This window comes from Phocoena phocoena, chromosome 5 (genome assembly GCF_963924675.1).
Source record: "Phocoena phocoena chromosome 5, mPhoPho1.1, whole genome shotgun sequence".
Lineage (NCBI taxonomy): Eukaryota > Metazoa > Chordata > Mammalia > Artiodactyla > Phocoenidae > Phocoena > Phocoena phocoena.
This window is the reverse complement of record NC_089223.1, coordinates 109,351,846-109,495,756: the sequence shown is the minus strand read 5'-3', so window position 1 is coordinate 109,495,756 and position 143,911 is coordinate 109,351,846. Positions and strand designations below refer to the sequence as shown.

Here is a 143,911-nt window from a genome sequence, read left to right as displayed (position 1 = left end):
TCTTGCTTCTTTCCTTTCTCTTATTGCCATATCTTTGAAGGGTACCACACTTTTCTGACTCCTTCTCCCTTAGAAGCAATGCTTTTCCAAAGCTTCCAATTCTGGTCCCACTCACTTTCAAGGCCCTTCCCTGTAGCTATGAACTACCAAGTCCCAAACCTCAGGTCAGTATATTGGCACTAGTTTGTCTTTTATTTTCTGGGTGTGATTCTTGTCTCGGCTTCACATGTATTCTCAGCTCTCCTCTTTCTTTCTTAAGCCTTCCTTCTCTTACTCTCCATACCCCCAGGCTTGCAGCAATGGCAAGACATCCGTTGGAATTTGATGTTTATTTCTCTTACAAGCAATGTGAGGTTCATGGTATTCTCTATCTCCTATGAATGCTAAAAATGTGGTCATGTGTGGTTTTTAAAATTTTTTTGTTAAACTAATAGGTTCTTTGGGAAGGGACGAATGCATGAAGATAATAGGATACAGGTGGCCACCATTATCCTCCAGACTTGCTATCTTGCTTTTTTGAGATGTTTTCTCTCAAAATTCTTCTGTACTCTTACCCTTATTTCTTTGCTCCTAGGAACCACAGAGAATATGATAAGGAATTCAGCATCAATGGAAACCTATGTAACTACAATACTTCAAGAATTTAACTCCTTACTACTGTCACGATGTTAAACACTGGGGAAATTCCTTAAAAACAACTAGCACACTTAATAAATGGTATTTTAAAATAATGGCAATGATAGGAAAATTGCTACTTTTCTGTAAGGACTTAACTGTGTATATAAATTATATCAAAATAATACATAAAAAACATTGGGGTTTTTTTTCCCCTGAATAGTTAAGGAATGAGTCATCAGTGTTATACCCTATAGCAAGGAGAAGAAAAATTATAATGACTCCCTCATTCAACCACTTAGTTGAAATTAATTGTATAAAAAGAGGACAACACAAACTTATCCAATAGTTTATAGCCTAATTTTTCCACTATTTAAACAAATCAAGACTCATATGTTTACATACAAAACCAATTTTATTATAATTAAACAAAAAGAGGCTACTTAATACAAATGTTAGCATTCTCTTTCCACTGAAACCAAAAGATACAATTTTATTAATTTTCATTTCTTTCTGCTATAGTCCAAATGATTGAACTTTTAGTCCACAATGTCCTTCACTGTGTCTTTGCATCATTCCTGACTTCTGGAATATCCATGAACATCCTGAGTAATATTATAATAACATGTCTTACTCCACTGTTTTCTAACTCTGGTTGTTGGCAAAAAAAGAAGTTGTTTGTTTTTAATGTGGAGCCATTCTGCTTCTTTGTAATTGCAGTATTGCTTCTGTATCCATTGCATAGAACAGTGTTTCTCAAAGTCATTACATCACCTGCATCATTCCCCTGGGTTGAGTGTCAAACTGCGGTTTCCAAGGCCCCAGGCTGCTGAATTTGAATTTCTACCTGTAGAACCCAGTAGCCTCCATTTTAACAACCTAAGCAGCCACTCCTAAGCATAGTGCTCCAGGGAAAGAGTCAGTGCCTTGTGCTGCACTAAGCTAGTCTGGTCTCCCCACAGCCTGCTCCAGTCCTTAACGCTTTCTCGCATGATAAAATTTCCAGATGCTTGGTGATCTTAGGTACCTTCCTATGGATATCCATATCCATAGTTGTTATCAAGGTCCATAATTATTTAAATTTGGCATCCGAAATTAAACCTGATCCTGTAGAAATGGTCTGTTAACGTAGAATACAGCAGAACTCTTACCTTCCTTGATCTATTACTTATATTGAAGTAACTTAACACTGACATTTTTAGCAATTACTGTACATAACTCTATTGGTTCATAGAATGATTGTAATCAACTAAAGTCACAGATTTTTTTTTTACTTGAACGCCCATATTTATTCTAATCCAAACACAAAATCTTCATTTATCCCTGTTAGCTTTAATATGCCATCTTATTAAGATAATTTTCAAGATTTGGTTCCTTCACCTATCATATAAATATGTTCACTGATGGCTTCATACTGCATGAAATAGTCTCTAATAGAAAGCCACAAGTCTCTGTCCTTTACCCTATTTTTTAAAATATAATTCAGTTCTTATATGCAAATTCAAATATCCTCAAATATGTCCTTTACCCTATTCTATCTGGTTTTTATAACTGACTTGGGTGAAGATAAGGAGAGTATCTCTGGGGTACTCTGTACCAAGATGTTCAAAGGCACAGAAATGTCAATTTTCCCTAAAGAGATGAGAGAGGGAGAGTTATTTTATATTTTAAAAAATTATGCCATAGAATGCAAACTCACATGGTTTTTAATTAAGACAGAATAATTCACAGAAATATCTCTCTTCTGCCAGACACTTAGGACAATTGCCCTGGTCTCTCCAGCCATACAGTTTTACTTTCCCCTTCAATTAGGAATAGTCCAAGGAAAAGTTTGAGAAGCACCAAAATAAGATACCCTGTTTATTTTCATGTCCTCTGCAGAGTCGAGAAGCCTATGTTCATCCAGTCACTTATAAAAATACTGAATTGAATAGGGTAAGGGCATTCTACTAGAGAATTTTTCATAATATATAAAGCCATTTCTAGACATTATTGAGAGGAGGCAACCTATATTACTCCAACAAGTCAAAACAAACACCAGTAACTAGCTGCTATTTGATTTTCAAGCAGTCCTTTATCTATCAGCTTAGTAACCTAAAAATAAACCATTTTAGTTTATCAAACCTTTTCCTAGGTTGACATTTATTGGCTCCCAATGACCATAACATTCATTTCTGCATGCTCAAAAACAAGCCTTTTAACAACCTATTGTCAAATCTGTAAACATGAATCAAGTTGTCTATAATTTCCAGAATCCACCCTAGTCCCCTCTTTAAAAATAAAGATGAAACTTACCCATCTGTGGTCTTGCAGTATTTCTCCTATTCGTCATGACTTTTCAAATACTTTTCAAAAACAGTAGCTCTGAGATTATGGCTGAAAATTCTGTTACCACCCTGGTACCTAATATATCTGGTCTCATTTTAAATACCTTGGAGTTAGTTTACTAATCCCTTATCTATCTTGGGCTGAAATTCCCACTTCTCATAATTTGTTCTCCATATTCAGCTTAAAAACCCATCTAGAAAAGGGAAGGAAAGAGGGAAAGAAAGGGATGGGAAAGAGAGAAGGAAAAACAGGAGTTAAATGATTCTGCTACTTCTCTGATATACCTTCTGTTATCATCTCTAAGCAGTAGACTTATTATTTCCTTGTTATTTTTGACTAAAAAAAAACAAGGCTTATAGTTCCTTCTGGTCAAATTTACCATTTTTTTGGCCTTGATTTATTTGGGGACTTAATTGATGACACTTTTATAATAAATTTGCTAATTTCTATGCTCATCCTTGGCCACTCTTCCTTCTTTATACCTTTTATATATATCATTTGAAATTTGAGATTACTAAATAGCCATTCAGCTTTCCTAAGCTTTCTTCCATTTTATTAGAATTATTTCATAATTATTCAGCAGTTTGTGTGTGTGTGTGTGTGTGTGTGTGTGTGTGTGTTTAAATCTCTCTTTGTTAGCCATAATCCCTTTCTGAGACTCAAGTCCCTGGGTCAAAATTTTTTTTCTTTGAACTTTTTGCAAAAGTTTCCCAAGGCACCTGTCTGACTCTATTTAGGGTTTGCTTTTCTGGCCATTATAAACTATTTGCTTGGAGTTCTCAACATCTTTTATGTCATAGCACATCACTGATGATAGCCTCACATGTGACACACCCTCACCATGTATCCTGAGTTTTACAACCTCAAATATATTTTGTCTGAAAGTAAAATTTTGTAATCATATTTAATTGCCACATATATTGCTATCTGTCATTTATGAGTGCTCTTCACAATGCCTGATAAACAGGCTGTTGCTTATGTGGAATTCCATGCCACTTGCTAAAACGTCAACCTTTTTCTCCCACTCAAGGAAGCATACTGTAAGAACATAAGAGCAATGATATCATCAGGATAACCTTGACTACGTTCAAACGTATGTATTTTTAGAAAGTAAGTGATCTATAATTTAATTTATCTTACTATGAGTAACAAATTACTTGCAACTCACCTCGTGTGCCAAGTCCAAGTTGAGGACGACAAAGGTGCTTTCTCCTGCTGTTCCTATCCCCTTCACACCACCAATTACCTTTTCCTCACTCGGCAAAATTAAGTCCAGGCTTCACTTGACTTTAATTATGAGAGCAGTCAGTAATTTATCTCATTAGGATGGTCCAAGTCTCCTTTCTTGACAAATAACCTGCCTTTGTACAATCTGGATGTCTTTTGGCTCAGTAGTCCGTAACATTCTCCCACACTATTTCTAATGTGGTAGTATTTTGGCAGTCTGTTTATATGAGCCTTTTAAATGTGGCAATGAAATTCCATGATGTCTTTAGAGTAAAGAAATGCACATTTTTGTAATCATTAAATTTAAAATAAATTATCTAACATAAGTTGAAGTTAAACACAAAACTGTCTTTAAAAGGTATTTTTCGGGCTTCCCTGGTGGCGCAGTGGTTGAGCGTCTGCCTGCCGATGCAGGGGACACGGGTCCGTGCCCCCGTCCGGGAGGGTCCCACGTGCCGCGGAGCGGCTAGGCCCGTGAGCCATGGCCGCTGAGCCTGCGCGTCTGGAGCCTGTGCTCCACAACGGGAGAGGCCACAACAGTGAGAGGCCCGCGTACCACAAAAAAATTTTTTTTTAATTTTTAGAAAAAGGTATTTTTCAAACAAAAAATCCTAACAATGAATACTGAATTAAAAACTGTTAGATCATTAGACAATGCACATAGTGATAAAAGCACCAAGGACAAAGAGGCTGGAAAGGAAAGGAAAGGAGACAAGAAGGGGAAGTTTGGGAGTTCTGAGCAGGCCATCCCTCCATGCTTGTCTTCTTCTAATACACAGATTATGGCTAAACTAGAATTCTCTTTTTCTTTTAATTAAATGCCATTTGGAATGAGCAGTTTTTCATTCTCCAGCTGCTTGTGTTATAATTTCCACAATGTGGTACAAACAAATTAAAGCCAATTTGTTTCTTATATAAAATATAGAACTTGCTTCTCAGCATATTTCAGGACTCCTGACACACCTGTATAAATCTGTTCTACACTCCAAAATCTTCAGTGTAAAGGGAATATAATCTTTAGTAAATATGGTGAAAAAAAACTTCTTTTAAAAAACTAAATTTTATTTATGAAGCCCCTTTCCTATCTAATCACGTGACCCACTTCAATTCAATTTCCCTGATGTTTTTAACGTAGAGTTTGACTAAATAAATCCACTGAATTTGCTCTTTCAAAATCCTAAAACATCCTTTTGGGATCTAAAAGACTTTCAAAGTTCTTCCCTCTATCCAGGTAATCAAAATATAACATGGCAAAAGACAAACACTTTAGCTGTGGTCCTTTGGCTACCTGAATATCTTCTGACAAAGCAGAAGGAAAAAAAAGAAGTGAAGGAAGTAAGGGGAGGGAGGGAGAGAAGAAAAGAGGGAAGGGGAAAAGAGGGAAGGGGAAAATGTTTGTTTTGTACATAACAAAATATTGAAGACATTGTTTTAAAATGAGCACATTTTTTAAAAAGACCCCATACAGTCTGTTAGCAGATGTATTAGAATGCAACAGTTACTATCTTCAAAATGGCCTTACTATTCCATGATCCTCTTTTTAAACTTATTTTTGCTAGTACCTATATTTCTAAGGAAAAATGTTTTCTTCCTTGCAATATAAATACCACTATACCGTGTTGCAATGCATAATGGTACCAAGAGCTAGAGCTCTCCCTGTCCTTGGGGTTGCATTTAACATTAGTGAATGCAAAATTCTGTACTCTTCCACTCTCACCTACAAGGCAATGGCAGCAAATGTGCACAGCAAATGCCATAAAGCACTATGAACAAGAGTGAACATCAAGGCTTAGCTCATTATACTAAACTTTCTTTACTGCCCAAAAAACTATCTTTTTAAAATTCAGAGTTTACTTTTTATGACTATTTTCACATGAATTTATTTTTAAGAACTAAAACATTATCCTAAAATATATTATTAACTTACTTAGCACTACCTTGACACAACAAAAATCAAACTTATTTGTCTTTTTAGTTCAGAAGTCTCATGATTTTCTTAAAGCACACTTAAAACACTCCATTTGTGATTTTCATGAAGGATATGAAAGTGTCCAAAAGTCTTCCAAACAGAGGGTCAACTATATACCCTTAGATCCTTAATTTTGTGAAAGAAATTTTGTGGAGCTCACATTTGCCTGAGCTGTAAAACCTTAGCAATAATACTCTGCTCTAGAACCCTCACTTTTAAAAGTCATGAGATTCCACACTTGACTTAGAGCAAAGCAGCAATTTTTCTGAATCGTCTCTGGGCCTTCGCGTCCAAAGTTCCCCTACACTTTGAGACCTGGGGGACAGCGTTTCAAATTGGATATAAGTCTCTTTCGCCAAATCATCTTCCCAGAGGGAGTCTGACTTACACTGAAGTTTGCAAACTTTGTACAACAGGAAAAAAATCAATGGCAAGACAACAACACAGGCAGCACCACTCACCACCATAAGGAAAGACCCTTGAGAATCACCTTCTTCTTCAACTCTGTCAGTAGAAAAGGTGATACATTGGTCTTTCTGGGGAGGCATTCCTTTTGGACAGACACATGCTATATATTGCCAACCAGGCAACAAGCCACTTATGGTGACTTGGTTCTTGCTGGAGTCTGCATTAAGCAGTAGCAGGTCCTTCTCACCATACTTGGAATACAACACAGTCACTTCCAAATTCTGCGTGGTGTTAATGGTGTTCCACATCAAGATCACGCTTTCTTCGGTTTCGCTGACTACCTGGAGATTTTCTATTGTGGCATTCGTTTCCATCGGCAGGGCTTGATCCAACAATGGCAACTCTTCTCTTTTACTTGCACTAGCTGGGGGAAGCTTACCGCTACCCATCTCCACCTTGACATTTCTTTTCCCATCTGGGTGGAGTGACTGACGGCTGGCCATGGTAGTGCTTGTAGATATTCTAGTGCTTGGAGTTGTGGCTGAAGAAACAATGGAGGAGAAGAAAGGAGATGAGGAGAAGGAAGCAGTGGAGGGAGGCGATGAAGTAGAAGTAGGAAGAAAAGTGGAAGAAGCTGGGAAGGAAGAAGAGGAGGAATAAGGCCAGGGAGACGATGATGAACCAGGTAGAGTTGCAGATGTTCTAGATCCCAGCTGGACCTCTTGCTCAGGGTGATCCCCAGTTCTTCTTTCAGAAGTTTCTGATGATACGGTGGTCATAACAACACCAACCACTGTCACAGTAACCACAGCTTCTGACATCCCAGCCAAATTTTTGGCCTTACATTTGTAATCCCCAGCATCCATGTAAGAAATGCCTGTCAAGCTTATTATGGACCATCTGACTCCCTCCTCTGGAGATTCCTGAATTACTGGAAGAAAGAAAAATGCATAATCTGTGAGATAAAAGAAAGAAAAGATTCACGCAACATGCCGACTCAAAAGGCAATAATTTCTGGTTCTACACGCGTACCTCTCACATAAACCAAGAGGGAAATGGCATGCTGCAAGTCTCTGATTGCAGATAATGGTTCTGTAAATGGTTTATATGGAAGTGTAGGACATTCTGGGTGTCATGAAATTTCTATGGGAAATAGTATTTTTTTTGCGGGGGGGGGAAATAGTATTTTAAAAAGACATGGGGCTGAGAATTAAGAATCTTTGGCCTTAGTAAACTTTTTGTTTACTAAGTAGTATGTGATTCTAGACAAGCCAATTAGTGTCTTTAGGCCTCTGTTTACACATTTTTAAAATAAGGGGATAAGACAAAGTGATAAGACAAAGTGATTTCAAATATCCCTTCCAATTTTAACCCACTGTGATTCTGTAAGATGTTTATCACAAGACCTTACTTAAATATTTCTCAAAATACTTTTTCATTGTAATAAAGGGTTAACTATCCACATAGTCAGAAGGCATAGTGGATCATTTTCTGGCATGGAGGAGTCATAATTTCTATTCTTATCTTTCACAGTATATTTAATTTAGATAAACAAGTAAACAATGAGGTTTTTATTTATGGAATAATACATAGTGTTTGCAAAATTGGAATTTTAATTTCCTAAACACTAAAATATGAACATATTTCCTTTCTGTCTTGATTTCTGAAGCTTTCTGAAGAATAATAATATGCACAGAGTGGTATTTCAGTAGCTCCAAATTTAACTCACTGCCTTAAACTGTGGGCTTAGGCCTTGACTGTTGTTTTTAATTCTATCAGGTTTCATTATTTCAGCCTCAATTTAAATTTAATTTGGAAGAATTTTTAAAATATATCCCTTTACTCATCAGAATATCACTATTGAAACTAAGGCCAAAGCATTGATTTGGTCATAGTAGGATCTAAAAACCTGTGTAATCGATATTTTTTAAAATTACACTTTTTGCCTCATAATAAAGTTCCTATGTAATTTATTATTTGAATAATCATTCAAAAATAAGAAACTTGTTTGAAATTCCCTTAAGGAAATTGTAATTGTTATACATTTTAAAGTGAGCAGTATCCAAGATGATGGAGGAAAGATAAAGACAAAGGCTTTATCTGCAACCATCCATCCACTGCGTCATGTTGTTTTCCATCTAAGAAAGAAATCAGATTGTCTAATTTCATCTACATAGTTAATCAGACAAACTGAGGAAAATATTAATCAATAAAGTACACTTTTCAAATTTCTTCCATTCAACAATCTTAGCATATTTTATTAGAAATAACCAGCCAATCTCAAATCATACAAAAACATAAGATTAAGTTCAGTCATTTGTAAACTCCTTGTTTCAAAGGCCTGAATTAAGAAGATACCTGTATAATTAACTGGCGAGCTATCTGGTCTGGTCCAGGTGAGCTGTGGGGTAGGGTAGCCAGTGGTATCACACCGCAGCAGAACATTACTGCCCAGAGCAGAGGTGATCTGGGTGGCCGAGGTCATCACTGATGGCTTCAGACACTGCTGCAGCTCAGCCCGCTGAAACGAAATCCCTGTGAGGCGTTCCGGTTCACTACAAACCATCAGTGGATCAAGAAGCACTACCACAGGGTCAGCAACTTTTGACAATGCCATTATTTTGGAAATGTGACAGTCACAGAACCACGGGTTGTCCTGCAGGCCTAGACCAGAAGGGAGGAAAAGGTTGATAAAGGTTTTCCTGATGACTTCTGTTTACATCACAGCCTCGTGGGATGGCATTTCTACACTGTGGCCCTAAAAACATAAGTGCTTTGAAAGATCAGAGTCACCTCTCTGTCAGTTTTGCTCTGCACTCCAGCCACCTAAATCAATATATCTTGTCAGTTCAGATCATTAATGATTATAGCTAACAGTTATGGAACATTTACTCTGTACTAGGCTCTGTTCTAAGCACTTAACCTGTATTAACTGATTTAATCCCAACAATTCTATGAAAAGAATATTATGTCCCCATTGTAAAGATGAAGAAGCCGAGACACAGAGAAACCAAATAACTTGACCGAAGTCATTTAGCTAAGCAATGTCAGAGTCGAGATTTGAATCCAAGTACCAAAGAATGACATAAATACAGTGATAGATTTCTAGGGTGCCATGAAAGTGTGTATATATATATATATATAATATATATATATATATATATATATTTTTTTTTTTTTTTTTTTTGGCGGTACTCGGGCCTCTCACTGTTGTGGCCTCTCCTGTTGCGGAGCACAGGTTCCAGACACACAGGCTCAGCGGCCATGGCTCACGGGCCCAGCCGCTCCGCGGCATGTGGCATCCTCCCGGACCAGGGCACGAACCCACGTCCCCTGCATCAGCAGGCGGACTCTCAACCATTGCACCACCAGGGAAGCCCGAAAGTATTTATATTATTATAAGTATTATTATAGGGTGCTGTGAGGCACCTAACTCAGCCTGCAATATGTCATGATTTTGTGTGATTTTAAGGCATACTGAGTAGTACAAGTTGTTGTAGCAAAAGTATAGAGTGAGATTGGAAAAACTGGTAGAACATGGCTTGGCATGAGTGTTACATGTGGTGGTCACGGAGGTGCACTGCTCAAATCCCCTTTCAAGAGAGGATCAGCAGCAGGGAATACAGTTAGCTGACAGCCTCCAGTTGCAAATGCCTTCAGGATCTGCCTCAGCTTTCAGAACTGTTAGCCGAAGTGTTGTGTCCTTCAAAGAGGCTATCAGTGAAAGCTTAAAGAAAAGTGAGAAAAGTGTTATTGGAAACTAGAGGAAAAGGCACCATTGTTACGGAGTAGCAGAAGGTTCAGCAACACTATCACCTGTGGTTAACGTGGGAAGTAGAAAACGTACTCAATGAAATGAATGTTCTGACTAAGGATATTTCTACACAGTGTTGAAACTGCTGCTTGGTGTCTTCTTGCTGCTCATAGTAAAATGTAAAGGAGAGACAACAGCTAAAGGAAGAACTGTTAAATGTAAAGGAACTAAAACTTGCTAAGTTCAATTATAAAACTGTTTCTTACACCCAGCCTCTCCAAAATTCTCAGATTAAGAAAGGGCTTCAGAATAAAAGTCAAATGCATGTGGGTGGTTCTATACAATTAGTTGCTAAGATCTCGGAAGAATCTAACATGGTGCTGCTTCAGAGCATTCAGTCAGACAAAAATCTCCCTAAGCATCTTCAGGGTGATGCCCCATACCAGCCTTACATAAAAAGCCCAAGGTTGGAAAAGACGCATCTCAAAAAGATTTGTCGTTGTGCAGTGAATTATACATTGATTTGTAAGGAGAAAAGACAGAACAGCAAGTTTAAAAAAATCTAACCCTGGTGGAAGATTTAACTGTCCATTCATAAATTCTAGATTTCTGTTTATGCCTATTTTTATTATAACAGCACTTTGTGAGTGGTTCATATTTCTCTGCCAGTATTGGTAAAGTTTGCTGTTTTTATTATCTTCCATATTAGAAACTTTTTTTCTTTCATGGGTGAATTACCTTGACCTTCCTCCTCTTACACTTCGTTCTGTGAATCTATGAGCAGTTCTCTAATACTGACTTAAATTCTACTCAACCTGCCAACAAACATCAAATTCACTCTGTCATATAATAATTAATATGTGTAGGGACTTTCCTGGTGGTGCAGTGGTTAAGACTCTGCCTGCCAATGCAGGGGATATGGATTTGAGCCCTGGTCTGGGAAGATCCCACATGCCGCAGAGCAACTAAGCCCGTGTGCCACAACTACTGAGCCCATGTGCCACAACTACTGAAGCCCGCGTACTCTAGGGCCCATGCTCTGCAAAAAGAGAAGCCACCGCAATAAGAAGCCCACGCACCACAACAAAGAGTAGCCCCCGCTCACCCCAACTAGAGAAAGCCCACACGCAACAATGAAGACCCAACATAGCCAAAAAATAAATTAATTTAAAAAAAATTTTTAATTGCTTAAAACAAAAATAAATAACATGTGTAGAACGCTTCATACTTTCAAAACACTTTGAGTTGGTATGTCAGATTTTTTTCTTTATAAAATAATAACAAAAACAGACTTACAGATATAGAGAACAGACTTGTGGTTGCCAAGGGGTAGGGGAGGTGCGGGGGCACGACTGGGAGTTTGGGATTAGCAGATGTAAACAATTACATATAGGATGGATAAATAAGAAGGTCCTATTGTATAGCACAGGGAACTATATTTAATATCCTGTGATAAACCATATGAAAAAGAATATATATACGTATAACTGAATCACTTTGCTGTACAGCAGAAATTAGACACAACATTGTAAATCAACTATACTTCAATAAAATTTAAAAAAATAAAATAAAATAATAACAACACAAGATGACAGTTATTGGTTGCTTCCTATGTGGCAAATACTGCACTTATCAAGAATTGTAAAGGGTCGACACTTTACCCTACTTTAGGGTGACCAACTCATCTCAGTTTGCCACTGTTTTATGGATATTGGTAGAAGACACAAGACTCCTAGTCAAGGATGAAGAATAATTTATTAATCACAGATCTGGAAGGAGACATTATCTTTATTATATTGGGTAGTAAGCATATCTACCCTTTGCTCTGGAGGGAGACATATCTCTGCTTTCCAAAGTGGTATCTCTTGAAAAGACAGTTCAGAACAAAAGGCAGTCGCAGTGTCTACCTCTGTTCACAAGAGAAACGTGAGAGACCATGGAAAAGAGAGTGACCATGCTAAAGCGTTTGTCTATCTCAATCCTCACAATAGCATGAGGTGGATAATATTAGTATGATCCTCATTTTAAAGATGAGAAAATGCTCAGGGAAGTAAAGGAATCTGCCCAAGGTCACACAACTGGATGCAGTCAGGATATGAACCTTGATATCCTGATCTTAAAGCTCTCATTCTCAACAACTGTGTATATGTTTTATACTGACCTTGGGAAGCTAGTATGATTCTTCCAATTTCATACCAGACATTAAGGCACAAAGAAAGTACTGCCTTGACTTTGTAAGTAGCTGAGAGTCCTAAGTCCCATGTGTTTGAGCCTCCTAGTCTAATACTTCTTCCACCATAACTCATCTCTTTGTCACCTAAAAACATCTAGAGCATGGGTGGCAGCTGTAAGTGCTGTCATCTACAAATAACAAGTGTTAAAGTAGTGATGTCTGGAGCATAAATGTCTATAAAGGGAAAGATCAAGAGCTATAAAGTTAACATTTTCATTTATGCTTTGAAACTATTATAAAAATGTGTTAATGGTGAAACAAAATTCTTTAAAAAACAAATCCAATTGGTTATATCTAAAAGTTATGTAAACCAGGAGTAAACATTTTTAAATCCCTCAAAAATAAAATATTTATTCAAGCTATGAAATATCTAAGGTCAAGGGTACAACTTTTAAAGCCTGAATGATAATAGTAATATGAGGGTTGAACACATTCAAGTGTTTTTTCTTCTGGGGACAAAGTACAAGAACTCTCTGAAGTTAAACTATTACTTGTACTGCATTCCTTCAAGGCAAAGCACCAACCACAATCAGCAATTTGCATTAAGTAATTTATTTTATATAACTATTCTTGGATGGAGCAAAAGAACTTTGCCTTGTCCCTTTTCTAAAAGGGTAATGTTTTTCATGCATCACAGTAGTTGGATGTGCTATTCTTTATGAAAAGTCAGCGATAAATTCTAGTACAAAAGTTATTCTGCAGACTATAAGCTCCTGAAGGCAAAATCCATGCCTCAGTCAGTTTTGTGGAGGCAGTTATACTTAACAATTCAAAAGGGAAAGTAAAGTCTTTTCAACAAATGGTGCTAGAACTACTGGACATCTGCTTGGGAACAAATAAACCTCAACTTCTACCTCACACTATACTTGAAAACTATTTTGAGCTTAGAGTCATAAGTATAAAAGCTAAGAATATAAAGCTAAAAACTGAATATAAAAGTTAAAACTATAAAGAAAGAATATCTCTGTGACCTGTAGGTAAGTAAATATTTCTTAGATGGGACACAGAAATCACTAACTATAAAAGGAAAAACTGATAAATCGGATGTCATCAAAATTTTAAACTTTCTGAAGGGCAGAGTCAAGATGGCGGTGTGGGAAGACACTGAGTTAGTATCTCCCCACAACTAGGGCACCTGCCAGCCGCTGGTGGGGGACCCTGATGTCCAAGGAGATGGGAGGAACCCTTAAGTGCACCGCTGGGGGTTGGGCCAAATCTCCTGTGGTGGGAGGAGTCTGAACCACTGGACCAACAGAGAACCTCAGATCTGAGGGAATATTCACTGAAGTGAGGTCTTCATCTCAGCACCAAGACCCAGCTCTACCCAACAGCCTACAAACTCCAGTGTTGGAAGCCTCAGGCCAAACAACTAGTAAGACAGGAACACAAACGCACTCATAAAACAAAAAAATGAGATGGCAAAAAAATATGACACAGGTGAAGGAGCAAGGTAAAAACCTACAACACCAAATAAATGAAGAGGAAATAGACAATCTACCTGAAAAAGAATTCAGAGTAATGATAGTAAAGATGATCCAGAATCTCAGAAACAGAATGGAGGCATGGATTGAGAAAATACAAGAAATGTTTAACAAAGTTCTAGAAGAACTAAAGAATAAACAAACAGAGATGAACAACACAATAACTGAAATGAAAAATACACTAGGTGGAATCAATAACAGAATAGCTGAGGCAGAAGAATGAATAAGTGAGCTGGAAGACAAAATGGTGGAAATAACTGCCCAGGAGCAGAATAAAGAAAAAAGAATGAAAAGAATTAAAAACAATCTCAGAGACCTCTGGGACAACACTATATGTACCAACATTCGAATTATAGGGGTCCCAGAAGAAGAGAAAAAGAAAGGGTCTGAGAAAATATTTGAAGAGATTATAGTGGAAAACTTCCCTAACATGGGAAAGGAAATAGTCACCCAAGTCCAGGAAGCACAGAGAGTCCCATACAGAATAAACCCTAGGAAAAACACACCAAGACACATATTGATCAAACTAACAAAAATTAAATTCAAAGAAAAAATATTAAAAGCAGCAAGAGAAAAACAAAAAATAACACACAAAGGAATCTGCATAAGGTTATCAGCTGATTTTTCAGCAGAAACTCTGCAGGACAGAAGGGAGTGGCAGAATATACTTAAAGTGATGAAAAAGAAAAACCTACAACCAAGATTACTCTATCCAACAAGGATCTCATTCAGATTCGATGGAGAAATCAAAAGCTTTTCAGACAAGCAAAAGCTAAGAGAATTCAGCACCACCAAACCAGCTTTACAACAAATGCTAAAGAAACTTCTCTAGGCGGGAAACACAACAGAAGAGAAAGGACCCACAAAAACAAACCCAAAACAATTAAGAAAATGGTAATAGGAACATATATATCAATAAAAACCTTGAATGTAAATGGATTAAATGCCCCACCCAAAAGACACAGACAGGCTGAATGGATACAAAAACAAGACCCATACATATGCTGTCTCCAAGAGACCCACTTCAGACCTAGGGACACATACAGACTGAAAGTGAGGGGATGGAAAAAGATATTCCATGCAAATGGAAATCAAAAGAAAGCTGGAGTAGCAATACTCGTATCAGATAAAATAGACTTCAAAATAAAGACTGTTACAAGAGATAAGGAGGGATACTACATAATGATCAAAGGATCAATCCAAGAAGAAGATATAACAATTATAAATGTTTATGCACCCAACACAGGAGCACCTCAATACATAAGGCAAATGTTTACAACCATGAAAGGAGAATCAACAGTAACACAATAATAGTAGGGGACTTTAACACCCCACTTACACCAATGGGCAGATAATCCAAACAGAAAATAAATAAGGAAACACAAGCTTTAAATGACACAATAGACCAGATAGACTTACTTGATATTTATAGAACATTCCACCCAAAAGTGGCACAATACACTTTCTTCTCAAGTGCACACGGAACATTCTCCAGAATAGATCACATCTCGGGTCACAAATCAAGCCTTGGAAAATTTAAGAAAATTGAAATCAAACCAAGCACCTTTTCTGACCACATGGCTACGAGATTGGAAATCAATTACAGGAAAAAAAACTGTAAAAAACACAAATACATGGAGGATAACAGTGTACTACTAAATAGCCAAGAGATCACTGAAGAAATAAAAGAGGAAATTTAAAAATCCATAGAAACAAATGACAACGAAAACACGACAACCCAAAACGCAGCAAAAGCATTTGTAAGAGGGAAGTTTATAACAATTCAATCTCATCTCAGGAAACAAGAAAAGGGCTTCCCTGGTGGTGCAGTGGTTAAGAATCTGCCTGCCAATGCAGGGGACACAGGTTTGACCCCTGGTCCAGGAAGATCCCACATGCCGCAAAGCAACTAAGCATGTGTGCCACAACTACTGAGCCTGCTCTCTAGAGTCCATGAACCACAACTACTGAACCCCGTGTGCCACAACTACTGAAGCCCGTGCACCTAGAGCCCATGCTCCACAACAAGAGAAGCTACTGCAATGAGAAGCCCATGCACCACAAGAACGAGTAGCCGCCGCTCGCCACAACTAGAGAAAGCCCGTGCACAGCAACGAAGACCCAATGCAGCCACATATAAATAAATTAAATAAATTAGTTGAAAAAAAAAAAGAAACAAGAAAAATCTCAAGTAAACAATCTAACCCTACACTTAAAACAACTAGAGAAAGAAGAACAAAGAAAACCCAAAGTTAGAAGGACAGAAATCATAAAGATCAGAGCAGAAATAAATGAAACAGAAACAAAGAAAACAATAGCAAAGATCAATAAAACTAAAAGCTGGTTCTTTGAGAAGATAGACAAAATTGATAAACCCTAAGCCAAACTCAACAAGAAAAGAAGGGAGAGGACACAAGTCAATACAATTAGAAACGAAAAAGGAGAAATCACAACTGACACTGCAGAAATACAAAGAATTGTAAGAGACTACTACAAACAACTCTATGCCAATAAAATGGACAACCACAAAGAAATGGACAAATTCTTGGAAAGGTACAATTTTCCAAGACTGAGCCAGGAAAAATTAGAAAATATAAACAGACTTATCACAAGTAATGAAATTGAAACCGTAATTAAAAATCTTCCAACAAAAAGGAGTCCAGGACCAGATGGCTTCACAAGTGAATTCTATCAAACATTTAGAGAAGAGCTAACACTGATCCTTCTCAAACTTCCAAAAAATTGCAGAGGGAGAAACACTCCCAAATTCATTCTATGAAGCCACCATCACCCTGATACCAAAACGAGAAAAAGATATCACAAAAAAAGAAAATTATAGACCAATATCACCGATGAACATAGGTGCAAAAATCCTGAACAAAATACCAGCAAACGAAATCCAACAGCACATTACAAGGATCATACAGCATGATCAAGAGGGATTTATCCCAGGGTTGCAAAAATTCTTCAATATATGCAAATCAATCAATGTGATACAGCACATTAACAAATTAAGGAATAAAAACCATATGATCATCTCAATAGATGCAGAAAAGGCTTTTGCCAAATTTAACACCAATTTATGATAAAAACTCTCCAGAAAATGGGCATAGAGGGAACCTACCGCAACAGAATAAAGACCATATATGACAAACCCACAGCAAACATCATTCTCAATGGTGAAAAACTGAAAGCATTTCCACTAAGATCAGGAATAAGACAAGGATGTCCACTTTTGCCACTCTTATTCAACCTAGTTTTTGAAGTCCTAGTCAAGGCAATCAGAGAAGAAAAAGAAATAAAAGGAATACAAATTGGAAAAGAAGTAAAACTATCACTGTTTGCAGATGACATGATGCTATACATAGAAAATCCTAAAGATGCCACCAGAAAACTACTAGAACTAATCAGTGAATTTGGTAAGGTTGCAGGATACAAAATTAATGCACAGAAATCTCTGGCATTCCTATACATCAACAATGAAAAATCAGAAAGAGAAATTAAGGAAACACTCACATTTACCATTGCAACGAAAAGAATAAGATACCTAGGAATAAACCTGCCTAAGGAGGTGAAAGACTTGTACTCAGAAAACTATAAAAAACTGATGAAAGAAATCAAAGATGACAGAAACAGATGGAGAGATATACCATGTTCTTGGATTGGAAGAATCAATAATGTGAAAATGACTATACTACCCAAAGCAATCTACAGATTCAATGCAATTCCTATCAAACAACCAATGGCATTCTTCACAGAATTAGAGCAAAAAATTTTTACAATTCATATGGAAACACAAAAGACCCCGAATAGCCAAAGCAATCTTGAGAAAGAAAAACGGAGTTGGAGGAATAAGGCTCCCTGACTTCAAACAATGCCACAAAGCTACAGTAATCAAGACAGTATGATACTGGCACAAAAACAGAAACAAGGATCAATGGTACAGGATAGAAAGCCCAGAGATAAACCCACACACAAATGGGCACCTAATTTATGACAAAGGAGGCAAGAACATACAATGGAGTAAAGACAGTCTCTTTAATAACTGATGCTGAGAAAACTGGACAGCCATATGTAAAAGAATGAAATTAGAACACTCCCTAACACCATACACAAAAATAAACTCCAAATAGATTAAAGACTTAAATGTAAGACAAGACACTATCAAACTCTTAGAGAAAAACATAGGAAAAACACTCTTTGACGTAAACCACAGCAAGATCTTTTTTGACCCACCTCCTAGAGTAACGGAAATAAAAATAAACAAATGGGACTTAACAGCAAAGGAAACCATAAACAAGACAAAAAAGACAAACCTCAGAATGGGAGAAAATATTTGCAAATGAAACAAGAGACAAAGGATTAATCTCCAAAATATACAAACAACTCATGGAGCTCAATATCAAAAAAACAAACAATCCAGTTAAAAAATGGGCAGAAAATCTACAAACAATAAATGCTGGAGAGGGTATGGAGAAAAGGGAACCCTCTTGAACTGTTGGTGGGAATGTAAATTGATACAGCCACTATGGAGAACAGTATGGAGGGTCCTTAAAAAACTAAAAATAGAACTACCATTCAATCCAGCAATCCCACTACTGGGCATATACCCTGAGAAGACCATAATTCAAAAAGAAACAAAATTGAGTTATTTGTAGTGAGGTGGATGGACCTAGAGTCTGTCATACAGAGTGAAGTAAGTCAGAAAGAGGAAAAAAAAATACTGTATACTAACACATATATATGGAATCTAAAAAAAAAATGGCACGGATGAACCTACTTGCAGGGCAGGAATAAAGATGTAGACATAGAGAATGGACTTGAGGACACAGGGTGGGAGGGGGAAGCTGGGGCGAAGTGAGAGTAGCATCGACATATATACACTACCAAATGTAAAATAGATAGCTAGTGGGAAGCAGCAGCATAGCACAGGGAGATCAGCTCGGTGTTTTGCGATGACCTAGAAGGGTGGGATAGGGAGGATGGGAGGCAGGCTCAGGAGGGAGGGGATACAAGGACGTGTGTATGCATATGGCTGATTCACTATGGTGTACAACAGAAACAAATACAGTATTGTGAAGCAATTATACTCCAAAAAAGATCTATTAAAAAAAAAAAGAAATTTAAACTTTCTTACCAAAGACACCATGAAGAAAATGAATAGACAAGTCCCAGACTTGAGAAAATATTCATAATGCATACAACTGATAAAAGACTCACATTCAATAATAAAAAGACAAACATTAAAAAATTATAAAGAAATATACCAATGGACAATAAGCAAATATAAACTGTCAATACCATTACTTATCAGGGAAATGCAAATTAAAATGATAATGTGATTCCACTCCCTGACGTATCTACTCCCAAGAATGACTGAATGAGAAAGACTGACATCAAGCGTTGGTAAGGATATGGGGCAAGCAGACTGTGTTAGTGGGAGTGTAAAACAGTATAACCTCTTTGGAATACTGGTAGTTTCTTTTTTTTTTTTTTATAAATGTCTGTTGTTTCTTTTATTTATTTATTTATTTTTGGCTTCGTTGGGTCTTCGTTGCTGAGCGTGGGCTTTCTCTAGTTGCGGCGAGCTGGGGCTACTCTTCGTTTTGGTGCGCGGGCTTCTCATTGCAGTGGCTTCTCTTGTTGCGGAGCATGGGCTCTAGGCGCACAGGCTTCAGTAGCTGTGGCACGCAGGCTCAGTACTTGTGGCTCACGGGCCCTAGAGCACAGGCTCAGTAGTTGTGGCACACAGGCATAGCTGCTCCGCAGCATGTGAGATCTTCCCAGACCAGGAATGAAACCCATGTCCCCTGCATTGGCAGGCAGATTCTTAACGACCGCGCCACCAGGGAAGTCCCTGGCAGTTTCTTAAAACGTTACATATACAGCCATCCTATGACCTAACAACTTCAATCCTAGGAATTTATCCAAGAGAAATGAGAACATATGCTACAAAAAGCTATGCACAAAAATGTTAATAGCAGCTTAATTCGTAATAGCTAAAAACTGGAAACAGCTCATGTGCTCAACAACAGGAGAAAAGATGAACAATTGGTACAATCATACAATTGAATATGACTCAGCAATAAGTAACTACTGATACATGCAACAACATGGATGAATCTCAAAAACATAATGCTGAGTGAAAGAAGCCAGGCACAAGAGTGCCTCTTAAAGGATTCCATTTACATGAAATTCTAGGGCAGGCAAAATTAACCTATGGTAATAGAAGTAAAAATAGTAGTTTCCTGGGGTGGGGGGAAATTGACTGAGAAGGGGCACAGAGGAACTTTCCGGGGTGATGAAAATATTCTGTATATCAAGAGTCCCCGGGCTTCCCTGGTGGCGCAGTGGTTGAGAATCTGCCTGCTAATGCAGGAGACACGGGCTCGAGCCCTGGTCTGGGAGGATCCCACATGCCACAGAGCAACTAGGCCCGTGAGCCACAACTACTGAGCCTGCGCGTCTGGAGCCTGTGCTCCGCAGCAAGAGAGGCTGCGAGAGTGAGAGGCCCGGGCACCGTGATGACGAGTGGTCCCCGCTTGCCACAACTAGAGAAAGCCGTCGCACAGAAACGAAGACCCAATACAGCAAAAATAAATAAATTAATTAATGAACTCCTACCCCCAACATCTTCTTTAAAAAAAAAAAAAAGAGTCCCCAACCTCCAGTCCGCGGACTGATACAAACTGGGCGGCACAGCAGGAGGCGAGCAGTGGGCAAGCGAGCAAAGCTTCATCTGCCGCTCCCCATCGCTCTCCATCGCTCTCATTACCTCCTGAACCATCCCCCACCCCCACCCTACATTCATGGGAAAATTGTCTTCCATGAAACTGGTCCCTGCTGCCGAAAAGATTGGGGACCGCTGCTGTATCTTGATGAGGGTGTGCATTTTGTGCAGGTATATGTTTATCATCATTTACCAAATTGTACACTTAAAATCCACTGTATGCAAATGATACTTCAATTCCTCAATTTAAAAGAAATTTAAGGAATTCCCTGGTGGCCTACTGGTTAGGATTCCAGGCTTTCACTGCTGTGGCCCGGGTTCAACCCCTGGTCAGGGAACTGAGATCCCATAAGCTGCGTGGCATGGCAAAAAAATAAAATTAAATTAAATGTTTAAAAATATTTTTTTAAATAAAAGAGTGATGTCTCTGGAGATGGACTGTGAAGTTGAAGCTGACTCTGCCTCTTTACCAGCTGGAAAAAGAAGGTTATGACAATTACAGACCCATTTCATGGGGTTGTCCTAAAGGCTGAGATAATGCCAGGCAGTCCTCAGAAGAGTGTCTGGCAAGAAGTAAGCCTTAACTGTGTGAATTTGTTTCCCCCATGCCTAGGAAACAGCAGGCACACCAACAGAGACTGAGAAGTATTCGTCGAACTAAAACAATGCCATTTTACAGAATTCTGTGGGAATACTCAGAGCCACCACTGCCGTTTTGGCAAACCCCTTTCTGAACAGAAGAGCTCTTTTACAATGGAGCAAATTTGTACCAATAAAAAGGACCAAAAAAACATTTTATACTCTCTGCTACTGCAGGTTTTTTCCTCCAAGATAAACAGTGATAGGCCTTGCAGTTTGCCTGCGTAAATATGTCCTTATATCTTGAAAAAGAGGCCATGGAAATTTACCTGTATTGCAAATCAATACTCTAGTTTCATAGTTAATTTAAATGTTCATTTACAGGACACTAGTTTACATTTTTACAGATACATTAAAGGACAATTTTATTAGGTTGATATTTTTATTCACACAGAAGAGAGAGGAAGTAATTGAAAAGCCTCTCCCTAAATTATTTTTTAATAAATAATGATTTAAAAAGATCAGTAAAATAAGATATATGAGGAACATAACTCTAGTATTATTACATACCTTGCATTACAAAGGAGTGGGGAAGAGCATGGGTTCTAGAACCACATGGCTTGTATTCAAACCCCAGCTCCATCACTATGTGATAAGTGACTTTGGGCAAGTGTTTTAACTTGTGCCTCATTTCTTCATCTATAAAATGGGGATGAAATGGTATTTACCATGGAGTGAGACTAGAAGAAGTTATATCCATAAACTTTTTGGCCATGAGTAAGCATTCCATCAATATTAGCTATTACTATTTATTATTACAAATAGAATATGTTAACAGCAATAAACATAGGGCAATAAAAATGAAATGGAAACAGAATGTATCCCATTATAATAGTACAAAGGTAAATTCTACAGGGTACCTGGAAATATATAATTGCTACAGTTAAACACTGAGTTCTAGAAAATCTAGAGCTGGTTCTTATTACCATATTTTAATGATGAAATTGGAAGACTCAAATATAGTTAAAAATAACAAAAAAGCCAAACTAGAAAAATCTTTCTTTATAAGACACTCACGTCACAGCTGCTATGGATTGTTGTTGATCTAAAATCATAGCCTCAGAGACTGTCCACTTTATATTCTAAAGCACTATCACATAAACTCAACATTTTATTACATTCCTATTAGCAAGACGGAATAAATCCTGTCATCTCCATTTTCCAGATGTGAAAACTGAGTTTTCTGTGTGTGATTCACACACATGAACTAGTCTTCTTTTGAGAGGATAGCACTTCTTTTCCCCTTTTGTTACCTAGTAGTCATGACTTTGCTAAGGTCAGCTGCCACACATGGCTGGACATGTTTCAAAATATCTTTTGTTATTTATTATCATGATTAAAAAAGTAATGCATGATCATTGCACAACACTTTGAAAATACAGAAAAGCAAAAAGATATCAAAGAGAATAGTTAACCAATTACTGTAACTTTTCAGACTTTTTCTTTGCAAATTTTAAAATAGTGATCATGCTTTATATACAATTACATCAATTTAATGTTACACTAAAAGTATTTTCCCATTAGTTTTTAGAGAAACTGAACCCTTCCTCAACAAAATATTAGCAAACCAAATCCAACAATACATTAAAAGGATCGTACACCATAATCAAGTGGGATTTATTCCAGGGATGCAAGGATGGTTCAACATCAAATTAATCAATGATTACATAACACTGTATCCAACAAAATGAAGGATAAAAGTCACATGATCCTCTCAAAAGATGCAGAAAAAACTTTTGACAAAATTCAACATCCATTTATGATAAAAACTCTCAACAAAATGGGTATAGAGGGAAGGTACCTCAACATAATAAAATCCATATATGACAAACTGGCAGTCAACATCATACTCAAGGATGGAAAGCTGAAATCTTTTCCTCTAAGATTAGGAACAATTCAAGGATGCTCACTCTCACTTTTGTTCAACACCATATTGGAAGTCCTAGCCACAGCAATTAGGGGGAAAAAAGGAAATAAATAAAAGGCATTCAAATCTAAAAAGAAGCAAAACTATCACTATTTGCAGATGACATGATACTATATATAGAAAACTCTAAAGAACCACCAAAAAAAGAACAAATAATTCAGTAAAGTCACATGACACTAAGTAAATATACAGAAATCTGTGCATTTCTATACACTAATAACAAAGTATCAGAAAGAAAAATTAAGAAAACAATCCATTTACAATTGCATCAAAAAGAATAAAATACCTAGAAATAAACTTAACTGAGAAGGTGAAAGACCTGTACACTGAAAACTGTAAGAGACTAAAGAAATAAATTGAGGATGATACAAATAAACAGAAAGATATCCTGTGCTCATGCATTGGAAGAATTAGTATTATTAAAATGTCTATACTACCCAAAGCAATCTATAGATTCAATGCCGTCTAATCAAAATTCCAATGGCATAGCTCACAGAACTACAACAAATAATTCTAAAATTTGTATGGAAACACAGAAGATCCCAAATAGCCAGAACAATTTGAGAAAGAACAAAGCTGGAGGTATTATGATCCCTGATTTCAAACAATACTACAAAGCTATAGTAATCAAAAGAGTATAGTACTAGCACAAAAACAGGCATGAAGATCAATGGAACAGAATTGAGAGCCCAGAAATAAACCCACATACATGTGGACAATTAATTTACAACAAAGGAGTAAAGAACATACAAAGGAGAAAGGACAGTCTTCAATAAATGGAGTTGGGAAGACTGGACAGCCGCATGCAAAAGAATGAAACTAGACTACTATCTTACACTGTACACAAAAATTAACTCAAAATGGATTAAAGACTTGAACGTAAGACTTGAAACCATAAAATTCCTAGAAGAAAACATAGGTTGTAACCTAACTGACATTGGTCTAAGTGATGTTTTTGTAGATCTGACTCCAAAGGCAAAGGAAACAAAAGGAAAAATAAACCAACGGAACTAAACTAAAAAGCTTCTGCACAGCAAAAGAAACCATCATCAAAACAAAAAGGCAACCTACTGAATGGGAGAAGATATTTGTAAATCATATATCCGATAAGGGGTTAATCTCCAAAATACATAAAGAAGTCATAAAACTCAACAACAAAAACAAATAAACAACCTGATTAAAAAATGAGCAGAGGATCTGAATAGACATTTTTTCCAAAGAAGACACAGAGATAGCTAACAGGCACATGAAAAGATGTTCAGTATCACTAATTATTAGGGAAATGCAAACCAAAACCACAATGAGATACCACCTCACACCTATAAGAATGGCTATTATTGAAAAGACAAGAAGTAACAAATGTTGGAGAGGATGTGGAGAAAAGGGAACCCTCATACCCTGTTGGTGGGACTGTAAATTGGTACAGCCAACATGGAAAACAGTATGAAGGTTCCTCAAAAAATTAAGAACAGAACTAGCATATGACCCAGCTATTCCACTTCCGGGTATTTATCCAAAGAATGCAAAAACACTAATTCAAAAAGATATATGCACTCTATGTTCATTGCAGCATTATTTACAATGGCCAAGATATGGAAACAACCCAATGTCCAACAATGGATGAATGGATAAAGAAGATGTGGTATATATACATACAATGGAACACTATTTAGCCATAACAAAGAATGAAATCCTGCCATTTTTGACAACATGGATGGACTTTGATGGTATTATGCTAAGTGAAATAAGCCAGACAGAGAGAAATACCGTATCATTTCATATGTGGAATTAAAAAACAAACAAATAAAAGAAAAGAAAAATAAACTCATAGATACTGAGATCATATTAGTGGTTACCAACAGGTGAGGGGAATGGGGGGGTGGGTTGGCAAAATGGATGAAGGGGGTCAATTGTACAGTAATGGATGGTAACTAGACTTGTGGTGGTAATCACTTCATAGAGTATACAGATGTTGAATTATAATGCTGTATACCTGAAACATATAATTTTTAAAAAAGAATCTAAACCCTAAAACATAAAGCTGTTTATCTCCATGGACAATGAAATTTCATAACCCTTTCCCATTTGATCCCTAAGTTCTCATTCAGATTTAACTCACAAGTGAAAAATATTAATGTTCTATAAATTATTTATTTATATTAATATTAGGAACTAATCATTAGAGAGCTATTAATAGCAATTTAGTAATTTGATTTTATTTTCTATATGCCTCCATTGGGTAATTTTATTAGAACCAAGAATTGCATCCAAAGAAACTTTTAAAAATATGTAGAGAAATAAAATCTCAATGTTTAAGTTAAGAAAATTTCTAGCCATTAGTCTTACTCATAAGGATTAAATTAGTGACTAGAATAAAGTAAATATATACCTTAGTATGGGTTTGCATAGTTCCTATTAGAGTATATATTTTAAGGACTCCACAACTATTGTTAAATTAAATTAATTTTTTTCTCTAACCCATCCTACAATACCTCTTTTATTTTCTAATCAAAAATGTTTGAAGGACTAGAGAGATAGTGGGAAAATGATGAAATAGCTGTGTAAGAAAATTTTCTTTGACCTTTTCTCTATCTGGTTCTTATTATTCATATTTTTAGTTTCATAAGTACTAAAATGCATATACATTTCAACAAAAGTAATGCTAAAGCAATTTAAGTGTTGTCACAGTACTTTCTCTTTTTTTCAGTTAGAAAATTTTTTATGGAAGGTACAGTATTATATAAGTTACAGGTGTACAATATAGTGATTCAAAATTTTTAAAGGTTATACTCCACTTATGGTTATTATAAAATACGTAGTACTTTTCTTTTTATCAAAAACATCTCAAATTTATCTTGTATTTTATTTATTCTTTATTTCAGCAAATATTTGGCAAGTGATATTGGTAGGAATTTCTGGGACAATTTCTTAAAATCTAGTTGCTTCTCATTCCAAAGTCTTATAAGTCATGTCACTGGCCAAACACTCAGAACTTCTTTCATCCTTCTGAGAACTATAACCTCTTCTGCAGCCATGATGGACATAACTTGTGAAATAACAACACAGCCTTATTGGGTGAACAAAACTTGAGCAAATCAAACTGCTTGGTCAAAGCCTCAGGCTTGTGTCTCATACAAAAGTGGAAAAGGCCTCACTGCCCACAGATACCGCTGAGAAGGGTCTCAGTTCATTGATTTCAATCGGGCAACCACATTTACTGGGCATTCACCATGTGCAGAGCACCGTACAAAGTACTGTGGGAAGACACACAAAAAAGAGAGAAGGATTTGCTAGAAGGACCTTACATGTTAAAATTCAAGGCAAATACCCATAGAACCTAAAAGAAGTTAGGATCAAAATACACAAAACTAATCACAGCTAAACTAAGAGACCAGACCCATTAGGATACCCATTTAGGGCAGTAAAATAACTGGTGTCTAGACTAGTTCTTTTTAAATTAAGAATATTTGGAAGATACACTTCCTAACTAATTAAACTAATTAAACCACTGCTACCTCATAAAGATGCAGATGCCCTTCTCCCACTCCTGAAGAGCCTGATGAAGGGTTGAAAAGAGACCAGAGCAAAAGGTTGGTTGTGGCCGAGTATGGAGCACTGGTGTGCTCATGAGAATCGTGCAGGTTGGTAGATTTTGTCACTCTTCTCCAGGTTCTCTAAGAGCAGCATTAGTCCCTCAGTTTATGAGGCCAATTCCCCTCCCTCCCCTAACACACACAAACATACACTGCTGCCCTCACTCCACACACATGGATGCATACACGCACACACAAATACATGCGCGCTCGTGCACAGACACAAACAGCCATTACACCTTACACAGGGCAGATGGGTAAACTGACCTAGATCAAATGATAAAGTACTATTCCATCAAAAGTGCAAGTATAGAGTAAAACAACAAATTCAATAGACATGAAAATCCTGCACGACTGAAGGTATACAGAGCAAATTATCTGGATCTGAGAAGCCCAGAGGCTGTGAGCTTACCAAGAATAATTCTTCTTGCTGAAAGGTCCAGGCTTCTGGATGATGTTGTAACTAAGTGGGACCAGCTCTCCAGGAAATCTGGCGGCAGTGTGGTTAATCTGTTGCTTGATAAATCCAAGTAGGCAAGGTTCTTCAGATACGTCACCGCCTCGTTTGGCACACTGGTTATTCTGTTATTGTGCAAATCCAGGGTCCTCAGACGAGGCATGTCCCTCAGAGATGTCCAAGGGAAAGCAGCCAGAGAATTTCCATCCAAGCGCAACTCGTGCAGCTGCTTTAGGTTGTAAAAGCTGCTGGTGTCAAGGCTGGCCACAGAATTATAGGTCAACCAGAGGTACTGGAGCTCCACCAGGTAGTAGAAGGCCTCGGCGGGGATCCTATGGACAACGGTCTTCTCTATGCGAAGCTTCACAGTGTCCACGGGGAAGTTTGTAGGTACCTCGTTCATATCCAGGTCACTACATAGCACAGACCTAGTGTCACAGAGCAATGGAAGAAAACGTGTGTTCTGAGACTCATTTGAAAAAAATAACACTTACTTGAAACAAGCATTGAATTTTTCATTCCCTACTGGTTTGCACAAAGTATCTATTCAGCCTGGGTAAACTGTTCATTAATAATTTGTCAATATCATCACCTTCTTCTAGGTTGAACTATATGAAATGGTCATTTTTGTAGGTTAAAAACAATCAAATATCAGCAATTTCATGCCTGAGCTCTTTAGGTGTCAGGCCTGTACCATACACATCACATCTATCCCTGTATTTAATCATCACAACAGCCCAACGAGTTGAATATTGGGTAATAGGTAAAGGCACCAGCTCTAGAGTCAGGCTCTATCACCTCCTTTGTGGCCATGGAAAGCCACTTCACCAATCTCTCATTCTCATTCTCTCACTTCACCAATCTCTCATTTTCCCACATGGCGCTGTTATGATGATTAATTGAAATGGATGGAAAATTTTACACCTTCCTGGCACATAATAAGCACTTGATGGGTATTTGCTATTATTATCTTCAATCTCATTTTTACAGATACAATAAATGAGGCCCATCAACATTAGGTAACTTCCCAGGATCACAGAGCTAGTGGTTACACAACAACCTTTCAGACCCACAACTGTCCAGCTCCACAGTGCACACTCTTAACCTCTTCAGGAAATGGCCCATTTTAAAAGAATCCCCTACTGAAGTTATAAATTGACCCCTTTAAAGAGGAGCACGAGAGAAAGGAAGAAAAAATGGAAGGAAGGTAGGAAGCGAAAGGAAACAGCAAGTGTTCATACTAGATGATTAAAATGGAGCCCTATTTTAACAATGTGACCCGTGCATTGCTTTCAGCCTAAGGAATAAACCAGGAACTGCAAGTTTATTTTTTTTACCACTCACTAATTTAAGTGACCTTGAGCAAGTCACATTGTGGTCTTGTTTAGTGGCACGTGTAAAACAGGCAGAGAAAAACCAGCCTGTCCCATGTGTGGGTATAAAGTATGAAAAATCAGAAAATTTAGATTCATTTAAACCTGAAAAAAAAGACCTATTTATCTCCCATTACATATTCAGTCCCACTGGATTGCTGAAAATGAACAATAAAAAGTTTTGCAAAGCATCATCTAAATTATAATACATTACACATATAGTAAATAATAATAAAAGACGGCCATTCAGTAAAACACATCACATTAAATCAGTGAATTTTTAAAGCCAGGCTATAATGTAAAGAGAGGGAAGAGGCATAAGCAACGTACTGGTCACATCATCTCTCTTTAACTTTAGGAGAAGAGCCTATAGCATCATTGGAATTCTCTAGGTACACTTCTCACTCTTCATCTCTATTTTGAATCACAAATTTCAGTGCTACTTTATACCAGAATGATCCAGCTTCTCCTCATTAAGTCAGCGTTCCAGTGTGTTGTAATGGAGGAAAGCCTGGACTGGAAGCTAAAAGACCTAGCGTCTTTGTCAGGCAGTCACTGCAGCAACTCAACGCTGTGACCTCAGACAAGCCATTTAGTCTCTATATGATTTAGTTTATTCATTTAAAAATGACAGTGGTCAAACTAGATTATTTCTGGAGTTCTTGTCAGGCATAACATGATATGATTTTTATAAAATCCATCAATAATGGGGCCACCATGAAGAAGGAAACATTTCTGTGATTGTTTTCTCAAAGGTAGCCTGATCTGAGTCATTAACTGCAGCATACTTTTGCCAAGTAGGTCTTTAAATTGTTACATTCTTCTCACTGTCTTTAACCACCTAGTGACTATCTCAAAGAGATACCAAGAGTTAGTAAATTTTATACAATAACAAGACAAACTACACAAAAATACGCGTTATTATTTATTTGTATAAAGTTGTAAGATATAAATTGAGCGATTCTTTTAACAAATTACTTTAAGAGACTTACTGTTCACTTCAACCGAGTCACACAAAAAAATCTGATTTTGTTATCAATATCCTCTCCAAAAAAAATCAAGGTTTACTATGTTTAGCCAACAAGAATTCTGTTTTGCATTTAACTTCTATCTAAAAGGATTCATGCATATTGTAAATAAATACTTATTCTCACTCCACAAGTAAATATTAAAGCAACACAGAGGTTAAGTAACTTCTGTAAGGTCCCACAGTGTCTGCAACACAAAGTGTTGACCCATTTCTTTCAAACTCCAATACCTTAAAAGGAGAAATTCTGATTATGAACCTCTCTAATTTCACTCATGTGATCGTCCTTCCTACTTCCTAAGGTCTATCCAGTTGCCATGAATAATCCTCAAAATGAAATGGAAAACACTGGAAGCAAATGATCTGGGCATGTCACACACCTTCTGATCGGCCCTGCCCTCTTGTGCTTTCTATAATCAGGCTGAACTGGCCATACGCATTTCAGTGGTTTGACCTCCTGCAAGGTTCATTTTGTGAATATAAGTGCAAAGAATATTTTATTAACAGGGAATGTGTCTGAGAGTCTCAAATAATTTGGGGCTTTGAAGGAGTTAAACTGCTCAAAATGAAAACATAAAGGAGCAGGCAACCAGGATTAACACAATTACGTTAAAGCTTATCTAGATTAAATCTTCTCTTCTCTGATTTCTGATCAACAATTTGCTTTCAAAAACAAGGCCATCTGGTTTGAGTCCTTTTCCTCAGAATCATTAGAACACTTAGTAGCAAGGAGAGAAGCATACCTTGATCTCATGCCGTCATTTCTGCCATGGTAATCACAGGTGCACTGTGAAGGACACGAACAGCTCACTCTTTCCAAAAAGCCAAGCGCAATGCACAGACTTGCAAAGAGACGCATGGTTCCTTTTAGACGTTATTTGGACAAAAGGTAAAAACCAAATCCTAAGCATTCAGAAACTGGTGTGCCAAGAATACAAACAGCCATTTAGTAACAGCAGATTACACGGGATTAGATGAGATCTGTAGTTACTTAACCTTCAAGTGTATCTTGCAGGGGATCAATCAACCTAGGCTTTGAATCTGGTTTCAGCAAAGTAACACATTCTAAGGGAAATGAACATCAAACACGTCAGAAAATTTTCAATAGTTGTCCATATCTAGATTTACAAGAAAATGCCTGTTAAATCCCTTTCCTATAGAAGTAATTGTTACTACACCTTGAAGATACACATAATGCTCAAAATAACTCAATATCTTAGCAGATGTTAGAAAACACTGTAGATTACTTGAATGTTATAACATTACAAATTTGACTTTTTGCTTTTTAACAGTATGAATAATATTTAGTTTTATAAAATTTAGCTTTAGAGATAGAAGCACATGACATAAAATTGATTTAGAGTAATCAATATTGCCACATACTGGCTAGCCCCCAAAACAAACTAAACAAATTCCAGTACCTAGAGTTTTTTAGGCAAAATGCTTCAATCCGTCACTGTCGTGGCAGCACTAAGACTGTGGTGACAGTGCATCGTGCAGTTCTCCCAGGTCATTTCTGTGTCATGCAGGCTCATCCCAACACATTTAGTTTTTTAGTGAAGCCATTATCTTTTTTCAAGAATATATTTTATTCCAAGTTAGTTTCCCATGTTATGGGCAATCAAACCTTATCTGAAGCTTAACTGTCCTGCTTTTAGCATAGATTAGGCTCTATCAGAAAATAAAAATTAAATATTTTAAAAACTACTTCCATACACATAACATAGAGAATCCACAGGGTCAATCAAGGATTTAGGCAATAAATATATAGGGCATTTATCCTTCTTTTGGGGTGGTTCTTTTCATCCCCTTTAAACCAAAATACTTTTTCAAAAGGAAATTAATTCTATAAATATAAGAAGATTATGGAAAATACTATTTAAAACTAATAGGATACATATAGAAACAATAGTGTCAAAAGAATTTTCTCAAAATAAAATACTGTGGATTTTCAGGATATGCACAATTCATTTATTCATCTGGTATTTACTGAGCATTTACTCTGTACCAAGCACTGAACTAAGTCCTAGGGGTCCAAAGATGAATAAGACATGATCACTACGTAAAAGGAACTCACATGATAAAGAGAGGCACAGAGTACACTTGTGAGGAAGCACAAGAGAACACCAGACCAACAGTATTGGTGGGGAAAGCCTTCCTAGAGAGGGTGTACCTGAGCTGCCCCTATAGGATGCATACTAATGTATTAAGTGGAAAATCAGGAAAGAGGCATTGCAAGCAGAATAACAAAAGGAACAAAGGGATGGAAGCAATAAACAGCATGTGGTCCTTAGAGAAATACAAGCATTTCAGGTTGTTCCAGCATATGATTTGAGGCAGGAGGTTTAAAAAGCGGGGAGGAGATAAAGCTGGTGAGGTGGGCAAAGATGAAGTCATGAAAGAAGGTCTCAGATGCCCTGTCAAGGAGCCTGCACTCAGCCGGTAGGCAACAGGCAGCGGTAAAAGTTAAGCCAGGGAGTGGCACAGCACACTACCATTTTATATAGATTTCTCTGGTGTCTGTGTGGAGGAAAGGCTTAAATAGAGCAAAGCAAGGAGGGAGGGAGGCTGTGGTTATAGTCTAGGTGAGCAGCCACAAGCTGGCAACCTGGACTGCCCTGCTGGTCACAGCTAAGATAATGCAACCTCCGGAAATGCCTAGGAGGGGAAAATGCCTGACTAGATAAAGGGATGAAGGAGAAGAAGGGATTTAAAAGCAACCCCAAGGTTTCCCAGCATGGAGACACAGTTGATTGGTAGTGTCCCTAAGTGCATTTGCAAGCAGGGGAGGAAAAAGGAATGGCAGAGAGGTGGATAGAGCTCTGATCACCAAATGACCAAAATGGTTTCTGAATTATTAATTTCATGAATGTTATGATCTACATAGAAGCAAAATATGTTAAACAGAATATAGAAAAACTGCTTAAAGATAAAACATCAGAAATTAATAACTAAGAGGTTAGAGGGCGATACGTAACCAAAGCTGGGTCTTCCCAGTCTTTTCATATAAGCAAATTAATTGACTAAGGTGGTAATAAAATATAATTACAATGTTGAAGTGTTTTATGCTTGAAGCAAAGTTGTCCCTTGATCATTGCTGGAAATGAGTCCAAGCCTTCGCAAATTGGAACTCTGAAACAATTTATAAACAATATTACATATATTGCCCCTGCCATATACTGGTTCTGTGGCTTTGGGCTCAGACCCTCATTGTGCTTTCTCTGTAAATGGCTCAGCTACAGAGGACAGGACGAGCAAAGAGCTAGTGGCACAAAGACACTCAGAGCTCTCTGGGAACACCAAACATTTAATTTGGCCAAGGGGAAAGATAAAAGCCTGAAAAGTCCCTGTGGGACCATGTTGAAGAGGGTCATGAAGGTCCAACTGACAGATTTATACTTACTTGGCAGGTGATTGAAGATTTTTTGAGCTGAAGATTTGGGAGATTGGAACTTTATTTTTAAAAAGTTATTCTAGTTATAAACTTGATGCATTGATTGCAGTGGAGAAAGGCAGAGGATGGGGAAATAAATTAAGAGATTATTAGGGCAGTTTACGATTCCAAATATATAGAGACAGTTGTATATATATAGGACTAATGCCCTTAATTTCCTTTATATGCAGCCAAACGTGCTAAAGAGACAAATTTAAAAAATAAAGATAAGAAAATACACTATGCAAAGATACACAGCCTCACTAGCCGTTAAGGAAATATGAAATAAAATGAATTTGTTATAATATATAGCTTATAGTTTAAAAAAATTGATACAGCACTATTAGCAGGAATATGATGGGGAAAGTGAACTCATTCACTGACAGTGGCAGTGCAAATTAGTTCAGTCCTTCCAGAGAGCAAGCTAGCGACAATAATACTGTTTCTATATTTTTATCTAGTAATTCTAGCCTGAGGAAACACTCAAACAGAATAATCCCACCCTCCAAAAAAATAGTATTTGTACTAAAATATTCCCAGTGGTTCATCCATAAACCTAAGAATTGGAAGCAATTTAAATGTGCACTATTGGTCCACGATTAGTACAGAACAGACTGGGTCAGGTGACCTGGGGATACACTGGGTGGCACCTAGTAGAAGTTCTTAGCTTAAATACTTACTTATGACCTTATTAATGTTACTAGCTATATTACTTATATTCAGCCTATTTTTCTAACATCTTTATTGGAGTATAATTGCTTTACATTGTTGTGTTAGTTTCTGCTGTATAACAAAGTGAATCAGCTATATGTATACTTATATCCCCATATCCCCTCCCTCTTGCATCTCCCTCCCACCCTCCCTATCCCACCCCTCTACGTGGTCACAAAGCACCGAGCTGATCTCCCTGTGCTATGAGGCTGCTTCCCACTAGCTTTTACATTTGGTAGTATATATAAGTCCATGCCACTCTCTCACTTCGCCCCAGCTTACACTTCCCCCTCCCCATATCCTCAAGTCCATTCTCTACATCTGTGTCTTTATTCCTGTCCTGCCCCTACGTTCTTCAGAACCTTATTTTTCTTTTTTAGATTCCATATATATGTGTTAGCATACAGTATTTGTTTTTCTCTTTCTGACTTACTTTACTCTGTATGACAGACCCTAGGTCCATCCACCTCACTACAAATAACTCAATTTCGTTTCTTATGGCTGAGTAATATTCCATCGTATATATGTGCCACATCTTCTTTATCCATTCATCTGTCAATGGACACTTAGGTTGCTTCCATGTCCTAGCTATCGTAAATAGTGCTGCAATGAACATTGTGGTACATGACTCTTTTTGAACTATGGTTTTCTCAGTGTATATGCCCAGTAGTGGGATGACAGGGTTGTACTGTAGTTCTATTTTTAGTTTTTGTTTTTGTTTTGAATTTTATTTTATTTTTTATACAGCAGGTTCTTATTAGTTATCCATTTTATACATATTAGTGTATATATGTCAATCCCAATCTCCCAATTCATCACACTATTTTTAGTTTTTTAAGGAACCTCCATACTGTTCTCCACAGTGGCTGTATCAATTAACATTCCCACCAACAGTGCATGAGGGTTCCCTTTTCTCCACACCCTCTCCAGCACTTATTGTTTGTAGATATTTTGATGATGGCCATTCTGACTGGTGCGAGGTGATACCTCATTGTAGTTTTGATTTGCATTTCTCTAATGATTAAGCACCCTTTCATTATTCAGCTTATTTTATAAGATTATTGTTTCTTGCATTACTAAATGTGTGACTGAACCTCTGATAAAAATAATTATGACTAGACAACTTAAAACAATTGACCAAATATATAGTTCTACAATAAGATCAATGGCTGTAACAGTGTAACTCTAGATATGGGAAGAGGCAACAAGAAGGAATCAGTTCCTGAACCATAGCAGACTAGTAAGACAGGCGGTCCAGAGGCTTTGGCTACTGCTAACAGGGCCTAGTCCAGTAATAGCACACTGAGTGGCCTATCAACAAAATCCTCGCTTGAACTGGGAATGAGCATTCCTAGCACGGTGGGACAAATTGGTCACGAAATGCCTCTCAAACCTTGGTCAAAATCATGACCAAAAAGGAGGGTATTATAAAATAAAGATATTGCCCACTATCCAGTTCTACAAGAATCAAGTCATTAGGCACTGCAGTCACGGACCTACAAGACACCCTGAAAGGAATTCAGGGTGAAGATCAGGATGAGGCACTTTGTTCTCTGGGAAAACTAGCTGAACCAGCCCTCATAGTTAGATATTTTCAGGAGAAAATTTTATGAACCCAGGTTTTTGCATCTTCCCAAACTTAGAAAAGCACTAAAAACATTAACTAAGATATCTATTCCTTGCATATAGCAGTGACCTTCTACCGAGATGTGTACTTGATTGCACTATATACTGGCCTCCCACCTTACCTCTTTGGAACAGTCCTCAGAGCTTTCTGAAAGACTGTCTCTTGGGATATAATCTTGAGGTTGGCTCAAATAAAATTTTCCATTTCTTTCTTATACTATTGATTAATTTTTCATCAATAAAACAAAAGACAGGAAAAACAAACAAACATACAAAAACCCTCACTCTGACTAAACTTAATTCTAGTGCCAAATATATGGAAATACATACACATGAAAACAGTAATTAAAAATGCAGAACACATAATAGTATGCACAGATTATAAACTGCTATATAAAATATATATGTGCATTGACTGATGTGATTTAAAGGCAATAGTGCTTAATATTCATTTGATCATTTTTATTAAGTAGACTGTTAATAAATAATTGCATTAAATTTTTTAAATTGTGAAGTGCTAAAAATGTTTTCCATTCTAGCTGGGAACATCCAACAACTCATTTCAGTAATTATTTATTAAAGACTATACTTATTATTACTATTAATTTATTCTAACATTAAAATAGCAGTTGCTTCTGATCTAATGGAGAGACCAGGCAAGATACCAGGTACAGCGTAATACATGCCATGATAGGGAGAAAGAGAAGAGGCCTTAATCTCATGTGCCTCTATTCACCAAAGGAGATAAGCAATAAGTTTACATATAAGGAAACAATGGAACATTCCCTACAGTGGCCAGTGCACCAGCAGAAGAACTTATAAACTACACGTGAGAAATCTACAGTCTATTAGGACAATCTTCTATGTCTGCATTTGATTGAAATGGGCTCAGATTTTAAGTGAAATTAAATCATTGAAAAAAAAAGTAAAGCAAATATTTTGATAATGTGTGCTTTCCTCTTATTTCAGACTTTTCCAGAAGTCAGTGGGTTTTGGGGTACATCCATTGGTAAGATACTCTCCACGGGCATTGCTTGGTGAGTCTGACATTTGAACATGGCAAGCATTGCCCTCCGGAACCTACAATAAAAAAGGGAAAATCTGGCATTACCCATGAGGACCTGGCACTTTTAGAGTACTCTCAAACATGGCTAAGATGCCACTACTACCAACTGGCATCTCCAGATAAATTTCTGCTTCCAGTTTTAACATCTGCTGTTGAGCCCCTTGGTCAATGTATCAAGCGTATGACACAGTTAAAGACCACTTGTGCACCACTGACTATTAACATTGAAGACACTTAATAAAAACCACCAATTATGTCTAAGAGGGTGCATCTAACGTCATTTGCAAGGAATTATTTACTTGAACTAAGGATGTGTATTTCATGCATTTGTTCTTCTGAGCAAAGGCCAGTCTAAATTAAGAGGAGCTTGAGAATGCCTGACCTTTCCTAAAGAACTACCAAGAGACTCTGAATTTAAAATGTGTTCTTTATGCTTCTTATGCAGTCTGCTTCTTAAAAGTTTTTATGTTTCTTCATATATCTGTGGCTAAAGTTGCTTTCCTAACATGTGCATAAATACATAAGTGTAATAGAAGCAGCACTGGCATTCCAGGATCAAATTACTTCACCTCTACTGAGATTTTTCTAGTCAAATATTTAAGCACAGTAGATTGGTTCATCTACTGTTACATCTTTAAGCAGTAACAGGAAATGAAGTAGTGTAAGCTTCACTGACGAGGCAGGAAAGAAATCCTTGCTCAGAGGCTCAACAGAGGGGGAAGGGGAAGATTCTCAACTATTCTGAGTGACTACACACTCCTGAAGCCCTTTATGTTAGCACTGAATTTTTCCTTGCGTTTGAATGATGTCTTCCTCCTAGTAAATATACAACTATGCTACCCACTTAGGGAGTCCAACTGGCCTTGCTTTGTCCATTTTCCAGTAATAGAACTACTCTCTTCTTTGCAAAACCAATTCCACGTATTTTAAACGGGGTAACCATGTGATCCAAGCTGAGCTCACCATTGACCATCCAGGGCCACTTCTGCCAGAAAGCCATGTGAGACAAAATTCACATTTGGGGATGCTTAGCTTGTGGAACTTGGGTCTTGAGTTATCCGTGATTATCTCGCCTCTGTGTGGGAAGAGCCTGTCACAGAACTGGAGCCCTAGACATTTAAGGTCCTAAATGCTTCTCAAGTTGCATGAACCAAATAACTTTTACATTCATCTGAAGTGAGTTTCTGTCACTTACCTCCCCAAAAGTTTTAGAACATTATCCATTGCCTTTTTAACATTCTTTCTGTATACTTTTTTTAGTTGGGAAGCATTTTAGACATAACTTACTTTTTATTAGCAATCACATAAATACAGGGATTGTAGAATGTAGAAGATTTTGCAAACAGTGGAGCTAGGATGGCCATTGAGGGAGGAATCTTCTTTGGGTCACCGAAAGAAGCCCATAAGCACACGATGGAATAAGGGGACCACGCCACCAGAAACATGAGTATCATTATCACAGACATCTGTAAAAGAAATCAATATTCGCCAAACCCAATATCTAAAATATCAAAATAACTAATATACCTTAAACGGCATGAAAAATTATCTGGATTGGAACTTGAATACATTTATGTTGTTGAAGACACAGAGGAAAAACTGAATTTTTCCCCTCATACTTTGCTACTGTGCCTGAGGTCATCTATGATAACAAGAGCTTGTGAAATGGACAGACTGGTGCACGAATGTAAAGAATGCCCGCTTTCTTTTGGTGAGCTGGGGAGAATACAAAAGCTGGCCTGGATGACAGGCAGAAGGACCCACTCCTGGCCCACTGGGAGTAACTGTGCTAGGGGCTGCTGGTGTTGCGCTTTCTTTTCCTCACTCTCATCTGCTAATCTAAAAAACAACTTTCCAACTTGCTAAACTCAATGTGAAAAAAAAAAAAAAAGTCCTCTATTGAGTTCAGTGAATTCTCATACAGGCCATTCGAGCTTGGTATATAATAAATCACATATAATACGCACAGTGCAGATAACTTTGTAAAGGAGCTACCCTTATATTCTGTTTGAATGAAAAATTATAATTACATTGCTCCCTCCTGATTGCCCACTAAAACGATAGAAAAGGGTTAAAAAGACATAAACGCATAAGGTCTGAGAACCACAGATTAGACCGCTTTGTAAAAGTTAAAACTGAATAACCATTAGACAAGTGGCATATTACTTATCAGACCTGAGAATGATTTTAAAAAAATCTTTTTTTAATTTTAAAGAGCCAGGAATGAGGGAAAATCAGGTACGGATGAATCCACTCCACAGAACTACAGAAAGCCTCAGGAATTGGAGATGACAGTTCTGAATGTGGGGCTGCACTTGGAACCTAAAACACAAAAACTCATTAAAATCTGCAAAAAGAAGCAGTTAGACTTCTGAATCCCCTCTCTGTTCAGCTAGGAAACAGCCCCCTCTCCCCAGAAGAACCCCAAGGGTCAGTGTAAGAGAGGGTAAAGCAGGGAAACTTGAGACTGGGGGACACTGGGCTCAGCTGAGAGCTGGCGTACTGTCCTGAAAAGAGGGGGGCTGCACGCTGTCCCTTCCCTGCACTGAGCCATGAGAATGTGGGTACACAGACTTGTACCTCCTACCCAGAAAGGCGAAAGAATCTTCTCGCCTTGGAAACTGACCAGCCCAGAAGAAAATACCCAGAGGTACAGATCATTAGAAAACCCCCTCTCCAAAGACATATCCCAGTGAAAGAGCACAGCGAGAGCTCACAATCAACTTTTTAGCGCATCACTCTTAAATATGCAGGGACAGTCACTGATCACCAGACATTGAGGAAACACGCAAACTGACAGGCAGAGACCAAAACAGTGCAGGAACTCGGGGGAAAAAAAATATGTGATCAACAGAAGGAAAATGTAAATATATACACAATATCATCACAGAAATGAGAGAAGATACACATGCATTAAACAAGAAGAGGACACCATCAAAAAGAAGTACAGAGTATAAAATAATGCTTCCATCTCATCTATAAAAGTGGAAGCAGAATTTTAAAAATGCAACAGGATGGTTGAAATGTATGGTCAGCCAGGGTAAGGGTGAGGTAAATAAGGTGAACTGTGCAAGTGCAGGGTCAGATCCTGTCTTTATTTAATATTTTACATTTTGTTCAATGTGGATTTTCTACATAAATTTTGATTTTTTAAATACTGCACTAACTACTTGATTTTCTGATTACTGAGCTTTCTGGCGCCTGCTTAAATTTTGCGCCCCAGGCTTGAGCCGCACTCTCCTCACCCAATCCCAGTCCTGGACATGGTTGAGGAAATCTCTCACAAAGTAGAAACAGGGACTTCCCTGGCGGTCCAGTGGTTAAGACTTCGCCTTCTAATGCAGGGGGTGTGGGTTCGATCGCTATTTGGTGAGCTAAGATCCCACAGGCCTCCCAGCCAAAAAACCAAAACATAAAACAGAAGGAATATTGTAACAAATTCAATAAAGACTTCAAAAATGGTCCACATCAAAAAAAATTTTTTTAAAAGAAGAAAGTAGAAACAAAAACAAACAAACAGGGGACTTCCCTGGTGGTGCAATGGTTAAGAATCCGCCTGCCAACGCACGGGACATGGGTTCGAGCCCTGCTCCGGGAAGATCCCACATACCGCAGAGCAACTAAGCCAGTGCGCCACAACTACTGAAGCCTGCACACCTAGAGCCCATGCTCCGCAACAAGAGAAGCCACTGCAATGAGAAGCCTGCACACCACAACAAAGAGTAACCCCTGCTCACCGCAACTAGAGAAAGCCCACACTCTGCAATGAAGACCCAACACAGCCAAAAATAAATAAATAAAAACAAAACAAAAAACAGAAATAATGCAGGAGAGAATATTTAAGAAAATTAAAAGACAAATCCAGGAGATTAAATACTCAAATAAAAAGAGTTCCAGAAAAAGAGAACAGAGAAAACAAAATGGGAGGTGAAACTCACCAGAGAAATAACACAAGGAAACTCCCAGAAGGGAAGACCTGAGTCTTGACATAGAAAGCATTCACCCAGTACCCAGCACGTGGGTGAACAAAGAGCCACACCAAGACATATCGGCATGACATTTCAGAAAACTGGAGACACAGAGAAAATCACAAGTTTCCAGAGAGAACACAGATCACTGGAATGCTGTCAGCCTTCTCAATAGTGACACCTGAAGCTGAGAGACTACATAGAGTAATGTCTTCAAAATTCTTTGAAAGTCATTTTTCTACTTAGAATTCCGTACCAAGCAAACAATCGGTCAAACATAATCGTAGAATTAAGACATTTTCAGGTATGCAAAATCTTAAACATTTGACTTCCTTGTGACCTTCTCAAGACTCTATTAGAGAATGTGTTACACCAAATGTGAAGGAGTTAACCAAAAAAAAAAGGGAAGACATACAATTCAGAAAACGGGTGATCTGACCTATGAGATAGGCCAAAGGCATTCCCAGCTGGTGACAAAGGAGATGTGGGGATGCTGGCTTCCTAGGTAGTCATCCTAAAGAACAGCCAGTGTAGACTAGGGCAAGAGATCTGGCGGGTGTCAGGAGGGTAGTGCCAAGAAAAGGATAAAGTCGACCTAGTCTCTGATGTATCTGAAAATACTAAGAGGAGACTGAAGCTTCTGGTGGAGAGTTTAGAGATGAATTAATGACAGGTACACAGAAGAGTCAGCAAACAAAGCTACAGAGAGAGAGAGAGAGAGAGGGAGAGAAGAGAAGGGGAGAGAGATGAACGGAGGAAGAGAAAGAGAAAAGGAATGAATTGTTAACTCCAAAGGGGAAAAAGTTGTATAAAAAAAGAAATATAAATCAGAGTCTTACAGAGATTTTCAATAAATAAAATTTAGATAATCACAATAATGTAAAATTGGCTCTTCATCTAACCAAATTAACATTTTACTGATAAGATGAGAGATAAACGCTGGTGGGGAGGAGTAGGAAAGATTGGTGGTATAAGAAAACTTTTCTTTGTCTATAGTAGGAAATCAAGAAGTAACAGCAAAGAAAAATACCTACAACAGGGCTCCCCGGTGGCGCAGTGGTTAAGAATCCGTCTGCCAATGCAGGGGACACGGGTTCGAGCCCTGGTCTGGGAAGATCCCACATGCCGTGGAGCAACTAAGCCCGTGCGCCGCAACTACTGAGCCCGCACGCCTAGAGCTCATGCCTCGCAACAAGAGAAGCCACTGCAATAAGGAGCCTGTGCAATGCAATGAAGAGTAGCCCCTGCTCGCTGCAACTAGAGAAAGCCCACGTGCAGCAACAAAGACCCAATGCAGCCAAAAATAAATAAATAAATAAATTTATTTAAAAAATAAAAAAATTACCCAAAACAGCAGATAAGCACATCATTTAGAAATACGGAGGCCAACACCAGAAAAAAGAGCCAGAGAGTAAGAATCGGGAGTTGGGGAGAGGTGACTGCAGGGGCCAAGGAACCATGTCCATGTAAAAGCTTGATTACAAAACCTTTTTAAGGATTTTAATGTCTTACCTTTGTTACATCTACCTGATCTGACCAATCTCTGTTGAGATACTCAGTGCAGTTACTAGTAGCATGATGTTTAATGGATCGAGTGACATGGTAATAGCAGTAAAACATCATTATCAAGGGCACAATAAAATTTATCGCAACAACCATCATGGTGTAAGAAACAAAAGATCTGAAAGTAAGAAAAGGAAATAATTAAATCATGACATTAAATCACTGCTCATTTAATATACTAAATAGAGTAAGGGAAACAGGATAATTATCAGAAATAATACTGGCACTGTCCAGCAGTCATTATATTATTAAGTAGCTTAGGAAGTGCATTTGACTTTGAGTTCATTTGGACTAGGGGTTGGCCAACTATGACCTGTGGGCCAAATCCGGCCTGTCGCCTGTCGTTGTAAATAAAATTTTATTGGAACCACATTCATCACATACAGTCTAGGGCTGCTATCACAGGCAGAGCTGAATAGTTGCAATGGAGACAGTCTTGCCTGTAAAGCCTAAAATATTTATTTTTTGACCTTGCACTAAATCTAAAAAGTTTTAGATTTAGTTTGAGAGGTAGAAATTTTCTATTTGCTTTTCTTCATAATCTTTCATTTCCTTTAATAAACTAAATTACCCCCTTTTCCCTGGAAAATATAGGAAAGCATCACTGATGAGCAAGCAAATCCTTGCAGTGACTGTGCTTTTGCTGCATAATTCTCAGGAGATGCTTTATCACCAGATCATCTAGAAAAGCAAGCCTGGACTTTTGCCAGATCTGCACACTGTCTAGCTCCACTAACACTCCTTTTCCCCGTCAGGTCCTACCTCTAAGGTGCGGATATTGGAAGGATTCTCTGTTTTGCCTTTGCTGCCAGAAGATAGAGGAAGGAACAGAGCAGGGGACAAGGGGAGCTGGATGGCCTTTCCTTGAAAATAAGCATAATTCACTTTTCTCAATTCATCTCTGCTGTAATCATATCATCTATACCAAGGAAGATCTTTGTCATCTCTGCATGAGAAACATTTGATCTGACCTTCAATTTGAAATGGTGAGAAAATGTCTACACTAGAAGCATTTGATTATAAAGTGTAAACATGTCTCTTACACATCATTTTTCCGCCAGTTTATGGTACAGGTGGCCCCAGTAGGATCTGGGGCATAACTAGCCCACCCAACAATAGGCATCAAAGCCCAGAAGAGGCCATTGAACCAGGCCCCCAGAATCATGCTGATGTAAGTGTTGGTGGTCATTCTTCTTCCTATTAACAAACATATGGAACATCAAAGTCATTTCCCAATGATGTGATTCATATCTTCATTTTGTTTTAACTGATTATTCAAAGTTGTCATCAAATAGATTCTTCACAGAGCACTTTAGTTCACACAAAGCCTATCTACATGAATTCACATTCTGAAAAAAAAAAAGGACATTTAAGCTGAAACCTGAATGATAAAATGATCAGTCAGAGGATAGAAATGGAGAAACACTAGGGAAATAGCATTTACAAAGACCCCAAAGTGGGAAAGGGTTTGGCTAGTACCCCAAAGTGAGAGGACCCCAGACCACACTGGAAAGGTAGCCAGGGGCCAGAATGCATGGAACTTTGGAGGCTGTGTTATGAAATTTGGGTTTTATTCTAGGTATAATAGAAAATCACTGAAACTTTCAGTCAAGGATTATCAGAGAAATATGACTGACCATGCTGCAAGCCATACATTTACATTTTGAGGTGAATGTGTATCGAGCAGTACTTAGGCAAAAATGGGTTCATTGAGAAAGCTGAGAAAAGTGCTGTACCTGCATCAGGACAGCAGATGGTCAGGTATCGATCCACAGCCACAACTGTGAGCAATCCAATACTTGCCATTCCAAAAAAGATATTCAATCCAGCATAAATCTGAAGATTAAAATTGGAAAGATTCCATCATTCTACACATCCTCCCAAGAGACATTTACACTTTTATCCCATTGCTAAAATATATTTTAAATACACTGAGAGTTTTTTATTTTACTAATTTTAAAATATATCATCTATTGTCAAATTATAAGTGGTTTAATAAAGGCATTTATAGAAAATGTTTTGAGACTTCATAAATTAAAATAAACTTTTTAAAAAATGTTAAGGCTTAAAGTAGAACTTCTATACATACTCTGTGGAGTGCAAAAACAAACCATAAATTAAGTGCAATGCATATAACCAACAAAAGACTGCTATTCAGAAGATAGACAATTCAACAGGGGGAAAAGACAAACAGAAAAATGGGCTATTAACACAAGAGGAAACCTGCATGTTTATGACATAAGATGTACAATTACATTAAATCTTGAAAGAAATGCTAATTATAAGATACTATTTTATATCCATCAAAATGCTACAAATTCCAAAGTCTGACAACCCCAAGTGTTGGAGAAAATGTGGAGTAACAGAAGTTCTAGCAACTGGCACAACCATTTTGGAGAGAAATTTGTCCACATCTGATAAAACTGAAGATAAACATTATCTACAACCAAACCATTCCTTTCCTAGTAATGTATCTAAACTCTCACACATTGCAGAAAAAGACATGTATGAGAACAATTTATTGAAGCCTTGTTTGTGGTTTAAAAAAATTGGAAACAGGGAATTCTCTGGCAGTCCAGTGGTTAGGACTCGGTGCTTTCACTGATGGGGCCTGGGTTCCATCCCTGGTCAGGGAACTAAGATCCCACAAGCCAAGCCACACGGGGCAGCCAAAGAAAAAAAGAAAAAAATTTTAAAAACCCCAAACAACCTGAAGCACATATTGCAAAACATTAAGGTTTGACAAAACTGGTTGGTGCACACATGGGTATTCCCTACTCTCTACTCTTTTCATTTTATTCTCTATAGTTTTAGAGCTTAAAATAGCTAACTGTTTTTAAAAATTAGGCCAAAAGTCATTAATGCAAATTAATTTATTTTCTTGTCAGTAAAAATCATCGTAGATATATTCACCAGCAATTCTCTTGGAGAACTTTCCACAGAAAAAAATCAGCAACATGTAGTTTAACTACATTACTTAGATATTATGACATAGTCATTATTTTATTGTTTCAAATGAAAGCAGAGTATTTCTTTTTGAATTTGCAATATGCAAGTTTTTATTTGAATATGCAAATGTTCACTTTTCTTCTCTAGTTGACTGCTAATTTTTTGTTAGTTTAGTTTTTTCCTTTGAGTTGGGGAAATTTTGAAAATATAATGATGGCGACTGATTTCATTTCTCTTATTAAAGAATATATTTCCCAGTCACTCCTGAAGCCATTTTTATTAAGAGCACCATATCTATTATCCTACATAATCTTATTTGATTGAAACCCTTGGGATTTTTTAAAGACATTTAAATGTACATTTTCTTAATCTACTTTATTTTGCTTTGATTCTAAAGATCTCCAATACCTGACATCCTGCATATCCAAACTTCCAACTTCCATGCAGATCTGAAGCAGCAGACATGGGGTAGCCAATGCTACTGACCCCTATATCAGTAACAGCCAAGTTAATGATAATTGCATTTGTGGGTGTCCGAAGCTCCTTGTACTTAATGAAGATGCCGAGAACTATTATGTTGCTGAGAACACTTATCATACCTGTGAACATAAACAAAAAAAATCACACATTTTGTTTAATTTGAATGTGTAAAAGTAGAATCAAATTAAATATTTAAGCTCCTTCAAAAATATAGCAAATCCATTTTGGTTCGTTTATTTGAAGAGCTTCAGCTATTCTTCAAGCTAGTTATAATATCTTCACAGCCCTTTTGTAAAACAGAAATATAAAAATTAAAGCACAAAGAATCTACCAATTGCATAAACCAGCACTAAAGACTGGTGTTAATGTCATCACTATTGATCACTGTCCTTGATGTTATTCCCTTGCATGTCATGATACCACCACCACTGATTTTTAGAATATACATATGATCATACAATCTCCTTTGGCAGCTTAATTTTCTCATCCTCCTTCCTGAAGCCTGAGGCTCTCCATTCTCTATAGTTTCTCAAGCCTCAGCTATCATTCTATCCTAACAGTGCTTCTGTCACTTTCCATCCCTGAAATATGCTCCAGTCCCGCATCCCTTTTCATACAATTCATTGCCATTAAACATTTATTAAGCATCTACAGTATGTAAGATCATATGACTGTTTCAATATCACTTGAAACTCAACATGTTCAAATCTAAATTCTTCATTACACATACACACACACACACACACACACACACACACACACACACACCTATAGAAGAATGTACACTGCAAGGTTTGGCTATCCAGAGAGGAAGTCGGACTGGCTTTCAGGTCCACTGAGAAGCCTCACAGGCCATATCACCCTAGTCAAGTCTCCACAGCCTGGGATCTGACTCCTAGACCTGCAGGTCCAGAAACTCAATGTTGTCAGTGCCCCAGAATTGGGGATTCAGGTAGACTGATGACTGAACTTCTTAATCTGAATGCCAGTGTTTTCATTTACAACAAGAAATATTGTTGAGTGGACTGGATGTGCATGTCAGCCTGTTTAACACTCCCTACATGCAACAAAGGATGCACACATTTCCCATAAGCCAGATGTGGGCCATATTAGGTCCTAACAGCTGAGAGAGGCTAGAGCTATTACCAGATTCCTAGGGGGAAAAGGAGGGGTAAGGAACAAAAAGCATAGAGTGGTGTTCACCATCATGAAGAGAACTCTAGTGATCAGCTCCAGCTATTGCCAGAGAGAGGGAAGGTTTCCAAGCAACAACACCCAAATGTATCAGTTAAGGAAGAACTTCTATTATATCTTGGCACCTTGGTCAAAACTTCCATTCAAAATCCTGTTATACTAATCTTCCGGATTCCTGTTCTTTCCTCCTGCATGCTGCTGGCAGAATAAACTTTCTACAACATAGAATTAACCAAGGCTCTTCTCAAAACCTCCAACACACCCCAACGTCTGCGTGATAAAGTCCACATGTCCCAGCCTGGTATTCCAGGCTCTTTGCCTCAATCTGTTTTTACCCTCTCTAAGCAAATTTTCACACTTGTCAAACAAGCTCTCCATCTAATTATTTATCAAATGCACCAGGCTTGTGGTAAATTTCGACTTTCATTTTTCCCACTTGGAACACGCTACTCCTTTCCTCTACCTTTCCAAATGCTACCCTTCAAAACTCTGTTCAAGGCCAATTCGGCCCCAAAGACTTGTCCTCTGCATAATATCCTCTCTTCTCTAAATTCTCAAAGTACTTGTTTATATTATACTTTATCTTATGTGATGCTATATTATTTAATTCATATATGCCTAGTCTTTCTGTGTAGCTTTTAGGCTTCTAATCATTTCTATGTTGTATATATGATATACAGCAGATTTATTTAAGAAACGGACAACTAAAACTCATATTGCTTAAGGTCTATTATTCCTGCAAGCAAAATTAAGGCACAATGGTATCAAATTTGATGATTCTTTGGCTCAATATTTTTGCATCTAGTATTGTAGCTCCAAAATTTTTAGTGAATTAAAGAGTCCTTCTGGGCTAGTTACAGATTTGATGATTTTTAAGTCAGATAAAAACACAGTGCAGTAAATTGTTGCCTACCAAATATGCAACCAGAATAAAGTAATTGTGCTTTGGGGGCGGTTTTAGATATAACAGGGAGAATGAGGTAAACAATTTAGCCCTTTTTCTATTTTCTCTGCAGCTGTCTCAAGCACTCTGCTTTATTTCCTATCTGTAGGTGTTTTCTAATGAGTAGACAATAGATCATTTAGTAGTTAGGTCTATGTTCAGTTAATTTCCCCTTGGCTTCTGTGGCTCTCCTCCAATCTCTTTGGCAGATCCTTCTTAATCTACTTCCTGGCCTTTCTTTCTTCATCTCTACCTTATTAAATATATGCATTGTCCAAGTTTCTGTCCTGGACCTTCTTTCTTTTCACATTCAATATACACACAGTGATTTCACACAGATCCAAGGCTATATGCTGTTACTTTCCAGATCAATCTCATAAAATTCAAACTCATGTGCGCAGCTTTTTACGGGACTTCTCTCAAACGGAACCCAGAGATTTTCTCTCCTGACCCAAACATGTTCTTCCCCAGATGTGCTCCCATCTTGATGAATAGCTTCACCATCTATCCAGTGGCCCAAAAGAGAAACCTAGATGTCATCTTTGATGCTCCCTCACCTTCTCCACCAGTCTCCACATCCAACCATCAATTCTAACTTCTAGCTCTTGAATGTGTCTATCTCCAATGCTACTACTTCCTCCTCAGAAGTCTTTTAAACCTTAATCACACAGGGGCCACCTACCTGGTCTCTTAGCTACCACTACAGCACATTTCTAAAATACAAATTGGATCATGACATTCAGTGACTGCCCTATCGCCTTTACGGCTTAGGTCTTTCATTAGCTGGTACACAGCCATCCTCTCAGCCTAGTGTCTCTCACGCTTCATCCTACAAGCCACCCGTAATGAATCTATTTCAGATCCTTAATTTGCCATGCCCTCTTGCTCCCCAGCATTAACTGGAGAAAGGGAGAGTGCGCAAGTTGGTAACGTTTGTAAGAGCTACAATCTGAGAGAAATATTAAACTAAAAATTAAATTTAAAATGAAAAATCTAAATAGGCTCTTGGTAAAAGTAACAAATGAAATAAATGCTTTGACTAAATTCTTTTCCTCACGGTTTTGGTTTCAATTTGGACATCTAAGTGAGTTTTGTTAAAGGGAAAGATTGGGGGACCCAAAGAACAATAAACGTTTGAACAAAAGCATAAAGAAGTTAGATATGCTCCCTTCAGTTCATCTACTAAAAACACAAACAAACAACACGTACTCATAGTATTGATAAAACTGATCCTTGCGGTTATACCTGAGGGTTCTAGAGCCGAAATACCTGAGTTCAAATCCTGGCGTAGCTACTTAGTAGATGTGTGTGTTGGGAAAGTTATTTAAACTCTTTATCTGTAAACAGGGAAAATAAAATTTGCTTACTGAATTAGCATTAAGGATGAATTATTCTGTACATGTAAATATTTAGAACAGCGCTTGGTATATACCAAGTATTCCAATAATAACATTAGTAGTGGTAGCAGTAGTAGTGGTGGTGGTGGTGGTGGTTGGACTAGTAGTAGCAGTAGTAATAGTAATTCTAGTAGAAGTCATCATTGTCGTCATAGTAAGATTACTATTACTATTACTGTTACTGTTACAGGGGTAAGAACCGGCAATATTTTAACAGGAAAATTTCTTTGCATGCTTCTTTTGTAACCAGATCAAAAAAGATAGCTTTTCTTGGTCATCTACCAAAAACTAACTAAACCAAAAGTTTGTATACAAAGTACTTCTATGTAATTGTGATAAGGAGTTTATCTGTTTAAGTAGCATACTGTTTTTTCCTTTCTGTTGCAACATCAAAAAACAAAAAATCAAAAAGAAAACTTATCCAGTGCTTATCATACAGAGGTATTCAAATGAAAAGGTTAGCTGAGGAACCACATTTTCTATCACAGAAGTAATACTCTGAATTATGGGGAAACTAAGCAATTATAAAGAATAAACTGGGTACAGTAGGATTTGTTATGTTTTTACTCTACTTTTGAATATATTTAAAAATTTTCATAAGTCAATCCAAAAAATAATAGAGTTACTTCTAAAACTCATTTTACTAAGCATAAAGTTGAAAATGAAGTGGCTGCTAAGCATAAAATTAATACAATTCAACCTATACATATAAAAGGTAATCAGAGAACTTCTATTGTCAATTTCCTCATCCTTTTTTTTCAGCCAACGTCTTTATCTTAATCCAATATATGCATCAATGAGTGTGTGTATGTGGGGAGAAAGAAACATTTGTCCAACATATACTGTATATATCGTTTAGGTATATTTGTGCATTATTTAATTTTACTCTTCAAAACAATTGTGACAGTAGCTTATTCTTATCCCCATTTTACAGATATGAAAATGGAAGAACAAAAAACTTGCTCACTGTTACAAAGATACTAAAAAATGAAAACCAAAGCTCAGTTTTCCAATACAGCATTCGAAAATGAGCTCAATTTACAAAGTCTGTCCTCAGTGACAATACACTCTGCTCTCTCTTTTTACGACTTTAATTTTCTTTCCCGGATCTTTCGATCTTAACTAGATTCCACCACCAAGGACAAAACTACAGAAAGTATGTATGAGAATAGTAAATGCTATAAAAATACATCTTTGCCATGGTGCACACTATTCCCCAATAAAAACTTAATTTGACAATGTAATAACCAAACATATGGATAATTACTCATTTTATAAAAAACTTTTCTCAGCCCCATTTCACAGCTCTCACTGCCTATCAAAATTCAAAATAACTTGTTATATTAACCACTGTTAACAATGTTTCCATTTATTCTTTCACCTACATTCTCTTTTTGATCTTTACAGCCAGGAAGTAGAGCAAGTATTATCATCCTTATTTATCACATGAGCACTCCAACTGAGAAAGGATAAGTGACTTCTCAAGGCTGGCCAACAATATAGAACTTGAAACATTATCTCTGAACCCATGCTTTTTCTACTACCTTATGCTGAAAACCTCTGCTTTTCTTCACTTATTCAAAAACAAAATAACTGTTAATGGAATAAACATCCATACCTGCCGTAATCAAGTAAGCTGCAACAATATTGTGTTCAGTCTGTGAAAAGGTCGAGCCGTCTTCATTCTTAGAGTCTGAACTGTTGCCTAAATTATTCCTTAGCATTTTGGAGGGAAGATATCAAGATAGCCTTCATAATGGGCCTTCAATATCTACGAAATGTTTCAAAAGCCACCTAGAGAAGAATTTTCAGAACCAATCATTTCCACTTAAAGACCTCAAAGAAGGGCCTTTTCATAGAGGCCCTCCCTTAACAAATTTAATTGGGCTAAAGAGGAAAGGATTTTTAATTCCCAGAACAAGGGAAAAGCTTATTAGCAAAATAAACAGAAATAACAAGCAACACACATTTTAACCAATTAGGGCATCAGCTTTATATCCAAGGAGATTATCTAGTGCACACATCCCATTTAAACAATAAACAGACTCAGAAAATCAGATCAGGACCTGGCCTAACTGATTTCTGCTGGAAATCAGTTTCAAAATTAAGAGCCAGACTTACTCCTCTAAAACTATTCAGATTAAGGTCCCTGTTTTCTGTTTGACCCTTTCAAGTTTTCCATTTCAATTCCTTTTGTTTTTTCCATAACAATTTAAATCATTAGAGATAAGTAAAGAAGTAATCTCCCCCATCCTTCCAAATTCTACTTCCCTAATGGTAATAATATTGTTCGGTGTGTATTCTGCTTTTCTTTGCTTATAGAAACATATATTTATACAACTGTTTGAGGTTTCTTCCACTTTTTTTTTATTCTTTTCAAAAAATGGGGAGCTATGTATATATAAAATCATTCTGTAATTTGTTTTCCCCGAAAGCCATACCATAAATTCCAGGTCAATAAAGCATGAATATAGCATGATCTACTTCACAATTCACCTCAGTTCATTTACCCTACACTTTGATATGCACAAGTAGTTAATCTGGTAATAATCATAGCATGCACCAGCAAAGTATCTAGATTCAATTCATCTTGTAAAGTACTGGGCACTTCTAATATTCTGGATTATATTGGTATAACTCCAAAAGTGGGTAACATAAGTGGGTGACAATCTAATATGAACATTTATTGTTAGAATAATATATCCCTATACCTTTTTTCCTCATATACTTTATGCCATGTAATATTATAAAAATCTGATTCTTCTCAATACTGAATTTCTAAAAATCAGTAACTTTACAGAAATGCTAGATGCACCAAAGTTAACAGTGTAAGCATATAACAGAACCACTAGAGGGCTATATTTACCCACTTAATTTAATTTTATAAATCTTAGAATGGCACAGCAAGAAGGGACTGGATAATCCTTTTGCCTCAATTCTCAGTTATACACATATATAAACTGAAGAAGTTGAAATCAGGTGGGTCGATCTGTCCCAGATCCCATAGCTACTAGTACTCAAATTTTTATAAATGTAATGAAATATTTGTAAGTGTATCTATACTAGGAAAGTGAATCTCTTTAGTATTCCAATGTCAAAATATTTTCAAATGACCCTAAAGCAATGAACATAGTACCTAAGATGACCTCTCCCTGTTAAAAATCTATGGGTTGTTAGGTTTTAAGTCTTTTTTTTTTTTTTTTTTTTGCATTCACCATTCACTCAAAATTTTTTTAGTCTACTTTGGTTCATACTCCCTTCCTTTTCTGTAATGGATTATGCTTAGTTAGTTTTAGTACCCATTTAAACTTTCCAGAAATAATTTTTTCTATTTATAAGAACTGAAGAGGAGAGATTGGTTCAAGATGGCGGAGTAGAAGGATGTGCGCTCACACCCTCTTGTGAGAGCACTGGAATCACAACTAACTGCTGAACGATCATTGACAGGAAGACACTGGAACTCATCAAAAAAGATACCCCAAATACAAAGGAGAAGCCAAAGTGAGATGGTACGAGGGGCACAATCACAATCAAATCAAATCCCATAACTGCTGGGTGGGTGACTCACAGACTGGGGAACACATACCACAGAAGTCCACCCACTGGAGTGAAGGTTCAGAGCCCCACGTGAGGCTTCCCAACCTGGGGGTCTGGCAACGGGAGGAGAAATTCCAAGAGAATCATGCTTTGAAGGCTAGTGGGATTTGATTGCAGGACTTCGACAGGACTGGGGGAAACAGAGACTCCACTCTTGGAAGGGCACACACAAAACTGTGCACATCGGGACCCAGGGGAAGGAGCAGTGACTCCAGGGGAGACTGAACCAGACCTACCTGCTAGTGTTGGAGGGTCTCCTGAAGAGCTGGGGGTGGCTGTGGCTCACCGTGGGGACAAGGACACTGGCAGCTGAAGTTCTGGAAGTACTCCTTGGCGTAAGCCCTCCCAGAGTCTGCTATTAGCCCCACCAAAGAGCAGAGTAGGTTCCAGTGCTGGGTCGCCTCAGGCCAAACAACCAACAGGGAGGGAACCTAGCCCCACTCATCAGCAGAGGAGCAGATTAAAATTTTCCTGAGCTCTGCACACCAAAGCAACACCCAGCTCTACCCACCACCAATCCCTACCATCAGGAAGCTTGCACAAGCCTCTTAGGTAGCCTCATCCACCAGAAGGCAGAGAGCAGAAGCAAGAAGAACTACAATTCTGCAGCCTATGGAAGGAAAACCACATTCACAGAAAGACAGACAAAATGAAAAGGCAGAGGAATTTGTACCAGATAAAGGAACAAGATAAAACCCCAGAAAAACAACTAAAGGGAGATAGGCAACCTTCCAGAAAAAGAATTCAGAATAATGATAGTGAAGATGATCTAGGACCTCGGAAAAACAATGGAGGCAAAGATCAAGAAGATGGAAGAAATGTTTAACAATGACCTAGAAGAATTAAAGAACAAACACCTAGAAGAATTAAAGAACAAACAAACAAAGATGAACAATACAATAACTAAAATGAAAAATACACTAGAAGGAATCAATAGCAGAATAACTGAGTAAAAAAAGAACAGATAAGTGACCTGGAAGACAGAATGGTGGAATTCACTGCCACAGAACAGAATAAAGAAAAAAGAATGAGAAGAAATGAAGACAGCCTAAGAGACCTCTGGGACAAGGTTAACCACAACAACATTCGCATTATAGGGGTACCAGAAGAAGAAGAGAGAGAGAAAGGACCCGAGAAAATATTTGAAGAGATTATAGTTGAAAAATTCCCTAACATAGGAGAGGAAATAGCCACCCAAGTCCAGGAAGTGCAGAGAGTCCCATACAGGATAAACACAAGGAGAAACACACCAAGACACATAGTAATCAAATTGACAAAAACTAAACACAAAGAAAAACTACTGAAAGCAACAAGGGAAAAACGACAAATAACATACAAGGGAACTCCCAAAAGGCTAACAGCTGATTTCTCAGCAGAAACTCTATAAGCCAGAAGGGAGTGGCATGATATATTTAAAGTGACGAAAGGGAAGAACCTACAATCAAGATTACTCTACCCAGCAAGGATCTCATTCAGATTCAACAGAGAAATCAAGTTTTACAGACAAGCAAAAGCTAAGAGAATTCAGCACCACCAAACCAGCTCTAAAACAAATGCTAAAGGAACTTCTCTAAGTGGGAAACACAAGAAAAGGACCTACAAAAACAAACCCATAACAATTAAAAAAATGGTAATAGGAACATACATATTGATAATTACCTTAAAAGTGAATGGATTAAATGCTCCAACCAAAAGACAGGCTTGCTGAATGGATACAAAAACAAGACCCATATATATGCTGTCTTCAAGAGACCCACTTCAGACCTAAAGACATATACAGACTGAAAGTGAGGCAATGGAAAAAGATACTCCATGCAAATGGAAATCAAAAGAAAGCTGCAGTAGCAATACTCATGTCAGATAAAATAGACTTTAAAATAAAGAATGTTACAAGAGACAAGGAAGGCCACTGCATAATGATCAAGGGATCAATCCAAGAAGAACATATAACAATTATAAATATATATGCACCCAACACAGGAGCACCTCAATACATAAGGCAACTGCTAACAGCTATAAAAGAGGAAATTGACAGTAACACAATAATAGTGGGGGACTTTAACACCTCACTTACACCAACGGACAAATCATCCAAAATGAAAATAAATACGGAAACAGAAGCTTTAAATGACACAATAGACCAGATAGATTTAATTGATATTTATAGGACATTCCATCCAAAAACAGCAGATTACACTTTCTTCTCAAGTGCACACGGAACATTCTCCAGGAGAGATCACAGCTAGGGTCACAAATCAAGCCTTGGTAAATTTAAGAAAACAGAAATCATATCAAGTATCTTTTCCAACCACAACACTATGAGGTTAGAAATCAATAACAGGGGAAAAAAATGTAAAAAACACAAACACATGGAGGCTAAACAATAGGCCACTAAATAACCAAGAGATCACTAAAGAAATCAAAGAGGAAATCAAAAAACACCTAGACACAGATTGCAACGAAAACACGACGATCCAAAACCTATGGGATGCAGCAAAAGCCGTTCTAAGAGGGAAGTTTACAGCAATACAAGCTTACCCCAAGAAACAAGAAAAATCTCAAATAAACAATCTAACCTTATGCCTAAAGGAACTAGAGAAAGAAGAACAAACAAATCCCAAAGTTAGAAGGAAAGAAATCATAAAGATCAGAGCAGAAATAAATGAAATAGAAACAAAGAAAACAATAGCAAAGATCAATAAAACTAAAAGCTGGTTCTTTGAGAAGATAAACAAAACTGATAAACCATTAGTCAGACTCATCAAGAAAAAGAGGCACAGGACTCAAATCAATAAAATTAGAAATGGAAAAGAAGAAGTTACAACAGACACTGCAGAAATACAAAGCATCCTAAGAGACTACTACAAGCAACTCTATGCCAATAAAATGGACAATCTGGAAGAAATGGACAAATTCTTAGAAAGGTATAACCTTCCAAGACTGAACCAGGAAGAAGTAGAAAATATGAACAGACCAGTAACAAGCACTGAAATTGAAACTGTGATTTAAAATCTTCCAACAAACAAAAGTCCAGGACCAGATGGCTTCACAGGCAAATTCTATCAAACATTTAGAGAAGAGCTAACACCCATCCTTCTCAAACTCTTCCAAAAAATTGCAGAGGACAGAACACTCCCAAACTCATTCTATGAGGCCACCATCTTGATACCAAAACCAGACAAAGATACTACTAAAAAGGAATATTACAGACCAATTATCACTGATGAATATAGATGCAAAAATCCTCAACAAAATACAAGCAAACAGAATCCAACAACACATTAAAAGGATCATACAGGCTTCCCTGGTGGCGCAGTGGTTGAGAGTCCGCCTGCCGATGCAGGGGACACAGGTTCGTGCCCTGGTCCAGGAAGATCCCACATGCCGCGGAGCGGCTAGTCCCACAAGCCATGGCCGCTGAGCCTGTGCGTCCGGAGCCTGTGCTCCGCAACGGGAGAGGCCACAACACTGAGAGGCCCACATACTGCCAAAAAAAAAAAAAGGATCATACACCATGATCAAGTGGGATTTACCCCACGGATGCAAGGATTCTTCAATGTATGCAAATCAATATGGTGTATCAATTATACACCATATTAACAAATTGAAGAAAAACCATATGATCATCTCAATAGATACAGAAAAAGCTTTTGACAAAATTCAACACCCACTTATGATAAAAACTCTCCAGACAGTGGGCATAGAGGGAACCTACCTCAACATAATAAAAGCCATATACAACAAACCCACAGCAAACATCATTCTCAATGGTGAAAAACTGAAAGCATTTCCTCTAAGATCAGGAACAAGACAAGTATGTCTACTCTCACCACTATTGTTCAACATAGTTTTGGAAGTCCTAGCCACGGCAATCAGAGAAGAAAAAGAAATAAAAGAAATACAAATTGGAAAAGAAGTGAAACTGTCACTGTTTGCAGATGACATGATACTATACATACAGAATCCTAAAGATTCCACCAGAAAACTACTAGAGCTAATCAATGAATCTGGTAAAGTTGCAAGATACAAAATTAATGCACAGAAATCTCTTGCATTCCTATACACTAATGATGAAAAATCTGAGAGAGAAATTATGGAAACACTCCCATTTACCACTGCAACAAAAAGAATAAAATACCTAGGAATAAACCTACCTAGGGACACAAAATACCTCTATGCAGAAAACTGTAAGACACTGATGAAAGAAATTAAAGATGATACCAACAGATGGAGAGATATACCATGTTCTTGGATTGGAAGAATCAATACTGTGAAGATGACTATACTACCCAAAGCAATCTACAGATTCAATGCAATCCCTATCAAATTACCAACAGCATTTTTTCTTTACAGAACTAGAACAAAAAAATCTTAAAATTTGTATGGAGACCCACAAGACCCCAAATAGCCAAAGCAGTCCTGAGGGAAAAAAACGGAGCTGGAGGAATCAGAGTCCCTGACTTCAGACTGTATTACAAAGCTACAGTAATCAAGACAATATGGTAGGGAAGAGATATGGGAACATATGTATATGTTTAACAGATTCACTTTGTTATAAAGCAGAAACTAACACACCACTGTAAAGCAATTATACCCCAATAAAGATGTTAAAAAAAAAAAAAAAAAAGACAATATGGTACCGGCACAAAAACAGAAATATAGATCAACAGAATGGGACAGAAACCTGAGATAAACCCACATACCTATGGTCAACTAATCTATGACAAAGGAGGCAAGGATATACAATGGAGAAAAGACAGTCTCTTCAATAAGTGGTGCTGGGAAAACTGGACAGCTATGTGTAAAAGAATGAAATTAGAACACTTGCTAACACCATACACAAAAATAAACTCAAAATGGATTAGAGACCTAAATGTAAGACCGGACACTACAAAACTCTTAGAGGAAAACATAGGAAGAACACTCTGACATAATTCACAGCAAGATCTTTTTTGATCCACCTCCTAGAGTAATGGAAATAAAAACAAAAATAAACAAATGGGACCTAATGAAACTTAAAGGCTTTTGCAAAGCAAAGGAAACTACAAGCAAGACGAAAAGACAACCTACAGAATGGGAGAAAAGATTTGCAAACGAATCAACGGACATTAAAGGATTAATCTCCAAAATATATAAACAGTTCATGCAGCTCAATATTAAAGAAACAAACAACCCAATCCAAAAATGGACAGAAGACCTAAATAGACATTTCTCCAAAGAAGACATACAGATGGCCAAGAAGCACATGAAAAGCTGCTCAACGTCACTGATTATTAGAGAAATGCAAATCAAAACTACAATGAGGTATCACCTCACACCAGTTAGAATGGGCATCATTAGAAAATCACAGACAACAAATGCTGGAGAGGTGTGGAGAAAAGGGAACCCTCCTCTCGCACTGTTGGTGGGAATGTAAAATGATACAGCCACTATGAGAACAGTATGGAGGTTCCTTAAAAAATTAAAAATATAATTACCGTATGACCCAGCAATCCCACTACTGGACATATACCCAGAGAAAACCATAATTCAAAAAGACACATGCACCCCAATGTTCACTGCAGCACTATTTACAATAGCCAGGTCATGGAAGCAACCTAAATGCCCATCAACAGACGAATGGATAAAGAAGATTTGGTACGTATAAACAATGGAATATTACTCAGCCATAAAAAGGAAAAAAAATTGGGTCATTTGTAAAGATGTGGATGGATCTAGAGACTGTCATACAGAGTGAAGTCAGAAAAATAAATATCGTATATTAACGCATATATGTGGAAGCTAGAGAAATGGTACAGATCAACCGGTTTGCAGGGCAGAAATAGAGACACAGATGTAGAGAAAAAACATATGGACACCAAGGGGGGAAAGCAGCAGTGGGGGTGGGGGTGATGGGATGAATTGGGAGATTGGGAATGACATATATACACTAATATGTATAAAATAGATAACTAATAAGAACCTGCTGTATAAAAAATGAATAAAATTCAGAAATTCAAAAAAAAAAGAACTGGAGAAAAAATAATTCCAAAAATGGCCAGCTATTTGCTATAGCTACAAGTTTTACAGATTATGAGTGTGGTAGATGCATTCAACGTACTTTTTAATGCTTCCTTCACGAGTGACATGGAAAAGGTATATTGGGATGAGGCTTAGAATACTAAGAAATATAAGCATGTCAAATTTACACAGCTCATGATTCTTCAATTTCATAAACTTTAATTGGCTTAAAGTCAGTCCTCCTATCATAACTCCTCCCAAATTTTCAGGAATGCCAGGAAATATTGCTTGTATTCCACTAAATCTTCTCAGTGCTATGGTAACAAGTACATTTTAGCATGATGCAAGCAGTCAGAATGTTATTTGGTTAACAACTCAAAAGATTTAACATGTGAATAATCATCCAAGTATCTTTTACAGTGGAGCTCAGTGATACCACAGTACCAAATGCATTAATGTTAGGCTCCCTAAACATATGAACTCAATTCAAAACCAAATACCCTGGGAACTTCCCTGGCGGTCCAGGGAGCATGGGTTCAATCCCTGGTCAGGGAACTAAGATCCCACATGCCATGCAGTGTTGCCAAAAAGAACCACTAAATGCCCCAAAGGAAACCCAGGAAGAACTACTATAAGGAAGAAAAGAGAAAAATAGAGTTTAAAGATAGCTAATGACCAAAAGATATACCTAAGGTAAAAGGTGAAATCTCAAGTGATTTGTCTACTGACCATTAGCCAGTTTAGACTTTTTAAATGTTAAAAAAAGCGTAGGAATTTGCACTATTATTTGTCCTTGGGACAATACCAAGGACAAATAATTGCTTTCTATGTCTTTTACAGACCAAGAGTAAAAGCCCTGGCCCTAACTGTCACTGAAAGTTTCAACCCAAGTATTCTAAATCAAACAGTCTCCTTTCCCAAGTTGTAAAAGCATAACCGCTTCTTCCTGTGAAAAATTTTCAGCATATTTGTTCATCATATATACTTATGGTTTACATATTTATTCATCCTGCTGCAATTCCATTAATCAAAAAAGTTACGTAAAACCCAAAATACTGATTTAGGCAGTATTAGGTAAAACATGCTAGAAAACTTAAAAGATATGGCAACCCCATCCCTTCTGAGAATGGACACATGTGAGGGGGGAAAATCAGTGGCAGGGAAAATTATCCTATATCACAGTATTCTAACTTGCTATCATGGTTATGTCTTGATACTACAATAGCAGTGAGGACCAAAACCAATTTCCTTTGTAATGTCCCTACCCAGGAATCTGAACGTGTAGCAGGCAATCAAATATTTATTTATGGTCAGTAACATCTTAAACCTTGAGTCCCTTAAAAAAAGGAAAATAAAAACATTCAGTAAAACTTTCAACATTCCATCTATGTTGAATGAGAAAAATTAAACATTTCTTAAGGAATGTCATCAACTTCTAGTTCTCAACTTGAACAGAGCTGTTCCATCTTTAACAGATTCATAACCAATACTAAAATTTTCTAATCAATTACTAATTACAACTAGAGAAGCTGCCTTACTAAGTTTGATTTATGTACTAACACACAAAAGGGAAAATACAATAAAGTGTGTTGATGTTCTCATATACAAAAGGCAAACAATTTGAAAGGGAGTGTTAATTTATAGAGAATGTTGAAGTACTGCTCTACTAGCCTATTTTTTTAAAAGATCAGTTATATATGCAAACACCTTTTTTTCTATCTTAAATCTACTGGGTTGTCCCTTTTAACTCAAAAATAGCTCTGGTTTAATAAACACAGCTCTAAATAACTTAAAGGAATAAAACACTTTATTTTAAAAATTCAATTACGCTTCAGATGAAAGCTGCCCCTTTACTGAACACCCACAAGTTCCAAGCATTGTACAAAACATTAAAACATTTGTTCATACTCTTTTAGAGCAAAACTGCCTCTTCTGCCACACTCGTTTTTGCATGATGTTGACATTTTAGCTCCACTGTCATAAAATGACCAGCTCTTCAAGACTTGATCATGAAACGAGTTTCTGATCCATAGATGTAAATCATGAGGTTAATGCCGAAGTCAACTGGTGAAGTTTCTCTGTCAACTGTTACACTTAATGTCCCCTTCCTGATTAAGAGAAAATGAAAGTATTAAGGGTACAGAAAAATGAATATTTAATAATACTATTACCCAAGACTTAAGTCTAAAATCAGCATTAGTTCTTGTAAGGTTTAGCAAAAGTATTTTACCAAATTTAACTGTCATTTGTATTACACTTTTTTGTTTTTCAAATTAATAATACAGCAAAGTAAAGTAGAAGTAGGTGAAAAAATTCAAAGGGAAAAGTGATATAAAATGAAACTATCTATTAGGCTAAAGCAAAGAACACCACGGTGTTCTCTATGTACTTGCTGGCAAACAGAAATAAAAGTTGGTAGACATTACCACTTCTAGAAATTCAGTCATTTAAAGTTTTTTTTCCACTCACCTCTAAAACCACCACCCCCTCTTCCTCCTCTGAAACCTCCACCTCCACTTCCTCTTCCACCTCTAAAACCACCTAAAAATAAAGGAAACATTCATTAACTGTAACTTATCATATTTTGATAAGCCTGTAAATATCAATATAATTCTTGCAATAGTAATGAATATATATTCACATATTTGACCTTACAGAAAATTTTAAGATAAAAATGGAGAAACTGTCCAGCAGCAGGCTAAAATCCTAGGCTACAACTTTTTAAACAAGCTTTCTGTTTTAATAAATTAGAAAAGCTTGTTACTTTAAAGGTCAATTTAGCCCTACCATTAAATGCATGAGTACCTCAACTTTTGCTTATTATATATACTTTTTAAATTGTTTTTATCCTAAGAACAAAGGGTAGCAGGTATGGGTGGTTTAGCTCTGGGGATACTACCATAAATACAATGTTTAAGGTCAATGGAGCTGCAAACAGATCAACACTGATGGTCACATGCTGATGAGCCTTGAAATTTAAAATTTTTAAAGCATTTTTTTCTATTATCCAACACGTTTGGCTTCCTATTGCAGTTTCTATTTTTACTCATTTTGGGGGCTAACTTTGTAAAGAATGATGAAATATAAAAAGAGAAATTATAAAATGAGGAAACACACACATACTTCCAAAATACTGATATAAAAAAATTAAGATTTTAAGAAAATATAGTTGTGAATGCTTTAAAATGTCATATACGAGACTGAATATAGAACGGAAGTGAGGGGATCTCCATTCATCAAATTCTTAAAGGGGTACTCCCAAAAATACTTAAAGATATATGTTAATACCTCTTAAGAGATTATCTCCCAGCTATTTGGACCCCAAAAAGGTACATTTAAGGAGTGAAGTGATAATTACATTGAGAGGCAAAAGTGAGAACAGGATTCTCTCTTTTCTGACCCTGTCCCAGAAGCTGTCCAACCCCGCTGTGCAGCTCCTCTTCCTCATCTCTTTGGCTCTGCCCATCACCCAGTCACCCACCCACCACACAATTTGCAGATCTAAGCACAGCCAATGCTGTATCCCACCTCATCCCCAGCCCTGCTCATCATCCAACTGCCCACAATGATGAATGTACCCAAGCTGTGGGGAAATACATATATCAAAATACTGAAATCAAAGCAATGAACTTATTGTAATAGTCTTTGGCATGACATCAGAAGATACGGGTTTTATTTCTGAGCTGCCAATTGTGTGATTAGAGCAAATTAACTTCTGTAAGCCTGCATTTCCTCATCCATAAAAAAAGGATATCACCCACCTTCACAAGGTTTTGCTAAATATTAAAAGAATATACTTGGATGTTAAAAGAATATATGACCAGCTCTTGGCATATAATCACCACTCAATGATGTTAACTAAAAATTTAAAATTCAATTAAGATAATACTATACTTTACAGAAACTTAGCATTACTACTATGGTAATGTGCCAAGATTGGAAGCAGCTTTCTTAAAAAAGACAAATAAGCATAAGGCAGGTCCGCCTCTATACAAAACTAAATTGTGCTATACAAGTTGGCTGCGGCTTTGAAATCTCATTAGAAATCTCCCCCGCAGGTAACTTACCACCCCTCGCACCTCTGCCACCTCCGCCTCTTCCTCCGCCTCTTCCTCCTCCTCGACCTCCCCTGCCACCGCCTCTGGGAGGCCCCTTCTCACCCGGAGGTCGAGGTAGAAACCTCTGCAACGGCAGCAGCTTATATGGGTCTATATAAAACTGCAAGTGTAACAGAAATAATTAGTGTGATGTACTTCACACTCATTATGTCCAAAACTGAATTCATTATCTTCCCCTAATTCCCTTCTTCTCCAGTATTGCCCATTTCAGTGAATGGTGACACCATCCACAAAGCTGTTGCAATCAGACATCTGAAAGATGGTGATATTTTTTACTTCAACTTCAACAGCTAACCAATTACCAAGACCTATCGATTCTACTTCCTATATCTCTCATAAAACCATCTACTTTTCTCCATTTCCACTCTTTCAGGACTAAAGCAACAGCATCCAACCTGGCCCCTTCACACACAGTACTAACCTCTTTCCAGGGTGCTCTTTTATTTTTCTAACACTCTCTTTTAAGTATAAATTTAACCGTATATATCCTGATAGTTAAAAACAAAATGAAGACTAAAGTCTAAATCCTTTCCCATGACCTGAAGGCCTTAAGTAATCTAGCCCCTGCCTACCTTGCTAGTCATTACTTCACAACTTTCCCCACCCCTCCTAAATGTTCTGTGTCCAAGCTCCACCTCTGCCTTTTTCAGATCCTTAAGGTGGCTTTACTGTCAGACTTGCACACGCTGTTTTCCTTACTTGAAATGCACTTCCTCCTCCTCTGTGACTAGAGCAGTGGTTCCCAAGTGCTAACCTAACCTTCATCAAAGTCATCCAGAAGTTTCCTTTTAAAAACTGAATCCTCGTCCCTACCTAACACCTACTCAGTCAAACTTCTAGAAGTGGGACTTAGAAATACATCTACTTAAAAGCTCCCCCAGGTAATTCTGACGTGCAACCAGGTTTGGGAGTCACCTGTGGTCAACTTTCAGGTCTCTGCTTCCAACTCACATTCTCAGAAAGCCAATGCACTAAATTTGGTCTCACTACTAACATTCTCATACCCACATGTATTACTCCTTTACAGCATATATCATAATGTTATTGAAATATCTGTGAAATCATTTAATATCTGATATCTCCTAAATAACATAAGCTTTATAACTTCACATTATACTTAGAATGAAAGCTTTTCAACAAGATTTGTACATAAAATAAAAAATATACTCCAGCAGTTACAGAACTGCTAATATGACCACAGATTACTTTCTGAAAACCTAAATTAAACACATTACTTTTAAAGATTAGTAAGTTCAATGTCTAAAGTACAGAACATCTCAGTTTAAGAGCTTCACTAGTGATACACTGGGGAAGTCTCAAGTGCCTTAAGTAAAACTGTCCTAAGGTAGATCATTCGTTTATAAAACCAAGGATCTAGGTATCATAAACTTGACTCACCTTCTGCAGTTTTTTAAAGGAAGATGCCTTCATGTTCTCTGACAATTTAACTGAAAAATACTATTAATTTTATTAAGGAATAAGCAATTAATATCAAAGATAATCTTCTGAATTCACGTGTAATTTTTAAAATAACAAGGTCAGAATATACAGAAATATTTAGGAAAAATAAGAAATGAGCCTCCAAACAGAAGTGAAATTTTAATTTTTGTTTTAAAACTTCCAATTCCACCATCCTATTGCAGTGGCATCATCACATCCGAAGCAAAGTACCTCAACCCTGTGGCCCTGCTCCAAGTGGCAATCATTTCTAAAACCTTCCAAAAAGGAAGTCACACTTCTAAGGCCTATCTTTTCAATATATGTGAAAATACATCCCCCCTCTTGATTCTCCTTTATGGTCCCATCTTAGCAATACTCCATCCACTTTAATGAAGCAGCAAGTTTAGTTTAATCAATACTTAACCCCAGAAAAAACAAACAGTAACCTTTTAATGAGACAGCTACATCTTCCAATTAAGAAGGATACAAAATCTCTAAGTTGTCCAAATATTTCATCCACCTTTCCAATTTGTTCTTTGTTTTCTAAATAAACTGGAGCATTGAAATAAGGCACCTTATTTTCATCTGTGGTACATTTACAAACTATGTCATCCTCACAGGGGTGCAGGAACTCTCCTAATACTGAAATAGGACATGAAAATGTTAAAATATAAAAACAATTTCAAATGATATTGACCAACCTCTTCTGGAAGCTTTCCTCTTGGCTGCCTGGGATTTCACCATATCTGTTCTGAGGCAGAAAAGCCTTCCTGGGTTAGTATACCAACTCCACAAAATACTAGCTATGTGACCTGGGGTACGGGTCTCACCTTCTCTGGGCTTCAGTGTCTTCATCTTTAATGTAGGGCTAACAACAGTACTGACACCTAACGTATAGTATTGTGAAGATCAAGTTCAATAATAAATGTCAAGTGCTTAGAAAATGCCTGGCATACTGAGACCACTCAATCTACAATAACAGTTATTTTACTATAATAACTATTATTATTTGATTAAACAACACTACGCCTCATTCTATTGTCTCTTCCTTCTCCCCATCCCTAAGTCTAAGTCAGTCTTTGTTGTTCTCTAGCCCTTTCTTTTTTTCTCCCCTTTCCTAAGTTCCTACTACCACCTCTTCACCAATGACTCTTCGATCTTTTCCAAGGAAGTCTGGAATCTCAAAATAACTACCTATATATCTGACTCACAGTCACCCAAACTAAAATGCTCAGCATATTCCTGCAAAACCGACTCTCAATTCCTATCACCCAAGCTCAAAACCTGAAGCCTTTTATTCCTAGTATTAGCCAAGTTCTACTGAGTCTGTTTCCACTGAAATATCTCTCCCATCGAACTCTTCTTTTTTCCCTCACTTTCACCATGCTCTGATGTGTCATGCATGGACCGCTATGGGGCGAGGACCTTTGACTCTAGACGTTGACCTCTTCAAACCATTTTGCATACTGATCCACCCTACTCTTTATATTAGACTCTGTTCATCCTTTCTCTTCTTTGATGTAGGCTTCTACCATCAAATCTGTCTCACTTTCCATGACTTCCATCCTACCTTTTTGATAATTACTCCAAAACTCCTCTAATTAGGTCTTTTTCTTGACTCCCCCCAGTAGTTTCCCTTCTGAGCAAGTTTTTTTTACTCACTTCACTTAGTTATGAGTAGCAATTAAAAGCATGGGCTTTGGGGTCAGGAAACCTGGCTTTGTATCTCAAATACATCACTTACTGATCACTTCTCACTATGACCCGAAAAAAGAAACTTAACGCTGAATCAGTTTTCTTATCTGTAAAATAGGGACAGTAGGGGTAAACGCACAATATTACGTAGTTGTATCTCCCTTTCAGCCCAAACCCAAATTCCATCTCCACGATGCATTCTAACTGTCCTTCAGCTTTCTTATCTCCCCCTTACTTCTACAGCACGATTATACGTCACTTTACAGCCTCTCCAGAGGCTTGACTCCCCGATCAAGTAGCAACCTCCGTAGGAGAGAGAGCTGCTGGATCTATCTTTCAGCACCTGACTCCCAGTCAAACTTACTAATAACACAAACCCACAACCTCCGGCCCCCGACCCCACTCCACCCTCGCCACCCGGTGGGCCAAGCTTTGAAGCCTACTTACAAACTACTTGCTCTGGAGGTCCGTGGTCCTGGCCTCTGTTAAAACCTCCGCGGCCGCCCCCTCGTCCAAATCCTCCTCTGCCGCCGCCGCCGCCTCTGAAATTGCCGCCGCCTCCACCTCGGAAGTGGTGGTTGCTGCTGCCGCCGCGACCGAAGCCGCCACCTCGACTAAATCCTCCGCGACCTCCCCCACGAAAAGACATGCTCGCTCCCACCTGGTTAGAAAAGCAGGGCGTGCCTTTCAGTCACTGTGGCCTCTGGGGGCACCACCGAACCCCTCTGAGCCTCAGTCAGAAACCATAGAAGTAGACAACAATAATAATAGCAACCCTGCCACCTCACCCAAGGCGGCCAGCGACGAGCCCGAAGAGTGAGCGTCCCCTCCCCATAGCCCTGTGAGCGCTGACTATCCACTCACCAGCCCCGTCACCCCTGGTGAGTACTTCCTCCCCCAGCTGGCAGCAAGGTCTTCAGACGCATTCCCCCCCTCCCTCCGCTAGGTTCCACCTCCAGCATCTTCAGACCGCTCTGCCCCTCCCGCCACTCACCGGCGCCACGTGCACCTCAGGCCCGGAGGCTCACACCCTCCCGCCCGGTACTTCCGCCGCACACGAGCCTCTTCGGCCACCGTACCGACACAAAACGGAGGTGGGGAGGGAACCAAATAGAAACTCGAATAACTGGTTCAGAAAGCCAGCCAGTCACCCGCGGAATCAGGGACGCTGTCACCTGCCCGAAAACGCCTTCAGCGATGGAAGGGTATCAATAATATCTAACGTCAACCGCTACTTTACGACAGTTAGGTGCAGTTGTCTACGGAGAGCGGAGGAAGTGACGTACAATAGCGGCGTCCTTTGCAGCGTGACGTTGCAGGAAGTGCCGCCCCGCGGTGTTGCCCTTGGCGATGGCTGGCGTCAGGGACCGCGCCTGTCCCAGCGGATCGGCTTGTACCTGGTGGCAGCTGAGTGGCAGTGCACCCTGTCCTCTCAGGCTACGCTGCAGTCCCCTCGCTCGTCAGTTGGTTGCGGCTCCAGCAACTGTGCTGCCGGTGGCTCTGAGGACGTTTGAGCCGCGCTCTGCCGGGAGGTGGATCTGGCCGCGTCGGAACTTGGTGGAAGGGCTTGTCTGCGTTCTTTCGAATCGCTTGTTTCTTCCGGATCTTTCGAAGTACGCGAGATTGTGGGCAGTACTGTGCCCGTCGTTTTGTACTATGGTTTCACGAAAGGAAGAAAAAAAAGTGTGTGTGCGTGTGTGTGTGTGTGTGTGGGTGTCTGTGTCCTTTTAAAGAAACTGTTACCTGACAGAAAGCCAGACCATGTTTTTGTCTTTTGTACCAGATAGTTTATTCCTTTGTCAAGTACGTTTTCAGCCCCGCAGGACACTGTCTATACCACAAGCCCCTCTCATCTTCTGTCTTTAAGTCCTTGATATTTGACTTCAACTTCCGCTAAAACTTCTCTCCCAAAGAAGGCTAGCGACCTTCTATTTGTTAAATTTGGTTGGTCTCTTTTCACTCGAATCTTCTGAGACCTTACCTTGATATTTAGCGCAGTCAACCGCCTCTTTGAAAGAGGGTGGGGATTGGTACCTTTTTTAGAGGGTTATTTTCATATTGGAAGAACTTCGTAAACTTAACTATGGAAATATTAGGAATCACAGTATGTCTTCTACACTAAAGTGTAAGCTTCTTGAAAAAGCATCAGTCATACAGATAAAAAAATTTTGGTAAATGAACTTTTATTCAGATTTGATAAATGTACTTTAAATTCTATACATCATACAGAGGTAGAATTATTCATAACTGCCCTGCTCTATTTTACTCTGTTTACGTTCAATGTTTTATCTCCATTTGGTGTCCCAGTATTATCCTCAACTTAGTGTGATGAAACCATTGAACTTTTATGGGACCTTCAAGATTACGTGGTGCCCCTTTATCTTATGTGTAAGGAACTGACAGAGAAGCGAAGTAACTTCTCCAGCTAGTTAGAGGGACAAAGTGGAACGATGGATTCTCACAGCCCTCAGTCCTTTGCTGTACCACCAGCCCCAGTCTCACTCCTTGCTCTCTCCAAGTTATTCATCATTCCAGTTACCTGTTTGTCCTCATGGTAGCATCATACTCTTGGTTTCTGCATCTTTGGACTCAAGCCTTTGAGCACTCTCCATCATCTTTGTCACCATCCCCACCCAACCTTAGTTGCAGTCTCTTTTATCTAAAGCGCTCAATTTCTGTTCATTCCATCTAAAGCTTGTACTGTTGTTACAGGCCTTCTGTTGCCACTACCACACTTTCCTCTGTTATTCCTAACCGAAATCACCCAGTATAATCTATGGCAACTCAAAAGTTGAGAAATAATTACAGTGAACTATAACTTCCTCACGTTCTGAGCATCTTTGTTGTCTCAAATTAAATGCTTCCAGGCTTTTCTTCCTCCCATCTGTACTGCATGTGATGACATACTGAACTTATTAAAAGTTTCCTCGTACCATAGCCATCCTCAGGATCCCAAATAGTTCTCCATTTCCTTTGACAACAAGTCTAAAGTAAAATCTCTACATTGACTAGGCCTTCTATATAATTAATTTTATTTCCCTCCAGTACTGTACACCATTTCTCTGCCCCATCAGGCCAGCATCACTGCCTTGCTTCTTTTTTCCTGCCATTGGCAATCACTTCCTTCTTGGAAAAGCTCCATTTGCCATCCATTAGACCAGCCTTTTTCTATCTTTTTACCCTGGAAGAACCATTGAAGTAATTTTTATGTCTCAGAAAACCCTGCATAATATAAATATATATGTAATATAAACATATATATACATATATATATATATATCCATCCTAGTACATTAACACGATCAGCAGCTTATAGACACGTAGACATGGTAGTCCAATAATAATTGTCAATGCTCTTTTTTTCAATTGTAGTAAAATACACATAACATAAACTACCACATTAATCATTTTGAAGTGTATAGTTCAGTGGTTCACATTGTGTAACTTGGTGCTCTTTTGAGTAGAGAATGGTGTTTTTCTATGAATCTGTTTATTTTTGTCCAACTTACTACCCTACTCTGTAGTTTCCCCCCCTCACAAAGGACCTCAATTCTTTTTTTTTTTTTTTTTTAAGATGTTGGGGGTAGGAGTTTATTAATTAATTTATTTATTTTTGCTGTGTTGGGTCTTCGTTTCTGTGCGAGGGCTTTCTCTAGTTGTGGCAAGTGGGGGCCACTCTTCATCGCGGTGCGCGGGCCTCTCACTGTTGTGGCCTCTCCCGTTGCGGAGCACAGGCTCCAGACGCGCAGGCTCAGTAGTTGTGTCTCACTGGCCTAGTTGCTCCGCGGCATGTGGGATCCTCCCAGACCAGGGCTCGAACCCGTGTCCCCTGCATTAGCAGGCAGATTCTCAACCACTGCGCCACCAGGGAAGCCCCTCAATTCTTTTTTAAAATTTTTTTATCGAAGTAGAGTTTCTGTACAATATTATATAAGTTACAGGTGTACAATATAGTTATTCATAATTTTTAAAGGTTATACTCCATTTATAGTTATTTTAAAATAGGATATCAATTCTGATGCAAATTAAGTGGGAGAGGAAACTTCAATTTTTCATTTAATTTATTAGATTGCAAAAATTGATTTTAATGAATATTAATCATTTTATAGGCCTATATGTGCATAAAATGTTATTTTTGAAACTAAAGAAAATAATGTGAAATCTTTGCTTGTCTTTTGCTACGTATATGGTCAATTCTGAGTCGATCTTGAGACTCACATACGCAGATCTCATTTTCAGCTGAAATAAGATTATTTCAGTCACTGTTTTTAAGCTCAAATAAAAGGCTTGCTCACACAAGTAAGAAGTTGGAAAGTACAGTAAAATGTTTATTTCGTATGAATGGCAGGATACTCTTTCACAAAAATCCAGAACTTGTAGAAAGGCGAATCAGTTAAGTTTCATCTTATGTTTATAATCATAATCTTACAAACTCTCCCTCTTCTCTCAAAGTCAGGTTGAGGAGCAGATTCAGAGAAAGGAACCCTCATTCAGTCATTTACTTGTGTTAAAGGGAGGGAAAATATGGTTCAGTTTTGTTCTGCAATTCCCTCAGGTGGTTTGGTCTTAACTTGAGACCCTCACTCTAAAGTGCAAGCAACAGTAGAAACATTTCAAGATTTTTTTGGCCGTATGATTTTTCCAGAGTTTCAGTTTCCATTTAAAACCAAGAATCTTGTCACTTGAAATCAAGATATTTTCTCCAGACCCTAGTATTCCCACAGTTCACTTTTCAGCTGAAGCATCCTGTTAAGAACCAAAATCAATATTAGTTTCTCTTACTGTATAACAAATTACCCCAAAACTTAATGGCTCAATGTAATAAACATTATCTTGAATAATCTCCGTAAGTCAGAAATTCAGGAGCAGCTTAGCTAGGTGGTCTGACTCTAGGTCTCATAACGTAGCAGTCATGATGTTGACTGGGGCTGCAGTCATCTGAAGGCACGACTGGGAGTGGAGGATCAATCTCTGAGGTGCCCTCAGTTCTTTGCCACGTGGGCTTCTTTACAGAGCGCTTAAGCATTCTCATGACGTGGCAGCTGTCTTCCCCCAGAACAAATGATCTCTTTAAGTCATAAGATTTTATTGCATGTGGCAGATTTCTGTGGTCTCTGTCCAGATTTTTACACAGTTTTTTTAAATGTTCTCAGGTAAACTGGTCTTTGATAAGGTTAATCATTTTTGTATCATTATCCAGAATTTTTTTCATTTCAGCTCCAAAAGTTTCTCCCAGCAACTCTCCTGGAGGAAAGAAGGGTGTTGTGAATTCATTAGAATTTTCTCTTTTAAGAAAGTGAACCATCTCAGGGAACAATGCTCAAATCATTGACAGGGCACCGTCGGTCAGTTGCCAACACATTTCTTCCAAGATGTACCTTTTGTTTCCAATATGAAGACAAAACAGTAAATGTATCTTGGCCTTTGCTTGTTTTGGGCAGCATTTTATAGCAGAAGAATTTTCTCAAATTTCACTACAATTTACATCTTATAAGTGCTATCATATGACATTTGTTGTTGAAATCTATTGATCCATCAATCTGGATAAAAGGTTGTTTTTGGTTTATTATACAAAATCTCTTTAGCATCATGTGACATGTCATCAATTTATCAAACTTTGAGATTGAAACCTTTCTAGTTTCTCATATAATGTCTTATCCTGACATTTTGCTCTCTCTAAATTTACATACTAGAATTGTGAGGTTCTTCCCAACTCTGGTTTTTTTTCCTTTTTTAGTCAAAAAGTTCTGCCACTTGATAACTGCCTTTCTAAAAGGTGACTTTTTTTAAACAAGTTTTTTACTCTGGGATTCCAAAGGCCATTTGAAATTATTTGCTCTCTTACTGTGATTTGAGTGTCTTTTCAATTTTTCTGGAGCCATTGCTGCACTTATAAGTTTTGATTCTTTATTACTACCAGAATTACCTAGGCCTAGAATTCTCTTTCATCTCCCACTTTGTCTTCAAAAATCACCACATTGAACTCTAAGTCATGTTTATAAAACAGGTGTTAATAAAGTGTAAAACAATCAAACTAAAAAAGGAAATCAGAAAAGAAAAATGAAATCGTTATAACAATTCACTATTAACATACAAGCTCTATCCATGCATTACATTTTATTGATACGTCTCTTAAGTCTCTTTTATTCTTTATCAGTTTTCTCTCCTTATTTTCTTTCATGGCATCTACTTGTTGTAGAAACTGAGTTTTTTATCTTGTAGAATTTCCCATCTTCTTGGTCATATAAACCATGTTTCTCTGTCCTCTGTGTTTCCTGGAAACTGGTAGTTGCCTGGTAGTGAGATCTGGAGAATCGATTATGTTCAGGTTCAATTTTTTTTTTCCAAGAACACTTCTTACAGCATCACACGAGGAGGCACATGACATCTGGTTGTTTCTCTTTGGGTGTTGTTAAGATTGATCAGTGGGATCAGTATATCACCCTGATCCATCTGTGAGACAGTTCCCTGCCAGCTTTTCACCTGCCGGCTTCAGCAGCTATCAATGATCCTCATCTAGATTCGTCTATTCATGAGGGATTGCAAAATGGTGATATGCTAATTTTATCATTCCTTTAGCAATTATTAGCTGACATAAAGAACTTTTCTTCATTATTTTTTAATATTTATTTTTACTTAAATCCTTTGTTATCATTGTCCTTTTTAATGCTTAAATTGTTTCATCTTTGGCTGTGAGAAACCCTTCAAGTTTGGTCCTATGTCTGTTAATACCACTTACTAGCCTCTGATAGCTTCCTTGCTCTCTGACACCAGATGTCTCTATCTAACATATCTTATACATTTCCTGCCCCAGCCCTTTCTTTAGGGAGCCCTTGTTCCTTTTAGTAGGAAAGGGTATGTAAAGAACACAATCTGGAACTAAGGGGTGGTCATTGCTTCTGGATTAGCACGACTTCTATGCCTTATCATTGGACAGAGATAGGAGATATCTTTAGTACATATTTTTAGAAAGAAAGAAAAAAAAACCTGGTTTGTACTGATATGTCCAAAGTTAATACTAAAGGGTTTTTGCTTCTTTTGAATTTAAACGTGTGCCTCTCCTACCCTGAAATTATGACATTAACGTAATTACTTATTTACTTGAGCCTATATACATATGTATGTGTGTGTGCATAAAATGTTGTCAAGTGTTAATGTTATTATTAACAGACTGCTGAATCCTATTTAAGATTTTGTTTGTATCAGTTTGCTGATATTTTGTTTAGGATTTTTGCACCTATAGTCATAGATGAGGTTGGTCTTCCTTTTCATTGTGCCGTACATACTGGTTGTGTAGCTTCTGACTACAGAGCACTGTGTGGATGATTGTGTAAGAGAAGGTGGGGTGGGATGTGAGGCCTTGGGAGATTGCCTATAACTTGCTTTTTTAAGTGCAGAGATACCCTGAACCCCATGAGGTTGTACCTGGAATGGTTCTCTGCTTCTCCTGCCCCAGTGTTCACTCCAGGGGAACTAGGTTAGAACATGCACTGCAGAGAGCCTTTTGTAGGCTTTATCCTGGAGCAAATGCTGAAGTAAGTTTCCTGAAGAATGGGGTACTGGCTCAACTGTTTTGCTCTTTGTTTAATTGATTACCTAGTCTATCACTTCTCACAGATTCCACTGTCTTTATTTACTTTGTGGTCTCCCTTATTCTGGATACAATTGTTGTCACTTACATCCGTTTAACATTTCAAAACCTCCTTTAAGTTTTGCAGTTAGTCTCTTCCTCTCTGTTTTATGTCTTCCAGTAAATCTTCACTGTTTGTATCCTGTTGATGGACTCCCTCTTCATTTTTCAATGGTGCAGTGGAATTATTTTTATATTTATTTTTACTGAGATGTTGGAAGGGAAGAGATGTAAACTATATAGAATGTCAGTCACTGTGAGCCATTTATTACATTTTCTATTTGTTAATTGCTGACAGATTAGGAAAAGTCATTTTCTTATGTTGATTGTGTATCCAGTCGTTTTAATAAGCTTTGACTTTAGGTCTAATAGTTTTCAATTAATTTTATCTAAGTAGACAGTCATTTCATCTACAAATAATGGCAATTTTGTCTCTTCTACTCCAATATTTATAATTTTTTTCATGTTTATTCCCTCCAATAACAGCAGTATTGAAATATTGCATCCTTGCTTTTATTCCCAGTTCTAATGGGTTTGGCTCTAGTGTTTCACCAGTGTATATGGTGTTTACTGTTGGTTTCTACCCTTTATCAGGTTAATGGTATTTGTTCTTTTCCTAGATTGCTCACTTTTTTTAAAATTAAGAATTGGTGTTAAACTCATATCAAATACCTTTTCCATATCTTGTGATATAATTATACAGACTCTTATTTAATCTATTATTTTAATTAAAGATTTTAATATACTGAATTACTCTGATATCCTAATGTTGAACACCCCCGTATTTCTGAAATGGTCCCCACTTGGTCATGGCACGTTATTCTTTTACTATCTTGTGGTTTATGGTATATGGTTTGCTAACATTTTATTTAGGGTCCTTGCATGTATATTAATAATTAAGAGTAGCTTATAGATTTCTTTCAGAGGCTTGTCTTATCCAGTTCTGGATGAGTATATTAGAGTATTGCTAATAAGTTGGAGAGGTTTTTATCTTTTTTCATGTTCTGGAAAAGTTTAAATAACAGAAGAATGATCTTTCCTAAAAGAGTTGGTAAAACTTAGTATCTTGGGGGGTTTAAATCTTTAACTTCTCCATGTCTTCTTAGCTATTAATTTATTTGAATTTTCTATCTCTTCCTGAGTCAATTCCAATAATTCTATTTTCCTGGAAATTTTCTTCCAGATCTTCAGATTATTTCATAAATTGCATATGATTTTATCACTTAAGGTTCTTAAGTGACAAGCCACCAAACCAACTCTGGCTAACTTTAGTAAAAGAAAATTCACTTGGAAGATAATAGGATGTTTACAGTACTGACAGGTGACTAAGCACCTAGGCTTAAGAACTAAAGATACTTAACAAGGCCAAAAGGAATCAAAAGAAGCTTATCTTATAGCTGAAGCAGTCTAACCAGTATGCTGCTGCTGCTTCTGCTGCCTCAGTAAATAATTCACAACTGTTTCTTTGTCCTCTTATCACTTAACTCAAGACTCAAACACCAGAGAGAGGGAGAGAGAGAGAGAGACTCTTTGATCAGTCCTTGGGCTATAAAAAGGAATGGAAAGAGGCTGGATATGGATTTCTCAACTTCCATTTGGAAAGCAGGTGCCTGGAATTACTCTCCCACCAAAACAACTCATAACAGAAGAAAGATAATTCCACACAGAAAATTGGGAACCTATTATGAAGGATAGTGGATGTTGGCAGCCCCCTAAAAATGTCCACTTAAATAGCTTTCCCCTAAAATTGTTTTACTCTCTCTTTTCAAAAATTATTTCTCAGAATGATTCGTGTTGGGCTTCCCTGGTGGAGCAGTGGTTGAGAGTCCGCCTGCTGATGCAGGGGACATGGGTTCGTGCCCCGGTCTGGGAAGATCCCACATGCCACGGAGCAGCTGGGCCCGTGACCCATGGCCACTGGGCCTGCGCATCCGGAGCCTGTGCTCTACAACGGGAGAGGCCACAACAGTGAGAGGCCCACATACCGCAAAAAAAAAAAAAATGACTCATGTTATTTATCAAGTCTACTACTTTTTTACTTTTTGGTTTATTTACTATTGCTTATGTCTTTATTAGTTCCTTTCTATTATTTTAATTCTTTTTGTTATTTTTTTAATGGTATCCTGAGTTGCATGCTTAGTTCATTTTTTTCAGTGCTTTTTTGTTATAAAATTTTTAACATAACTTGGATATATAAATGTCTTTTTGTTTTCTTCTTTCTAAGCTTAGAAATTTCACCCCCTACCTAAGGTTTAATATTTGTTTCAATAAAATTTCTTTTAGAGGTAAGAACCTCGATTCTAATTTTAGCAATATTATAAAGTATATCAATAAGAATTTGGTCAGGAAAACCAAAACCACTATAAGTATTTTAAGTAGAAAAGAATATTGGAATATTTGCATTCTTGTGGGATGAACAACAGTATACATTTAGAATTTTTTCATAGGTCTTATGTCCCAACTTCTGCCATAATAAAGTCTGAAGAAATCTGGGTATCATGTGGACTTCTTACAAAGCATTACATTGTTTTATTACATTAATGGCATTGCCTTAATCAGAGCAGATAAGCAGGAGGTGGCTAACATGCTGAATGCCTGGATTAGACACACGTGCTCCAGCGGTGATACATCCTGGCACATCAGTAAAATTTTAGGAAAACAGGGCTCAGAAACCTTCCAGAACATATTCTCTAAATTAAAAGATAAATTATTTTGTCTGGTACTTCATTTCACAAAGAAGGAAGCACAAACTTTAGTGACCCTTTTTGGGGATATTCCCTTTGGGGAATATTTGACTTCTGGGCAAATACTTCACACTGAAGAATAGTTCATTGGCTACCAGAGCAGGAAAGAGTTCACTAATCCAGAAGACCCTGCAGTGTTGGAGGTATCAGTGGTGGGAGAAAACATTGCGGAGTGTTTGAGGAAGACTCTGGGAGAACTACAATACAGGACCCTGGGGTTCTGGAGCAAGGCCATGCCATCTGTAGCAGAGAATTCTATTCTTTTTGAGAAACAACCTAGGCACTACTGAACCCTGGTAAATGTGGAACAACCGAACATGACACTGTGCCACCTTGTGGCAGAGATGCCCATTATGAGCTGGGTCCTAACAGACCCATGAAGTACAAAGCTGAGGAGGCCTAGCAAAAACATAAGATGAAAATGTTACATCTGGAACCAAATACAAACAGCAAAAAAGGGCACAAAGTACATGAGCAGGTGGCCCCAATTCCCCCCTTACCCCCAAATCCAAACCGTTGCACCTGTGTTCCTCCCTCAGCTCACACCTGTGGCTCTGTGGGGACTCTGGTAATGACCAGCTAAAGGAGGAGGGAAAAGTTTGGGTTTGGTTCACAGATGGGCTCAGTATGTAGGTACAACCTGAAAATAGCAGCTGCATTACAGCCATACTTAGTAATGGTTCTGAAAGTGGTGAAAGAAAGTCATCCCCATGGGCAGAGCTTCAGGTGGCACACCTGGCTCTCCACTTTGTGTGGAAAAATAAGTGGCCTAAGGTTAGACTATATACGGAATCACAGTTTCTAGAAGGGGAGAAACGTGGATGTACATATAGGAGTAGGGCTGAACTGTAAAAATCTTTTTATCACATGTTAACGCCCACCAGAGAACATCCACCAGAGAAAAGTAATAAATAACCAACAAAATGACTCAGCCAATTGACAATCAGACAATCAGTCATCAACCACCTCAGTACTAGCACAATGGGCACAAGAATAAAGTGGCCATGGTGGCAGAGATGGAAGATACCCATGAGGCCAACAGCATGGACCCTGAAGGTTTCTTTAGCTACTGCCATCAACCAATGTCCAATCTGACAGCAACAGAGACCAATGCTGAGCCCCCAAGATGGCACAACTCATCAAGGATACCAAGCCCCCAAGATGGCACAACTGAGCTCCCAAGATGGCACAGTTCATCAAGGATACCAGCTAGCTACTTGCTGGTAAATTGACACATTCGGTTCTTTCAGTCTTAAAAAGGCCAGTGGTACATTCTCACAGGAATAGACATAAATTGTGGGTAAGGATGTACCTCTTCTGTCTGCAGGGCCTCAGGATCATGAGCTAAAGGATTACAGAGTATTTAATCCTCCAACAGGGGATCCCGTATAACATCCTGCCGGACAAGGGAACCCACTTTATAGCAAAGGAGATGTGAGCGTGGGCCTATGACCATGCAATCCACTGGTCATATCACATACTATACCACTGTGAAGCTGGCAGCCTTATGGAGCATTGGAGTAGCCTGGTGAATGCCAAGCTGAGGTGCTACTTAAAGGCAATACTCTGTGAGGACTGGGTGCTATCCTCCAGGAAGCAGTATATGCATTGTATCCCCAACAAAGAGAAGACACAGGCCTGGGAGCCACGGAACAGAAGCATCACTTCTGATGACCACCTGGAGGCCGTGTGCTCTTGTCTCCACACTTTGTACTCTGAGGTCTGTTCCTCACAGGAAGCACACTTTTGTCCTTTGGCACAACAGGAATCCCACTGAATTATAAGGTGAACCTTCTGCCTGGTGCACACTGAGCTGCTTGTGTCTGGGGACCAGCAGGAAAGAGGAGGCGTCACCATCTTGACAGGAGTAACTGACCCTGATCCTTCGGAGGAAGTTAGGCTGCTATTATACAATGAGGGTAGGGAGAAATGTGTATGGAACCATATGAGCTGCTCAGGTGTCTCTTGTGACAGTAAAGGGATAGAAACAGCAACAATGGTCTGAGAAGTGAATGGTAATCAGGGGCTGGATAACTCCTGGAAGAGGTTGTGGGTCATCCCACCAGGTAAGTCACTGAGGTCAGCAGAGGTGGAAACTCAGGGTGAAGGGAATCTAGAATGGATAGGAAGGAGGCAGGGGGTGAGTATCAACTGCAGCCCCAAGGTCAACTGCAAGGGCAGGGGCTACAGTTCCCTCCCCTCCCCCTCTCCGCAACCTCCCTCTCCTAAATAATCTCTCAGGAAGAAAGGTCCCCTGCAGTTTTGAAGGAGCCGCCCTTGAAGCATAAATGGAAAGTAGGTCTAAAAGGTGCAAACGGTAGACTCTGCAAGACAGGGAGATAAGTTTCCCAGATCCGCCTTCAAGGAAGTTCTGGCTACCTGGCTGTGAAGTGTGTGGTCAGCTGACGCTTCCTTCTGACAGCAACTAACTGTCAGATCCTTCAAGGTATGCCTCAGCGACAGAGACCTGCCTCACCTAAGCGCAAGCATTTCCTGGGCAACCCTCACCAGGTGACTGAGTAAGGCAGGCAGGATCCAGCCATTTCTGCACGACCCAGGGCCACTGTGACTGGCCACTCTTGCTCCAGAGGCCCCCGTGAGCTGGGCAAGGCTTTGTCGAGCCTGCATTGCGGTCTGATTTCTCTTTCTGCTCATTCCTGCTTCTCCTCCCTTCCTTTCCCAGGAGCTGATTCCTGATAAGTATCTCACACCCCAAACTCTGTCTCACATCTGCTTCAGGAGAATCCAGACTGTTGACAGCATTTCTGCTTAGAGAAAATGATTTGATCACAGAACAACTTGTGAATGAAAGGAAGCGTTTTGGTGAGGATTTCTAATGTATTCAGCATAACCTTCCATATGATGGACTTCTACTCTTACCATTTCCTAGTTTTTGTCCTTAAAGAAAAATATATAATTCTATTTTACCAAAACATAAGAACTTTCTTCTAGTGATTTCTGTCTTCTCTAGAAAACAGAACGAGGCATTGTTCAGTATCAAGGTGGGGCATCAGTTTCCTCTTCAGGAAACAGTCCCTCAGCCATTTACTGAGGCCTTTTTTGGTTTCAGTTACGGTAAAACTCTGAAATTTTGCCAAAATCTACATGAGTTCAAAAGTACAAAGCTCTTTAGGAGGCGTGCTCTTTTTAAATATTTTTTTAGAGGTTAAAAATTAAATTTCAAAAGAATATCTGAGGTGCAGACGAGTCCACAGTAGAGATACAGACCCTGATTGTCTCCAACATGAAGCCTGCTCATGCCGTTCTGTTACTTTTGTGCTTCTGCTTAAGTTTTTGTGAGGTAAGTAATTCAATATCTATGCAAACTATTTTAAGTAGATATTTCAAATACTATAAAAATACAGAAAACATCTTAAAGATACTATTTTGACTTAAGAATCACATAGTTCAGTTGCCAACAATGACAGTGTCTAGTCAGTAACAAAGATGTTAACATCTTGATGAAAGAGCTTTAAGAAATTGCTTTTTTCATATGCTATTCTCTGTGCATAGAAATTGAACTGAATGAGAATTTTACTAATATAGATCTATATTTACAGTAATTATTAAATCAGTAAACATTTATCAAGCTCCCTCTATCTATGTACAAGGTAGAGTGCTGGGCAAATGGCAAGACTGATCTCTTCCTTCAGTAACCATTTGGTACAGTTGTAGAAAGACGATACAAGTATGCCAATGAGGAAATAAGCAAAATTTAAATAATATATGAAAACACAAGAGAAGGAACTTTTCTTCCTTTGTACCAAAAAATGGTACAAATGCTATCTGCCAAGGGACATTACGAGAGGAAAAGTCCCTTCCTGCTAGGAGGTCAGGGAGAGTTTATGGGTCAAATAGGATTTGAGCTAGGTCTATAATTCTGGATTAGATTTGATCGGTGGAGAGAAGGAAGAAGTGATTTTTCAGCCTGAAAAAGCAGCAAGTGTTATGGCAGAAAGATAGCACAGCACTGGGCTCTTCCAGATGAATAAACCTGTTTGATCAGAGTAGAGACTTTGTAGGCAACTCAAGAGATAAAACTGAAATGACAGGTTGTAGGCAGTCTGAAAGCTGATCTATTAAAGTTAGAAATGTTTAAGACATTTTAGATACTTATTGATGATTGTCTGCTTTTGTGATCAAAGAGTTTTGAAACAATTCCAAAATTTGTTTTAATGCCTGTTTATAGCAGCAAATATTTAAAGAAAACTACCTAAGAAATCAGAATTATATACTTTGTTTCTTGTAACTTCTAAAATATATATTCAATGTTTTTAGTACAGAACAAATGGAGGTAAAGTAAGTGCTTGTTGATTAAAATCGATTAAATTATTGTAGTCTATAAATGAACTATCATGTAGCCATTAAAATTGTGCTTTTATATTTATTGAAACAAAAAAGCCCTCACTAAAAATCTTATTTTTGTTAAAGAGAAAAATACACACACACACACAAATACACACATATAACTGCTTATATAAATGGCAATTTAAAATTTCATGAAGAATGTATATCGGATAAATAACAGTTGGTATCTCTGAGTAATGGGGTTGTTGGTGATTTTTATTTTATGTTTTATGCATTTATGAATTTTCAGAGTTCAGAAATTCTGTTTTATTCATTCTTTATTTTTGTTTTTTAAATACCAAATAAATATGTTACATTATAACAAGAAAAATTTGTTTTTTGAAAAAAAGATATTTCAGCCACATTTTGGATTCCTGGACAAAAAACAGGAAAAAACAAAAAAAACCTGAATATAGTAGTTTTCACTTACACAAAGGAAAAGAGCCTCTTTCTTTTACTGAAAATCATCCAACAATAAAGTTGTCTTCATTCCTTTAAGAAACAGCATTTTGAAAAGAGTTAATATCATATTTGTGAAAATTCCAGAACTTCTTAGAATATTAGTTTATAAAAGAAAATGGAATGATTTTTTTATCCCACCTGCTGAGAAATAACCATTTTAAAATGGAGGTTACCATAGAGACAACATAAATGTGTTCAAAGAAGTTTTAAAATATATCTACATTTTCAACATGAAATAAAATATGTACAGCTAGGAGAAACGTTATTTTGAAAGCTGGGAGCAGGTTTCCTTCTAGAGAATAAAAAGCCCCACTCCCTTTTTATATCAAAACATTCTGATGGACCAATTTGGAGTCCATTTTGATGGACTGATAATCCACCCATTATATATCAATGATGGGTGGATTATGTCATTGAATCAATGATGTCAATGATGGGGTGGGCTGGCAGTGGGTTAGACTTAAGTTGTTCTGAATAGTGAAATGAGAATTCTGGTTTTACTGAACCTACCCAGACAAAGAGGTAAGGGAACTTAGGAAAAGATGGGAGAGAAACTCAGAGCACAGAGGGAGTGGCTGCTGTATCAATAACCAAGGGATATTAAAGAACTGGGAAGCCAGATAGTTCAGTCAATATGGTTACCTACAGTGATAGTACTGTGCTGTGACATAATCCCTGACTGAAACCTTAAATTTTTACTTTACCCTACAAGCATATTGCAAACCTTGGTTTATATGGGTAGTATTTTGGAAGGAAAGAAGTAGGGTGATGTTCAGCAGAGTGACAAAATGCTGGAAAGAGGATATGCACAGGAGGCAACACACAATGCAGAGAGTGATGTCAGCAACCATGGCAGAGTAGGCAAATCCAAACACTTGTCCCTCCACAAAAAAATAGAAAAATCAAGCAAACTTTCAGAACCACCTTCGTCAGAACTCCAGTTATCAGAGGCCTACAGCACCCAAGTGAATGCTGAATGAAGGAAAAAGGCAATTTAAAAATGGTAGGAAAACTGGCATTTCTACTTGCCCTTACCCCACCCTGTTCCCAACTCAGTGGCAGTCTTAAAGATGGCAGTCCACATTCCCAGCATGGAACTCTAGTCCCTAGCTCTAAAAGGAGGAGAGCAGACTTTATTTAAAAAGAACTGTGTTTGTTCTAACCTACGCGGTGGCTACTTGAAAGACTGACACAATGTACTTGTCTTTGTTTCATCTAACTTGGAACTCAGAGTGGAAAGCCAGCAGACTGTTTCTCAAAAACATTAGAAAGCAAGCAAAAAAAACAACCTACAGCCACCTGGGACAAAAGATTACAGTTGAGACATACAATAGGGTGCCAAAGCTTGGAAGGAAAAAGTTTCAATGGGAAATTAGTGCATTCAAAAGTCCCTGTGTATACTGGGGAATTTAGAAAGCAGCACACATGCCCAGGGCAGGATGCAGCTCAGAAAACACCTAAGAAGACTCTAAACCTATACCTCCAGGCTCAGTGGAAGCATGAAGTAAAGGCTAAGACATAATTGTAAATGTCCTGGCTAAGCATTGAAGGAGTGCCCCAGCACAGAGCCAATTTGCAAACCTGGGGGAGTTTTTTTGTTGTTGTTCTCAATTTGAGAGGTTTCTTTTTCTTTCTTTCCTTTCTTTCTTTCTTTCTTTCTTTCTTTCTTTCTTTCTTTCTTTCTTTCTTCTTCCTTCCTTCCTTCCTTCCTTCCTTCCTTCCTTCCTTCCTTCCTTTCTTTCTTTCTTTCTTTCTCTCTCTCTCTCTCTCTCTTTCCCCCTCTCTCTCCCTTTCCCTTTCTCTTTCTCTCTTTCTGGTTCCTTGTTTTCAAGGAAATCTTCGTCTAAACCCTAGCTGAATGCAAGGTAAAGGAACCAAGACTTCAGGGACCACACAAGACAAAAAAACAAACTTTACAAAAACAGTTTAGAAAAGTTAGTAAACAAACAGCTACAATCTACAGAAAGCAAGGGAAGCAAACCCTGAGGAGAAGAAAGAATTTGATTTCAAGAATTACTACATTATAATATTCAAAATATCCAGTCTTCAACCCAAAATTATGAAGCATGTAATGAAACAAGAAAATATGTCCCATTCACATGAAAAATTAACAGAAATTATTTCTGAGGAAAAACTGACTTTGAACTTACCAGACAAAGACTTTAAGTCAACTATCTTAAATATGTTCAAAGAGCTAAAGGAAACCAGGAGGATGATGTATGAACAAATAGAGAATATCCATGAAGAGACAGAAATCATAAAAGGAATTAGACTGAAAAGTATAACAAAGAACTCACTAGAGGGTTTTAATAGCAGATTTGAGCAGGCAGAAGAGTAAATGAACTTGAAGATTGTTCAATTAAATTATCCAATCTGAGGAACAGAAAGAAAAAAGAATAAGAGCCTAAGAGACCTGTATGATACCATCAATATATACAAAATAGGAATCTCAGAAGGAGAAGAGAGAAAGGGTCAGAGAATATTTGAAGAAATAATAGCCAAAAACTTCTTAAGTTTGATAACAGATAATGAATCTACAGATTCAGGGTGCTTACTGGTCCCCAAAAAGATAACGCTAAGAAATCCACACCAAGACACAAAATAATGAAGTTATTAAAAGCCGAGAAACAAAACAGAAGATCTTGAAAGCAGCAAGAGAAAAGCAATTCATCATGGACAAAGGATCCTCAATAAGATTAGCAGCATCTTTCTCAGCAATAACTATAAAGGCCAGAAGACAATGGGATGACATCTTTTAAGTGCCGAAAGAAAAGAACTATCAGCCAGGAGTTCTATATCCAGCAAAGGTATCCTTTAAGAATGAAGGAGAAATTAAAACATTCTCAGGTAAACAAAAGCTGATGAAGGTGCTAGTATACCTGCTCTATAAGAAACACACTACAAGAAGAAAAAGAAAAGACAGAAGGAAGGAAGGAAGGAAGAAAGAAAGACACTACAAGAAAGGGAGTCCTTTAGGCTAAATGAAAGGACATTAGACAGTAACTTGAAGCCATATGAAGAAATAAAGAATTCCAGTAAAGGTAACTACATAGATAAATACAAAAGCCAATGTAATTTTATTTTTGGCTTGTAACTCCTTTTTATTTCCTACACTGTTTAAAAGACAAATGTATTTAAAAATTATAAATTAACAGGCACACAATGTATAAAGATGTAACGTATAACAGTAACAACATAAAAGGGGATGGAACCGTACAGGAACAAAGTTTGTATATGCTCTTGAAGCTAGGTTGGTATGAATTCAAACTAGACTGCTATAAATTTAAGATGTTAAGTATAATCCCCATGGTAACCACAAAGAAAGTATTTTTTAAATAATCAAAAAGAAAAGAAAATGAGAAAAAAATCAAAATTGTTTACTACAAAAAAATCAACTAAACATGAAAGAAGGCAGTATGGAGGTAATGACAATAAAGGTATAAGCCATACAGAAAACAAATAGCAAGATGTCAAAAGTGAGGCCTTCTTATCAGTAATTAATTTAAATGTAAAAGGATTAAGTTCTCTAATAAATAGGCATAGATTGGTAGAAATTTTTTTTAAAAAGATGTAATTATATGCTATCTGTAAGACAAATTTGTGATCCAAAGACACAAATGGGTTGAAAGTGAAAGGATGCAATGGAATAAAGCTAGAAATCAGTAACAGAAGGGAAACTGGAAAATTCACAAATATGTGGAACATAAACAGCATACTCTTAACCAGTAGTCAAAGAAGAAATAATAAAGGAAATTGGAAAATACTTAGAGATGAGTGAAAACAAAATACAACATTCTAAAACATATGGGATTGGCAAAAGCAGTACTTAGAGGGAAAATTGTAGCAGTAAATACCTACATTACAAAGGAACAAAAATCTCAAATCAATAACCTACCTTTACACCTTAAAGAACTAGAAAAGAAGAGCAAACTAAATCCAAAGCTAGGAGAAGGAAGGAAGTAATAAATATTTGAATAGAAACAGAAACAAATTTTAAAATAGTAAGACAATAAAATCAATTAAACCAAAATTTTGTTCTTTGAAAAGATCAAACAAATTGATCAAAGCAAATTGACAAACCTTAGCTAGACTGACAAAAAACAGAGAAGATTCAAATAAATAAAATCAGAAAGTGGAGACATTATTACTGACCTTACATAAATCAAAAGAATGATAAGAGAATACTGTGAACAATTATATGCCAACAAATTAGATAACCTAGATTAATGGACAAATTACTAGAAACATACAAATTACCAAAACCAACTCAAGAAGAAATAGGAAATCTGAACAGACATGTAACAAGAGATTAAATCAGTGATTTAAAAAGAAAGGAAGAAAGAAGGGAAGAAAGAAAGAAGGAAAGAAAGAGAGAAAGAAAAGGAAGTAAGGAAGGAAGGAAAGAAAGAAGGGAGGAAGAAAAGAAAGAAAGAAAAAACTTCTATCAAAGAAATGTCCAAAACCAGATGGCTTCACCAAATAACAACACCAAATCTTCTCAAACTCTTTTGCCCACCCCACCCCCCCAAAAAGGAGAGAAAATTTACTTCCTAAATCATTCCATGAGGTCAATGTTACTCTGATACCAAAGTCAAAGATACTACAAGAAAAGGTACAAAGCAGAGATAACGGCTACCTCCTCCCCACCGCCATATAAAAAATTCCAATGGTACTGGCACAAAAACAGAAAGCTAGATCAGTGGAACAGGATAGAAAGCCCAGAGATAAACCCACGCACATATGGACACCTTATCTTTGATAAAGGAGGCAGGAATGTACAGTGGAGAAAGGACAGCCTCTTCAATAAATGGTGCTGGGAAAACTGGACATGTACATGTAAAAGTATGAGATTAGATCACTCCGTAACACCATACACAAAAATAAGCTCAAAATGGATTAAAGACCTAAATGTAAGGCCAGAAACTATCAAACTCTTAGAAGAAAACATAGGAAGAACACTCTATGACATAAATCACAGCAAGATCCTTTCTGACCCACCTCCTAGAGTAATGGAAATAAAAACAAAAATAAACAAATGGGACCTAATGAAACTTCAAAGCTTTTGCACAGCAAAGGAAACCATAACCAAGACCAAAAGACAACCCTCAGAATGGGAGAAAACATTTGCAAATGAAGCAACTGACAAAGGATTAATCTCCAAAATTTACAAGCAGCTCATGCAGCTCAATAACAAAAAAACAAACAACCCCATCCAAAAATGGGCAGAAGACCTAAATAGACATTTCTCCAAAGAAGATATACAGAATGCCAACAAACACATGAAAGAATGCTCAACATCATTAATCATTAGAGAATTGCAAATCAAAACTACAATGAGATATCATCTCACACCAGTCAGAATGGCCATCATCAAAAAAATCTATAAACAATAAATGCTGGAGAGGGTGTGGAGAAAAGGGGACACTCTTGCACTGCTGGTGGGAATGTGAAATGGTTCAGCCACTATGGAGAACAGTATGGAGGTTCCTTAAAAAACTACAAATAGAATTACCATATGACCCAGCAATCCCACTACTGGGCATATACCCTGAGAAAACCAAAATTCAAAAAGAGTCTTGTACCAAAATGTTCATTGCAGCTCTATTTACAATAGCCCGGAGATGGAAACAACCTAAGTGCCCATCATCGGATGAATGGATAGAGAAGATGTGGCACATATACACAATGGAATATTACTCAGCCTTAAAAAGAAATGAAATTGAGCTATTTGTAATGAGATGGATAGACCTAGAGTCTGTCATACAGAGTGAAGTAAGTCAGAAAGAAAAAGACAAATACCGTATGCTAACACATATATATGGAATTTAAGGGGAAAAAATGTCATGAAGAACCTAGGGGTAAGACAGGAATAAAGACGCAGACCTACTGGAGAACGGACTTGAGGATATGGGGAGGGGGAAGGGTGAGTTTTGACAGGGCGAGAGAGAGTCATGGACATATACACACTAACAAACGTAGTAAGGTAGATAGCTGGGGGGAAGCAGCCGCAAGGCACAGGGATATTAGCTCGGTGCTTTGTGACAGCCTGGAAGGGTGGGATGGGGAGAGTGGGAGGGAGGGAGACGCAAGAGGGAAGACATATGGGAACATATGTATATGTATAGCTGATTCACTTTGTTATAAAGCAGAAACTAACACACCATTGTAAAGCAATTATACCCCAATAAAGATATTTAAAAAAAAAAATTCCAGATATTTCCAGTATTCTTCATTCCTGCATGTAGCTACAGATTTTCATCTAGGATAATTTCCCTTCTGCTTGAAGGACTTCTTTTTTTTTTTTAACATTTCTTGTAGTGCAGATACACTGGTGATTAGTTCTTTCAACTCTTGTATGTCTAAAATGGTTGTTATTTTGCTTTAATTTTCAAGTGATATTTTTGCTGGGTATAGAATTATAAGTTGACAGGGGTTTTTTTCTGGTATTTTTTAAATGCTGCTTCACTGTCTTCTCACTTGCATGAGACCTCTGTTGTCACCCTTACCTTTGTGCCTTTGCACATGGGTCGTTTTCTTTGGCTGTTTTAAAGATTTTCTCACTGTTGTTATTTGAGCAATTTGAGATGATGTGCTTTGGTGGAGTTTCCTTCATGTTTCTTCTGCTTGGGATTCATTAAGTTTATTGAATCTGTGGATTTATAATTTTTATCAAATTTGGAAAAGTTTCAGCCATTATTTCTTCGAATAACATTTTTGTTCCCATCTCATCCTCATCTCCTGTGGAACTCCAATTACACATATACTACGTATACTACACCACTTGAATCTGTCCCACAGCTCACTCATACCCTGTTCTTTTTAAAAAATTCTCATTACTTCCACATTTCATTCTGGATAGTTTCTATTAATAAATCTTTAGGTTTGTTAATCTTCTGCAATGTCCTATCTGTTGTTAGTTCCATCCAGTGTATTTTTATCTCAGATATTGTTATTTTCATCCCTAGAAGTTCAATTTGGATCTCTTATATATTTTTCTTGTCTCTACTTTTTGAACATATGGAATACAGTTATAATAAATATTATAATATACTTGCCTGCAAATTCTGACATCTATATTAAGGATTCTGGGTAAATTTCAATCAATTTAATTTTTCTCCTCACTGTGGGTCATATTTTCCTGTATTTTTGCATGCCTGTATTTTTTATTGGATGCCAGCTATTAGGAATATTATCCTGTTAAATACTGGGTATTTTTGTATTCCTATACATATTCTTGAGCTTTGTTCTGAGATGCAGTTAAGTTACTTGAAAACAGTTTGATCCTTTCAGGTCTTGCTTTTGAGCATTCATAGGTAGGACCAGAACAATGCTCAGTCTAGGACTATTTGTTGCATACTACTGAGGCAAGATCCTTCTTTGTACTCCTTCCAATGCCCCATGAATAATGAAATTTTCCAGTCTGAATGTTGAGAACAAGCACTATTCATGGCACTGTTTGAGCGTGGGCCCTGTTACCTTGATTTCTATTGGGTGGTTCTTTCCCCAGTCTCTGGTAGTTTCTTCACATTTGGGTGCTGATAAATACTCAGCTGAACAATTAAAAGGGGATCGTCTACAGAGCTACAAAGTTCTCTCTCTATGCCACTTACTTGTTTCCAGTACTTTATTCTGTGAAGTATAGCTGCCTTGGTCTCCCAAGACTCTCACCTTTGTCTCCTCAAGAAGTCCCTTGGGCTCAGCTCAAGTTCCTCCTCTCTGCACCACAGTCTGGGAACTCTCTGAAGGAAATCACATGGAACAGCTGTGGGGCTCACCTAACTCATTTGTTTCTTTAGTCTCAGAGATCTCTACTCTTCATTGCCTGATGTCCAGTGTCTTGAAAATCACTGTCGCCTGTATTTTGTCCATTTCTTGATTGGTTTAGGCTGAGTAAGAACTAGGGTAGCTTTGGTACCCTTATAAGTCTATCTTGACTAGAAACAGAAGAATTCCCATTTAATTTTAATAATTTTAATTTAAATATCCTCTTTTGGTTAGTGGCTATTTTATTAGATGGCACTATTAACAATTGCTGGGGTTGCTGAGGTTGAGTTTTTAAAATACAAATGTAAACTTCAAATGAGCACTTTTTAAAACTTATTCTTTAATAGACATTGTATTAAAAATGGAAGTTAATTCAGCCAACTTTCAGTTCTACCCTGACATAGGCAGTCTCATATGTATTATGCATTGGAATTGTTCAAATTCGTTTCAAGTATAGTTCATCTTCAAACTCTATGTTCTTACGTTTTCCTGAATTTATAATAGATTCAAAATAAAGTGTTGTCACAGCGATTATAAGAATGAATAAACAAAAAAAGTTGAGTTTTTCAGTTTTGTCATTCTAATGGCCATTTGGAATTTTTGTTTTCAAAATATAAAATAGTGAAAACAATGCAGCCTGAAAGGTGTAATATTTTTGTTTGCTGAGTGCAAACAGTAGTTCATACAGGAAATATTTTACCTAATATTAGGTAAAATATCAGATTAGGTAAAGATACTGATACTATTCAGTATCTTTAAAATGAAATTTATTATTTTTATTAATATATTTAATTATTCTTAAACTGTAATATTATTATTCATTACTGCAACAGGCCTATATATAGGTATAGTTTTTCCTTTTTCATTAAGTATATGAATGTAATTTAAAATATTTTTCTAGTACTTTTTTCCTTATTTGTACTGTACTATGAATTTTACTTTTTACTTTTTTATTTTTTACAAGCATGATTTTGTATATATTTATATATGAAATTTCAATAAAAGAAAATATTTGCTGTTTAAATTTTTCTCTATAATTTATTATTGATTTCTTTCATCATTTTTACTGAAAATAATTTTGTTCTATAGGGGGGTTGTTTAAAAAGTACCTGTTGTTTAAAAATATACTAGGCTTGGGACTTACCTGGTGGTACAGTGGTTAAGAATCCGCCTGCCAATGCAGGTGACATGGGGGGTTTGTGTCCTGCTCTGGGAAGATCCCACATGCCGCGGAGCAACTAAGCCCGTGTGCCACAACTACTGAGCCTGTGCTCTAGAGCCCGTGAGCCACAACTACTGAGCCCACATACCACAACTACTGAAGCCCATGCGCCTAGAGCCCATGCTCCTAAAATCTTCAGCTCCTAAAATGTAAAATTCTCCTCAGTGTTCTCTTTTTGTTTTTGTTTTTCACCATTCATTCAATGAATACCAGGCCCACCATGCCCCTGAAGAAAGTCTGAGCCAGGAGAAAGGACCTTTCAACTGAAATGAAAGTCAGAGTCTAAATGATTACCCAGAACTGGACATTGTAGTATATGACTGTTATATATGACTGTTCCTGGGACCAAAATTCTTTTAATCTTTCATTTTTGCTCTAATCTAAGAGTGACTGAAAACTTGATGGCACTTGACCAAGTTTCTTTCTAAAGATCAAGGAAAAACGACACCTCAGAAAGGAATAAATTTGGGGAAAAAAATCAAGTTTTTTCGCTTGCACCCAATTAGAATATTGCTCTTTCAGTAGAAAGGCGATACGTAAAAGCCGACAGTCCCAGCTGTCAGGGCACTTAAATTTTGTCAGTGGAAGACACAGGAGCTAAGTAACTACAAAACTGTCAACTCTAATAAGTACTACAAAAGAGGTACATGGAACCATGAAAAGTATGTAATTACTAGATTTTATTCTAGATCAGTGTGTCAAAAACCAGTGTAGTTAATGGCAAATTTGTCAAACTTCCTGGCTATTTGATAAAGTTTACTGAAAAGCATGTTGGATAGAATGACTTTCACAGCTTTTGTAAATTTGTGTGGTTTTTAAATGACTGGTTTTTATTTGTCTTCATCATAGCCCTTAAAGATCGTTCAATTTGTTTCTGCCCCAGCTTGCTGTTAACTGCAGCTGGAGGGCACTGAGCAAGGTGGGGGGGGGGGGGCGTGTTATGGCTGGAGGCTGGGGAGACTGGACCAAAGGATGCCCATCCTCCAAAGGGGGGTGTTTAGGGGACAGAGAGAGAGCCTTGACTTTCCACAACTGGCTTTTGACCCAGTTGACCTATTCCCAGCCTTCATTGTATTTCCTCTGGATTCCTGCAGGTCTAATTGGCCTCCTGTCTGTTTGTCTGATCTGATCTCCAGAAAGATCTTCCTCAAATGCAAATTTGCTCCACTGTTTAGTCTCTCAGTGGCTCCCTGTTCTTGCTGTTCTTGTTCTCACAGTCCTGTCCGGAGCACCTCCCACCACCCTTGCCAGCTGACTCCTCAGTTCTCTCAGTGCTCATCCCAGACATCAGCTCTTCTTGGAGATGGTCTCAAGCCTCCTAGTCAGGCCGTGGGACCGCTGTCCTAATGGCATCCCCGGCCCACGTCTACCAGAGAGACTGTCAGTCAAGCTTGCCTGTCTCTCTTCTGGTTGGTGTACTCCTTAGGCAGGGATTTTTATCCCTCTGACCCTAGCCTCAGGCAGTTCCCTGGCACAGAGTGGTGCTTACTAAATCATTTAGTGAATTCATTGATGAATGAGAGAATCGTCTGTTTTCCAAGCTTCAGACACACATTTCCCTTTTCTACAAAATATCTCCAAATGCACATCCTTCAGGCATATCAGAATCAACAGGTCCCAAGCCAAACTCATAATTCTCTACCTTAACTTAATATCTATATTGATTAATGGCATTATACATCCTTACTAACACTCAGCCTCAAAATCTAGTTCTACTGTCAACCCCTACATGCATTAAATTGTCCAGTCCTCTTGCTTTTGCTTGTTCAAGTGTCTTTCCAAATCATTTTCTTGCTCCACTCCTGCTTCCTCTTCCTCCCCAGTTTCCTAACCAATGACTATCCCAGTTGAAGCACACAAGCCCATCACTTGGGACTGCTCACGATTCCCTAAATACATTGTGCACCATTCCTCCTGTGTTTTGCTAGCACCTACCCTCTGCTAACACCTGACCTTCCTCACCTTGCTCAGATGCCCCATGAGGCTGTTTAAAATGCCCCTGGAGGGAATTCCCTGGCGGTCCAGTGGTTAAGACTCTGTGCTTCCACTGCAGGGAGCACGGGTTCAATCCCTAGTTGGGATACCTGATACTGCATGCCACAGGGGGCAGCCAAAAAAAAAAAAAAATGCCCCCGGAAATACTTGTTCTCTCGCACTCTGGATCTCCAAGAATACTGTATCTTATTTGTATGACTGTTATATCACTTACCCCATTTATTATGCATGTTTCTATCTTATTGTCTAGATATCAAGCCCTTGGAAGACAGAGTCCATGTCATGTTCATCTTAGCAGGATTTTGCACAAAATAGGAGTTTAGCAAATGGTTTTGCATTTATTAATAGAATTAATCAATTTCATTCCTCAATTCATTCCATGAGACCATAATTACCACCAAATTTTCTACTCCTTAACATAACTGTTGAGATTCATTGATTTCTTCAAAGGCAGAATTTTATGTTGGCTTTTGAATAATAATAGCTCCCACTGATTTCATGCCTAGTACCTGCCAACCATTATACACATTTTATTTCTAATGCTTACAATAACCTTGCAAAATAGAAGGAAACATTTTACAGATGAGGAAACATGTTTCATGAGGGTAAGTAACTTGCTCAAGGCCATATAAGTGCCCAAGTTGAGACTAGAAGCCAGGGTTGTTTGATTCTAAAAACCACAAGACCACATTACCCTCATCTATACTGTGGGGTATATGAGTCTGTTTTGTTCCTTTCCTTCATGTATTCATCTTTTCTTTTTTAATGTGCCATAATATACCTAAATAATGTCCTGATAACATATGTTTAGACTATTTTTCTATTTTTAATAAATTCCAGGAAGGGGAAGCTTTTGGTACACAGCATCTGAAGAAGGTTATATCAACATTTATTTCCATGATTTGAGTTTAAAAATTATCTGTCACGCTTCCCTTATCAGCACAGAGAATTATCACTGATGAAACATGTCTTATACTGTATGCATTTCTTTGGGATGGTGATACTGATGAATCTGAATACCCATGTATCACTGGTCATTTGTAGCTCATGTATTCATCTTTAAAAAGATTTTAGTTTGTTGCTAAGCTAATGTTTATTTTGTGCTTTATAGTCCACTTCAACATCAGACACATCTCAAGAGGATCTCGTGGAGAAAAAGTGCTTAACTGAAAAACACACATGTCTCTCCTGCAATAAAGTCTTCTGCCAACCATGGCAGAAATGCATCGACGGGACCTGTGTTTGTAAACTTCCTTATCAGTGCCCAAAGAATGGTACCAGGGTGTGTTCAGTTAATGGGAAAAGCTACCCAACTTACTGTCAGCAAAAGAGTTTTGAATGTCTTCGTCCAGAGGCAAAGTTTTTAAAAACAGGAACATGCACAGGTGAAGGTAGGAAAAGCCTAGTTTATTTTGTAAGAAAATTGTCTACTATATTTTCTATTAGAAAATACTTTTCCTATGAAATGTTATGAGGACAACTCAAAATTCTTCTCTAGACCCTCACTAGTAACTGGGGTGATAACTAAAGAAATTAGGGGATCATCAGAATCTAGCCAGACCTTGAGTCTAGAGCATGAGGCCCTGAGGCTGGTCCTTCCCCTCAGTGCCTATGCCACTCTCTGCTGTCCAGCCCTTCAAAATTATCCCCACTCTCACTTCTGCTTGGCTAAAGGGATTATTCCCAGAGCTGTTGAGTTGGTTCAGAACCCAGTGAAAAGGGCTTTGCATGAGACTGGTACTGATATGGAACCCTTTTGAACCCCAGCCCCAATAATTTCTTCCAGCATCCATCCCACGAGTCCCTACCCCTTTCCCTAGCCCCAACCCATCAGTCCTGATCCAAGGTTTAGCTCAGGCCATTGCTGGCCTAGGATATACTCCAACCTAGCAAACTTGGCACATCAGAGAGCTTGTCAAGACTTCATCCAGGTGCCTAATGTAGTGAGGAGGTCTGGGACCCTAATATGTAGGTTAGCAGAGTGCTTAAGATTTAAGGGTCTCACTGTCAGTCAGATTTAGTTGTAAGCCCCACCTCAATTACTGCAAACTCTGTGGCCTCTCTGGAATGCAGTTTTCACATCTGTAAAATGTGAGTAACAGTAGTTCCTAACTCATAAGACTCTTGTGAAAATTAAATAACATGATGTATGTAAAGCTCTGTGACTAGTACACAGAGAGCGCTCATGAAATTTTAGCTATGACAGCAAACCTTAAGCTCGTTGTCTTCTGATATGAATTATCACAGACATTTCATGAATTTACAGAAGAATGCTTAAAACGTTCTTTTTAGAGTTACCATGTTGTATGCCAGCACACAGTAGCCCAAATATTTTTGTATTGCTGAGTTAAGATGTTAAGGTACTGTGGAAGAGGAAGAAGAAAGTTCCGTGATTGAGTCCATCTCTCTTACTTGTTGGAGAGGACGAAAGCAACTGTGGAGATTATTTTGTCAGGGTCAGACTTCTGTTCTCTTGAGGAATGAAATGTCTTAAATATATGAGAATACATAAACCTTTCTTACATTTTCATTATTTGCTTGGCTAACTTTTAAGAGCACGGATTTTGGAGTCAGATCAATATAGCAGGTTCAGATTCCTGGCTTCAGTCCTTGAGCAAGTAACTTAATCTCATGTATAAAAATGGATAAACTTAGATTCCTCATGTGTAAAAATAGGGATAAATATCACCCTAATCTTCATAGGGTTGATATGAGGATTTTATAGTACTTTTTTTACAACTGGGTAGCACAACCACTGACACATAATAAGCCCTCATAAAATGATTGCTTACCATTGGTTAAAATCTTCATGGTGGGTCTTCCCTGGTGGCGTAGTGGTTAAGAATCCGCCTGCCAATGCAGGGGACATGGGTTCAACCCCTGGTCCGGGAAGATCCCACATGCTGCGGAGCAACTAAGCCCGCGAGCCACAACTACTGAAGCCCGTGCACCTAGAGCCCGTGCTTTGCAACAAGAGAAGCCACCGCAATGAGAAGCCTGCGCACCGCAACGAAGAGTAGCCCCCGCTCACCACAACTAGAGAAAGCCCATGCCCAGCGACGAAGACCCAACGCAGCCAAAACAAGAAAAAAATCTTCATGGTGTTCAAAGTTAATTAGAAATTGTGTATTTTATTACTTTAGAGACTTAATCAAGAGGAGGAAGAGTGCCTGAATATTGCTTATTCTTTTTTTTTTTAATTTTAGAAGAATTTAGTGTTTCCTTGGAGAATGAAAAAGGACATTCAGAAGGAATTGTTGAAGTAAAACTTGTAGACCAAGATAAAAAAATGTTTGTGTGTGGAAAAAGCTGGAGCATTACACAGGCCAACGTGGCCTGCCTTGACCTTGGATTTCCACTGTGAGTGCTTCGTGTCACTGAATTTCCCCAGGGCTGATTTGATTATTCCAACTTTTTTTTTATTTTTGATTACCCTATCTTTCTGTGCCTCAACTTCCTCAACTGTAACCTGAGCATATTAACTGCCTGTCATGAGGATGAAGTTTGTTTATGCTCAACTAGCACTTAGAACACTGCTGAGCACCCAAAGTTTGCTCAGGTATCTGGATACAATCCTTTGCCCATCTGTAGACTTGCAAATACATTCATCATCATCTCTATTCACCTATGATTACGTCCACTCCTTCATACCTAATGTTGTTTATATATGCCTTCTCTCTTTTTTTTTCTCAACCTTGCAGAGATGTGTCTATTTGATTAGTGTTTCTGATTTTTGTATTTGTAAATTTTCTTTTGTTTCTTTATTTTCATTAACTTTTATCTTTGGCTCTCTCTCTTCTTTTCCCTATTGTATTTTTTCTAATTCTGTTAGTTTTTCTTATTTTCTAATGTAAGCATTTAAGGTACAAATTTCCCTCTAGGTAATGCTTCATCTGCATGCCATAACCCTCTATAAGTGGATATTTTATTGTTCAGTTCAAAATATTTTCTCATTTTCAATATAATTTCTTCTTTGACTCATACATAATTTAGAAGTTTCTTTTTTTACATTCCTAATGAGTATATTAGTTCGCTTTTGGTTAACTTTTTTATATAGATTTACCATTTAAGTTTATTGTGGAGAGAGAATGTCTCCATATGATGACAATTGTTTAAGTATGTTTTTGAGACTTGCTTTGTACTGAGTATATTTTAAATGCTTCATGTGCAGGGTTCTGCATAATAGATGTGTTATCCATTAGAAAGCTTGTTGATTGCTTTATTCAAATATTTTCCCATTTATTTACTTACAAGTTTTCTATGCTTTTATCTTTTAAGTGTGTCCCTTATAAACAACACATATCTAGATTTTTTTAAAAAATACAATATGACAATAACTGTCTGAAGAGTTTAGTCCATTTACATTGTGATTATTTACACTGTTGAATTTATTTTTCCTGTCTTGTTTTGGGCTTATTAGTTACCCTACTTTTTCTGTCCTCTTGTTTCTTCCTTTTTAAATTTCTATTAGGTTAATAAAGCTGCTGTTGTTGTTTCTTAATCTTCTCCTTTTTCTTCCTCTAATTTGTTTGAAAATTATATACATCCTATTTCTATTCCTTTAGCGGTTATCTTTACATTTATACTATGAACCCTTAACTTAGAAAGTCCTTGGCCTCGTCAGGAATAATATCAATACAAAGAATGGCATTACCATGTCAAGTTTCCAGTATTTTGTTCAACCTTATTTTTATATATTCCTGAAGTTAATTGCTATCATTATATAATAAGCAATTATCATTACTTTTGTTCAGTCAGTGCTTACTCAGATGTACTTCATGTTTACCAACTTCCTGGTTTGTTGTTGCTTCTTTCATCTCACTTCTTTGTTCTGGCTTCAATTTTCTTCTTCCTAAACCACATCTGCTAGTAGTTCATTAGTGAGAGTCTCTTATGATTAAATTGAGCCATAGAGTATTTCTTATTTTCGACAGTTTGTGACCTACAACCTGTGATTCAACCTAATGGCAAACTCTCTCACTCTTTGATCTCCCAATTTTTGTTCTTATATTTTGTATAAGCTCATGAACAGACTTCTCTGATTTTAGCCAGTGGGTATTTCCCTTAATTCCTTAAGAGCTCATTGAGGACATTTATCTAGTACTTTTAGATATTTATAGGTTGAGAGGTTTTACAGATTATTCACGTGTCAGATTGCCCCAAATGGCTCCCATCTGTTCTCATATTTCGATGTGGTTTGGCACAGTTTCATGACCACTATATCTTCATTATGGATCTGAACTTCTTTGTTCCATTTAATTGCTCTCTTTTTCCCTTTCATTGTAATTTATCTGATATTTATATTGCCATTACTGCTTAATTTTTGTTTACATTTGCCTGATGCATCTTTGCTCAACCTTTTATTTTTAACCCATTTTCCCCATTAACTTCTAGAGAAAAACAGGGAGCAATTGAATGTTCTGGAAGAATAGCTCACTGTAACTCATCATCTCTAGGATATCGGGTCACTGAGGTAGCCTCTTAGCTACACAAATTCTGAACAAACTGAGAAGTCCAAGCAATGGCACATAGATGTCAAAATATCACTTAATACTGTCAAGACTGAATTGACGATGTAGCTTAGCGTAAAAGCAAAATGGACCTGCTAGAATCAAACTAACAGAACCTCCCTGATCCCAGGCAACAATGGGGACAACCAGGTAAGACTTACAGCATTCGGCAGGTGAAGAGGACCCAAAAGGAAAAAATGGAAGAGCTGGGCTGACCTTCCCTGGTTTACATTTCCAAAATTCCCTGATAAAATTAATCCACTCCCTTCCTGGAGAGAACAGGAGTTAAGCCGTAGAGAGAGGCCAAGAATGACACATCTCAGGTTGGAAAGAAATCAGCAGTGTGGACGAAGAGGCATTCCTCCTTAACAAGAAACAGAGGAGAGGAAACCAATATTTGTGGGTGCTTGCCATGTTTTGAACTTTGGCCAGTCAGTTTAAACTGATTGTTTTAGTTAATCTTTGCAAAACTCAATGAGGTAGTTATATTCCCTGTTACAGGTGAAGATATTGAAGCTTAGAGAATTTAAGCATATTGCCCAATCTATCACCCTTATGTAGAAAATAAGAGGAAATAGTCCTTTACCTTCTACAGCAAAGTTATAAATACAAAGTACTAATTATTCTACCTTACTGTTTCATTTATTTGACTTGCAGAGGTGCTCTTGATACTCAAAGCAGAGATCGTCATATAAATCCCACTGAATGTCTACATGTGCGTTGTCGAGGATTTGAGACCAGTTTGGCTGAATGTACTTTTACTAAGGGACTAACTAACAGTTCCGAGGGTTTGGCTGGTGTGGTGTGTTATACAGGGAGTGAAGGTTAGTGGAGAACTGGCCTGATATTTTCCCTTCCTTCAAAGTTGTTTATTTCACGTCAAGTCTGTAGTAAACAAACAAATTACAGATACCCTCTTGCCAGGCAAACACAATGGCAAAATCATATTTTGGGTTTTAGAGCCGAAATGGGTGCTTTTCCCCTATTATACCTTTTTTGCCATTCAAATATTACTTCTATCCAGGTTCCTATATGGGAAGTAAAGTTGCTTGACTCCCCTTTGATTCCTTGAATATATGGATTAAAGTTGATGTAGCAAACACAAGTTAATAAAACATTAGAAGAAACTCAGCATCTCCCTCGAGAGGTCCGGCCGATTACACATTCCTTTAAAATGGTTAAGTGACCACATCTGTGCCTCAGGCAATCATTGCCACTTTTCTCCTTCATCCTGACCTTGGAATATTTTTGCCATATATACAGTATTAAAGACCAAAGCCTTTTTTGGTGCTAAAAAATAAGTACCATCAAAATGTAAACAGCACTGCCAAGTAAGCCTCAGGATGGGGGTGGGGGATAAAGTAGTAGCGTGAAAGGAATGGATGAGCACCAGAGTTCGCCAGTGTCAGTAAGGGCTCCTGATTCCCGAAACCCCTGCCCCATCTCAGCGAGCAGAGACCTCCACAATGAATGCTGGTTTTCAGGGATTATAAAAGGGCATCCACAAGACAGCTTTGGCGTTTAGTTTCCTTATTAATCGTATATGCTATGTCAATGCTACCACCCATACATTTTATATCATTTTTTATTTGTGCCTGGTTTTATCTTCAGGTCCCCATTAATCCAAACATGTGATAAAGATGTCACCCACAACTCCACAGATAAATTTCACAAAGATAATTCCTACTTTACAGTTTCTCCAACAAACGACTCCTTTCAGTGTGTGAATGGGAAACACATTCCTCAGAAGAAGGCCTGTGATGGTGTCAATGATTGTGGAGACCAGAGTGATGAGTTGTGCTGTAAAGGTAGAGATGAATCTAGTCTTTAAACTCTCAAAAGCATTCTTTTGACTAAGAAAGTAGAAGCAACTTTACCATTGAATTAAGATTCCATCTCATTCCATTTTAAGAATGAAAAAACACACCCCTCTTGTATTTATGTTTGCACAGAGTGCCGAGGTGAAAGTTTTTTCTGTAAATCGGGTGTTTGTATTCCAAAGCAGTATAAGTGCAATGGTGAGGTGGACTGCATTACTGGAGAAGATGAAATTGGTTGTGAAGGTAATTTAAAGTTTCATGGTTTCTGTTTTTCATTATTTGACCCAGGGGTTTCAGCAGGCTTTGTAATTATTGCCTAGAGCCAGTTCGTCAATAGGGACTATAAAATGGCAATTTCATTTTTTAAAATTTTTATTGAAGTATAATTAATTTACAATGCTGTGTTAGTTTTAGGTGTACAGCACAGTGACATATATATATATATGTATATATATATATATATTCTTTTGCAGATTCTTTTCCCTTATAGGTTATTACAAAATATTGAGTAGAGTTCCCTGTGCTATACAGTAGGTCCTTGTTGGTTATCCATTTTATATATAGTAGTGTGTACATGTTAACTCCTAATTTATCTCTCCCCCTTCTCTTTAAAAATGGCAATTTCTAACTCAACATTCCTTCTGCATTTATTAACTGGAATTCTATAGAGAAGAACTATTTTGTTTTCACGAAATTCAGTTCATCGTAGAAAGGCAGAATGATATAATTCTTTCCCTTTACTTACCAAGTTTCAAAGCAATGAGTAGGTGCCCTTTGCTTGTTGGTGCTCATTGGAAAACCTCCAAAGGTGGAAAATATTTACTAGGTACCTACTGTGTCCCACACAGACTGACTTCCTGCTCCCATTGATGCTTTCTGGAGGAAACATCTCCCTAAGTTAATATATTCATTCATCTACTCAATGGATATTTATTAAGTTCTTACTATGTGTGCCAGGTCCTGTTCCAGATGCTGGGTTACAATAGTGAATAATATTTCAAAATCCCTGCCCCCTCATGGATCTTATATTCTAGTGGAGGAAGAGAAACAATAGAGAAATAAGTAAAAATATCTAGTAAAATAATAAGTACTAAGAAAAAAAATAAAGCAAGCAAGGAAAATGTCAAATGCCCCGGGGAGGGGGCTAGCAGTAAGTTCTGAAATTTTAGGTAAGGCAGCTTGGGAAGGCTCACTCACTATTACTTTTAGGCAAAGCGCCGAAGGAAAAGATGGAGCCAGCCATGCAGATGTCTGCAGAAGAGTATTCTAGGCAGAGGCAACAACCAGTGCAGTGTTCCTAAGACAGGACGATTCCAGTACGTTTGAGAGCCAATCAGCAAGGAGGCTAGTGTGGTGGGTGTTCCAGGTGGGGTTGGTGGGTTAGAAGACAAGCAGTGGGAGAGGTTGGAGCGGTGCTTGGGTGGAAGATCAAGGCAGATCCAGTGAGGCCTGTTAGTGAGTGAAATTGGGTCTCTAAGCAGAGGAACGGCATGATCTGACTTACATTTTAAATCACGATTACCCTGGCTGCTGGGTGGGTGGGGAATAGGCTGTATGAGGGCGAGGGGCAAAGCACGGCAACCAGGGAGGAAGCTACTGCAATAATCCAGGGAAGAGATGATAGTGACTAGGATAAGTTGGTAGGAATGGAAATGATGAGAAGCAGTCAGATTCTGGATATGTTTTGAAACTAGAGCCCAAAAGATATGCTGATAGATTGGATGGGGGTGTGAGAACAAATGAGCAGTCAAGGGCGGCTCCAGGGGCTTTGGCCTGAGAATGGAAAGGATGGAGCTGCTTTCTTCAAAGATGGGAAGGCTGCAGGAGGAGTGTTGGTCCTTGAATCCACCTCACTTATGGAACGAATCCAGTGGTGCGCTGGTAAATGTTTAACAGTTGGCTTTGAAGAGGGACAGGGACTCCCTGATTTGTAGCTTTTGCTAATTTCTGGGCTGTAAATTACTCCCACCGTGGGTGATTTCAAGCCATTGACATGATGTCACAGAACGCAAACTGGGAAGTGACACAACAGCCTCCTGTGTAGTGGCAAAGTCCGTGTCAGGACACCACTGAATTACTGTTAATGGTTTATTGTAGGTTTTTGTACTCGTCTTACCTTTCCTTCTCAACAGCAAACACCTTTAAAACAGGATCAAATTATTTTTACGTTCCAAATGTCCCAGGTAAAGTGCCTTCCACATAAGCATTAAATAAATGTTGAAGATATGTATGGATAAGTTAATTGATATTAATTATGTATAATTGCTTGGTATGCCAAGTATTTGACTTTAATGAAATTTTGTTTAATTTTCCATTGATATCAGTTCTTAAAAGACACACTTTTTAGGATTTCAAATCACATTAATTTATTTGAAGGGTATAAAGCAGTTGAGCAAAATACTTTAATTTGGTTAAATGTAGTGAAATTCTTAGTGAAGAGAGGAAAGAAAGAAGTTTCAAAAAATTTTTCAGGGAGGAAGACAGTGCCCTGACTTTTGCCAGTGCAGCTTGATAGCTTCCCTCACCCTCAGTTTTACTGAGATATAATTGACATACAACACTGTAGAAGTTTAAGGTATACAGCATGAGCTTGACTCATATATTGCAAAATTATTACCAAAATAAGTTTAGTTGATATCCATCACCTCATATAGTTACAATTCTTTTTCCTTGTGATGAGAACTTTCAGGATTTACTCAAAGCAACTTTCAAGTATACCATACAGCAGTGTTAACTATCGTCACCATGCTGGTGACGTCACTAGCCCCAGTGCTTATTTACCTTATAACTGCAAGTTTGTACTTTTTGACTACCTTCACCAGTTCCCCACCTTCACCCAATCCCCTAGCCCCCAACCCCTGCCCCTGGTAGCCACAAATCTGACCTCTTTTTCTACGAGTTTGGATTTTTTAGATGCCATATATAAGTGAAACCGTACAGTATTTGTCTCTCTCTGAAGCTTTCACTGCTTCAGTATAATATTTTGGGTTTCCTTTCTACCTCCTCCTCTTCCTCCCCTCTCCATCCCTCTTCTCCTCCTCAGAATTTGTTAGTTTATCAGAAAAAAAAAAAAAAAGAATCCTACTGCAAGGGAATAACTATAACATAAAGCTTACTTTTAGTATTAATTTCTTGAATCCATATCAAAAATACATTTTGTCAACTGTCATTGTTACTTCAGTTTATCCATCTTTAGAGTGAGCTGTGCTTTGTATTTCAATAATGATTCTAATTTTTCCCTCTCTGAGAAAAGGCAGAGATGTGAAATAAATATATATTCATTGATCTCTCCTTTCAGGGAACAGATCAGAATCACTAAACCAAGGGAGGTTTGGAGTATACCTTAATTTCATTTATCCTTTATAAGCCCACTTTTTATTAATATAAGTTAAAAAGAGTAAATAAATTTTGTTTAACTGTATAATAAGTCTGCTGTTGGGTATGTATTCAAATGTATCTAAAATACGAATCCTTTTTTAAAACTGAAGTTAAAATGATTTCCTTGCTGTGGTGAAACTGGTGTGTGTTTAAATGTAAGATGAAATATTTGTTAAGCAGTGTTAAAAATCAAAGTATTAGGGCTTCCCTGGTGGCGCAGTGGTTGAGAGTCCGCCTGCCGATGCGGGGGACTCGGGTTCGTGCCCCGGTCTGGGAGGATCCCACGTGCCGCGGAGCGGCTGGGCCCGTGAGCCATGGCCGCTGAGCCTGCGCGTCCGGAGCCTGTGCTCCGTAAGTGGGAGAGGCCACAACAGTGAGAGGCCTGTGTACCGCAAAAAAAAAAAAAAAAAAAAAAAAAAAATCAAAGTATTAGGTTGTGCCCACAAAAAATGGCATACTGTGGTTCCCTTTTATCTTTTTGTAAATATTAAAGTTGTTATACTATTACTGAAATATTAATGATAAGTGTATATTTAATTCAAGTGAAAATGATCTCTTTGCTACAGTGAGTTTCTTGTTTTGTTTTTAGGAACTGGACATCCTGAAATTAAAGGTAAATCTATTTTTACAATAGATTTAAATAAATAAATTTTGTAAATTTATATTACAAAATTGAGAAGAATAAGGTGTTCTAGCTTGAAATGGTATGCATTTTTTTTCCAAATAAAAATTATCCTTTGCTGTGGTAAGGTTTTTGTTTTTGTTCTTTTTTCAGGCGCTTTACATATGGCTCAAGGTAAAAAAATTATTAAATTTTCGGGATATTGCAGAATTGAAACAAAATACAAGCAAGCACTGCTGTTATCTTATATTTTAAGGTAACTATTAACTGAGGATGACATAACCGGTTTTAACATTTGTTCAGGCACAATGGCCTTCCCCCCCCCCCCCCACAGTGTGGTAAACTTTCATTCCCACACTCCCCGTTCACAGCCTGCTAGCCAAAAACCACCCAAGGTGCATTCCCTGCACATTTCACCTCTGCCAAATACCCTTCTCTTCCTTTGCTTTTTCCCCCAAACCAAGGCAGCTCCTGAAGAAATTGTCACTAGAGGAAACATAACATCTTTTTGTGACAGGTATTTCCTTATTTACTTTTGTAACAGATATCCCGAAATCTTCCAGCTCTTTAGGGTCATCCCTTTCTTCATTATTCATATAAAATGACTACTAAAAGTTTACGGTCCTCCTTAGGGTTCCTGAGTGACTTTTATATGCTCAAGATCAGCCCTGTTCTAAAGGGCAATTTCAACTATTTCTTTGTATTCCCTCCCTCTTGTCATTTTGCCCTCCAAGGCTGCTGTCCTTTTTGTTTTGTTTTGTCTTTGCTTGTTTGTTTCCTCTTCTTTATTCTTTTTCGCCTTCCCTCCTTCTTGTCCTTCCTTCCTTCCTAGTTTCAGACCTCAGGGGCAAAGAGATGCCTTAATGATATTCCTTAGTTCACTGCACATGATCATCTCTGTCCAGGCAAGCCCCCTCTCTTGCTTTATTTATTCTCCTTTATTCCTATACCTTACTCCCATTCCCCATAAGCAACCATTTTAATGTGATTTAATGGGTATGTCTTTTTGTTTGTGTACATTCTTATCCAGTGTGTACTGTTACCTTGTGAGTATACATTTGTCATTCACATAGTATTGTGTTCTAGATCTTATATTTCCTTTTTATCTTTTCACAAAGCATTATGTTTTTAAGATCTGTCCATGTTGCGATGTTTCCATCTAATCTGTTGCTTCTAACTGCCACATGATAAAACACTGTGCTGTTCATCTTTCACAAGTGACTCCCTACCTTCTCAGTAATGGACTCTCAGCCCGCACTCACAGTGCAGTGAATATCCTCTCCTTAAGGATGTGTGGGAGGATTTCTTTGAGACATCTAGCTGGGCCAAGAATTGCTGGGTCTTGGGGTATGCCTCTACTTAATCTGACAACCTAGGGCCTGCTCGTTCTCTGGCAGAGTGGTCCTCACCTCCACTGACAACACCCGAGGGCTTGCCTCAAACCCACTAACATTTAGTACTATGCAGCTTTCTAATTTTGCTAGTCTCATACTCCCAAGTGACATGGCATCGTTTATTAATTTGCATTTTTGTCGTAACCAATGATTCTGGGTTTCTCTTCATATGCGTACTAGCTTTTTGAGTTTCCTCTTCCTTTTCTTTCTGTCCTTTTTCCAGTTCACATCTTTTGTCTCATTTCATATTGGGACTGCAGTCTTCTTTCTTGTTGCATTCTAGATATTAATCCATTTTCAGTTTTAGACATGCAAATACCTTCTTCCATTCCGTCACCCATCCATTAACTTCAGCCAAGATTAAAGATTAAATTTAATCTTTAAATGTTTAAATTTTTATTTAATCAAAGTCATTGATTGTTTTTCTTATGGTCTGTGCTTTTGGAGTTTTATGCTGCTCTTCTAATATCCAGTATACCTCAGCTACACTGGACTTTCCCCATCTTCCTTTGTTGAGCATTTAATATGAAGTCTTCTCTTTGGTTCACGTTGTTGCTTTTGTGAAAGCTCTGAGCAGAAAATAACCTAAATGTGTAGCATAACAGATACATGTATGCCTCTCCCAAAAAGAAGTTGGGAAATCCAGTGATAAAACACAGGATTGCTGCAGCAAAGTAACCCCTCTGGACTGCGCCCTCATCCAAGACAGAACAACACGTTGTGGGAATTCACCTTTGGATCCTCAGGTCAAAGAACTGATGATCCTGTCCATGACTGAAATGTTCTAGGACAGTAGAGTGAAGATGGAATCATCCCATATAACTTCAAGCAAAGGTCTAAGAGAAAAAAAAGGAAGAAGAGAGAATGTGTTTCTGTTTTTCTTTTTGTTTAACTTTTGACTTCTGCATCCCAAATGACTAATAATAACTATGCCTAACACTGAAACCAATTAAACATTGCATAACCCCTGTTAAGAGGTGCCTTATTATATACACAAAATGAGAAGACCCTTTTTAATGTCAGCTCAGGACTATTTCAGTCAGTGTCTGTAACTGCTCCCTACCTTATATAAGGACCTTGCAGGACTTCCCTGGTGACGCAGTGGTTGAGAATCTGCCTGCTAATGCAGGGGACACGGGTTCGAGCCCTGGTCTGGGAAGATCCCACATGCTGCGGAGCAACTGGGCCCGTGAGCCACAACTACTGAGCCTGCGCGTCTGGAGCCTGTGCTCTGCAACAAGAGAGGCCGCGATAGTGAGAGACCCGCACACCGCGATGAAGAGTGGCCCCTGCTCGCCACAACTAGAGAAAGCCCTCGCACAGAATCGAAGACCCAACACAGCCAAAAATAAATAAATAAATAAATTAATTAAAAAAAAAAAAAAAGACCTTGCAAATGCAGAGTTGAAAGAGATGCTTTTCTTCTCTGAACTGGGCATTTCGCCTGCTCTAAATGCAGAACTCTGCAGCACCATGAGTCTAACCATTCACTTGTGCCAACAGACACCAGTAGTTTGTGCCTGAAAATTTTCTTACATAGTTCATCTTGAGCCTTCACAATTACCTAGCTATAGAAAGGAAATAAGATTTTGTACTGTCCTTTTTAAAGGTAGGACAAGGTTTAGACAGGTAATTATTAACAAAGTTTAAATGATTTTAATGATTTACTTCTTACTATAAACACCATATTAAACATTGGAACTTTTGTTTGATTATAGAAGAAACAGAAATGTTGACTGCTGATATGGATGCAGGTAAGTTAGCATTATTCTTTTTTACTGGTCCTTCACTGGTTAAATTTGCATTCTAATGTCATTTGCGTGTGTGTGAGTATGTACGCATATATGCAATATAATTGACTCAAGCAACAATTACCTTTGATATCAACTTAAATAGAAAAGAATAACGTAACTACTTTCCTTATCATTTTTAAGAAAAACAAGCATAAATGCTTCTTGAGAACTGCTTTGAAAATGGGTTAATTCATATGGCTAGTTTTGAAATGAAAACAACACTCTAGTCCTACAAAAGATTTTTCTATTTGTTATGAGATTTGTTAGGTCAGTTTTGTCAAAAACAACCAGATTTCAAGTGTGACCCCGGACATACATTTTGAAATAGAAAAATAATAGATGTGAATTGAATGAACCTGCTCTTTTGCAATATTTTAAACCATGATAACAGGAGGTCTGTGAAGATCTGTCTGTTGGCCAGTTCTGCACTGAGGGCCAAATTTAATTAAAGTATTAAGTTTCTGGGAAGACAGTAATTGATAAGAGCTTTTGAGTCAGACTGACTTGTATTAAATCCTGACTCAGTTATCTGTTAGTTGTGTGACCGTAGGTGAGTAACAAGCTCAAATGCAAATTAGGAATGAAGTATCTCCCTATTTTAGGAGGTTTAAAAACTGAAGTTCATGTAAGACTCTCTTCCAATTGCCAGGCCCAAAAACTATCAACAATTTTTAAAAAATCAGGCAATGAGTGACAGATTTAGATCTCAAAGCTACAGATATCAGTTAGAGGGATTTCCAACAAAGGGCCCTTATTTTCTATTCAAGGTAATATTAATTTTCAGATACTACCCAAGCTGGTTTCATAGTCCTCAAATGATGGGGTCCCTCCTCTTTCAAAGGTCCAAGCAGAAATTTAAAATTTATCATCACACTCTTCCCCCGACACAGTTCTTAGGATGGATGGGACTCCCCCCAAATTCTTTTATCCACATTTGTTCACAACTTCTCTCCCTTGAGGACCTACCTCCTTCTTGTATGTTCAAAGTAATTGAGAATGATATTAATTTTCCTTTCTCATTCGGGATGGCAGAAATTTTTGTGACATGATAAAATAGAGGGAGAGAATAAGAAGAGCATCTTCTACTTTTACTTTCTTCCTTTGTCATGAATTCTCTTGCAAATTCATGTCTTAAGCCTTGGTCTACCATGCCTCCCAGTGACAAACGTGCCTTGTCTGAGTGCTCACAGAGGAAGGAAATATCATCACATGTCAAGTGGCTAAAAACACAACCCGCCTCCCAGCCCACTGATCCTGGATTGTCCAGGGGTTCCGGCACATTACCTCTCAGGGTTAATATGATGATTAAGTGAGATAAACTATATACAAAGTACTTAGCATGGGGCCTGACAGAAAGTACTCAACGTTAACATCATTAATGTTAATATTATTGAAAAGAGTCCCACATAAACGGCCTCTAGAAAGTGAAAACTATGAAAGTAAGAAGCTGGAGTTCTGCATGTGACCCCCATCCTGAACTGTCATGGTAGTAATGCCTAGGCATGTGGCTCCTCTTATCTTCCAGAGGCTGGTAAATGTTTAACCCCTCAGGCAGCCTCTTTCTGCCACTAGTCCACCTTGGGCAGAACTTCAGAGAATCAAGCCACTTTTAATATTAAGCCAGAATTTTTAAACAAGGTGAATAGCACAGTTTAGCATCTAAAATAAGTTACTAATGAATCTGGCCTGTTTCATATTAGTTGTGACTCTGCTGTTTTTATGGCATAGATAATCAAGAAGTTTGCCCAGAACGTAATGGTTTCAAAATCACAATGATGCAATCTCTTCCTTTCTTAAAGAAAGAAAATGGATAAAATCGTTTTTCCCTAAACTGTCCTGTGGAGTTAAAAACAGCGCGCACATTCGAAGGAAACGAGTCATAGGAGGAAAGCCAGCAAAAGTGGTAAACCCGCCCAAAAAGTTATAACGTCACTTCCCAGGAGCAGCCCAAATTTGGAAAAATAGAGGTGGGGGTGGAATGTGGTAATTACAAGAGACTGAGAGTCTTGCCATGGAAATATCTTCGAGCCACCTGTCTGGGAGGATGGCAGTGACCACACAAATGTCTTTACAGGGAGACTTCCCATGGCAGGTGGCAATTAAGGAAGGTGAGAAAATCAACTGTGGAGGAATTTATATCGGTGGCTGTTGGATTCTGACTGCTGCACATTGTGTCAGGTAAAAAAACGTCTCCAGTAGATGTTGGATTTCCTGAAACAATGAAGTTAGGTAATAGAGATTGTGGCAGGTGATAAATAAAAGCATATATAAGAAAAATAATTGACAAATTCCACTCTATTATCTGCTAAACGCCCTCTGATATTCATGATCGAGGTCCCAGAGGCCAATTCCCCAGAACCCACTGTGTTCCCCTCACACCAAACTGTTGATCCCAGCTGGCAAGGGCAGATCAAACCTGTAGGTACCAAGTTATTTCACTTGGCTCATTTGCATGGATCAAGGTCAGCCTGGAGAACAGGTTCAGAATTCTGCCCTCAGTTATGACCTTTAGAATGAATGAAGCACCATTTATTGAGCACCTCTTACAGACCAGATACTGTGTCCAGCACTTTCATGTATGTTATTTTGTTTTAATATTCTTAACAGTCCTAAGAGGTAAATATTATTCCTCCCATTTTCTAGATAAGCAGACTGAGACTAGAAGTTACATAACTTGGCTAAAGCAACACTACAAGTCAGTTGCAGAGCCAGGGTAAAATCAAGTTCAACGTATCTGACAGTAACTTAGATGAAGGCCTGCTTAGAAAATCTGCAGGTGACCCAAAGTTGAGAGAGATAAGAAATCTGTTGAATGACACCCATAAAAATCCTCATGGATTGGAGCAATGCACCAACTCTAATTTCTTCCCTCTGAATGACCCTTTTCTCTTGGCTTCTGTTACACAACACTCTCCTGGTTTTCTACCTACCTCTCTGGTCACATCTGCTCTGCCTTCTTTGCAGCTTCCTCCTCCAGTGACTGAGCATTACTGCTCCCCTGAAATACCTGAGTTCCTCAAGGTGTATCCTGGCTTCCTCTTCTCTTCTTACTTCTTCTTCCTAAAATTATCTGTACTTTAAAATACCACCATACGCTGACACAACGATATTTCCAGCCTAGACCTCTTCTCCAACCCTGACCCTACAGTACACTGACTATCTTGGCTCTATCAGAAGTCAATCAAATTCAAAAGGTCTAAGACCGAGCTCATGATATGCCCCTTCTCCCAGATATGGCCCTGACCCAGTGTTCCCTATCTCAGCAAATGACAGCACCATTCATCTAGCTACACGGGGCAGAAATCTAAAAATCTTCGCACTTCACTCCCTCAGCCCTACCATAGCTCAGCCAGTGTATCACCAACTCCAGATGGCTTCTTTAATTTCCAGTTATTTAATTCTCAAAACTTCTTTCCACTATTACCCTGCTCTCACCTCTCTCCTGGATTATACCAACCGATTCTGAATTGGCTTACCTGCAGTCACTCTGCCCAGCACTGCCCCCATCAACCCATTGCCTACTGTGCAGCGAGAGTAGTAGTTCCATGCCTGGTTCTGACCACTTCCCACTTAAAATTCGACGGCTTTGCATTCCTCTTGGGATAAAAAACTAAACAAAATGTTTAACACAGTTCATTAGGCCCCAAGTGATGTGACCCCTATTTACCTTTGCCGATCTCGTCTTGCTCCACAGTGTCACTTCTTGCCCCTATTCCACCTGCTCTGGCCTTCTTTCCATTATTCAAGTGTACCTTGCTCCCTGCTGCAAAAAGACCTTCACATATGGTTTCCCATGCCTGAAAGCATCTTCCCTACCTTGCTTCCCTAGTTAGTGCTACTCGTTATTCAGATCTCAGCTCAATCCTCACTTCCTCAGAGAACCTTCCCCCACTCCCTAAAGTCTAACCCTCCTGATATGTTCTCAGAACCCATGTGCTGTGAGTTCCTCTCACTTTTTACAGTAGAATACATATCTTCGCTGGTGTGATTATCCACTTAATGCTGCATCCTTTCCTAGACCCTGAGTTCCATGAAAGCAGGAACTATTTCCGATTTGCTCATTTCTGCATCCCAGTGGCTAACACAGTGCCTGGTAATAGTAGGTACACACTAAATCTTTGTTAAGTAAATTGAATGGATCAACAGTTAAACATTAAACAATATTCAGGACCTCTGATCCTGAAAAACAACCAAAAGGAATATGAAACACAGCATTCTTGGAACTCTAAGTTTAAATAAAAGCATCTTGAACACTCATTAGTTCCTAGGACATCACTGTTTAACTGTAAGGTGATTCCCTGAGAAAGTGATGGTAGACACCCAATTTGCTGGAAACCACGAGGTGAAAACTGATATGAAAATAGAGTGAGGCATCGGGACAGGCAATATTTAGCCCATTCACCATTTCAACCAAATTCTAAAACAGCTGCTGTGTTCCAGGTATAATACTCAACACAGGCATCTATCTATAGATGATAAGACCCTATCTTTGACTTCAGGTAGCACAAACAGGAAGAAAGGCTTGTGAGCAAATAAATACAATGCAGAGTTAGGATGAAGTCAGTTTTAAAGGTCAGAATGATGACTGCTGTGGTCTTCACCCTGGGAACCTCTGGGGTTCTGTGCTCTGACTCCCTATTTCCTCAAACACATTTCTTGCTAGACGCTCTCTGGTCTCTGCTTAAACACCTTCAGTGCCGGTGCTCTTACTTCAGAGGCAGCCAACTCATTCTACTTCTGGCATATCTGGTAGTTAGCAAGATCTTTATGTCCCTAATATTGAGCAGTTAGATGAACTATTCCTCTCTTCATTTACCCGCAGACTGTAATTCTGTCCTAAGAAAATCTAATTGCACTGTTTCATGACAGCAAAGATTAAAAAAAAAATCCGGGAAAATGAAAAACTTCCTTAAAAAGGGAGAATTTAAAGATGAAGCATCAGAAGTCCAATTTATAGTTGTTTTTTTCTCAATATATTTATTTCCTTTTTCCTTTCTGTTACAGAATCAGCAGAATTCGTCGTTACCAAATATGGACATCATTTACAGACTTGTTAAGACCTGACTCTCAGATAGCTGTTCAGTCGGTAAATCAAATTATTATCCACGATAAGTACAATGGAGCCACCTACCAAAATGACATAGCTTTGATTGAAATGAAAAAACACTCAAGCCGAAAAGAATGTGTGTTGCCTCATTCCATCCCTGCCTGTGTCCCCTGGTCTCCCTATCTATTTCAACCTAATGATAAATGCATCGTTTCTGGCTGGGGTCGAGAAAAAGGTATGTTTTACAGTTTGTTAATCAGAATCCAGGGGCTGAAAAATGAATAGGAATAGAAATGCATAGGAGCTAATCTCCTAGTGTCCAGAGAGAAACATTGCATTAAATCCAGAAAAGTGAATGTCCAGCCAAGGCCAGCTCATGGGCATAGGACCTGTGTGGTTGCCCATGGGCTCTGGGCACCAAAGACACTTGTGCTTGGTGTACTGCTGTATTGTCACCATCAAGAAATCCTTAATAAATTTTGCAGGGGCCCCACCTCACATTTTCAATTTTCACTTGGTTCTGCAAATTATGTAATTGATCCTGACCTAGAGTTTCAAAGGATACCTATACTCTGTGATATAGAACATACATTGAGGGGTAACCATTCACCAAGAAAAAAATAGAGTGACGGGGGACATATAGCATGGGCTTTCTGGATTTGTTGGAATGATATGGATGAAAGATAAAAAGCTTTTCAAAGGGATAATCATAGTATATGCTGAGTCAGTGATCCCACAACCCTTCAGCTCTCTCCGCTGCCCTCACCTATTCTCCATGCCTCACACCTCCACATCCCACAAAGAGAAAGAGAATATGAAGAATTCATTCTTTGAGCTTCTAAGAAGACTTGAGGTGAAAATTCATATGAATAAGAGATGTAGACCCTTAGGGACAAATTATTAGGAAGACATGCTAAATTGGAGATAGATTAGAATTAATTTAGGCCATGCTTTTCCCTTCTTCTCGAAGTCAGCCTAGAAATTTAGCTTCCTTTCGACCTCTTAAACTCTTTGTAAATAACTTCACTGCATTAGTCTAATAGACTCCTATTCCAACACATTCTTTATAATTGTCATATTGAAAAGTATAAAATATGCATGTAAATGAACCTGGATTTGTGGTATGTTTGAATACCCAAGATTTACAAAATACTAAAATTTTATTAGTAATTAATTCATCCAGAAACTATTATGTCCTTATATTCGTTCTTTTTTTTAATTAAATTTTTTATTGGAGTATAGTTGATTTACAATGTTGTGTGAATTTCTGCCATACAGCAAAGTGAATCAGTTATACATATACATATATCCACTCTTCTTTTAGATTCTATTCCTATATAGGTCATCACAGAGTATTGAATAGAATTCTCTGTGTTATATATTAGGTTCTTGTTAGTTATCTATTTTATATATAATAGACTTTATATGTCTACTATGTCATATGTCAATCCCAATCTCCCAATTTATCCCCTCCTTCCCCTTTCCCCTTGGTAACCATAAGTTTGTTTTCTACATCTGTGACTCAATTACTGTTTTGTAAATAGGTTCATTTGTACCATTTTTTTACATTCCACATATAAGCAATATCATGTGATATTTGTCTTTGTCTGACTTACTTCACTCAGTATGACAATCTCTAGGTCCATCCATGTTGCTACAAATGACATTATTTCATTCTTTTTATGACTGAGTAATATTCCATTGTATATATGTACCACATCTTCTTTATCCATTCCTCTGTCTATGGACATTTAGGTTGCTTCCATGTCCTGGCTATTGTAAATAATGCTACAATGAACACTGGAGTGCTTGTAAAAATTCGAATTATGGTTTTCTTCAGATATGCCTAGGAGTGGAATTGCTGGATCATATGGTAGCTCTATTTTTCGTTTTTCTTAAGGAACCTCCATGCTGTTCTCCATAGTGGCTGTCCCAATTTTTATTCTCACCAACAGTGCAAAAGGGCTCCCTCTTCTCCACACCCTCTCCAGCATTTGTTGTTTGTAGATTTTTTGATGATAGCCATTCTAACCGATGTAAGGTGATACCTCATTGTAGTTTCAATTTACATTTCTCTGATAATTAGTGATATTGAGCGTCTTCTCACGTGCCTCTTGGCTGTTTGTTTTTTTAATATCAACATTTTAATATTTTATGTTATTTTATTTTGGCTGCACCTTGCGGCTTGTGGGATCTCAGTTCCCCAACCAGGGATTGAACCCCAGCCTTTGGCAGTGACAGCACAGAGTCCTAACCGCTGGACAGCCAGGGAATTCCGTGTTCTGTTTTTTAAAAACTTTTATTATGTACATTCACATGTACTCACAAAAGAAGAGATAAAAGTAAAATAGACCTACCTTTCCTCATGCAGCTTTCACAGTTATCAACATTCCACCATTCTTGTTTTAGCTCCCTGAATTGATCACAATCACAATCGGATAATTAGGAAAGTTTATTCGTAAAGGAGTTAATAATAAAGATGTAGGTGGGAGGTTGGGGAACCACAAGGGCTATGCAGGAACCCAGGACTAACAGTACCAGAACTGAGACCTTTCCTGTATCTGAAGGTATAAGGTGAAGGAGAAGTTACCAGAAGGAGAAAGAGTCTTAGGTAAAGCAGGCTACCTTGAGAGAAGTAATGACCTTGGGTTGAAGGTTATAGCCAGCCCCAATCTCACTATCCTCTCTCCTTCCCTCCTTCCCTTCTGCTGGAGTCCTCTGCTGGAAACCAGAGGTGAAGGCATTCCTATCGAGGCAATCCCTCCAGCTCAGGCTCTCAGGGCAGAGGGCAGGGCATTGAAGGGTGGAGAAAGGATCCGAAAGACAAATCAGGAGCTTTTCAACATATTCCCCCACATGCACTTACTTTTTCCTGGAGCATATCAAATCAAATCCCAGCTATCATGTAATTTTTACCCATGAATGCTCCAGTATACATCTTTACCAGGTAAGGACTTCAAAAACAAAAACAAAACCACAACACCCTTCATACTCAACAAAATAAAAATGATTCCGTAATATCGTCTAATAACCAGCTGTGTTGAATGTGCCTTAATTATTTACAAAAAATTTTTACAATCAGATTATTTCCATTGGGATCCAAACAGTGTCCACACATTGCATTCAGTGGCTATTTTTCTTAAATCTCTTTTAATCTAGAACAGTTACCTCTTCCTTTCATTTAAAACGTATTTATTTTAAATGAAACTGGGTCATTCTTATTTTAGAATTTCCACACCTTGAGTTTGGATGATTGTATCCTTGATGTGACATTTAACATGTGCTTCTATTCCATGTATTTTCTATAAACTAGTAGAGATATTCTTATTCACTGATTTATTTATTAATCAAATGTGATTCAACACATTTATTGAGCCCTTTCTGTGAGTGCAAGATAGTAAGGCTAAAGTGCTAAGATCTCACTGATGAAAAATATGGACCCAGCCAACAAACAAGAGATGCTGAGGCTACAAAGTGGGATGGCAAAGGCCAGCTCTCAAGGGACTTACAGTACAGAGGCGCCATCAGTTGTGAATGCCACCACCAGACAGCAGAACGTGACAGAGGCTTCAAGAAACATACAAAACAAGAGTTCAGGGGAGGAAGCAATCTCCCGATTCTTAAAAATCTCTCACATGTTACAAGAGCTCCCAGTTTTTGAAGGCTTATCCTGAGTTAGGGGAAATAATAAATTACAAATTTTTGAAAAGCTGTTATCCTGAATAAGGTAGTCATATTAAGACTAACTTGAAGTAGGACTTGAAGGAGAAAAAAACTCTTTCCTGATTTGCTACATACATTGGTGGATTTGTTTCTTCCTCTGCTTCCCAGAAGAGAAGAATATTAGTCCTACAGTTAACTACTGCGTGCTTAATACAGTGCTAGGGTCTGTGGCGGTGTCCTCTCAGGACAAGCAAGAGGTCTCTGTCCCCAGGTAGTTTAGAGATTAATTGAGGAGCCACGTCATTTGGCATAAAATATTTAGTGTATAATAGGATTACTGAGTTCCTGCATTACATAAATATTTATTAAGTAACTGATTTGTGCTAGCATGAGGCTGGGTGCTGGTGCAGCAGTGAATGAATCGGGCCTAGCCCCTGCCCTCTTAGAGCACATAAAAGTTGCTGCAAGCTGGGAGAAAGGAAGAGGGGAGACAGGGCAAAAATTTACTCCTTGTACCTGAGACATCTCACCCTGTGTTCTTAGGTTGTTGTCGTCTTCCCTGGACTGTCAATCAGCAACAGCACCTGGTCCTTGTCTTCCCTTGGACCAAGTTCAAGTCCCAAATCTGTGACTTAAAAGGAAAGGAAATCCTAAATCCTCTTTCAATCACTTTCAGATCGTTTAGGAGATAGAGTTCCTCACAGAAGCAAAAACACATAGATACTGGTAACTTCATATGTATTTCCTTCATCTTAAATTCTTATATTAAAACGTTGTTTGCACTCTAACAAGCCCTTTCAAGGAAATAAGGGACTATAAGAAGACAGGAGCTATTTACATAAGCTGATAACAGATTCCTAGCCATCCCCCAGCCCTGCCACTGGACTCAGTGATCAGAATGGAATAGTCTATCCTATTCATCTCACAGTACCCAGGCCAGACATTCAATAATGCCCCTTGACTATTTTTAGAAAGACAGTTCTAGAAACTGGGGATACCATCAGTTGTATGACTAAGTTTGCTAATCAATTATCCTCAAAAGTTTACATATGTATTAAAGAAAATATATATTCTTATATGTTCCTTATGGTTTACTTAATTATGAAAGTAAATACTTAAGAGTTCTCATTTGTAACTTCAAAATGTCTACTTGTTTTCTCTCTTTGTTTAGATAACAAAAAAGTCTATTCACTTAAGTGGGGTGAAGTTCACCTAATAGCAAACTGCTCTAAGTTCTACCCAGGTCGCTACTTTGAAAAAGAAATGGAGTGTGCAGGTAAGCACTGAGTGGCTTCTCAGAAATGTCTCTATACTCACTAACCAAACATGTTTTTCCTCCCCACTGAGTCACCCCCTTTATCTGGGCCTCCAACTCTTTCCTTTGGTCTCTGGCTCTTGCATCCTCAAACATTTTCAGCCCCTTTCCCTCAGCTCAAGTTCCACAGTCTGATACCAAGAGGAAAAATCTTCCTTAAGCCATTATGCAGCAGTCTAGCAAGGTGATTAAGAGCACAGCCTCTGGAACCAGACTGCCTGGGTTTACATTCCGGTTTTTACCAATTACTACATGTGTGACCTTGAGCAAGTTTCCTCACCTGCAACCTTGCTGATCTTAATAGATGAGGAAAGTGAGATGCAGAGCAGCTGTATAAGTTGCCCAAGTCTTACAGACAACAAGTGGTATATTCGGGATCAAAACCCAGACTTCTAAGTAAAAATCCAAATGATCTCATTTCAAATGCATCCAGTTGGAAGTAAATTCTCCCTCCTCGGAAATCCCTTTATGCTTCCCACAATACCTTCCACTCTCTCCTTTAAGATCACAGGGATGCTACTGCCACTACCTAACACAACTACAGCAGTCCCTACTTTTGTTGGTGACCCAAAGGCAGGGCACCAGCCAGAGTAGTGCATTTAGGACACTTTATTGAAACCATTTATAAATAGTGGGTTATAGAAAAAGGCAGAGTTATTGACCTTCTATAACTTCTTGGATACAGTGATTTAAAATCTCAGAAAGTCATAAGAGTGAGAAGAAAGTAAAGAGGCCATTTCCTGTGCCCTCCCATCTTAAAATGGAGTTCAGGATTACAGAGGACAAAAGGAGAGAATAGCACAAAATCTACCAAGGGGCAATAGCACAGTTAAGAGGACAAGCTCCGAGGTCTGGCTGCCTGGGTTCAAGTCCAGGCTCTGCCACTTATTAGCTGTATGACCTTAGACAAGTTAGTTAACTTCTCTGTGTCTTGTCTCATCTTAAAATAGGGATAATAATGATACTTCTCTCACAGGGTTGTGGTGAGATTTAAAACAATGAATGACTAATACATATTAAGCACTCAATGATCACTAGGTACTTCTATTATTTTCCCACTCAGCCTTTGAAGCTACTTTCAGATTGCTATCTCATCATAGTATATGCTTCCACAAAGTAGGGGAAGGAGGGGGAGCCCTTGCTAAACTTGGAGAATGAGTAGAAGACACAGCATTTCCCAACCTGCATCTCTACAAGTCCGTGGGCCCTCTCTGTAAGGGAGCGCACGTGTTATTGCCTGTTAGGCAAGTGTAAGAAAGTCAGTGTCAGTACAGGTATTGGTGGAAGAGGCAGGAAGTCGGCATGGCAGCCTTGACAAATGGAAGTAAATGTGTGATTTTCTTTTTCCTTGGTCTTTCTCAGGTACAGATGATGGTTCTATTGATGCCTGTAAAGGGGACTCTGGAGGCCCCTTAGTCTGTAAGGACGCCAACAATGTGACTTATGTTTGGGGTGTTGTGAGTTGGGGTGAGAACTGCGGAAATTCAGAGTTCCCAGGCGTTTACACAAAAGTGGCCAATTATTTTGACTGGATTAGTCTTCATGTAGGAAGGTCTCGTATTTCTCAGCACAATGTATAAAAAACTGTGCTCTCTTCTTTCTACTCTTTTTCTCTCAGTAGTTACATTTTAATTGAAATGATACTGCATAAGTAGTACTTCTTCAAGGAAAAAAAATAAAGGCAATTTTATTGGACATTTTTTTAAAGGTCTCTACAAAGTTTATGCTATTTTGGAATTCTGTTCAATTCTCAAATAAAAATTCTAGTCAAGCATACATATTTTATTTATTAGAAAACGTGATTGGGCTTCCCTGGTGGCGCAGTGGTTGAGAGTCCGCCTGCCGATGCAGGGGACACGGGTTCGTGCCCTGGTCGGGGAAGATCCCACATGCCGCGGAGTGCCTGGGCCTGTGAGCCATGGCCACTGAGCCTGCGCGTCCGGAGCCTGTGCTCCGCAACGGGAGAGGCCACAACAGTGACAGGCCCGCGTACCGCAAAAAAAAAAAAACACAAAAAAACAAAACACAGCCTAGGGACTTCCCTGGTGGCACAGTGGTTAAGAATCCGCCTGCCAATGCAGGGGACACGGGTTTGAGCCCTGGCCCAGGAAGATCCCACATGCTGCGGAGCAACTAAGCCCGTGCGCCACAACTACTGAGCCTGCGCTCTAAAGCCCGCGAGTCACAACTACTGAAGGCTGCGTGCCTAGAGCCCGTGCTCCGCGACAAGAGAAGCCACCGCAATGAGAAACCCGCGCACCTCAACGAAGAGTAGACCCCACTCACCACAGTTAGAGAAAGCCCACGTGCAGCAACTAAGACCCAACACAGCCAAAAATAAATAAATAAATAAATTTAAAAACACAGCCTAGTTGCAGCCACCCATAAGTTCCCATTCCAAGGCATTTAATCGTTCAGACAAGAATCAGCACAAAACAGCATATTTTATATTTTCATAATTTGTTTTGATAATTTTGACCATAGTTTCTTTCCCTAGTTCCTCTTTCTATTTTTTCTTCCTGCACTACAATTGTGTTTTCTCCCCAGTACTCCATGGACACGTCTCTTGTGAAGTTCACCAATAACCTACATGTTATTAAATCCAGTGATCAATACCCTGTCCTCACCTTCTTGCACACCCGCGGAAGTGATGGTTCTATTTTCTTAGACACGCTGGAATGTAGCGCTCTCCTGCTGCACTCGCCTCTTCTTTCTCAGTCTCCTTTGCTGCTGCTTAGTTACCTGACCCCCTACAACTTAGACCCTCTTTACATGCTCACTTTTTAGAGGATCTTAACTAGTCCCATGGCTTAAAAGCCGTTTCTATGCTGACGACTTCCAAGTTTATTTCCAGCTCTTATCTCACTTCTGAACTACAAATTCAGTGCAAACTTCTCAAATATGGTATGTCTGAAATTAATTTTCTAAAATTTCCCTGAAATCTGCTTCTTCTGGAATCCTCCCCATTTTAGCTGGTAAGAACTCTCTATCTTTCCAACCATTTAAGCCAAAACCTCAATGTTATCCTTGAGCCTTCTTTCCCTTTACACCACATTCGGTCCATCAGTAAAATCCTGTTGGATCTACCATGACGTTACATCTAGAATGTGACCACTTTTCACACCTCCACTGCTTCCTCCTTGGGCCAAGCCGTAATAATATCTTACCTAGTTTATAATGTCCTAACTGGCTTCCTGACTTCCTCTCCTGTCCATCCACAGTCAAAGTATATATAGACAAACTAGCCATTTGCTAGCAGGCAAGACCTGGAAGCTGTGGGTTTGCAACCAATAGTGTCTGTCTTGATAATAACAGGTTTTGCTGAGTAGATGAAAGTGCCCTGTAAAGAAGCCTCAAATGCTATTTGGGAGAAAAGATGAAAGTGGGTCATCTAGGAGTTATGTGATATGGTCAGTCAGGGCTGGCTTCACCAGCAGGCATCCTGTGCCAATGCACAAGGCCCTGAACCTAGAAGGGTTCCAGACTTGCTTTCATATCTCCCGTTATCACCTTGAACTTCTTAATAATTTTTGAACAAGGGGCCTTGCAGTTTTACTTTGTGCTGAGCCCTGCAAATCACGTAGATGGTCCTGTGGTCAATGCCATACCCTGGTATCTGACAGCATGAATTAAGAGGAAAAAGTAAATCTTAGAATCATTGCAGCAGAACAAACATCTAATGATTGATTATGAAAGAATGTGAAAATAAAACTTAGAATCTTGTTTTCTGGAAAGATGGCAGTGATTTCCATGAAGAACACAGTAGAAAAGGAGATCTGTTTGAGAGAAAAAGAGAAGATCTCTATCAGCCAGAGGAAATGGAGTTTGAGAATTTGATCCCTAAGGAAAGATGCGACAACAAAGACTAAATCTGAATCCTCAGAGCTGAGGCTGTATTTAGGGTAAAGAAATTAGATGAGATCACCAAGGAGTAAATGTATACAGAAAAGGGAAAAAGGAGAGATTTGGGGTGTCTATAGCAGGGCTGGAACCAGATAACATTACAATATTCTGTCTTTTTTTCTGAAGACTTATTCCCATACCAGTGAGTTTCTCTGAAAGAGCCGAGCCTGGTTTAAGTGTTCCCCTGGTGGAGCTAGGTGGGACCTCAGAGGTAATCTGGTACAACATCCAAACTTCAGAGATGAGAAACCCAAAGCTCCAGAAAGCTTAAAAAAAAAGAATTCTGTTTCTTTTTCCCAACTGTTGAAATGTGCTGTCCAAAAATTAAAGAAAAAAAAAAAAACTTTGGCATCTGGTTATGGCAGAAAGAGACCTTGGGAAGTCCCTGGAGGTCCAGTGTTAGGATTCGGCGCTCTCACTGCCAGGGTTCCGTCCCTGGAACTAAGATGCCGCAAGCCACCTTGATTTGACTGGATACTGTCACATGACTGCTCTGCGGGCACCTCAACTCCTTTACTGTAAAAAGGATAGTACCTCTCAAGCACATTTCTCCTCTTCCTTCCACTGTAGTTCAAGTTGATCACAGCCCAAGGGTGCCTGGCTGAGCATCTGAGGGCAGACTTAAGGCAGGCCGGTCTCCACTAACCTAGCCTGGGGTTGGGCTCATCTGGCGACCACCTTTTTTGTTTCTAATTCGCCCAAAGTTTGTATTCCTGAAAAGCGGTGTTCTGAGTGTGAGAGATCAAGTCCACGAAGTGCCTGGCACAGACTAAGCTCTAAATAGAGAGATAATTCTTATGAGCTCTGCACTGCACATTTATTATAAACTCATGAGGCTTGTAAGAAACACAAAACGGCAAACTAGAATTTATTGGTAATTCTTATAGAAAGGACACATCTTTTCTCAACACTTGCAATACTGCCCTGGATCTTACTGCCAAATTCTTGGAAACTGCCAGGATACTAAGATAACTATTTATAGCTCCGGTAGAAATTACTGCAATTATTATTTAAGGATTCTGCACTGCACTGGGAAAAAATACAGGGAAATGTCACTGGAGCCATCAAGTTACAAAATATCTTGAGTAGGAAAACTGTGCTTTCCTTTTTTTTTTAACTGCGTTTAAGTATGGAGGACGGCTTCTTCCTTACCAGGGAAGAAAACTCATGGTTTTATTGTCAAACCATTTTCTTCTTCCAAAATTTCTAAACTAGCATCTAGCTCGTCTTTGTCAGCCAGGCACCACCACGGTCTTGGGTTAACATGTTCCAATCCCGTTCCCCCAACGGCGGCCACCGCGGTTAGAGAGGACCGGGTAAGGACCCGAGGAGGTGAGATGCGCGTTCGGCCCACGTATCCCGCAGAATCCCGATTTCAAGCAGCGCTCTCTACAGGGGATTACGGGTAGGGAGGGTGGGGGGTGGCTCATTTCTCTGACGTTGTCTACACCCTGAAAAGCTTGTCGCGCGGGGTGACTGGGCTGCACCCCGACAGGTCAGATGAGGTCACAAGGGCTCGCCACCTGACTGCACCCTACAACTACCCCGGGAGCTTTCAAAAAATACCGATGTCCACTGACACCGGGACGAACTAATCTGCCTGTCTGGGGTACGGGGCCCGGCATAGGTATTTAGTTAGTACAACGAACCCCTAAGGCAGTACTAACGAGGGCCAAGTGAGCCGGCCTCAGGGGCGCGCCGCGACCACCACGTGGGTGGGGAGGACGCACCGGCCGCTCTGACCCGCCTACCCCGCGCCTCTGACGCACCACGCTTGGCGCAGGCGCACAGGAACCGCGGCCCGCCCAGGTGGGCGCGTGTGCCGCTCCCTGATCTCTGCCGAGGCACTGTGCTCCAGCGGGAGCTCGTTGCAGGCGGTGAGGGCCCGCCTCCCAGACGGGCAGGAGGCGTGGGCATGGAGCTGGCCGCCGTCGCCATGCCCCGGGCCCGCGCCGCTGCCTAGGGCGACCCGAGGGACGCTGCCTAGGGCGCGGCTCCGGGGACCCGTGCGGCCTATCACGGCCCGGCGCTGCACGGATGGCCCTGCTCCTGCGGCCCGTGCTCGCCGTCCTTCTCCTCCTCCTGACCGCCGCTTTCAGGTGCCAGGAGCAGGCCCAGACCACCGACTGGAGAGCCTCCCTGAAGACCATCCGGAACGGCGTTCACAAGATAGACACGTACCTGAACGCCGCCTTGGACCTCCTGGGAGGCGAGGACGGGCTCTGCCAGTATAAGTGCAATGACGGTGAGGGGAACCCCAGGCCCTGCGAGGCCCGTGCTTTCAGGGCTTTTGAGGGGGACCGAAGTCGTGGAGGTGTGAGATGCCGGCCAGACCTTGACGGTGTCCTCTGGCCCTGGGAAAACTTAACCATCGCTAGATTCGTGCCATTCTTGTGATTGAGAAACCTGCTGACGAGTTCACGCCACTATTGTTAGAATGTGAGAGATCGCCGGAGAGCGTACTCTCCGTTCTGTTTTCGTTGCGTTTGATTTTCTTTTGTTGTTGTTGTTGAAATTGCATGAAAGTTGCCTAAGAACTTAGTGACATAGCGTCATGGGGATGGAGTGAAACAGACTGATTTTATTTAGCGCCTTTAAATTAGCTGAACACGCAAAACATACCAGGAATTTTAAAGTCATGCTTTTGTAACTTTCTCAAGAATTGGTTTAAATTTTTTTTTTTCTGCAAAGCTACAGACAATAAATTGCGACCTTTGTACAGACTTTTGGTGTACTTTACTGTTGAGAAAGAGTTCTGATTAACTCTAATAGGAAATGATTCAAGCAGTACTTAACAGGAATTTTCTTTCCTTAGATACCAGTGACGCTGCCTCCTCACTGTTGGTTGCTATTAATATTATTCTTTTGATTTACGTTTTCATATTTTTAAACTTTAATTCTGTTTGAATCTGAGAACTTGTTTGGTGGCATTGTTGGTGATTAATAACTTAGTATTTCAGGCAGAGATCTTTCTTTTGAAGCGCTTGACTCTTTTGAATGCTTAGATGTTGTAATAGTTCAGACAAAGTACTTGGGCTTCTTTTTTGAATTTCAAAATGCTAAGAAAGTAATTGGGAGATCATGTTTCCGATAAAAGTGGACAAGGTTTGGGCCTAGTTAATTTAATGCTTGGCAGCCCAAAATAATAGGGAACTAAAGGACTTTAGAGGTAAAACTGGACTATATGTAGGTGAATTGAAAAGGGACCTCTGTCATGTGAAAACGTGATGCAACATGTGGTCATGATCTCTAGTTTTCTGTTAATGGAGGTAAAGAATGAACTATATCTTGTATGCTATGAACTGCTAAATTTCATTCCTTCTTAAATGTATGCCTAAATGTTACCACCGGTGTTCAATCAGGAAGGATGTTTTTGTCCTTGTAGAGCTTGTTAGGAGGAATAAGTGAGTAATTTGAAGATTAAATGGTTGCCTTTCTTGAGGCAGATGTCATAGTTTTACTTAGTCTTACTTAGTCATCCCCATTCATTAAACAAATAACTGAGTGCCTGCTATGTGTCAGGCATTGTACCAATTGGAGATTTGGCAGTGAACAAAACTGACAGAATTTCTGTCCATGGAGCTTACCTTCTGGTGGGGAGAGACAGTAAACTAAAGAATAAGTAAAACAAGCCAGATCTGCAGTGTGTGTAGATCTGAAGTGGGCCATTGCTTCCAGAACACTACAGCAGGGGAACCGTCAGTGGCGGTATTGGGAGGCGTTAGTTTACTCTTTTAAATAGGTTGGGGGAATATCACTGATGAGATAATATTTGAGAAGAAATCTGAAATGGGGAAGGTGGCACTGTGATGATCTAGGGAAAGAACAATCCAGGCAGAGGGAACAGCAAGTGTAAAGGACCAGAGCTGAAATGCCAGTCAAGGATGATTCTGAAGGTTTTGGCCTGAGCCAGAGGAAGGATGTAATTGCCGTTTACTGAGATAGGAAAGACTTGGAAGGATCAGTCCTCATAAATTTATTATGAGTCAAGCGTTCTAGAGTTTATTTAGTTTAGTTTATTACAGTTAAAATATCTCTGAAGTTAAATGGATACTATTCTTATTAAAAATATTATTTTAATCTTTCCTTTTTCTTAATCCTCTTCTCTTCCACAAGCCTCACAAAATTTACCATTTGGAGTTTAGAGCAAGGTCTCCAGCATAAAAAACACAAATGAACTCGAGAATTTAGGAAACGGTATGCTTCAGTGAAAATCTTTTAGTACTTAGTAAGTACTGTCTGCTCATAGGACCGTGGTTCCAAGTCACCGTGTTGATAATTCCAACATAATGAAGATTGATCTTTAATTGCTGTTACTTGAGAAGTCTCCCTGGAACACTATCTCAACCTTTCCTGTATTTTGGAATGTTAGTGACCAAATCAGAACCAAACAGAAACAGACAAATCTCAAAATTAAAGGAGCATGGTGATGAAGGGTTGTTTAATAGCCGCAGTAAGGAGGTCAAGGGAGCCTTAAAAAAAAAAGACTTAACGGAGGGAGAGGTGTTGGATTAAAGGGCGCAGATTTGTTGCATTCTTTTATCTTTGCTCTAGTGAAGGACCAGCATTATGGAGACTCGCTCCTTCTGGCCATCCTCCCTAGGGTGGGAACAAGGCTTTATGGAGAGTGAAATAAAGTTACGTAGGGGAGCAAATTTAATGATCACTGTTTTTTTCTTTTAACTTTCTTCTCGCTGACAGCAGAAAAGATTGAGGAAGAAAATGTTCCAATTTCCTTGAAAAATAGAAAACAAAATTGGCTTGTAAAATGTTTTTAGGATTATGAATAAGTATTCAATTCATTCAGTAATTGATATCTTAACAGGATCCCTTTGGCTGTTGTGCTCAGAATAAAAAGGGTCGAGAGAGGTGGGGGAGCAAGAATGGAGGCGGAGTGACAAGTGCAAAAATTCAGACCAAACATGGTGGTAATTTTGTTCAGGGTGGTAGCAATAAAGGTGGTGAGAAGTGGTTGGATTTGGGGTATATTTTGAAGGAAGAGCCTAAAGCATTTGCTAATGGCTTAGAAGGAAGGTGTGAGTAAACTAAAAAAGGATTCCAAAGTTTTCAGCCTGAATAATTGTAAGGATGGAGTTGCCATTAACTGAAAGCGGGGGTGGGGTGGGGGTGGTGAACATGGAAAAACTAGTTTTCGGTTCATTAGGAAAAATAACAGCATATTTGTATGCTTTTGAGAATGATTCAGCAGAGAGTAAAAACACTAATGAGGGAGAGAGGAAGGAGAATTATTGGAGTCATGTCCTTAGGTGAGAGGAGTGAGTTCTAGTACATAAATAGATTGGCCAAGAGCAGAGAGGATATGGGCACAGATGCCGGTTAGGTGGGTAGTGTTCAAGTTATCCTCTCATTGCCTTGGTTTTCTCAGTGAAGTAGGAATCGAGGTCATCAGCTGAGTGAGAAGGTGGGAATAGAAGTGTTGGAGATTGAGGAAAATAGGAAAGTGAATGTACTAGAAAACTAAAGTAGCATAAGGGCCTTTGGAGATTAATAATCAGGAATTTAAAGTTTCAGGTGTTTGGGAAAGCAGGTTGGAATTCTGTACGGCTTCATACAAAACACAGTGATAAGATCTCTCTGTGACCCAGCAGCCTTCCCCTCATGCTTCTCATCCGTTTCAGTGTCTTTCAGGTGAAGGAAATTGGTCTGTTGAAGGTATTTACACCAAATTAAGAAAAATATGTAGAAAAGAGCTATCATTGTCTCAGTCCAGGAGAATCTATAGATTTCAGCTGCCCATACAGATGATAGAATATAAAGCATCAAGATAAGAGCAGTCGTGTAGTCAGAAAGTGAAATCGATGAATAGTGTTTCCATGTAGTTGTACGTAGTGGATTTGGTTTTTGTTTTGTTCTGTTTTGTTTGGCAGCGCCCTGTGGCAGGTAGGATCTTAGCTCCTGACCAGGGATCAAACCTGCGCCCCCTGCAGTGGAAGGGCAGAGTCTTAACCACTGGACCTCCAGGGACGTCCCTGGTTTGTTTTTAAAACTCTTATTCCTATCTCATTTTTTTTTCTTAGCTTTCTGTACAGAAAAGCTAAGAGATTGTAATTTGTAATTTCTGCTTACAAATTCTAGGGGACGGTGACCCCAGCACATCATGGATTTTTGGTTTGACTCTGATGTTGTTTCTTCTACTGTTGAGTTTTTGCTTGCTTTGTTTATTAGTCTGCCCAGGTTGCTATAATAAAATACCACAGACTGGGTGATGTAAACAACAGGAGTTTATTTCTTACAGTTCTGAAGGCTAGAAAGTCCAAGATCAAGGTTTAGCCAACAATTTTCTGTGGTGAGAGCTCTCTTCCTGGCTTGCAGACAGCTGCCTTCTTGCATGGTAGGGGCAGCGGGTGAAGGGAAAGTAAGTTCTCTGGTGCGTCTTCTTATAAGGGTACTAATCCCATCATGAGGGCCCTACCCTCGTGACCTCGTCTAACCCTAATTACCCGCCAAAGGCCCTATCACCAAATACATTGAGAGTTAGGGCTTCAGTGTATGATTTTGGCGGGGACACAGTTTGGTTCATAGCACTTAGTAAAAACTGGCACCAGTAGAAATGCTAAATATTTTTAATGATCAGTGACTTATAACACCTTTTATAACAACACTTAAAATGATATGAATACAGTTGTAATCATGGTATCCATATCAACTGAACCATTTTTTCTTTTTTTAACTCTTTTATTTATTTTTTAATTTTTATTTTACATTGGAGTATAGTTGATTTACAGTGTTGTGTTAGTTTTAGGTGTACAACAAAGTGATTTCGTTATGCATATACATACATCTATTCTTAGATTCTTTCCCCCTATAAATTATTACAGAGTATTGAGTGGAGTTCCCTGTGCTATACAGTAGGTCCTTGTTGTTTATCTGTTTTATATATAGTAGTGTGTATGTGTTAATCCCAACCTCCTAATTTATCCCTCCCTCACCTTTCCCCTTTGGTAACCATAAGTTTGTTTTCTAAGTCTGTGAATCTGTTTCTGTTTTGTAAATCATTTGTATCATTTTGTCTGACTTTTGTCACTTAGTATGATAATCTCTAGGTCCATCCATACTGCTGCAAATGGCATTATTTCATTCTTTTTTATGGCTGAGTAATATTCCATTGTACATATGTTCCACATCTTCTTTATCCACTCATCTGTCATTGGACGTTTAGGTTGCTTCCATGTCTTGGCTATTGTAAATAGTGCTGCAGTGAACATTGGGGTGCATGTATCTTTTCAAAGTATGAGTTTCTCCGGATATGTGCCCAGAAGTGGGATTGCTGGATCATATGGTAGATCTATTTGTAGTTTTTTTTAAGGAACCTCCATACTGTTCTCCATAGTGGCTGTACTGATTCACATTCCTACCAACAGTGTAGGAGGGTTCCCTTTTCTCCACATCCTCTCCAGCATTTATTGTTTGTAGACTTTTTGATGATGACCATTCTGACCACTGTGAGGTGATACCTCATTGTAGTTTTGATTTGCATTTCGCTAATAATTAGTGATGTTGAGCATCTTTTCATGTGCTTTTTGGAGAAATGTCTATTTAGATACTCTGCCCATTTTTTGATTGGGTTGTTATTTTTTTATTGAGCTGCATGAGCTGTTTGTATATTTTGGAGATTAATCCCTTTTTGTTCACATCATTTGCAAATATTTTCTCCCATTCTGGGGCTTGTCTTTTCATTTTGTGTATGGTTTCCTTTGCTGTGCAAAAGCTTTTGAGTTTAATTAGGTCCCATTTGTTTATCTTTGTTTTTATTTTCATTATTTTGGGAGGTGGATCCAAAAAGATATTGCTGCAATTTATGTCGAAGAGTGTTCTGCCTATGTTTTCCTCTAAGAGTTTCCAGTCTTACATATAGGTCTTTAATCCATTCTGAGTTTATTTTTGTGCATGGTGTTAGAGAATGTTCTAATTTCATTCTTTTACATGTAGCTGTCCAGTTTTCCCAACACCACTTATTGAAGGAGCTGTCTTTGCTCCACTGTATACCCTTGCCTCCTTTGTCATAGATTAATTGACCACAGGGGCATAGGTTTATTTTTGGGCTTTCTGTCCTGTTACATTGATCTGTAAGTCTTTGTGTCAGTACCATAGTGTTTTGAATACTGTAGCTTTAGAGTATAGTCTGAACTCAGGAAGCCTGATTCCTCCAGCTCCATTTTTCTTTCTCAGTATTGCTTTGACTGTTGAGAGTCTTTTGTGTTTCCATACAAATTTTAGAATTATTTGTTCTAGTTCCATGAAAAATGCCATTGGTAATTTGATAGGGATTGCATTGAATCTGTAGATTACGTTGGGTAGTATAGTCATTTTGACAATATTGATTCTTCCAATCAAGAATAGGGTATGTTTTTCCATCTGTTTGTGTCATCTTCAATTTCTTTCATCAGCATCTTATAGTTTTCAGAGAATAGATCTTTTGCTTCCTTAGGTAGGTTTATTCCTAGGTAATCTTTTTGTTGCAGTGGTAAATGGGATTGTTTCCTTCATTTCTTTTCCTGATCTTTTGTTAGTGTATAGAAATGCAACAGATTTCTGTGTATTAATTTTGTATCTTGCAATTTTACCAAATTCCTTGATGAGCTCTAGTAGTTTTCTGGTGTTGTCTTTAGGATTTTCTGTGATGTATAGTATTATGTCATCTGCAAACAGTGACAGTTTAACTTCTTCTTTTCCAATTTGGATTCCTTTTATTTCTTTTTCTTCTCTGATTGCCATGGCTAGGACTTCCAAAACTATGTTGAATGAAAGTAGTGAGAGTGGACATCCTTCTCTTGTTCCTGATTATAGAGGAAATACTTTCAGCTTTTCACCATTGAGTATGATGTCAGCTGTGGGTTTGTCATATATGACCTTTATTATGTTGAGGTATGTTCCCTCTATACCCACTTTCTGGAGAGCTTTTATCACAAATGGGTGTTGGATTTTGTCAAAAGCCTTTTCTGCATCTGTTGAGATGATCACATGGTGTTTATTCTTCAGTTTGTTAATGGTGGTGTATCACACTGATTGATTTGCAGAATTAAAATCATTGCATCCCTGGGATAAATCCCACTTGATTATGGTGTATGAGTCTTCGAATGTATTTTTGGATTTGGTTTGCTAGTATTTTGTTGAGGATTTTAACATCTGTGTTCATCAGTGATATTGGCCTGCAATTTTCTTTTTTCGTGGTATCTTTGTCTGGTTTTGGTATCAAGGTGATGGTGGCCTCATAGAATGAGTTTAGAAGTGTTCCTTCCTCTGCAATTTTGGAAATAGTTGCAGGAGGATAGGTGTTAACTCTTGTCTAAATGTTTGATAGAATTCGCCTGTGAAGCCATCTGGTCCTGGACTTTTGTTTGTTGGGAGATTTTTAACCACAGTTTCAATTTCAGTGCTTGTGATTGGTCTGTTCATATTTTCTATTTCTTCCTAGTTCAGTTTTGGGAGATTGTACCTTTCTAAGAATTTGTCCATTTTATTGGCATATAGTTGCTTGCAGTAGTCTCTTATGATCCTTTGTATTTCTGTGGTGTCAGTTGTAACTTCTCCTTTTTCATTTCTCATTTTATTGATTTGAGTCCTCTCCCTTTTTTTCTTGATGAGTCCTGGCTAAAGGTTTATCAATTTTGTTTATCTTCTCAAAGAGCCAGGCTTTAGTTTCATTGATCTTTTCTATTGTTTTCTTCATTTCTATTTCATTTATTTCTGCTCTGATCTTTATGATTTCTTTCCTTCTGCTAACTTTGGGTTGTTTGTTCTTCTTTCTCTGTTGCTTTAGGTGTAAGTTTAGGTGGTTTATTTGTGATTTTTCTTGTTTTCTGAGGTAAGATTGTATTGCTATAAACTTCCCTCTTAGAACTGCTTTTGCTGTGTCCCATAGGTTTTGGATCATATTTTTGTTTTCATTTGTCTGTAGGTATTTTTTTTTTTTTTTTAGTGGTCATAGTTTCCTTTAGTATAAACCAATAGGTATAACTTCATATAATTATATGAATATAATTTCATAATGTCTGTAAGTAGTTTTTGATTTCCTCTTTGATTTTTTCAGTGATCCTTTGGTTGTTTAGTAACATGTTGCTTACCCTCCACATGTTTGTGTTTTTTACAGTTTTTTTCTTGTAGTTGATTTCTAATCTCATAGTTTGTCAGAGAAGATGCTTGATATGATTTCAGTTTTCTTAAATTTACCAAAGCTTGCTTTAGGGCCCAGCATGTGATCTATCCTGGAAAATGTTTCTTGTGCACTTGAAAGGAATGTGTATTCTGCTTTTGGATGGAATGCTCTATAAATATCAATTAAGTCCATCTGGTCTAATGTATCATTGAAGGCCTGTGTTTCCTTATTGACTTTCTGTCTGCATGATCTGTCCATTGATGTAAGTGGGGTGTCAAAGTCCCCCACTATTACTGTGTTACTGTTGATTTCTTCTTTTATGGCTGTTAGCATTTCCCTTATATATTGGGGTGCTCCTATGTTGCGTGCATATATATTTATAATTGTTATATCTTCTTCTTGGATTGCTCCCTTGATCATTATGTAGTGTCTTTTGTCTCTTGTAACAGTCTTCAAAGTCTGTTTTGTCTGATATGAGTATTGCTACTCCCACTTTCTTTTTATTTCCATTTGCATGGAATACCTTTTTCCATCCCCTCACTTTCAGTGTGTGTGTGTCCCTAGATCTGAAGTGGGCCTCAAGACATGGGTCTTGTTTTTGTATTCATTCAGCCAGACTGTGTCTTTTGACTGGAGCATTTAATCCCTCTACATTTAAGGTAATTATCGATATCTGTGTTCTTACCGCCGTTTTGTTAATTGTTTTGGATTTGTTTTTGTAGGTCTTTTTTCTTCCCTTCCTTTTTTGTTCTCCTGTCTTGTGACTTGATGACTATCTTTAATGTTGTGTTTGGATTCCTATTTTGTCTATGTGTGTCTATCTATTGTAGATTTTTGGTTTGTGGTGGTTATGAGGTCTTGCTATAGCAGTCTATACATAATACAAGATTGTTTTAAGTTGTTGGTCTCTTAATTTCAAATGCATTTCCTGTATCCTGCATTTGTATTCTCCTCACGATTGCTGTTTTTTTTGTTTTTTGTTTTTGTGGTACACAGGCCTCTCACTGTTGTGGCCTCTCCCACTGCGGAGCACAGGCTCTGGATGCGCAGGCTCAGCGGCCATGGCTCATGGGCCCAGCCGCTCCGTGGCATGTGGGATCTTCCCAGACCAGGGCACGAACCTGTGTCCCCTGCATCGGCAGGTGGACTCTCAACCACTGCGCCACCAGGGAAGCCCAGCTGGGTTTTTTTGTTTGTTTTTTTCTTTTAATTTATTTTTGGCTGTGTTGGGTCTTTGTTGCTGCGCACGGGCTTTGTCTAGTTGCAGCGAGTGGTGGCCACTCTTCATTGTATTGCGCGGGATTCTCATTGTGGTGGCTTCTCTTGTTGTGGAGCATGGGCTCGAGGCATGCGGGCTTCAGTAGTTGTGGCACATGGGCTCAGTAGTTGTGGCTCATGGGCTCTAGAGCACAGGCTTAGTAGCTGTGGCGCACGGGCTTAGTTGCTCTGCGCCATGTGAGATCTTCCTGGACCAGAGCTTGAATCCATGTTCCCTGCATTGGCAGGTGTATTCTTAACCACTGTGCCACCAGGGAAGCCCCACGATTGCTGGTTTTGATATCGTATTTGTGTGTGGATGATTTCCCATCTTTACTGTGTGTTTGCCTTTACTGGTGAGCTTTCCCGCTCATAATTTGCTTGATTCTAGTTGTGGCTTTTTCTTTTCCACCTAGAGAAGTTTCTTTAGCATTTCTTGTAAAGCTGGTTTGGTGGTGCTGAATTCTCTTAGCTTTTGCTGGTCTGTAAAGCTTTTGATTTCTTCCGCGAATCTAAATGAGAGCCTTGCTGGGTAGAGTATTCTTGGTTGTATGTTTTTCCCTTTCATCACTTTAAATATGTTGTGCCACTCCCTTCTGGCTTGTAGAGTTTCTGCTGAAAAATCATCTGATAACCTTATGGGGATTCCTTTGTATGTTATTTGTTGCTTTTCCTTTGTTGCTCTTAATATTTTCTCTTTGTCTTTAATTTTTGTCAATTTGATTAATATGTGTCTTGGCGTGTTTCTCCTTGGATTTGTCCTGTATGAGACTCTCTGTGCTTCCTGGACTTGATTATTTCCTTTCCCATGTTAGGGAACTTTTCAACTATAATATCTTCGAATATTTTCTCATACCCTTTCTTTTTCTCTTCTTCTTCTGGGACCCCTATAATTTGAAAGTTGATGCCTTTAATGTTGTCCCAGAGATCTCTGAGACTGTCGTCATTTCTTTTCATTCTTTTTTCTTTATTCTGTTCCATGGCAGTGATTTCCACCATTCTGTCTTCCAGCTCACTTACCCATTTTTCTGCTTCATTTGTTCTGCTATTGATTCCTTATAATGTATTTTTTTTAATGGGACTTAAAATAAATCCAAATTCTTTTTTTTTTTAATTTATTTATTTTTGGCTGTGTTGAGTCTTCGTTGCTGTGCGCAGGCTTTCTCCAGGTGCAGCGAGCGGTGCTACTCTTCGTTGTGGTGCGCGGGCTTCTCATTGCGGTGGCTTCTCTTGTTGCGGAACACCGGCTCTAGGCTCGCGGGCTCAGTAGTTGTGACTTGCAGGCTCTAGAGCGCAGGCTCAGCAGTTGTGGTGCATGGGCTCAGTTGCTCCACGGCATGTGGGATCTTCCCGGACCAGGGCTCGAACCCGTGTCCCCTGCATTGGCAGGCGGATTCTTAACCACTGTGCCACCAGGGAAGCCCCCTAATGTATTTCTTAGTGCATTTATTGTATTGTTGAACTCTGTTTGTACTTTAATTCTTCTAGTTCTTTGTTAAAAATTTCTTGTATATCCTCGATCTGTGCCTCCATTCTTTTTCTGAGATCTTGGATCATCTTTACTATCATTACTCTGAATTGTTTTTCGGGCAGATTGCTTACCTCCACTTCACGTAGTTGTTTTTCAGGGGTTTTATCTTTTCCTTTGTTTGGAACATACTCCTCTGCCATCTCATTTTGTCTCACTCTCTGTGTTTGCGGTCCCACAGGCTGCAGGATTATAGCTCCTCTTGCTTCTGTGGGTGAGGGTGGTCTAAGAGGCTTGTGCAGGCTTCCTGGTGGGAGGGACTGGTGCCACTGGTGGGTGGAGCTGGGTGTTGTCCCTCTGGTGGGCAGGGCCATGTCAAGCAGTGTGTTTAGAGGCGGCTGTGGGCTCAAGAAGACTTTAAGTAGCCTGTCTGCTGATTGGTGGGGCTGTGTTCCTTCCTTGTTGGTTGTTTGGCCTGAGGCTTCCCAGCACGGGGAAGGGTGGGGCCAGGTCTTGGCATCAAAATGGTGGTCTCCACGACAGCTCATGCCAACGAGTACTTCCAAATAACTCTGCCGCCAGTGTCCTTGTCCCCACAGTGAGCCATAAGTGCCCCCCATCTCCCCAGGGGACCCTCCAAGATCAGCAGGTAGGTCTGGTCCTATGAAGTGACTGCTTTTTCCCCTGGGTCCCGATGCACCCAAGGCCTTGTGTGTGTCCTCCAAGAGAGGCCTTTCTGTTTTCCCCCGTCCTGTTGATTTTCTGCAGTCAAGCCCCCCTGACCTTCAGAGCACAATGCTCTGGGGGTTCCTCCTCCTGATGCCACACCCCCAGACTGGGGAGCCTGACCCGGGGCTCAGAACTCTCACTTATGTGGGAGAACCTCTGTGATATAATTATTTTCCAGTTAGTCGGTCACCCACCTGGCAGGTATGGGATTTGATTGTATGGTAAATGCACCCTCCTACCACCTTCTTGTGGTTTCTTTGTCTTTGGGAGTAGAATATCGTTTTTGGTAGGTTCCAGTCCTTTTCACTGGTTGTTCAGCAGTTAGTTGTGATTTTGGTGTTTTCATGAGAGAGGGTGAGCTCAGATCCTTCTGCTCTGCTACCTTGTCCTCACTCCTCTCAACCTACTCCATATCAACTTAATCTTAAATAAACAACCTTCTATGTAAGTTGTTCAGAAATAATTATTTCATAAAGATGAATTTAGAATTTAAAACACTAAAAAATTTCAGGAAACTAGTTCAGTTTTCTGGGGTTTTTGGGGGGGGGTTGTTTTGTTTTGTTTTTGTTTTGTTTTATGTTTTGCTGTGGATAAAGAATATTTTAATTTCAGCAAGGAATGCTTCTCATTTTTTCATCCAGTGATTTCCTGTGCACCCACTTTGTGCCAGGCATCTTCTAGGTGAGCAAGACAAAATTGCTGTCTCCATAGAAACTAATTATGTTAATTTGGTTAATAAATGTTAGAAAGAAAAATAAAACCAACCATGGGTGTATGGAATGGATATAAAAGTGAAGGGGCACTATTCCAAATAGAGTAAGTAAGAAAGGCCTCTCTGAGGAACTGATATTAGTAGGTTCCTTCAAAAGAAATACATGCCCCTTTTTCCACTTACACTGGGGAGCCAGTTTTACCAGCACTTACTTCATGGTGTTATTGTCTAGTATTTCACATACAGTAGGTCTAGGTTCTTTATTACTCCATTTTAGCAGCTTCTCTCTTAGGACAGTTTTAAGCACTAGCGCTGAGATGACTACTACTTCTATCCTTGCCTCCATTTTCATTTTTGCCAGCTGATTTTCTCTGTACTCTTTTCCTCTTTATTCTCTTACAATAAGCATATTTTGTTTTGTTTTGTTTTCTCTGACTTCATTTGCTTCTAATCATTCTCCCATTCAAAGGTAATTATCTTTTACAAAATGAGGTAATGTCTGTATATACTAATACATATGCACACAGGTATGTATCGCTATCATTGTACACATTAGCATGTTCAAAAATATTTTTATAGACTCAAAATCGAAGGAAAGTGCATGGGTTTATATAAAAAACAAAGGGAAGGGAAAATAGAAGTGCTACTGTTGTATAACATTGAGAGAAATAACTTTCTGGTTAAAAAAAAAGAAAAGGAGACACTTGAGAAGAAGAGATTAGACATCCACATGCCTTTAAAACTCTAGGCCTGTAGCAGTTGTCCGAGGATGGTAATCTTTGATCCTCATGGAAAAGAGAGAAGTGCCAGAAATCTGGAGACTGGCAGGGGGAATGTATGGGGTATCCACAAAGTTGGAAACAGGATAAACAGTTTGTTGGTTAGATTTTCAAGTAATATGCCTGATATGTGTTGCTTCAGTCTCCAGGTACCTTTTAAGGTGATATGCTTCTAAATTTAAAGCAAAAAGTCCAGTTGTTAACCTGAAAAAAATATGTATAGTAAATACACTATTTTTTCTGTTTCCAGACTTTTTGAACACTCTTTGGCACATTTATTGTACTTTTTTCAGACTATAAATGTGACTCACTGCTTAGTATTTCTTGCTACATGAGTTTCTGAACATTTTAGACAGTTGATTGTTAAAACCCTTGACAAGAGAGAACTTCAAGGAGCTAGAATGGCTTCCCCAAGGATATAATGCTGATCCAGCCTTCCTCCCTTTCAGTGAAGAGGTTTCTAGCATGGTAGGGTAGATCAGATGCCTAGTCTCTCATGATACTCCCATGCAAAGTGTAGGCTGGACAGAACTTGATTTAGGTGAAATCACAACTGGCTAAGTGGTCTGCCCAAAGGGTTGGGTCAATGACGTCATGGCTTCTTGTAGAGAGGGCTCATCTCTAGCAGGGTGTTGCAGGTCTCTGTCCTGGTTAAATCAGTGTCTCAAGTTTGTGAATATCTGGGTATAACAAGTAACACTGGGTGAATACCTCTACATTTAAAATCTGCTTAACGGTCCTGAATGATGAACTAAACCTAACAAGATAAGAGTTTTATAATTTAGTGTTTTAGGCTCAAAAATTGAATGGCAGAAGTGCTGAGCCTCTAGCAGTAGATGTTAAAAAGTTCATTTTAGAAAAAAACTTTTTTTCTACTGTTACTGTGCTGTATTTTGTTTTATTTTTTTAAATTTATTTATTTATTTTATTGTTTGGCTGCATTGGGTCTTCGTTGCTGCACGCGGGCTTTCTCTAGTTATGGCAAGCGGGGGCTGCTCTTCGCTGCGGTGCGTGGGTTTCTCATTGCAGTGGCTTCTTGTTGCGGAGCACGGGCTCTAGGTGCGTGGGCTTCAGTAGTTGTGCCATGCGGGCTCAGTAGTTGTGGCTCACAGGCCCTAGAGCACAAGCTCAGTAGTTGTGCCTCACAGGCTCTAGAGTGCAGGCTCAGTAGTTGTGGCACAAGGGCTTCGTTGCTCTGCGGCATGTGGGATCTTCCCAGATCAGGCCTCAAACCCATGTCCCCTGCATTGGCAGTCGGATTCTTAGCCACTGTGCCACCAGGGAAGTCCTGTGCTGTATTTTAGCATGGAGACATAGCTGAAACGTATGCTGTCTTAGGTTATATTAGTACAAGTAGTTTATCCAGCTCAAAATACACCCATCATTCCTAATGGTGTTCAGTTTGGGGTGCCACATTCTGGATGTGACAGACTAGAAGTGATCAGTCCTTGGAGGCTAATGAACGCTCACCAAACTCAAAAGAGACTGAAGGGTAAACAGCAGTACCAGTTTATTTATAATGAGTATTATAACTGCCGTGAATATTAGGCTTCCAAGTCTTCTGCTCATTCATTCATTCATCCACAAATAATTATTGAGAACCTAACTATATGCCAGACATTGTTCTATGCGTTGGGGGTACAAAATAGACAAAAATTCCTGCCCTCAAAGGGTTTATATTTTAATATGGGGTGACAGATAATAAACAGAATAGGTTAGTGATATGTTAGAAGGCCATATGTGCTGCAAATGGTATGGTCAGAAAAGGCCTCGAACATGAAGTATGTAGATGTCAGGAGGATGAGTATCCACATAGAAAAGTAGCAGCTTCAGTGGCACTAAGGCAAGAGCAGAGCTGGAGTGTCTGTGGCCCAGCAAAGAGGTCAGATGTGATGGAATGGAGTGAGGAAGGAAGGCAGAGGAGAGAGAACAGTAAGGAGATGAGGTCAGAGATGCCATTATATAGGGCTTATAGGCACTGAAAGGACTTTTGGCCTTTTTTTTTTTTTTTCCGGCTGTGCATCATGGCATATAGGATCTTAGTTCCCCAACCAGGGTTCGAACCCGCGCACCCCTCAGTGGAAGTGCAGAGTCTTAACCACTGGACCACTAGGGAAGTCCCAGCTTTTATTCTGAATAAAATGAGAAGCCATTGGAGGGATTTTGGTAGAGCAAAGACTTAATCTAACATATATTTTAATAGGATCACTCAGGTTCAGTGTTGAGATTGGACCGTAGCTAGAGGTGGTGCTGGGTGGGGGAACCAAAGAGACTAGTTAGGTTATGGCAGTAATCCGTGGTGACTTGGAGCAGGATGGTAGCATTAGGGGTAGTGAGAAGTGGTTAGATTCTGAATATTTTGAAGGTAGAGTCAACAGGATATGCTGTTGAATTGGATGTGGGATATAAGAAAATGAGAGAGTTAAAGATGGCTGAGGTTTTTTCCCCTGAGCACCTGGAAGGATGGATATCTATTACCTGAGAAGAGGGAACTGTGGATGGAGCAGGTTTGGGGGTGAATGGCAGGAGGTACACCTTAAGTTTGAGGTGCCCATTAGATATCTAAGTATTGATAGTTAGAATATCCTCTCTGTAGGCCCTTTAAAGTGGAATGCCAAATCATAAAGAGTTTTTTTAAGAGTGAAGAACTAAAAGCAGGAGTTGAAGGATCACAGTGACTCATCTGTGATAGCCTGAGGCATCTACCTTCATCTTCCAAGGGCCCAGGAACAGCCCTCCTCTTGGACAGTGCTAGAGAAACTTCTGTCATTGGCCTCCTCTTTTCTAGATCCATCATAACGATTCCCTTTTGTACACATTGTTCTTCAGACTGGGTGGAACTTTATATCTCCGTGAAGTTATGCTCTCTCTTTTTTTTTTTGCGGTACGCGGGCCTCTCACTGTTGTGGCGTCTCCCGATGCCGAGCACAGGCTCCGGACGCGCGGGCTCAGTGGCCATGGCTCATGGGCCCAGCCGCTCCGCGGCATGTGGGATCTTCCCGGACTGGGGTACGAACCCGTGTCCCCTGCATCGGCAGGCGGACTCTCAACCACTGCGCCACCAGGGAGGCCCTGAAGTTATGCTCTCTTGAGGCTCTACTTGGTCACCTCAGTTGAGCATGTGAGTCTTAGCAGCTCACTTAAACCATTTTTAGTTCATTACTTTGAGTGGATTACTTATTTTGATGGCTGACTACTGGAAGGGTTGCTTTTTTTCTTCCTCACTTTACTTTTGGAGGGCAAACTTCAAGTCTCCTAGTAATAAATGTTAATTGAATGAAAGTTGGTGGAATACTTTGTGTCTCTCCTAAGTATCCAGATGTGGGGTGGTATTTGGAATAACTGGGGGTATTTTATTTGTGGAAGGTAAATGGTAGCCCCGGGTGTTTGAAAGGATTATCATGTAAAATAGGGAATTGGGTGGCTTTGTGTTCCCCAGAGGGCAGAGGATTGCTTACGGGTAGAATTTACACGAAAAAGAGAAGAAAGAACTCAACTGTTAATGCCAGGCCACAATGGAGTAGGCTGTTTCTTGACACTATAGGATTGTGGGAAACATTCAAAGACTCTTCGGTATATTGAAGTGATTTCTGTATTACATGAGGAGAGATATTTCTGAAGTATCTTCCAGCATTTAAGGTTGCTTTGATAATGTCATCTTTCTCCTTGTTACTGAACTATTGGTGCTATTAAGGAGAGTATAACTGGAGTAATAGTTTCCCAAGCTATCTTTGTTTCTTGCCTTTTGCCTTAGATGACGGAGGAGTATATTTGTGAAATGGTTGGTTGGAGTCTGGGCTAGAATGGTCCTGTAATGTCTTATAATGATATTAAGGTAATTAAATGATCAGGTGACCTTGTCTTCCTTAGCTTTAGACTCTAGTTAATGGTTATTGAGGTTTGTGTACAATGGAGCGTTGAGTGAGGATGGGAAGATACAGTTCTTGCCTGTAGGTTTTAACCTAAAAATATAAGCATTAGAATGTACAGTAAGATAGGGTGGATTTATGTTTCATATATATGGACCCAGTCTGGCATGTAATCTCTGAAATTGACAGAAGTCCAGAATAAGGATTTACATGTTTGTATGGTGTAGGCTTGCAAATATAATTACATTTTATGAACCAGCATAATATTTTATGAACTGCCATCTATGTGTACATGTACACATTTGTACATATTTTGCTTCGGGAGAAGTAAAAATAATTCGGTAGACAAATTAGCATTTTTAATGATCATCCGAATAAACACATATTCACTTATGTTAGCATCCAAATAGCAAATATTTCCAGGGCTAGTCTAGCACATTGTAGACCTTTTTGTGTATGTATTTTCTAACATATTTGAAAATTAATTATGATACCATTTATGTTTTATAGGATCTAAGCCTTTTCCACGTTATGGATATAAACCCTCCCCGCCGAATGGATGTGGCTCCCCACTGTTTGGTGTTCATGTAAATATTATTTTTTATTTGATAAGTTTTTATGATTGGTAGGCTATGTAATACTCTTGATAAACCATCAGTATGTTTTCAGGCTCAGAAGTAATTTTGTTTTTTGTAATAGTGATCAGGTTTGTTATATTCTTTTATAGCTAAAACACATTTAATAAGTCCTAATGAAACTAAATGGAGTAAAAGTCATGTTTTATTTTTTAATCTTGTAGATGTTAATACCATTTAAATGATATTTCCTCATGTCACAGATATGATTGAAAAGTTTAGAGAAGTCACATTACTTAGGATGAAAAAGGACAGGAAAGCATAATATTTTCTATATTAAAACTAGGCTAAGTGGGATAGCTGTGTATTTGTTGTAAGGGAGGCTGAATCTGAGCCAGTATTATGGGAGAAAAATGTTTTATGAAAGTGATTCCTGGACACAAGGGTTTTGCATATAAAGTTATTTAAAATAGATAAAGATAATTACAGATTCGAAGGAATAATGTCTTTAGGGAATGGATGAACACTTAAAGATTAAACCACAAAAACCAAAAACAAAGTTTGAGTTGTAGGAGCTTAGAAGTTGTTGGTGACATTTCATATAAAGTACATTTTACTGAGGGAGGAGGTGCAAAATACTTTGGAATATCCAAAAATCATACTTGCATAGCCCCTGCAAAAGTCTTCTAAAGCTCTTAGCTTTATCTTTCTATTCTTTTTTTTTTTTTTTTTTTGTGGTACGCGGGCCTCTCACTCTTGTGGCCTCTCCCGTTGTGGAGCGCAGGCTCAGCGGCCATGGCTCACAGGCCCAGCAGCTCCGCGGCACGTGGGATCCTCCTGGACCGGGGCACGAACCCGTGTCCCCTGCATCGGCAGGCGGACTCCTAACCACTGCGCCACCAGGGAAGCCCTCTATTCTTAAAATTATGTTTTGTGTTTTGGACAATTGGAAGTTGCGTTTGCTACCGGCAAATGACTGCGAATTCTCTAACATTGCAAAATAGGGAGCTTTGAGGCATGGCTGAGAGGGAGAGGAAGGAGTAACATGGGTGGGTGCAAGTGAGGGTAATGGAGAGATATCTAACCTGGAAAGCATTTGGAGGCAGAAACGAATTTTGGAAATTATCTATATAGCAGTGTTGTCTTTGATTTGTAAGTTTCTTTGATGCGCTACTTCAGAGGAGGTTTGAATTTCATCAGCAGTCATCCATCCAAATGTCTCTTTCAGCTTAACATTGGCATCCCTTCCTTGACAAAGTGCTGCAACCAACACGACAGGTGCTATGAGACCTGCGGCAAAAGCAAAAACGACTGTGATGAGGAGTTTCAATATTGCCTCTCCAAGATTTGCCGAGATGTGCAGAAAACACTAGGGCTAGCTCAGCATGTGCAAGGTAAGGCTGATGCGGTGGGATGGGGATAAGTGCAGTCTGCAAAGATTTATTAGATGCTTTTGTGTTAGTACAAGATATACCGATAGAAATCTTTCACTATGTATTATCTTATCTGTGGTGAAACAGCCCCTTCAATTTTCTGAGATGAGAAGTCAGTGATTTTGTCATCTAAAATGGTTTACAATCACAGAAGCAAGAAGTGTTAGGAAACCTTGGGAGGAGGGTGTGTGAGCTAGAGAAGAATTCATCCAAAATCTTGTACCTGTAGTATAGTTCTAATTACCCAGAGCCTGAAGTTTGAAATTCTGGATCCAGTGAAGTTCGGAGTATAGCACATTGGATTTGGAGTAGGAAGTTCTGGAAGATTTGAGTCTTAACTCTGTCTCTTCATATGTATCTGTGTCAGGAGGGTCCTCAAAACCACCACCACCACCACCACCACCACCACCCCGCCCCGCCCAGGTTCAGTGATTTGCCAAGAGAACTCACAGGGCTCAGCATGTAGTCATACTCACAGTGATGATTATTGCAGTGAAGGGATACAAAGCACAGTCAGCAAAGGTAATAGGCATTTCAGTGTCCTCATTTATAAAATGAGAACGGTAATACCCATCTCGTAGAGTTGTCGTAAGGGTAAAATGAAATATTTGTAGAAATACACATTACTGTACAAATACTAGTAGTTAACAAGATTTCTTTACTGTCAAGTCAAAGAACGTACCATACACTGAAATCAGAAGAGGAGGGGCAGTAAGAAGGGTCAAGAAACGAAACTACCATTTTTAAGCACTTTCCATAAGAGACTGTGCTAGATACTTGAGACATGTTTTCATTGATGTTCACAGAAACGCAAAGTACTAGTTGGCATTATGCCCCTTTTTAAAGGAAGGAAACTGAGGTTCAGAAAGAAGTAACTTGTCCCAAGTTGCATACTTCGGACTTTAAAACTTGTGTTCTGTCTATTCCAGTATTCCCCAAATAGTCTCATATTATAGGTGTTATTCTGAAATTCTAGTAATAACTAGGAAGTAATAACAAGGAGGAAATCTCTGCTCCAGGTGAAGCTTGAACTCAAAACCTCTGAATCCCTTTGAACGCTTTTGGGTAAGGTAAACTAGTTGTCCAGGTGAAGCACAGATAGATGTGTTTCCTGTTTTCTGACCTAAGGATATGCTAATGTTGTTAGCAATTTCCTTGCAGTCTCCTATTTAGTAATCATAACCTTTACACTTCTGTGGTTGGTTGTATTCCTTAATGGCACAGCCTTTTGGAAAACTTTGAAAATGCCAAGATTTTGTAATGAAAAGTTTCTTTCTTAACATGAATATTGGAAACTAGAAGTATTTGGATAACTAAAAGCCACTCTGTGCTGTGTCTCTGTAAGTATAGTATATTAAGATAATCTTAAGTGTTCCAGGTTTCTTAGAATAAGAAAAGTTAAATCTGTTATCTTTTTTATAGTCTTTCAAAAAAATTAAGAAACCCCACCAGAGGAAAAACATCTTGGATTCCTGTGTCTCCCTTTCCAAGCCAAATTTGGATATTGGTCAGAGAAAGAGACTGGGGTCCATTTAATACTTTAAGCATATTAAATTATGTGTGATCATTAAAAGCTATTGACTATAATTAAATGTTTTGAAGTTTCTCTATGTTTAACCTTCATTTTTTTCTGCACCTAGAAGTCCTTCCTTAAAGTGCAAACTTAAGAGTGTTATCAGGCATCTCTATTAGTGATATTTTCATATAAAAGGAAAATTAACAGTGATGAACTGATCAGTGCTATTGAGGGAGACTCACTGTCTAGTACAGAAAGTTGGTTTGAATAGTTGCATGCAAAGAAAAAGTAGATACACGTAGAGAGGCTGAAACGGAAAGTCTTTGTATATATATGTTACTAGTTTGCGAGGATTGGGAAGACTTTCACCTAAAATAGGTGTAAGTGCCCACTAAGGCTGTGCCTGACATTGTGCTGAAACACGTAATATATGTGAAGAGAGAGTGATGCTTTGCAGTTGCCTAACAGTAATGGCACTTTCTTACGTTGCAGCATGTGAAAGCACCGTGGAGCTCTTGTTTGACAGTGTTATACATTTAGGCTGTAAGCCGTACCTGGACAGCCAACGAGCCGCATGTAGGTGTCGCTACGAAGAAAAAACTGATCTTTAAAGAAGATGCTGACAGGTGGTGACAGCAGATGAGGACAGAAGAGCATAACCTTTGACAAAGAGCTAATGTTTTCACAGCATAAAGCTGCCTTATTTTTGTGAAAGGATTATTTTAAGACCTTATTTTGACATTAAAACTTCAAACTAAAGAAACAAATGCAGGTTATCTTCCTGGATGTTGCTGCCTTAGTGTGCCATAGTGTCTTGACAATCACAGGAAGAGGTGCATGTTAAGGGAGAATTTTTTAAAAGAAAGAGTCTAACTCAGTTTTCACAACTATATTTATCAAAAAATA

General features: G+C 38.6%; 5 protein-coding genes across 5 annotated transcripts; 2 read left to right on the top strand and 3 right to left on the bottom strand.

Annotated features, from left to right (window-relative positions):
• Positions 1-6,354: 6,354 nt before the first annotated feature.
• Positions 6,355-30,620, bottom strand: LRIT3 (leucine rich repeat, Ig-like and transmembrane domains 3). The gene is made up of 4 exons (XM_065878227.1): positions 30,505-30,620; positions 27,317-27,789; positions 8,906-9,211; positions 6,355-7,478 (listed from the first exon to the last, which is right to left on the bottom strand). The coding sequence occupies exons 1-4, from the start codon at positions 30,618-30,620 to the stop codon at positions 6,355-6,357; spliced, it is 2,019 nt and encodes a 672-aa protein (XP_065734299.1).
• Positions 30,621-36,496: 5,876 nt separating this feature from the next.
• RRH (retinal pigment epithelium-derived rhodopsin homolog) lies at positions 36,497-50,815 on the bottom strand. The gene is made up of 7 exons (XM_065878085.1): positions 50,710-50,815; positions 45,486-45,676; positions 43,865-43,964; positions 43,172-43,325; positions 42,078-42,246; positions 37,885-38,063; positions 36,497-36,611 (listed from the first exon to the last, which is right to left on the bottom strand). Exons 1-7 carry the CDS (start codon positions 50,813-50,815, stop codon positions 36,497-36,499), a joined length of 1,014 nt encoding a protein of 337 aa, XP_065734157.1.
• A 9,658-nt stretch (positions 50,816-60,473) lies between these two features.
• On the bottom strand, positions 60,474-67,224 carry GAR1 (GAR1 ribonucleoprotein). The gene is made up of 7 exons (XM_065878101.1): positions 66,936-67,224; positions 66,389-66,602; positions 64,734-64,888; positions 64,205-64,264; positions 62,756-62,906; positions 61,158-61,229; positions 60,474-60,796 (listed from the first exon to the last, which is right to left on the bottom strand). Exons 2-7 carry the CDS (start codon positions 66,588-66,590, stop codon positions 60,783-60,785), a joined length of 654 nt encoding a protein of 217 aa, XP_065734173.1. The 5' UTR covers positions 66,591-66,602; positions 66,936-67,224; the 3' UTR covers positions 60,474-60,782.
• A 14,688-nt stretch (positions 67,225-81,912) lies between these two features.
• CFI (complement factor I) lies at positions 81,913-118,227 on the top strand. Its single transcript, XM_065877271.1, is given in 15 exon segments — positions 81,913-82,089; positions 90,324-90,359; positions 90,361-90,384; positions 93,217-93,496; positions 95,312-95,465; positions 98,273-98,439; positions 99,310-99,423; positions 99,568-99,678; positions 103,403-103,426; positions 106,548-106,583; positions 108,422-108,525; positions 108,697-108,800; positions 111,627-111,904; positions 116,504-116,608; positions 118,010-118,227. Coding segments are annotated over 15 exon segments (1,932 nt in total).
• Positions 118,228-122,479: 4,252 nt separating this feature from the next.
• On the top strand, positions 122,480-143,616 carry PLA2G12A (phospholipase A2 group XIIA). The gene is made up of 4 exons (XM_065878182.1): positions 122,480-122,795; positions 139,992-140,068; positions 141,285-141,450; positions 143,498-143,616. The coding sequence occupies exons 1-4, from the start codon at positions 122,588-122,590 to the stop codon at positions 143,614-143,616; spliced, it is 570 nt and encodes a 189-aa protein (XP_065734254.1). The 5' UTR covers positions 122,480-122,587.
• Positions 143,617-143,911: the final 295 nt, after the last annotated feature.

Excerpts from the sequence above, each read along its gene's own strand:
- LRIT3 (XM_065878227.1), bottom strand. The coding sequence starts at position 30,620 with ATGCGTCTCTTTGCAAGTCTGTGCATTGCGCTTGGCTTTTTGGAAAGA. Across the intron at positions 27,790-30,504 it reads AATGACGGCATGAGATCAAG|GTCTGTGCTATGTAGTGACC; the intron begins GTATGCTTCTCT and ends CTGTGACACTAG. Across the intron at positions 7,479-8,905 it reads CTCGCCAGTTAATTATACAG|TAATTCAGGAATCTCCAGAG; the intron begins GTATCTTCTTAA and ends TCTTTCTTCCAG.
- RRH (XM_065878085.1), bottom strand. The coding sequence starts at position 50,815 with ATGCTAAGGAATAATTTAGGCAACAGTTCAGACTCTAAGAATGAAGAC. Across the intron at positions 43,965-45,485 it reads TTGGATATGCAGGATGTCAG|ATTTATGCTGGATTGAATAT; the intron begins GTATTGGAGATC and ends TTTAATCTTCAG. Across the intron at positions 43,326-43,864 it reads CATCTGCTGTCCTGATGCAG|GAAGAAGAATGACCACCAAC; the intron begins GTACAGCACTTT and ends GTTTGTTAATAG.
- GAR1 (XM_065878101.1), bottom strand. The coding sequence starts at position 66,590 with ATGTCTTTTCGTGGGGGAGGTCGCGGAGGATTTAGTCGAGGTGGCGGC. Across the intron at positions 64,265-64,733 it reads TTGGACAACTTAGAGATTTT|TATTTTTCAGTTAAATTGTC; the intron begins GTATCCTTCTTA and ends TAAAATTAATAG. Across the intron at positions 62,907-64,204 it reads CCTTTAAAAAACTGCAGAAG|TTTTATATAGACCCATATAA; the intron begins GTGAGTCAAGTT and ends TTACACTTGCAG.
- PLA2G12A (XM_065878182.1), top strand. The coding sequence starts at position 122,588 with ATGGCCCTGCTCCTGCGGCCCGTGCTCGCCGTCCTTCTCCTCCTCCTG. Across the intron at positions 122,796-139,991 it reads CCAGTATAAGTGCAATGACG|GATCTAAGCCTTTTCCACGT; the intron begins GTGAGGGGAACC and ends TATGTTTTATAG. Across the intron at positions 141,451-143,497 it reads GCTAGCTCAGCATGTGCAAG|CATGTGAAAGCACCGTGGAG; the intron begins GTAAGGCTGATG and ends CTTACGTTGCAG.